This window comes from Lucilia sericata, unplaced genomic scaffold, assembly GCF_015586225.1.
Source record: "Lucilia sericata isolate MDLA Ls3-8-SP2 unplaced genomic scaffold, ASM1558622v1 Contig000294F_arrow, whole genome shotgun sequence".
NCBI lineage: Eukaryota > Metazoa > Arthropoda > Insecta > Diptera > Calliphoridae > Lucilia > Lucilia sericata.
This window is the reverse complement of record NW_023994319.1, coordinates 198,039-342,217: the sequence shown is the minus strand read 5'-3', so window position 1 is coordinate 342,217 and position 144,179 is coordinate 198,039. Positions and strand designations below refer to the sequence as shown.

Below are 144,179 nucleotides of genomic sequence, written 5' to 3'. Positions count from 1 at the left end.
TAGTATTTAGAGCAAATTATTGACCGGAGTATAGAACGATCTAGTCAAAATATAGTGATCTATGGACTTTTCCATATTATGTTTATCGATTCAGAGATCGATATTGGAAACTTTTACAAGTTTATTAAAACCCATTTATATTGAAAAAATAGCTTTTTGTGATCACTCAAACTAAATACCCTGTTAAAACCGCGAGAACACAGGAGATTATTTTGCAATCACCCAAGATTGCTACCTAGCACAATCTAATGACTGTTACTCCTGCGCAAATCAAACGAAGGTCACAACGCCCTCAATCATACTAAGATAAAAAAAGATTTATAGTAAACATTTCTCTTCAAGACAAATTTTCCAAATCTGTAATGAAAAATTGTCATTCAGCAAAAACTTTTCTGTATTAGCACGACAAATATTGCGACAAACTTATTTTCAACAACTAAAGAACTAAATTAGAACAAGAAACAAACAATGATTTCAGTTAAAGTTTGTATTTTAAAATAAATCGTGTTTTTAATCTAAAAATCACCTTCAAAAACGTGCGACAATATTTGTTTTTAGTTCAGTTTACAAAATTTTATGAATTACTAAATGTATATCGCCTGAAAGCGCAAAACAAATGCAATGACAGAATACAAAAAGGTACCTGGGGTTTTCAAATGATTAATTAAAACTGACAATACATTTAAGTTAAGAAATTAAGATAAAAATCTTAAGCAAATGAATGAAAAGCAAAAAGAAATCATTAGCAAAGGAATAAATGAAGTAAAAATTAAACAAACTGTGGTTCTATACCCTACAGCAGGGTATCCTAATCCGACGGTCCATCGGTTTATCTGGTCTGTCTTTTTCTAAACCCAATGAAACTTTTTCGTGTCACCTTACAATTATAGAAATATTGGTCGTAGACCGATATATTCTGGATCTTTGATTGCTTGAAGATTCTACGATGATCTCGCTTTGTTCATCCGTTCATCTTTTTAAATGTCTGTCCGCAAAGCTAGGTTAGGTTAGCAGGTCGTTCTCTCGATGTCTTTACTGGGGACAAACTTGGGTCCAGTAAATTGATCCCTTTGAGATACCTGAAACGAGAGAAATCGGTCAGCGTATTAGTACACTTTGACCCTAATACTTTGGTTTCCTACATCAAACCAGTTTGTGGCACGAATATAGGAGTCTATCTTTCGGATATCAACTTCGGATAGATCCGTTAAGTCATGCAAGACTCATTCTATGATCTGCTATGGCGGAACAATTACACAGGAAGTGAGTTATACTCTCTTCTTCCTCTGCATCCTGGCAGCTCCCGCAGAAGTCATTACTGAGTAAGTTTAGTCCGGCCCGTCACCACCACCGTTAATTTCCCTAGATTAACTCTCGGAATATAAAGAAGGGCTTGGGATCTTTGTGGGTTGAAAGATGGCCATCTGCAGGTGGCCTCAGTCGACCATCTCCATTGCGCAAGCTCACATAGTTTTTCACGTATATTGAGTTTGTAGGTTGACGAAAGGGTCGTTGTGTTCTCTTGCAAGTGAGGAACCCAACTTGGCAAGAGAGTTCGCGATGGTATTTCCAGGAATTTGTTGATGTCCTGGAGTCCGCAAAGCTATATTGAGTCACTTTTCAAATATAAACATATCGGTCGTATACTCGATTCAGTATATATTTATATGCTAGATCTTTAAAACATTCCAAGTCAATATTCGTCCATCTGTCCGTCCATCCATCCGTCCGTCTGTCTGTCTGTCTGTCTGTCTGTCTGTCTGTCTGTCTGTCTGTCTGTCTGTCCGTCTGTCCGTCTGTCTGTCGGTCGGTCGGTCTGTCTGTCTGTCTGTCTGTCTGTCTGTCTGTCTGTCTGTCTATCTGTCTGTCTATCAGTCTGTGTCTCAGTGGCTTATAAACGTTTCATTCTAAAATGAATTCTATAACTCGTAAACTATTGTAAACATCACCAACGGAAATTCTCGGAGTCTGCAATGGAAATCGAAGCCATGACAATCAAACTAATCGACTAGCCTATTACGAACTAAGTAGTTAGAGGATATATAAGATTCGACACAGCCGACTTATTTTAAATTCAAATAAAATGCATAATGATTCTAAAACTAAAACTTATCTGAAACAAGAACCAAGAAAACATTAAAGAATTAAAATAAATCTGAATACATTTGCTCAACTAATTGTTATTGTCCAGCTGCATTTGTTTAATTCGTGATGTCTTTTTATGTTCTTTTTTTTTTTTTTTTTGTTTAAGACAAACAAAGAAACATGATTAGTTATTGTGGTAACTAAAAAAAAAATATCTATCTCAAGATATGTTTGTATTTTGAGAAGAAAAAAGTAAAAATAAAAAATTACTTAATTTAAACAAAATTAAATTGTAAAAACGTAATGTTTAAATGTGTTCAGTTTTTATTTCAAGCATATGTTTGTTTATTGGCAATTTAGCTGCTATTTAAGGTCAATAAACAAAAAATTATTTGCCAAATATAGAGAGACCAGTTCAATATCAGGGAATCAAAACTTAAAGTTATGCTAGAGCAAGCTAACAATTGACATCAAGGCCTGATGCCCAAAAATAATTTCATGAAAGAAGTTTTTGCTGAAAATCATATAAAATTACTAATTGCCTAAGATTTTCACACTCTGGTCACTTTACCTTACAATTATCATTGTAAATACGAAAAAAAATATATATTTATTTAGCCGCAAATTTCCGTTAGTTAATGTTAAATTTCAAATTAACTTTGTATTTTGTCTATCAAAATAAATTTTAGCGGTTTAAAGTCAGGGTTAAGTATAAATTTGCCAAAAAAAAAAAAAAAATAAAACTATATACAATAATAAATCAAGTGTTAAGCATGAGTTATGAAAAATTATAAGTGGATGATTATGTGTAACCTTTTTATAATTTTAAAAAAAATTATTAGATTTTGTTAATTTATGGCAAAACTACATACCCATGTAATGCATATTAACTGTATTTATTTCGATGTCATTCACTGGTTAATTTAGAAAATTAAATAAATATAAATTTTGGTGCAAAATTTCAAGGTAAAAAAAAAAATATTTCTCATAAATCGATTTCAATGACAATTTTGGTTTAACTAATTATTTAAAAATAAATTTTTGCTGAATTTGACTTAATTTCCATAATGTCCATTTTTTAACAATTTATTGACAAAAAGCTGATCGCTGTATATTAGGGTGGCCTCAAATTGATAGTTGCCGATGTTCCCACCGAAAGTGAAAATTTAGTTCATTCTGAGGTACCATTTCTCAAAATTTCATATAGTTTCTTTGAACGAAGAAATATGAAAAAAAAATCATAAAAACCTCAAAAAAGACCTTTTTATTCTTTGATCCAGCTCATCAAATATTGGCGCCAGGCAAAAAAATTGAGAAACGATATCATAACATCAGTTAAAAACTTTAATTTTAGTTGGCAAAACATTGACAGCTTATTTTTTCTCCATACAAACGGGGCCTCCCTACTAATATGGCAGACAATCCTAATCGAAAAAAAAGTTAGTTGTTAGTTAGTTAGTTAGTTAGTTAGTTAGTTTAGTTAGTTGGTTAGTTGGTTAGTTAGTTTAGTTTCGTTAGTTTGTTATTTGTTAGTTTAGTTCGTTAGTTAGTTTGTTTAGTTATTATTTAGTTAGTTATTCGTTAGTTTAGTTATTAGTTAGTTAGTTCGTTAGTTAGTTAGTTAGTTAGTTCGTTAGTTAGAGTTAGTTAGTTAGTTCGTTATCGTTCGTTCGTAGTTCGTTCGTTCGTTCGTTCGTTCGTTCGTTCTTTCGTTCGTTCGGTCGTTCGTTCGTTCGTTAGTTCGTTCGTTCGTTCGTTCGTTCGTTCGTTCTTCGTTCGTTCGTTCGTTCGTTTCTATTCGTTCCGTTCGGTTCGTTCGTCGTTCGTTCGTTTCGTTCTTAGTTCGTTAGTTCGTTCGTTCGTTCTTCGTTCGTTCGTTCGTTCGTTCGTTCTTCGTTCGTTCGTTCGTTCGTTCGTTCGTTCGTTCGTTAGTTCGTTCGTTCGTTCGTTCGTTCGTTCGTTCGTTCGTTCGTTCGTTCGTTTCGTTCGTTCGTTCGTTCGTTCGTTTCGTTCGTTCGTTAGTTCGTTCTTCGTTCGTTCGTTCGTTCGTCTTCGTTACGTTCGTTCGTTCGTTCGTTCGTTCGTTCCGTTACGTTCGTTCGTTCGTTCGTTCGTTCGTTCGTTCGTTCGTTCGTTCGTTCGTTTGTTCGTTCGTTCGTTCGTTCGTTCGTTCGTTCGTTCGTTCGTTCGTTCGTTCGTTTCGTTCGTTCGTCGTTCGTTCGCGTTTTTCTCGTTCGTTCGTTCGTTCGTTCGTTTCGTTCGCGTTCGTTTCTTTCGTTCGTTCGTTCGTTCGTTCGTTCGTTTTCGTTTCGTTCGTTCGTTCGTTCGTTCGTTCGTTCGTTCGTTCGTTCGTTCGTTCGTTCGTTCGTTCGTTTCGTTCGTTCGTTCTCGTTCGTTTGTTCGTCGTTCGTTCGTTCGTTCGTTTCGTTCGTTCGTTCGTTCGTTCGTTCGTTCGTTCGTTCGTTCGTTCGTTCTTCGTTCGTTCGTTCGTTCGTTCGTTCGTTCGTTCGTTCGTTCGTTCGTTCGTTCGTCGTTCGTTTTGTTCGTTTGTTCGTTTTCGTTCGTTCGTTTTCGTTCGTTTCGTTCGTTTCGTTTCGTTCGTTCGTTCGTTCGTTCGTTCGTTCGTTCGTTCGTTCGTTTCGTTCGTTCGTTCGTTCGTTCGTTCTTCGTTCGTTCGTTCGTTCGTTCGTTCGTTCGTTCGTTCGTTGTTCTTCGTTCGTTGTTCGTTCGTTCGTTCGTTCGTTCGTTCGTTCGTTCGTTCGTTCGTTCGTTCGTTCGTTCGTTCGTTCGTTTCGTTCGTTCGTTCGTTCGTTCGTTCGCGTTCGTTCTTCGTTCGTTCGTTCGTTCGTTCGTTCGTTCGTTCGTTCGTTCGTTCGTTCGTTCGTTCGTTCGTTCGTTCGTTTTCGTTCGTTCGTTCGTTCGTTCGTTCGTTCGTTCGTTCGTTCGTTCGTTCGTTCGTTCGTTCGTTCTTCGTTCGTTCGTTCGTTCGTTCGTTCGTTCGTTCGTTCGTTTCGTTCGTTCGTTCGTTCGTTCGTTCGTTTTCGTTCGTTCGTTCGTTCTTCGTTCGTTCGTTTCGTTCGTTCGTTCGTTCGTTCGTTCGTTCGTTCGTTCGTTCGTTCGTTCGTTCGTTTTCGTTCGTTTCGTTGTTCGTTCGTTTCGTTCGTTCGTTTCGTTCGTTCGTTCGTTCGTTCGTTCGTTCGTTCGTTCGTTCGTTTTCGTTCGTTCGTTCGTTCGTTCGTTCGCGTTCGTTCGTTCGTTCTCGTTCGTTCGTTCGTTCGTTCGTTCGTTCGTTTTTTCGTTCGTTCGTTCGTTCGTTCGTTTCGTTCGTTCGTTCGTTCGTTCGTTCGTTCGTTCGTTCGTTCGTTCTTCGTTCGTTTCGTTCGTTCGTTCGTTCGTTCGTTCTTCGTTCGTTCGTTCGTTCGTTTTGTTCGTTCGTTCGTTCGTTCGTTCGTTCGTTTCGTTCGTTCGTTCGTTCGTTCGTTCGTTCGTTCGTTTCGTTCGTTCGTTCGTTCGTTCGTTTCGTTCGTTCGTTCGTTCGTTCGTTCGTTCGTTCGTTCGTTCGTCTTTCGTTTTCGTTCGTTCGTTCGTTCGTTGTTCGTTCGTTCGTTCGTTCGTTCGTTCGTTCGTTCGTTCGTTTGTTCGTTTCGTTCGTTCGTTCGTTCGTTCGTTCGTTCGTTCGTTCGTTCGTTCGTTCGTTTCGTTCGTTCGTTCGTTCGTTCGTTCGTTCGTTCGTTCGTTCGTCTCGTTCGTTCGTTCGTTCGTTCGTTCGTTCGTTCGTTCGTTCGTTCGTTTCGTTCGTTCGTTTCGTTCGTTCGTTCGTTCGTTCGTTCGTTCGTTTTCGTTCGTTCGTTTCGTTCGTTCGTTCGTTCGTTCGTTCGTTCGTTCGTTCGTTCGTTCGTTCGTTCGTTCGTTCGTTCGTTTTCGTTCGTTCGTTCGTTCGTTCGTTCGTTCGTTCGTTCGTTCGTTCGTTCGTTCGTTCGTTCGTTCGTTCGTTCGTTCGTTCGTTCGTTCGTTCGTTCGTTCGTTCGTTCGTTCGTTCGTTCGTTCGTTCGTTCGTTCGTTCGTTCGTTTCGTTCGTTCGTTCGTTTCGTTCGTTTCTTCGTTCGTTCGTTCTTCGTTCGTTCGTTCGTTCGTTCGTTCGTTCGTTCGTTTCGTTCGTTCGTTCGTTCGTTCGTTCGTTCGTTCGTTTTCGTTTTCGTTCGTTCGTTTCGTTCGTTCTCGTTCGTTCGTTCGTTCGTTCGTTCGTTCGTTCGTTCGTTCGTTCGTTCGTTCGTTCGTTCGTTCGTTTCGTTCGTTCGTTTCGTTCGTTCGTTCGTTCGTTCGTTTTCGTTCGTTCGTCGTTCTTCGTTCGTTTTCGTTCGTTCGTTCGTTCGTTCGTTCGTTCGTTCGTCGTTCGTTCGTTCGTTTCGTTCGTTCGTTTCGTTCTTCGTTCGTTCGTTCGTTCGTTCGTTCGTTCGTTCGTTCGTTTCGTTCTTTCGTTCGTTCGTTTCGTTCGCCCCCTCGCTCTTCTTCTGCTGGCCCTTTCTCTCCTTGTTCTCTGAAGTCCATTATGTAATTTCCATCGCTCGATCGATCATCATCGAAATAGCTATGTTGCTTACTATCCGAACAATTAGTATTTTACTTTTTGATCTAGTATATTTCAATTCGTCCATTTTATCCGACCTATCTTCAGCAATCGGTAAATGATAAGGTTCAATTTATCAAAGAAAACTTCTTCAAATAACCAAACATCTATATGCGATCGATGGATACTGATCGAGATCAACATTTCGTTTAAAAATTCGATAAAACTTAAAGTGTATACAATAACTTAAATAGCAAAATGCAAACTCGCTGTACATCGGATCATACTGACTAGATGGGAATGAGTTTTGAATAAGATTATTCATCTCTTATCATATATGAATAAACCCAAACAATATTAAAATAGAAAAAGTTATGAACATATAACAAAGTTTTACTTCGCACACTTATAGTTGCTCTTAAGTACAAAGCTTATGTTTAAACAAAGAATTATTTATGATGTAGTCAAATTTCAAAGAAACTCTTTAAATCTCTTATAAAGTACATTAAATTGATCTCTGACAAGATTTGTTTGTCTCTCTCCTATGATCTACACTATTTAACAATAAACAAAAAATTTTTCCGCATTATTTCTGTTTTTTTTTTTTGTAACTTAACATACGTTGACAAAACTAAAAAAATGTGAAAAAATATTTTTCTTTTATTCGGCATCTTTTACTTCAAATAATAAGCTTTGAACTGTTGTTGTAGTTGTTGTTAATGCAACTGATCTCAGCTTAGTAATGTCTTCGAAACACGTAAGAAATGATTGATTTTGTTTTTCTTTCTTTAACATATAAGAGTGCAAGAGTAAATTTGATTGTAATTAAAACATTGCATTGCATGCTATTTATTGCAGTTGTTGTATGAAATGTTGCCGTTGTTGTTGCTTTAATTTCAATATGAATTTGAATGATTTATGAAAACCACAATTGACATATTGCCAGCTTTAAGACAAAGTATAGAAAAAAGCTACAGAGAAATAGCTATCAAAACATAAAGGTTTTGAGATACTTAAGCTCCACGGGTGCTGCTGCAGTTTGATAATAAGTTCATATGTGAGGATATTAGGGTAGTACAACGTGGACTTGTAAATTTATAAGTTATTTAATCTCCGGTATAGTCTATAGTATAGTCTATAGTCTAGTCTATGGTCTAGTCTATAGTCTAGTCTATAGTCTAGTCTATAGTCTAGTCTATAGTCTAGTCTAAGTCTAGTCTATAGTCCTAGTCTATAGTCTAGTCCTATAGTCCTAGTCTATAGTCTGGTATTAGTCTAGTCTAGTGTCTATTTGTCTAGTCTATAGTCCTAGTCCTATAGTCTAGTCTATAGTCCTAGTCCTATAGTCTAGTCGATAGTCTAGTCTATAGTCCTAGTCTATATTCTAGCTATAGTCTAGTCTATAGTCTACGTCTAGCTGTATATAGCTAGTCTCTAGTCTAGTCTATAGTCTAGTCTATAGTCTAGTCTATAGTCTAGTCCTATAGGTCCTTAGTCTCTATAGTCTAGGTCTATAGTCTAGTCTATAGTCCTAGTCTATAGTCTAGTCTATAGTCTAGTCTATTAGTCTAGGTCTAGTCTATAGTATAGTCTATAGTCTAGTCTAGTCTAGTCTATAGTCTAGTCTATAGTCTAGTCTATAGTCTAGTCTATAGTCTAGTCTATAGTCTAGTCTTATAGTCTAGTCTATAGTCTAGTCTATAGTCTAGTCTATAGTCTAGTCTATAGTCTAGTCTATAGTCTAGTCTATAGAGTCTATAGTCTAGTCTATAGTCTAGTCTATAGTCTAGTCTATAGTCTAGTCTATAGTCTAGTCTATAGTCTAGTCTATAGTCTAGTCTATAGTCTAGTCTATAGTCTAGTCTATAGTCTAGTCTATAGTCCAGTCTATAGTCTAGTCTATAGTCTAGTCTATAGTCTAGTCTATAGTCTAGTCTATAGTCTAGTCTATAGTCTAGTCTAGTCTATAGTCTAGTCTATAGTCTAGTCTATAGTCTAGTCTATAGTCTAGTCTATAGTCTAGTCTATAGTCTAGTCTATAGTCTAGTCTAGTCTATAGTCTAGTCTATAGTCTAGTCTATAGTCTAGTCTATAGTCTAGTCTATAGTCTAGTCTATAGTCTAGTCTATAGTCTAGTCTATAGTCTAGTCTATAGTCTAGTCTATAGTCTAGTCTAGTCTAGTATATAGTCTAGTCTATAGTCTAGTCTATAGTCTAGTCTAGTCTATAGTCTAGTCTATAGTCTAGTCTAGTCTAGTATATAGTCTAGTCTATAGTCTAGTCTATAGTCTAGTCTATAGTCTAGTCTATAGTCTAGTATATAGTCTAGTCTATAGTCTAGTCTATAGTCTAGTCTATAGTCTATTCTAGTATATAGTCTAGTCTAGTCTATAGTCTAGTCTATAGTCTATTCTATAGTCTAGTCTATAGTTCTAGTCTATAGTCTAGTCTATAGTAGAGTCTATAGTCTAGTCTATAGTCTAGTCTATAGACTAGTCTATAGTCTAGTATATAGTCTAGTCTATAGTCTAGTCTATAGTCTAGTCTATAGTTAGTCTATAGTAGAGTCTATAGTATATTCTATAGTCTAGTCTATGTAGTCTAGTCTAGTCTAATCTAGTCTATAGTCTAGTCTATAGTCTAGTCTATAATCTAGTCTATAGTCTAGTCTATAGTCTAGTCTATAGTCTAGTCTATAGTCTAGTCTATAGTCTAGTCTATGGACTAGTCTATAGTCTAGTATATAGTCTAGTCTATAGTCTAGTCTATAGTCTAGTCTATAGTCTAGTCTATAGTCTAGTCTATAGTATGTTCTCTAGTCTAGTCTATAGTCTAGTCTATAGTCTAGTCTATAATCTAGTCTATAGTCTAGTCTATAGTCTGGTCTATAATCTAGTCTATAGTATAGTCTATATTCTAGTCTATAGTCTAGTCTATAGTCTAGTCTATAGTCTAGTCTATAGTCTAGTCTATAGTCTACTCTATAGTCTAGTCTATAGTCTAGTCTATAGTCTAGTCTATAATCTAGTCTATAGTCTAGTCTATATTCTAGTCTATAGTCTAGTCTAGTCTAGTCTATAGTCTAGTCTATAGTCTAGTCTATAGTCTAGTCTATAGTCTAGTCTATAGTCTAGTCTATAGTCTAGTCTATAGTCTAGTCTATAGTCTAGTCTATAGTCTAGTCTATAGTCTAGTCTATAGTCTAGTCTATAGTCTAGTCTATAGTCTAGTCTATAGTCTAGTCTATAGTCTAGTCTAGTCTATAGTCTAGTCTATAGTCTAGTCTATAGTCTAGGCTATAGTCTAGTCTATACTCTAGTCTATAGTCTAGTCTATAGTCTAGTCTACAGTCTAGTCTATAGTCTAGTCTATAGTCTATTCTGTAGTCTAGTGTATAGTCTAGTCTATACTCTAGTCTATAGTCTAGTCGATAGTCTAGTCTATAGTCTAGTCTATAGTCAAGTCTATAGTCTAGTCTATAGTTAGTCTATAGTCTAGTCTATAGTCTAGTCCTATAGTCTAGTCTATAGTCTAGTCTAGTCTAGTCTATAGTCTATAGTCTAGTCTATAGTCTAGTCTAAGTCTAGTCTATAGTCTAGTCTATAGTCAGTAAGTCTATAGTCTAGTCTATAGTCTAGTCTATAGTCTGTCTATAGTCTAGTCTAGTCTATAGTCTAGTCTAGTCTAGTCTAGTCTAGTCTAGTCTAGTCTAGTCTAGTCAGCTAGTCTAGTCAGTCTAGTCTAGTCTAGTCTAGTCTAATAGTCTAGTCTATAGTCAGTCTAGTCTATAGTCTAGTCTATAGTCTAGGTCTAGTCTATAGTCTAGTCTAGTCTAGTCTAGTCTAGTCTAGTCTAGTCTAGTCTATAGTCTAGTCTAGTCTATAGTCTAGTCTATAGTCTAGTCTATAGTCTAGTCTATAGTCTAGTCTATTGTCTAGTCTATTGTCTAGTCTATAGTCTAGTCTATAGTCTAGTCTATAGTCTAGTCTATAGTCTATGTCTATAGCTAGTCTATTGTCTAGTCTATAGTCTAGTCTACTAGTCTCGTCTATAGTCTAGTCTAAAGTCTAGTATATAGTCTAGTCTATTGTCTAGTCTATAGTCTAGTCTATAGTCTAGGCTATAGTCTAGTCTATAGTCTAGTCTATAGTCTAGTCTATAGTCTAGTCTATAGTCTAGTCTATAGTCTAGTCTATAGTCTAGTCTATAGTCTAGTCTATAGTCTAGTCTATAGTCTAGTCTATAGTCTAGTCTATAGTCTAGTCTATAGTCTAGTCTATAGTCTAGTCTATAGTCTAGTCTATAGTCTAGTCTATAGTCTAGTCTATAGTCTAGTCTATAGTCTAGTCTATAGTCTAGTCTATAGTCTAGTCTATAGTCTAGTCTATAGTCTAGTCTATAGTCTAGTCTATAGTCTAGTCTATAGTCTAGTCTATAGTCTAGTCTATAGTCTAGTCTATAGTCTAGTCTATAGTCTAGTCTATAGTCTAGTCTATAGTCTAGTCTATAGTCTAGTCTATAGTCTAGTCTATAGTCTAGTCTATAGTCTAGTCTATAGTCTAGTCTATAGTCTAGTCTATAGTCTAGTCTATAGTCTAGTCTATAGTCTAGTCTATAGTCTAGTCTATAGTCTAGTCTAGTCTAGTCTAGTCTAGTCTATAGTCTAGTCTATACTCTAGTCCATAGTCTAGTCATTTCACCAGGCAATTAGTGCCACCCTACTATTTTTAAATTTATTCACATTTCATATTGCAAGTACAAACTGCATAAAAAAAGTCCTTTTGTTCAAAAGCGACTTAAAACTCACATCACACATAAAAAATATCAACTTTTGTGGCATTATATATGAATATCTTGACTGTGGCAAGTGTGAAAATATAGTTTTTATTTTCTTATATCTTAGTATTTAACAGCACATAATAGAGTTTCATTTCTAGTTTTTTCTGAAAAAACACTTTTTTCGATTACATTCAAAGTAGGAGTACAGGGAGCAATAATAACAATTTGCATAACAATGACTGGCTCCGATGGCAAAAGGTAATACTAACAATGATGATGATGACGACGATGATGAGGACAAAAAAAAATAAACATAGACGACATTGCATGTGTTGCATGCAACATACAAAATGCAAACATATGTTTATTCATACATGCGGCTACACATTTGAAGTGAATGTTTGTCTGTATGTTAGCAAACGCTCTGTAAGTACTTGATATATTTATGTTGCAGCCACAATTTCTAGCCTTTGTGTGTAGACAAGCGCTGCTGTCTTTAGACTCTAGTACTGTCTATAAGTTTATAAACATATAAAAAACGAGTGTGGTAATATTGTTTTTAGGTGCTTTTCTTTTCATGTTGTAGCACTCGTATATTGGCTACGGCTGCTAGCCCTGAAGCGACATTGTTGGTTGATTTTTCTTTTTGCTTTCGTTACTGGGTAAAACCTTAAAAAACTATATATTTTGTTAGCATAATAATCATTAACATGAAGTCATAATTTTATGCCTGTTACTTCTGCGCCACTATGTGTATGAATAGTTGATAGTTTTTTTTTGAGTTTGCTGCTATCGTTCAGTTACTTAAGATGCTGAAGCTGCTCCTGCTTTCTTTAAGTATTTTGATATACACTGCTTGTCATTTAGGCAGATATGCTTAGTTTCTTAGGTGGTATATAAGTTCAGTTCTAGTTTAGAGCTAGTTCATTTCTAGTTCAGTTCTAGTTCAGTTCTAGTTCAGTTCTAGTTCAGTTCTAGTTCAGTTCTAGTTCAGTTCTAGTTCAGTTCTAGTTCAGTTCTAGTTCAGTTCTAGTTCAGTTCTAGTTCAGTTCTAGTTCAGTTCTAGTTCAGTTCTAGTTCAGTTCTAGTTCAGTTCTAGTTCAGTTCTAGTTCAGTTCTAGTTCAGTTCTAGTTCAGTTCTAGTTCAGTTCTAGTTCAGTTCTAGTTCAGTTCTAGTTCAGTTCTAGTTCAGTTCTAGTTCAGTTCTAGTTCAGTTCTAGTTCAGTTCTAGTTCAGTTCTAGTTCAGTTCTAGTTCAGTTCTAGTTCAGTTCTAGTTCAGTTCTAGTTCAGTTCTAGTTCAGTTCTAGTTCAGTTCTAGTTCAGTTCTAGTTCAGTTCTAGTTCAGTTCTAGTTCAGTTCTAGTTCAGTTCTAGTTCAGTTCTAGTTCAGTTCTAGTTCAGTTCTAGTTCAGTTCTAGTTCAGTTCTAGTTCAGTTCTAGTTCAGTTCTAGTTCAATTCTAGTTCAATTCTAGTTCAGTTCTAGTTCAGTTCTAGTTCATTCTAGTTCAGTTCTAGTTCAGTTCTAGTTCAGTTCTAGTTCAGTTCTAGTTCAGTTCTAGTTCAGTTCTAGTTCAGTTCTAGTTCAGTTCTAGTTCAGTTCTAGTTCAGTTCTAGTTCAGTTCTAGTTCAGTTCTAGTTCAGTTCTAGTTCAGTTCTAGTTCAGTTCTAGTTCAGTTCTAGTTCAGTTCTAGTTCAGTTCTAGTTCAGTTCTAGTTCAGTTCTAGTTCAGTTCTAGTTCAGTTTAGTTCAGTTCTAGTTCAGTTCTAGTTCAGTTCTAGTTCAGTTCTAGTTCAGTTCTAGTTCAGTTCTAGTTCAGTTCTAGTTCAGTTCTAGTTCAGTTCTAGTTCAGTTCTAGTTCAGTTCTAGTTCAGTTCTAGTTCAGTTCTAGTTCAGTTCTAGTTCAGTTCTAGTTCAGTTCTAGTTCAGTTCTAGTTCAGTTCTAGTTCAGTTCTAGTTCAGTTCTAGTTCAGTTCTAGTTCAGTTCTAGTTCTAGTTCAGTTCTAGTTCAGTTCTAGTTCAGTTCTAGTTCAGTTCTAGTTCAGTTCTAGTTCAGTTCTAGTTCAGTTCTAGTTCAGTTCTAGTTCAGTTCTAGTTCAGTTCTAGTTCAGTTCTAGTTCAGTTCTAGTTCAGTTCTAGTTCAGTTCTAGTTCAGTTCTAGTTCAGTTCTAGTTCAGTTCTAGTTCAGTTTAGTTCAGTTCTAGTTCAGTTCTAGTTCAGTTCTAGTTCAGTTCTAGTTCAGTTCTAGTTCAGTTCTAGTTCAGTTCTAGTTCAGTTCTAGTTCAGTTCTAGTTCAGTTCTAGTTCAGTTCTAGTTCAGTTCTAGTTCAGTTCTAGTTCTAGTTCAGTTCTAGTTCAGTTCTAGTCAGTCTAGTCAGTTCTAGTTCAGTTCTAGTTCAGTTCTAGTTCAGTTCTAGTTCAGTTCTAGTTCAGTTCTAGTTCGTTCTAGTTCAGTTCTAGTTCAGTTCTAGTTCAGTTCTAGTTCAGTTCTAGTTCAGTTCTAGTTCAGTTCTAGTTCAGTTCTAGTTCAGTTCTAGTTCAGTTCTAGTTCAGTTCTAGTTCAGTTCTAGTTCAGTTCTAGTTCAGTTCTAGTTCAGTTCTAGTTCAGTTCTAGTTCAGTTCTAGTTCAGTTCTAGTTCAGTTCTAGTTCAGTTCTAGTTCAGTTCTAGTTCAGTTCTAGTTCAGTTCTAGTTCAGTTCTAGTTCAGTTTCTAGTCAGTTCTAGTTCAGTTCTAGTTCAGTTCTAGTTCAGTTCTAGTTCAGTTCTAGTTCAGTTCTAGTTCAGTTCTAGTTCAGTTCTAGTTCAGTTCTAGTTCAGTTCTAGTTCAGTTCTAGTTCAGTTCTAGTTCAGTTCTAGTTCAGTTCTAGTTCAGTTCTAGTCAGTTCTAGTTCAGTTCTAGTTCAGTTCTAGTTCAGTTCTAGTTCAGTTCTAGTTCAGTTCTAGTTCAGTTCTAGTTCAGTTCTAGTTCAGTTCTAGTTCAGTTCTAGTTCAGTTCTAGTTCAGTTCTAGTTCAGTTCTAGTCAGTTCTAGTTCAGTTCTAGTTCAGTTATAGTTCAGTTCTAGTTCAGTTCTAGTTCAGTTCTAGTTCAGTTCTAGTCAGTCTAGTTCAGTTCTAGTTCAGTTCTAGTTCAGTTCTAGTTCAGTTCTAGTTCAGTTCTAGTTCAGTTCTAGTTCAGTTCTAGTTCAGTTCTAGTTCAGTTCAGTTCTAGTTCAGTTCTAGTTCAGTTCTAGTTCAGTTCTAGTTCAGTTCTAGTTCAGTTCTAGTCAGTTCTAGTTCAGTTCTAGTTCAGTTCTAGTTCAGTTCTAGTTCAGTTCTAGTTCAGTTCTAGTTCAGTTCTAGTTCAGTTCTAGTTCAGTTCTAGTTCAGTTCTAGTTCAGTTCTAGTTCAGTTCTAGTTCAGTTCTAGTTCAGTTCTAGTTCAGTTCTAGTTTCAGTTCTAGTTCAGTTCTAGTTCAGTCTAGTCAGTTCTAGTTCAGTTCTAGTTCAGTTCTAGTTCAGTTCTAGTTCAGTTCTAGTTCAGTTCTAGTTCAGTTCTAGTTCAGTTCTAGTTCAGTTCTAGTTCAGTTCTAGTTCAGTTCTAGTTCAGTTCTAGTTCAGTTCTAGTTCAGTTCTAGTTCAGTTCTAGTTCAGTTCTAGTTCAGTTCTAGTTCAGTTCTAGTTCAGTTCTAGTTCAGTTCTAGTTCAGTTCTAGTTCAGTTCTAGTTCAGTTCTAGTTCAGTTCTAGTCAGTTCTAGTTCAGTTCTAGTTCAGTTCTAGTTCAGTTCTAGTTCAGTTCTAGTTCAGTTCTAGTTCAGTTCTAGTTCAGTTCTAGTTCAGTTCTAGTTCAGTTCTAGTTCAGTTCTAGTTCAGTTCTAGTTCAGTTCTAGTTCAGTTCTAGTTCAGTTCTAGTTCAGTTCTAGTTCAGTTCTAGTTCAGTTCTAGTTCAGTTCTAGTTCAGTTCTAGTTCAGTTCTAGTTCAGTTCTAGTTCAGTTCTAGTTCAGTTCTAGTTCAGTTCTAGTTCAGTTCTAGTTCAGTTCTAGTTCAGTTCTAGTTCAGTTCTAGTTCAGTTCTAGTTCAGTTCTAGTTCAGTTCTAGTCAGTTCTAGTTCAGTTCTAGTTCAGTTCTAGTTCAGTTCTAGTTCAGTTCTAGGTTCTAGTAGTTCTAGTTCAGTTCTAGTTAAGTTCTAGTTCAGTTCTAGTTCAGTTCTAGTTCAGTTCTATTTCAGTTCTAGTTCTGTTCTAGAATTTGATAAATAAAACATTAGTCATGATGATAACTCTTTCTTAAATCGACCAATACCCACCAATTACTCTCTTATAAATTTTTTCGTGCAATTCGTTGTTTGATCACTATGTAATGTACAACATTGTACATCTGGTAATTGCATGATAGTCAGTCTAATAATAATACAACATACAATACAGGCGGCCAAAATCTAAACTACAACCGTATCCAAACGTGTAATTAAATGACATGTGGGTTGTTCAGCTGATGCCGGCATTGCCACCGAAGCTGCGTTGTTGTACTTTTTGCAGACACAAATAGTTGAACTCGTCGAGATTACGTGCTGTGTACTCTGTACCAAATGATCCCATACAATTATGTATGTGCAGAAAAAAGCCAAAAAAGTAAAATGAAAAGCAAAACTTAAAAAATACACTCACTTTCATTATGTGGGGAGGTATGTACCAACGGCGCGTGTTAATGGGTTTGTTTTTTATACACAATTACAGGGTTTAGGTTGATTGTTACATTTTAAATGACCCCATAATTACGCTGATTTAAGGGTTTTAAACTAAAAGAAAATTTCTCATGGTTAAATGTACATATTTTGCCGTACATATGCCATGTAATTTTTTGATGTTTGTAAGAGATGGAAAAATAAAAGTGATGTTAGTTTTTGTGGCACCACTTACATTTCTTGAATGTTTTAATCACATGGTATTGGGATCTAAAATGGTTGCAGTTTGCAAAACTCGAAAAAAGTGGTATTATTGATTGAAATTTCTCGGGGGAGTTTTCCGGATTTTTCCTACCGAGCGCGTCCCCGGGTGGCGGATAGGGGGTGGTGATGGACCATCTGTCCTCTCCCAGCTTTAATTTCACTTAAGCTGAGGGAGGGCAGATTGTCCACCACCTGGGAATATTATATTCCCCGCGGACCAAAAAACTGGAAAAAAAAAAAAAAAAAACAAATATGGAAAATAAAAATAAAAAGATAAAAGTTACGGTGCAGGGCCTAAATAACCCAGTACCGGCGGCAAGTGTTGATCTACTCGCGAGTCACGTGTCGTCGTCATCCTGCAATCGTGAGCAGAATACTACTACGGAGGTGGGTACCTTGGCCTCCGTGGCGGACAATGCGTCAAGTGTACAGCATGCCTCTGGCAAAAATATAGGGGTGAAAGAGAAGGATGTACTCGGAGGGAGCTCTAAGCTACCTCAGCCTTTAAATATAGGTGAGGGTTCCGACTCTGAATCCTCAGATGATAATAAAAATAATACCATTATAGCAAATCCCAAAAAGGATGAAGTAGAGCAAATGGTGAAAGAGGTGAGTGATAGCATAGCTAAACTACCTATTACTAAGAAAAGACTTTCTGGAGCACAGAGGAGGAAGTTGAAAAAGATGCTTCAGGAAATCATAGTTAGTCAATCCCACGACACTCCAAAGGACTCTCTCACAAGATCTGAGGCAAAAAGGATCAGGTCTCCCGAGGAGTTGACAACTGAGAATAAACCTAAGAAGAAAAAGAGCTCCCCGTCTTCTAATACACAGTCGAAGCCAAGCCATACTTCACTCAAAGGAATCTCAAGTGAGAATCCTGCGAGTAAGGGTGACAACGCCAAGCCAGATATTCCGAAGACGAACACGTCGGCGAAATCAACCTCGAAGGTAAGGGAATCTCAAAAGAAGCCCCGAAAAACGAGGAAGGAGAAGCTAGACGGAGGTAAAGGAAAAGAGCCGCCATCTTACGCCAAAGTTGCCAGAAGTAGGCACCGGGACGATCTCTGCTATGCAGTTTACGATGCCGGTAATCCGACAGGCAAAATTCCAATAGACCAACAGAGTAAAATAGAAGACCTGGTCAACAATAAGATAGTGGACCATGCAATCGCTTCAAAGGGCAAACAACCAATAGAGAGCGAGAGCTGCGAGTTCAGCATGGGCGTGATGTTGATGAGGTTGGCATCTCACCAATGTGTTAGCACCCTAAAGAACTTGGTGGAAAGTATCCCTCCTCCCTGGGACGGCGCTAGGCTGGGACTGGCAAAGAAGAGCGAGCTTCCGGTGCTCCTAAAGTCCACTGTCTACATAAAAGGATGGGGCAGTAAACTGGCTAATGAACGTATACTGGAAATTCTTGGAGGTCAAAATGCTGAGCTGGCCGTGGAAAAATGGGATGTCTTTTACAGGAAAGAAGAACCTGAGGGAACTTTATTTGTAATAGGTATCGACCAGAAATCCATGGCTAGTCTTGCCAAGAATAAAGGTAGGGCTTACTTCGCCTCTAAATCTGTCATATTCAAAATTGGGAAGGTGCCGATTGGAAGGGCTGTTACAACAAGCCTCGAAAAGGACACTAAAAAACCTAAGACCACAGCATCAGTATCCACTACTGATAACGTTGAGGAGTCAAATCCTAAAATCGAGGAATTTACCATTAACTCGCCAGAAGAAAGTGTAGTTGCCCTTTCCAAAATTGGGAAGGCGCCGATTGAAAGGGCTGTCAAAACCGGCCCCGACAAGGACACTAAAACACCTAAGACAGTACCCAAAGCATCATTAGCAAGTACTAGCAACGTTGAGGAGTCAAATCCTAAAAGCGAGGAGGAAATCACTCACCCGCCAGAAGACAGAACAGCAATGCTCTCCAGAATTGGGAATGTGTCTATTAAAAATATTGCTATTCCTATGCCTGATAAGGATACCGCAGTGCCATCAACAGTACTCACTGCATTAATAGCCACTTCAGGCTATCCGGAGGAGTCAAATCCAAAGAGCGAGGAGGTGACCACCAACTCGCTGGAAGACAGTTTAATGGATGACCATGATTGAGGTTATCCAAATAAACCTCCATCGGAGCGAGACAGCTACCAACGCTCTGATGGCTAAAATCAACACAGGTAAAATACATATAGCTTTAATCCAGGAACCTTGGACGATTCGCAACAAGGTTTCTGGATTAAATCACGTAAATTTCCAACTTTTCTACGCTGATACAGGATCTCGCCCGAGAACATGTATCTTATGTCACAAGAACTTATGTTTTCTCCTCTCAACAGGATTATCAACATCGGATGCAACGGTGCTGAAGCAAGGTCGTGGCAACATATTCCTTGCATCTATTTACCTGCCTTTCGATTCTCCGACACTACCACCAACGTCGGATCTGATGAAACTGGTTGAAGAGGCACAAAGGAAAAATAAGAAAATTGTAATAGGTTGTGATGCCAACTCGCATCATGTAGCTTGGGGTAGTACAAACACCAATCGCAGGGGACAAGCCCTCATGGATTTCTTTAATACTAAAGACTTGATAACATTGAACTTAGGTAATAAAGCTACCTTCGTCAATAGAATCAGAGAAGAAGTATTAGATATAACTATATGTTCAGAAGAGCTTATAAACGAAATTCAGGATTGGAGAGTTTCGGACGAGCACTCCTTTTCTGATCATCGGTACATAAGATTCAAAATACTAAGGCCACCACCAAAGCCGATAAAGTTTCGGAATAAGTCTAAAACTAATTGGACAATGTTCGGGACCTTACTAAAGAACCGTTTAGGTCAGGACACTTTTCAATGTCGAAATAAAGAGGATATAGATGCCAAAGTGGAAACGTTCACAAGTGCCCTGGTTGAATCGTTCGAGGACAGCTGCCCTCTGCGAGAGCGGAGATCTGCCCAGGAAAAACCCTGGGTAACTGGGGAGATCCGGAACCTTGGGAAGACTCTTCGCAAACTATTTAACCGGGCACGGCGTAAAAAGACCGCAGTATACTGGGATGAGTATCGTAATAAACTTGGTGAATATAAGAAAATCGTTCGAAAAGCCAAACGAGACTCCTGGAAACTTTTCTGTGAACAGGTAGATAGCGTAAATGACGTATCGAAGATAAAAAAATTCCTATCCAAAACTCATGTCCAACCGGAATCTATGATCGATGACACGGGCAGGAGGCTTGAGGATATGGAGGAGACAATGAAACTCCTAATGGATTCTCATTTCCCACCCGGTATATCGAATAACATAGATGAATCGATATTGGAGGAAGGGGAGGGTAACACGGAAATAGTTATTACAACTGACATGGTGAAAGGGGCAATCAAGAGCTTTGCTCCCTATAAAGCTGCAGGGCCGGATGGAATTTTCCCGGCACTTTTGCAGATGGAGGCGGGACTGGTTTCCGTACATCTGTCACAGATATTCACTGCATGCTTAAAATTGGCATATACCCCAGTTAAATGGCAGGATGCAAGGGTAATATTTATACCCAAACCAGGGAAACCTAGCTATGCGACACCTAAGTCTTATCGACCGATAAGTCTTACGTCCTTCCTACTTAAAACCTTGGAACGGATAGTCGATAGCATGGTTAAAAGCAGCATACCATACAATGACCTTAAATATAAGCAGCATGCTTATGTAAAGGGACGATCGGTGGAAACCGCTTTAAATGAAGTTGTCCACTACATAGGTGAATCTTTCGATAGCAAACTGTATACACTGGCAGTATGCATTGACATCGAAGGCGCTTTCAATAACGTGCACACTGATACCCTTATCCAATCCCTAGACCAGTTTTATGTTGACCGGGTGCTCCGTAACTGGATCAACTACATGCTAAGGAACAGATGGATAAGCTGCGAGATGTACGATATAACTATCAGGAAAAAGGTATTTCGCGGTATACCACAGGGTGGCATTTTGTCACCTTTACTCTGGGTCACCACGATTAATAGCCTCCTAAGGACCCTAACCGAGAAAGGACTTAGACCTGTCTGCTATGCAGACGATGTCGTAATACTTTTAAAGGGAAAGGATCCAAATTACTTGTGTAGAAGAGCTGAGGAGGCTCTGAATACGGCCTTGAGCTGGGCTCAACCGAGAGGCCTCAATGTTAACCCGGCGAAGACGGAAATCTGTCTTTTCACAAGAAAGACAAAAATTTCTACATATACTGAACCTTGCTTCTTGGGCAAGAAGATACCGGTGACAGACAAAGTTAAGTACTTAGGTGTAATACTTGACCGGAAATTAAAATGGAGACACCACATAGAGGATAGGATCAACAAGGCACATCGGTGCTGGGCGATATGTAGGAGAACCATAGGCATGAAATGGGGTCTTAGTCCTACTATGACAAATTGGCTTTATAAAAGTGTAATTAGACCAATTCTAGCTTATGCTTCAATAATCTGGTGGACTGCTTTGGACAAAAAGTGTAATATCAAACTACTACAGGGAGTTCAGCGTACATGCTGCTTGGGTATAAGTGGTGCCATGTGTACTACTTCAACCAAGGCTCTGGAAACGTTGCTAGATATTCCACCCATTGAAACATATATAAGATATGAGGCGGCGCTTACAGCCGAACGGCTCTTTACTTTAGGCGAACTGGCCAAAAACGGTTATAGGACACGTCATCAATGTATACTGGACACATTGGAAGGTTATACACATTCATCGGACGTGCCTGATCGCATACCAGACACTGAATATGTCGGAAACTTTGAAACGCTAATCCCAGATAGAATGTCTTGGTCAAGCGGAACATTAGAGCAAATACCAGTAGGAATCCGTTGCTACACGGATGGCTCTAAATTAGGGGACAAAGTGGGTCTGGGGTTCTATATTGAAGACCCAGAAACAGAAATATACCACCGTTTACCTAATCATAACACAAGCTTCCAGGCAGAAGTACGAGCAATAACGGAATGTGTAAATTGGATTAGAATAAATATGGCGCCCACAGGGCTTAATATATTTATTGTGCGATATCAGGTGATAGAATTAAATCTAAGACCGTATTGGATTGTAAGAAAGCTTTAACTGAATACTCTCCCAGAGGTAAGGTTCACATCATATGGGTACCAGGCCACTCGGGAGTAATCGGCAACGAAAGGGCGAATGTAATAGCTTTAAAGGGAAGGGAGCTCGATGTAGTTAACCTGACAAACGCAAAACCATTCGACGCAACAAAAGCTGAATTAAAAATATGGATGAGAGAATCCCATAAGGCCTCTTGGAATAATGAAACGGTGGGTAGAACCACAAAGATTCTATGGGGTGACCCTGATGAGAGCAAGACGAGAAATCTTCTCAAAATGAGCAAGTCTGAGGTTAGTATGATGGTACGTATTCTCAGTGGACACACAGGATTACGAGCACATCTATACAAAATTGGACGTGCGAATTCAGACGAATGTAGAGCATGTGGAGAGGACAGTGAAACTCTGGAGCACTTTCTTTGCCATTGTCAGGCATTCGTCGAAGTTAGATCCAAGTATCTTGGAAGTGATGTTATTCCGGAAATAACATTCTTAACCAACACCGATTGGAAGATTCTTAGGAATTACGTCCAGGAAACTGAGTTTCTGAACATTCAGTAAACAACTTTTTTTTTTTTTTTTTTTTTTTTTTTTTTTCTTGAATTGGAGCGCACAACAGGCCCGATAGTGGCCTAGGTGTATTTCTTCGGATTTGATGTAGTATACATCCTCCTATCAACCTAACCTAACCTAACCTATTGATTGAAATTTCAGTTCAATTTCAGATGATGTTCAGTTCTAGTTCAGTTCTAGTTCAGTTCTAGATCAGTTCTAGTTCAGTTCTAGTTCAGTTCTAGTTCAGTTCAGTTGTAGTTCTAGTTCAGTTCAGTTCTAGTTCAGTTCAGTTCTAGTTCAGTTCAGTTCTAGTTCAGTTCTAGTTCAGTTCTAGTTCAGTTCTAGTTCAGTTCTAGTTCAGTTCTAGTTCAGTTCTAGTTCAGTTCTAGTTCAGTTCTAGTTCAGTTCTAGTTCAGTTCTAGATCAGTTCTAGTTCAGTTCTAGTTCAGTTCTAGTTCAGTTCTAGTTCAGTTCTAGTTCAGTTCTAGTTCAGTTCTAGTTCAGTTCTAGTTCAGTTCAGTTCTAGTTCAGTTCTAGTTCAGTTCTAGTTCAGTTCTAGTTCAGTTCTAGTTCAGTTCTAGTTCAGTTCTAGTTCAGTTCTAGTTCAGTTCTAGTTCAGTTCTAGTTCAGTTCTAGTTCAGTTCTAGTTCAGTTCTAGTTCAGTTCTAGTTCAGTTCTAGTTCAGTTCTAGTTCAGTTCTAGTTCAGTTCTAGTTCAGTTCTAGTTCAGTTCTAGTTCAGTTCTAGTTCAGTTCTAGTTCAGTTCTAGTTCAGTTCTAGTTCAGTTCTAGTTCAGTTCTAATTCAGTTCTAGTTCAGTTCTAGTTCAGTTCTAGTTCAGTTCTAGATCAGTTCTAGTTCAGTTCTAGTTCAGTTTCTAGTTCAGTTCTAGTTCAGTTCTAGTTCAGTTCTAGTTCAGTTCTAGTTCAGTTCTAGTTCAGTTCTAGTTCAGTTCTAGTTCAGTTCTAGTTCAGTTCTAGTTCAGTTCTAGTTCAGTTCTAGTTCAGTTCTAGTTCAGTTCTAGTTCAGTTCTAGTTCAGTTCTAGTTCAGTTCTAGTTCAGTTCTAGTTCAGTTCTAGTTCAGTTCTAGTTCAGTTCTAGTTCAGTTCTAGTTCAGTTCTAGTTCAGTTCTAGTTCAGTTCTAGTTCAGTTCTAGATCAGTTCTAGTTCAGTTCTAGTTCAGTTCTAGTTCAGTTCTAGTTCAGTTCTAGTTCAGTTCTAGTTCAGTTCAGTTCAGTTTTAGTTCAGTTCTAGTTCAGTTCTAGTTCAGTTCTAGTTCAGTTCTAGTTCAGTTCTAGTTCTAGTTCAGTTCTAGTTCAGTTCTAGTTCAGTTCTAGTTCAGTTCTAGTTCTAGTTCAGTTCTAGTTCAGTTCTAGTTCAGTTCTAGTTCAGTTCTAGTTCAGTTCTAGTTCAGTTCTAGTTCAGTTCTAGTTCAGTTCTAGTTCAGTTCTAGTTTCAGTTCTAGTTCAGTTCTAGTTCAGTTCTAGTTCAGTTCTAGTTCAGTTCTAGTTCAGTTCTAGTTCAGTTCTAGTCAGTTCTAGTTCAGTTCTAGTTCAGTTCTAGTTCAGTTCTAGTTCTAGTTCAGTTCTAGTTCAGTTCTAGTTCAGTTTTAATTTAGTTCTAGTTCATTTCTAGTTCAGTTCTAGTTCTTGTTTATCTAGGAAAACCTTACAAAAACAAGTACGTTGATCCCGATACAGTCTGTTGTTCCAAGTTCTTACTATTCGTTATTTACTGAGAGGAGTTTTGTTCCATTGATTAAAATTCAACTACTGCATATATTAATACTTAATGCAATTAATAAAAATGTGTATTTCATTCACTTAAAATCTAATGTTCATTAGTCAAAATAAGTACCCACTCCTAACTGCAAATGGGCCATAAATCTCCTAAGTTATTTAACATTAAACATTTTCTAAATGCAGTAATTCATTGAAATATCTTAATTGAATGCATTCATTTATTTTGTATTCTTAAAAGACAATTAAAATTTGTTTTTCTAAAATTTTTCACTCCAAGTGCTAAATAAAACATAAAACTACAATCTAGATCATTTCGCAGGAAAAAAACACCCAGAATATCAATAATGCAGCAAGCGTTAAATGTGAAATAAATTACTCGACTGAAAATAAATTTAAGAATTTTTAAAACTCAAAATTACAAGAAAACAAACTTAATATTAGAATTAACGACATAAAGATTGCAAATGACTTGATTTGGTTAAAAGTTTATTAACAAAAACTAAAGTTGCTAAAAAATAAACAGAAATGAAAATACGTTGTTTCATTTTGTTTGCCATAGAAATTAATTAAAACAATTTATTTGTATAGTTTACGTTCAGCCAGCGACAGTCAGTCAGTGAGCGAGCTAAAGACTGGCAAATATTTGTCTATATTGTCTTACTTGTCTATAAGATCAATTAACAGCTCAAGGTCAACTGAACTCCAAAATCTATACAACACACGGCCGGACAGACAGACGGACTTTATTATTGGCAACATACATAATAATGTTTTGAACACGATTTCCAAAATACTAACTCATATACGAAAATCTATATAAATATAATAGAAAAATAAATTACTTACAAATAAGTAAAAGAATTAATTTTTATTAAAAGAATCTACAAAAAAAAAATTAGAAAAAAACAGTAGTCGTTGTTCACACCAAATCGTTCGGCTGATAATGATGGTGATTGTTGGTCATGTTGTGTAGTCAGTCGATCTTGGTGTGGTTGGTGGTAGCAATCGTGTTGGTAGTTGGAGGTGGCGGTCAGTGATCACATTAACGAACACGCCTGCAAATGTATCCAACCAAATAACTACCGTAAATAACAAAAATCTATAAAATATGTTTTAATTATTTTCCGTTTTATTTTTATACCCTCCACCACCATCAGTGGTGATAGAGGGTATATATAAGTTTGTCATTCCGTGTGTAACACCAAGAAATATTCATCTGAGACCCAACAAAGTATATATATTTTGGGTCCTTATGAAATTCTGAGTCGATTTAGCTATGTCCGTCTGTCCGTCCGTCCGTCCGTCTGTCTGTCTGTGTAAAACACGCTCACGTTAAAACGAAGCAATATAATTTAACCAAATTCACCCAAAACATTCATTATTATCTGGTACAGTTTGATATTGAAAATGAGCAAAATCGGTTCACATCGGGAAAAGTTATGAATCAAAATTTAAAAGAACCTCGAAAAAAATAAGCATTTTTTACACATTCTGATGTAATTTTCTTGAAAACTATGCAAGATAATTCCATGAAAATCACCACACATTCGTTTCTACACAAGATCATGATCCCTGCTGAAAATTGCTAGAATCGGTCCACAATTTCATATACCTCCCATACAAAAGTACATATTCCCGGAAAATGGGTTTTTTGCTAATAACTACCGTCACAATGAAGATATCTTCACAAAATTTTACAGATTAAAATGATATGTCAATAGAATTCATTCAGAGAAAAAAATTTCTGGATCGGTCCATAATTGGACATAGCTCCCATACAAGGTCCCCTCTCGAAAATCACTTAAATGTGCATAACTCATTACTAAATTAAGATATCAATATAAACTTTGGTATAAGTATTGCTCGTATGCCTAGAAATATTGCTGTGAAAGTTTTTTCCGATCTTTCCAAAATTGGTCATAGCTCCCATACAAGGTCCCCTCCCGAAAATCACTTAAACGCGCATAACTCATTACTAAATTAAGATATCCATATAAAATTTGGTACAAGTATTACTCATATGCCTAGAAATATTACTGTGAAAGTTTTTTTTCCGATCAGTCCATAATTGGTCATAGCTCCCATACAAGGTCCCCTCCCGAAAATCACTTAAACGCGCATAACTCATTACTAAATTAAGATATCCATATAAAATTTGGTACAAGTATTACTGATATGCATAAAAATATTACTGTGAAATTTTTTCCGATTGGTCCATAATTGGTCATAGCTCCCATACAAGGTCCCCTCCCGAAAATCACTTAAACGCGTATAACTCATTATTAAATTAAGATATCCATATAAAATTTGGTATAAGTATTGCCCGTATGCATAAAAATATTACTGTGAAAGTTTTTTCCGATCGGTCCATAATTGGACATAGCTCCCATACAAGGTCCCCTTCCCAAATCACTTAAACGCACATAACTCATTACTAAATTAGGATATCCATATAAAATTTGGTACAAGTATAGCTCACATATACAGAAATATTACTACGAAAGTTTTTTGCGATCGGACCATAACTGGTCATAGCTCCCATACAAGGTCCCCTCCCGAAAATCACTTTGTACACATAAATGTTAAATTTTTTAACGATCGGTATATCCTTGGTCATAGTTCTATACAAGGTTCACTCCCGAAAATCACTTAAACGCACATAACTCATTACCAAATATTGATATCCATACATTTAGCAAAATCATTGCTCTTATATACATAAATTACACTATAAAATTGTTTTACGATCGGTCCATATTTGGTCATAGCTCTCATACTAGGTCCTCTCCAGAAAATCACTTAAATGCACAGTATTTATTACCAAATAATGATGTAGATACAGAATTTTAAAATTTTGTCTTTATATACATAATTGGTCATAAACGCACATTACTCATTACCAAATAAAGGTATTGATACAAAATTTGGCATAAATATTAGTTTTGTATACAAAAATTATATTTCAAGATTTTTTCACGATCGGTTCATAACATGGGTGCGGTCGGTCCCATACAAGGCTCCCTTCAGAAAATCACTTAAACACACATTACTTATTACTAAATTACGATATAGATACAAAATTTGACTGAAATATAGCTTTTATGTACAGAAATTTAGCTTACAGAATTTTTTACGATCGGTCTATATTTGGTCATATCTCACATAGTAGGTCCTGCCCCTAAAAGCGCTTCAACCGTGTTGAACTAGTTGCATTATCAATTTGTGTAGAACAAAATTATATATATGTATTTTGAAAATCCTTAAATCTTTCACACACACATGCATACATACAAATTACTAATTATTGCTAAGCGCTATAAAAATATAAAAGAAAATGGCGTCTGTAATGTTCAATAAATCTTGGAATCGTAATAGATTTAAGTTGTTTAAATCTTGGTATTTTTCTATTTAAGACATGAGAAAACTTATTTCTACAAATATTTGATCAATTAGAAAAGTATTAATATAAAAGTAACTGGTGGAGGGTATTTAAGATTCGGCTCAGCCGAATATAGCACTCCAACTTGTTTATTTTGTGTTTTAAACTGTGGTAGAGTCTATAATTGCAATTTTTAATATTTTTTCTTTTGGCTAATTATAACCACTGACGCAACGAGCTGGTGCTTTGGAATTTTGCTAAAATTTATTTAGTATAAATAAATAGTTTAATTTTTCATCAAACATTCTTAATATGTAGTTGATAAAAGTTTGTCATGACATCAATGAGTGAAACACTAAGGTTCTAGCTAAGTTCTAGTTCAGTTCTAGTTCAGTTCTAGTTCAGTTCTAGTTCTGTTCTAGTTCAGTTCTAGTTCAGTTCTAGTTCAGTTCTAGTTCAGTTCCAGTTCTGTTCTGGTTCAGTTATAGTTCAGTTCTAGTTCAGTTCTGTTCTAGTTCAGTTCTAGTTCAGTTCTAGTTAAGTTCTAGTTAAGTTCTAGTTAAGTTCTAGTTAAGTTCTAGTTAAGTTCTAGTTAAGTTCTAGTTCAGTTCTAGTTCAGTTCTAGTTCAGTTCTAGTTCAGTTCTAGTTCAGTTCTACTTCAGTTCTAGTTCAGTTCTAGTTCAGTTCTAGTTCAGTTCTAGTTCAGTTCTAGTTCAGTTCTAGTTCAGTTCTAGTTCAGTTCTAGTTCAGTTCTAGTTCAGTTCTAGTTCAGTTCTATTTCAGTTCTAGTTCAGTTCTAGTTCAGTTCTAGTTCAGTTCTAGTTCAGTTCTAGTTCAGTTCTAGTTCAGTTCTAGTTCAGTTCTAGTTCAGTTCTAGTTCAGTTCTAGTTCAGTTCTAGTTCAGTTCTAGTTCAGTTCTAGTTCAGTTCTAGTTCAGTTCTAGTTCAGTTCTAGTTCAGTTCTAGTCAGTTCTAGTTTCAGTTCTAGTTCAGTTCTAGTTCAGTTCTAGTTCAGTTCTAGTTCAGTTTCTAGTTCAGTTCTAGTTCAGTTCTAGTTCAGTTCTAGTTCAGTTCTAGTTCAGTTCTAGTTCAGTTCTAGTTCAGTTCTAGTTCAGTTCTAGTTCAGTTCTAGTTCAGTTCTAGTTCAGTTCTAGTTCAGTTCTAGTTCAGTTCTAGTTCAGTTCTAGTTCAGTTCTAGTTCAGTTCTAGTTCAGTTCTAGTTCAGTTCTAGTCAGTTCTAGTTCAGTTCTAGTTCAGTTCTAGTTCAGTTCTAGTTCAGTTCTAGTTCAGTTCTAGTTCAGTTCTAGTTCAGTTCTAGTTCAGTTCTAGTTCAGTTCTAGTTCAGTTCTAGTTCAGTTCTAGTTCAGTTCTAGTTCAGTTCTAGTTCGTTCTAGTTCAGTTCTAGTTCAGTTCTAGTTCAGTTCTAGTTCAGTTCTAGTTCAGTTCTAGTTCAGTTCTAGTTCAGTTCTAGTTCAGTTCTAGTTCAGTTCTAGTTCAGTTCCCCGTTAACAGTAAAATATGGTTTCCTTAATAATTTTTAATGCTTAATTTCACAAGTTAAATAGCCTCAAATCTTAATCAAAAAATAATTCTTCAAATTATATTTAAATGTTAATAATGCTTAAAGAAGTAAGGAAACTCAATATCTGCCTAAGTCGTCGTATAATTTCTTAATTTTCTTAAAACAAAATTCTTTTGTAATCATTAGTAAACAAACAATTGAAATCAAGTGATTTAAAATAATGAAAAATCTCTGCAAAATTATGTTAATTTTTCTCATAGTTTGTGGTAAATGAGACAAATAGTTAAACCCGACTTTATTTTGTCACAACAATGCTTGCAATTTGCATCTCCAGACAACGAAGACAAAAAATTTTGACAGGCCCAAACTGAGAAAAAAGCTAAAATGTAACAAAATATTATGCAAGTACAACTTTAAATTTAAACTATTTTACAAATTGAAATCGACAAGTCTGTAAACTTCTGAACATTACGTGCATGACAGTGAACTCGTGCTGGCCGCAGGCCTGTAATATCAAAAGCCTAAAAAGACAAAAGCAACTAACCAACAGCTAGCAACCACAAAAAGATATTTTGATTTTTGCATCATGGCATTCATTCCATGGTTTGTTTGTGTTGAAGCTTTGAAATCAACCCAAATTCAAATATAAAGTCCCTGCCAATAGCAAAACCGTGACTATATATTTTTTTTCATTTTTGTTTGGAGCCATCATTATGGCCAGCTTGTTATATTTCGGGCGCATACTTGAACCAATTTGTGTTAAATTACACAAATAATACCTTTGTTTTTAGGGACAATACTCGTTACAATAGCAACAACTGATCACTGATCATAATGAAAATACATAATATGAAATCAAAAATTTAAATGAAATTGACCAAATATTAGGAGGTAATTGAGAAATAATTTGCAATAACAGCCATAAAATTATGCTAAATGATTTGAATTTTGGGTTAAAACAAAATAATATAAAAAAGGTATTGAAAACTTATTGTGGAAATAATAAAAAATATCAATAATAATGATGTTGGTGATTTTTAAAAGGCCAATTGGCTTTATTTTGGAAGCTAAACGACACTAAGATTGGTTTAATACTTGCAGTCTAAGTTGAAAACTAAAGCTAAAAGTGAAACTTGTATCTAAACTTACTTTTAATAATGTACTTAACTAACTACATGCAATAGTTATATAACAGAACTAGAATTAAACTCGAACTAAAATAGAACTGAACTAGAACTGAACAAGAACTGAACTAGAACTGAACTAGAACTGAACTAGAACTGAACTAGAACTGAACTAGAACTGAACTAGAACTGAACTAGAACTGAACTAGAACTAACTAGAACTAGAACTGAACTAGAACTGAGAACTAGAACTGAACTAGAACTGAACTAGAACTGAACTAGAACTGAACTAGAACTGAACTAGAACTGAACTAGAACTGAACTAGAACTGAACTAGAACTGAACTAGAACTGAACTAGAACTGAACTAGAACTGAACTAGAACTGAACTAGAACTGAACTAGAACTGAACTAGAACTGAACTAGAACTGAACTAGAACTGAACTAGAACTGAACTAGAACTGAACTAGAACTGAACTAGAACTGAACTAGAACTGAACTAGAACTGAACTAGAACTGAACTAGAACTGAACTAGAACTGAACTAGAACTGAACTAGAACTGAACTAGAACTGAACTAGAACTGAACTAGAACTGAACTAGAACTGAACTAGAACTGAACTAGAACTGAACTAGAACTGAACTAGAACTGAACTAGAACTGAACTAGAACTGAACTAGAACTGAACTAGAACTGAACTAGAACTGAACTAGAACTGAACTAGAACTGAACTAGAACTGAACTAGATCCGAACTAGAACTGAACTAGATCCGAACTAGAACTGAACTAGAATCGGTGCATCGCAGAGTTAATTTTTACCAAATTCTCATACATAAGTTGAATGAAAAAGTAATACAGGCGGACACAAATATACAGCTAATAATCCTTTTGTTTCAATCCGTTCAATAAAAGGTTGAACTGTTAGATCTTTTTGGGCGTTAGGCATTTTTTGCTTTATCAATTTTAACAAATTTACATGACACTAAGCACAAACGAAGGAACAAATAAACAAATGGTGTTTTTACAGGCACAAACGAATGAACAATTTAAATTTAAATTAAAAGCGTAGTGGAAATCAAAACCTAATAACAAAATAAAAAAACTCAATATGGCGCATTTTGTTTCTATTTTATGTGTTTTTTTCTGCTTCTTTAAAGCAGAATTTAGTTTTTGCATAAAATCGTGATTTATTTCAGATATTTTTAGGTTTTTGGCCATTTACGTGTTTATGGTACATTTGGGTGTTCCGGTAACACGTTTATTTGTTACTTTTAATTTCTAAACAGTTTTTTTTTCTGAGATTTTTTTGTATTAGTTTTCATGCTCCAATTTCTATAGATTTTTCTATTTATACCCTACACCACTTTAGTGGGGAGGGTATATTGGATTTGTGCTGATGTTTGTAACATATAAAAATATTCGTCCTAGACCCACCTTAAAGTATACCAATCGGCTTAGAATCGTTTTCTGAGTCGATTAAGCTATGTCCGTCCGTCCGTCCGTCTGGCTGGCTGGCTGGCTGTCCATGTAAACCTTGTGCGCAAGCTACAGGTCGCAATTTTCGAGATAATTGGATGAAATTTGGCACGCACGTTTTATTTGACCCAAGGACGAAGCCTATTGAAAATGGTTAAAATCGGTCCATTATTTCACCTAGCCCCCATAGAACAGAACCCCCCGAAAAGGGCTTCTGAGCTCATAATTATGTTAAATATACAGATATATCGATAAAATACGGCACAACTAAGTTTTATAGAAGTCTTGATAACCCTGCCAAATTTCATAAAGATCGGGCCCCATTTGACCCTAGCTCCCATACAAAGTCCCCTTCAGAAAATTACTTGAATGTCCCAAATTAACTTATAAACACAAATATCGCGATGAAATTCAGCACAATAAAATATTATGTAAATATAAATATATTCACAAAATTTTATGGGGCTTGGTCCATATTTGCCCCTAGCCCCCATATATAGCCTCTTTCAGAAAATTGGGTTTTCATCCATAAATTGCTTAAATGTATCGGAACAAGGGAATATTGAAGATAAATGCGATATTATGAAAAATAAATCACATTTAATATTCATAACTGGTGTAGGGTATCATATGGTCGGCCACGCCCGACTATACTTTCTTACTTGTTTTATTTTGTATCTAGTTTTATTTGTTTAAAAGCAGTTGTTGTTTTTTCTGTCGGAAAATAAAACTTTAATTTTTTTAGCATGAAATAAAGGTATTAATGGTTTGAAATGTATTATGGATTTTGTTTTTTTTTTAATTTTTTGGCGTTTGGGGCGTGGGTGCTTCGTTTGTTCGATGTCTGCTTTGTTTGTCGCTGGGTTTTGGTTGCATTGATTTGCTGAAAACTATTTAAAAATTTGTTTAATTTGTATATTTATGTGAATTTATAATGCCTGTCGATAAATTAAAAAATACTTAATACTTTAGTTTCGTTTTTTTTTTTTTTTTTTTTTTTTTTGAAAGCTCTATACAAATCACTAAAGATTATATAAAAACATACAACAAAAGTGAAGGTGCTTATTCAAAATATATACATACTTCTAAAATTCATTAAAATTTATTACATAAAATAAATTGTATTTCATTTTATTTACAAAAAAATTTAAATTAAAGGTAATAATAACAATACACCATAAACGTTAATCTGATAAGAGGGAATGCTGTTAAATGTACCGCCCTAATTCTTTTGCTAAAATGTATTTGTTAAGACATTGTTTTTAATTAGAACTTAACCAGAATCGAACTTGAAATGAAGTAGAACTGAACTACAACTTAACTTGAATGAATTAGAACTTAACACGAAAAAGACTTGAAATAATTGAGAACTAAACTATAACTGAACTAGAACTGAACTAGAACTGAACTAGAACTGAATTAGAACTGAACTAGAACTGAACTAGAACTGAACTAGAACTGAACTAGAACTGAACTAGAACTGAACTAGAACTGAACTAGAACTGAACTAGAACTGAACTAGAACTGAACTAGAACTGAACTAGAACTGAACTAGAACTGAACTAGAACTGAACTAGAACTGAACTAAAACTGAACTAAACTGAACTAGAACTGAACTAGAACTGAACTAGAACTGAACTAGAACTGAACTAGAACTGAACTAGAACTGAACTAGAACTGAACTAGAACTGAACTAGAACTGAACTAGAACTGAACTAGAACTGAACTAGAAACTGAACTAGAACTGAACTAGAACTGAACTAGAACTGAACTAGAACTGAACTAGAACTGAAACTAGAACTGAATAGAACTGAACTAGAACTGAACTAGAATGACTAGAACTGAACTAGAACGGAACTAGAACTGAACTAGAACTGAAACTAGAACTGAACTAAACTGAACTAGAACTGAACTAGAAACGGAACTAGAAACTGAACTAGAACTGAACTAGAACTGAACTAGAACTGAACTAGAACTGAACTAGAACTGAACTAGAACTGAACTAGAACTGAACTAGAAACTGAACGAGAACTGAACTAGAACTGAACTAGAACTGAACTAGAACTGAACTAGAACTGAACTAGAACTGCAAACTAGAAACTGAACTAGAACTGAACTAGAACTGAACTATAACGAACTAGAAACTGAACTAGACTGAACTTAAAATGAACTAGAATGTAACTAGAACTGAACTAAACGGAACTAGAACTGAACTAGAACTGAACCTAGAAACTGAACTAGAAACTGAACTAGAACTGAACTATAACTGACTAGAACTTAACTAGAAAAACTGAACTAGAAATGACTAAACTAAACTAGAACATGACTAGAACTGAACTAGAACTGAAGTTCTAGAACTGAACTGAACTAGACTAGAACTGAACTAGAACTGAAACTAGAAACTGAACTAGAACTGAACTAGACATGAACTAGAACTGAACTAGAACGAACTAGATGACTGAACTAAACTGAACTAGAACTGAACTAGACTGAACTGAACTGAGAACTGAACTAGAACTGAACTAGAACTGAACTAGAACTGAACTAGAACTGAACTAGAACTGAACGAACTGAACTAGAACTGAACTAGAAGAAAACTGAACTAGAACTGAACTAGAACTGAACTAGAACTGAACTAGAACTGAACTAGAACTGAACTAGAACTGAACTAGAACTGAACTAGAACTGAACTAGAACTGAACTAGAACTGAACTAGAACTGAACTAGAACTGAACTAGAACTGAACTAGAACTGAACTAGAACTGAACTAGAACTGAACTAGAACTGAACTAGAACTGAACTAGAACTGAACTAGAACTGAACTAGAACTGAACTAGAACTGAACTAGAACTGAACTAGAACTGAACTAGAACTGAACTAGAATTGAACTAGAACTGAACTAGAACTGAACTTGAACTGAACTAGAACTGAACTAGAACTGAACTAGAACTGAACTAGAACTGAACTAGAACTGAACTAGAACTGAACTAGAACTGAACTAGAACTGAACTAGAACTGAACTAGAACTGAACTAGAACTAGAACTGAACTAGAACTAAACTAGAACTGAACTAGAACTGAACTAGAACTGAACTAGAACTGAACTAGAACTGAACTAGAACTGAACTAGAACTGAACTAGAACTGAACTAGAACTGAACTAGAACTGAACTAGAACTGAACTAGAACTGAACTAGAACTGAACTAGAACTGAACTAGAACTGAACTAGAACTGAACTAGAACTGAACTAAAACTGAACTAGAACTGAACTAGAACTGAACTAGAACTGAACTAGAACTGAACTAGAACTGAACTAGAACTGAACTAGAACTGAACTAGAACTGAACTAGATCTGAACTAGAACTGAACTAGAACTGAACTAGAACTAAACTTGAACTGAACTAGAACTGAACTAGAACTGAACTAGAACTAAACTAGAACTGAACTAGAACTGAACTAGAACTGAACTAGAACTGAACTAGAACTGAACTAGAACTGAACTAGAACTGAACTAGAACTGAACTAGAACTGAACTAGAACTGAACTAGAACTGATCTAGAACTGATCTAGAACTGAACTAGAACTGAACTAGAACTGAACTAGAGCTGAAATAGAACTGAATTAAAACTGAACTAGAACTGAACTACAACTGAACTAGGACCGAACTGGATCTGAACCAGAAATGGTAATGTACTCTAAAATTAAATCCCTATTGTTACAGACTTAACACTTTAGTTGCCAATTGAACATTAAAACTCAATATATTAACTTTAATATGAAATAATTTTCTGCACCACTTAACGGTCTTTTAATGATTCTAAACCGTAAATGAAAACAATTTGTCACATATTTTCAAATAACATTTTTTCATAAATATTTCCATGATTTTTAATGGTTATTAAACTCTGTTGTCGGTGGTTGTTGTAAAACGCAATTTCATAACGGTATAAAACGATTTTGAAAATATGTCAGCCGACACATACTAAATTTTAGTTAACATTCTACAAACATTAGAAAAATACGATCCTAACAACTTAAATTGTCTAAAAGACAAGTAATTTTTTGTTTGTATTAATTAATTAAAGTTTATATTAACGGAAAAATACAAAAGCTTGGGCATAACTAATATATTGTTAATAACTGAAATAATTGACCGATATAAAAACATGTACCAAAAATAGTTAAAACAACTAAATAAGTTTAAAACATACTGTTGATGTCAGTCATTTAAGGCAACAGGAGGATTATAATTTTTTTTTTTTTAATTTAATTTCATCACTATTGTATTCTTTTGTTATTCACGCACCTTTTGCTGCTAACGACACATTTGTGTAAATATGGTCATAAATGGGAGCAGTTAATATGATTTTTGGAATAAAAAAATAATTACTTATATATAGAAACGAACGTTTCATTGCGATTATTTCGAACGGCACCTTTGATTTAATCATTATATTTGTAATAATATTTATTATTTTTTTTTTAATTTTAGTTTGATTTTGTTTTTATATGGTTCGAAATTTATTCTCACGTTACTAAAATTATTACTATTCTTTTTGTAAAGTGTTAACAGTGGGTACTAAAATAATTAAATTTTTTATTATTTAAAAATTTATTTAAATTGTCCTGATAATGTCATACATACAAACATATATCTGCAGATAGTCCATAGACTAGTCCATAGTGCAGACTATAGTGCTGGCTATAGTGTAGGCTATAGTCGATTCTACAGTCTAGTCTATAGTCTAGTCCATAGTCTAGTCTATAGTCTAGTCTATAGTCTAGTCTATAGTCTAGTCTATAGTCTAGTCTATAGTCTAGTCTATAGTCTAGTCTACAGTCTAGCCTATAGTCTAGTCTATAGTCTAGTCTATAGTCTAGTCTATAGTCTAGTCTATAGTCTAGTCTATAGTCTAGTCTATAGTCTAGTCTATAGTCTAGTCTATAGTCTAGTCTATAGTCTAGTCTATAGTCTAGTCTATAGTCTAGTCTATAGTCTAGTCTATATCTATAGTCTAGTTATAGTCTAGTCTATAGCTAGTCTATAGTCTAGTCATATAGTCTAGTCTATAGTCTAGTCTATAGTCTAGTCTATAGTCTAGTCTATAGTCTAGTCTATAGTCTAGTCTATAGTCTAGTCTATAGTTCCTAGTCTATAGTCTAGTCTATAGTCTAGTCTATAGTCTAGTCTTGTCCTGTCTATAGTCTAGTCTATAGTCTATCTAGTCTATAGTCTAGTCCTATAGTAGTCCTAGTCTATAGTCTTAGTATATAGTCTAGTCTATAGTCTAGTCTATAGTCTGTCTATAGTCTAGTCTATAGTCCTAGTCTATAGTCCTAGTCTATAGTCATGTCTATAGTCTAGGCTATAGTCTAGTCTAGTCTATAGTCTATAGTCTAGTCTAGTCTATAGTCTAGTCCTAGGATAGTCTTAGTCTAGTCTAGTAGCTCTAGTCCTAATAGTCCTAGTCTATAGTCTAGTCTATAGTCTAGTCTATAGTCTAGTTCTATAGTCCTAGTCTATAGGTCTAGTCTATAGTCTAGGTCTATAGTCTAGTCCTATAGTCTAGTCTATGTCTAGTCTATAGTCTAGTCTATAGTCTAGTCTATAGTCTAGTCTATAGTCTAGTCTATAGTCTAGTCTATAGTCTAGCTCTATAGTCTAGTCTATAGTCTAGTCTATAGTCTAGTCTATAGTCTAGTCTATAGTCTAGTCTATAGTCTAGTCTATAGTCTAGTCTATAGTCTAGTCTATAGTCTAGTCTATAGTCTAGTCTATAGTCTAGTCTATAGTCTAGTCTATAGTCTAGTCTATAGTCTAGTCTATAGTCTAGTCTATAGTCTAGTCTATAGTCTAGTCTATAGTCTAGTCTATAGTCTAGTCTATAGTCTAGTCTATAGTCTAGTCTATAGTCTAGTCTATAGTCTAGTCTATAGTCTAGTCTATAGTCTAGTCTATAGTCTAGTCTATAGTCTAGTCTATAGTCTAGTCTATAGTCTAGTCTATAGTCTAGTCTATAGTCTAGTCTATAGTCTAGTCTATAGTCTAGTCTATAGTCTAGTCTATAGTCTAGTCTATAGTCTAGTCTATAGTCTAGTCTATAGTCTAGTCTATAGTCTAGTCTATAGTCTAGTCTATAGTCTAGTCTATAGTCTAGTCTAGTCTATAGTCTAGTCTAGTCTATAGTCTAGTCTATAGTCTAGTCTATAGTCTAGTCTATAGTCTAGTCTATAGTCTAGTCTAGTCTAGTCTATAGTCTAGTCTATAGTCTAGTCTATAGTCTAGTCTATAGTCTAGTCTATAGTCTAGTCTATAGTCTAGTCTATAGTCTAGTCTATAGTCTAGTCTATAGTCTAGTCTATAGTCTAGTCTATAGTCTAGTCTATAGTCTAGTCTATAGTCTAGTCTATAGTCTAGTCTATAGTCTAGTCTATAGTCTAGTCTATAGTCTAGTCTATAGTCTAGTCTATAGTCTAGTCTATAGTCTAGTCTATAGTCTAGTCTATAGTCTAGTCTATAGTCTAGTCTATAGTCTAGTCTATAGTCTAGTCTAGTATAGTCTATAGTCTAGTCTATAGTCTAGTCTATAGTCTAGTCTAGTCTAGTCTATAGTCTAGTCTATAGTCTAGTCTATAGTCTAGTCTAGTCTATAGTCTAGTCTATAGTCTAGTCTATAGTCTAGTCTATAGTCTAGTCTATAGTCTAGTCTATAGTCTAGTCTATAGTCTAGTCTATAGTCTAGTCTATAGTCTAGTCTATAGTCTAGTCTATAGTCTATTCTATAGTCTAGTCTATAGTCTAGTCTATAGTCTAGTCTATAGTCTAGTCTATAGTCTAGTCTATAGTCTAGTCTATAGTCTAGTCTATAGTCTAGTCTATAGTCTAGTCTATAGTCTAGTCTATAGTCTAGTCTATAGTCTAGTCTATAGTCTAGTCTATAGTCTAGTCTATAGTCTAGTCTATAGTCTAGTCTATAGTCTAGTCTATAGTCTAATCTATAGTCTAGTCTATAGTCTAGTCTATAGTCTAGTCTATAGTCTAGTCTATAGTCTAGTCTATAGTCTAGTCTTAGTCTAGTCTATAGTCTAGTCTATAGTCTAGTCTATAGTCTAGTCTATAGTCTAGTCTATAGTCTAGTCTATAGTCTAGTCTATGGTGTAGTCTATAGTCTAGTCTATAGTCTAGTCTATAGTCTAGTCTATAGTCTAGTCTATAGTCTAGTCTATAGTCTAGTCTATAGTCTAGTCTATAGTCTAGTCTATAGTCTAGTCTATAGTCTAGTCTATAGTCTAGTCTATAGTCTAGTCTATAGTCTAGTCTATAGTCTAGTCTATAGTCTAGTCTATAGTCTAGTCTATAGTCTAGTCTAGTCTATAGTCTAGTCTATAGTCTAGTCTATAGTCTAGTCTATAGTCTAGTCTATAGTCTAGTCTATAGTCTAGTCTATAGTCTAGTCTATAGTCTAGTCTATAGTCTAGTCTATAGTCTAGTCTATAGTCTATTCTATAGTCTAGTCTATAGTCTAGTCTATAGTCTAGTCTATAGTCTAGTCTATAGTCTAGTCTATAGTCTAGTCTATAGTCTAGTCTATAGTCTAGTCTATAGTCTAGTCTATAGTCTAGTCTATAGTCTAGTCTATAGTCTAGTCTATAGTCTAGTCTATAGTCTAGTCTATAGTCTAGTCTATAGTCTAGTCTATAGTCTAGTCTATAGTCTAGTCTATAGTCTAGTCTATAGTCTAATCTATAGTCTAGTCTATCTATAGTCTATAGTCTAGTCTATAGTCTAGTCTATAGTCTAGTCTATAGTCTAGTCTATAGTCTAGTCTATAGTCTAGTCTATAGTCTAGTCTATAGTCTAGTCTATAGTCTAGTCTATAGTCTAGTCTATAGTCTAGTCTATAGTCTAGTCTATAGTCTAGTCTATAGTCTAGTCTATGGTGTAGTCTATAGTCTAGTCTATAGTCTAGTCTATAGTCTAGTCTATAGTCTAGTCTATAGTCTAGTCTATAGTCTAGTCTATAGTCTAGTCTATAGTCTAGTCTATAGTCTAGTCTATAGTCTAGTCTATAGTCTAGTCTATAGTCTAGTCTATAGTCTAGTCTATAGTCTAGTCTATAGTCTAGTCTATAGTCTAGTCTATAGTCTAGTCTATAGTCTATAGTCTAGTCTATAGTCTAGTCTATAGTCTAGTCTATAGTCTAGTCTATAGTCTAGTCTATAGTCTAGTCCATAGTCTAGTCTATAGTCTAGTCTATAGTCTAGTCTATAGTCTAGTCTATAGTCTAGTCTTTAGTCTAGTCTATAGTCTAGTCTATAGTCTAGTCTATAGTCTAGTCTATAGTCTAGTCTATAGTCTAGTCTATAGTCTAGTCTATAGTCTAGTCTATAGTCTAGTCTATAGTCTAGTCTATAGTCTAGTCTATAGTCTAGTCTATAGTCTAGTCTATAGTCTAGTCTATAGTCTAGTCTATAGTCTAGTCTAGTCTATAGTCTAGTCTATAGTCTAGTCTATAGTCTAGTCTGTAGTCTAGTCTATTGTCTAGTCTATAGTCTAGTTTATAGTTTAGTCTGTAGTCTAGTCTATAGTCTATTCTGTAGTCTATTCTATAGTCCAACCTATATTCCAGTCTATAGTATATCTGTAATGTTTTTATTATTTTTCATTCATAACACCTAATAGTGTCAAGGTCATTGAATTTAATATTTAAATTTTCTACTACTGATGTTAATTGTAAAATTAAAGAAAAAACTCTTTTACTAAGAAATAATAATAAAAAAAAATTAAAATTATACTTAAATACCCCAATTTTTATAAGATTCCACTAATTTTGCTGAATTTTTACTTATGTATGTAACTTTGCTTCCTTAATAAGTGTAATTGTAAATTTGCAAACTGAAATCATGGAAAATCCAAATTGTAATAAATTAACAACTTCCTAAAGATTACATATGGATTTTCCCTTTGCGAAAAAAACCCCATTCATACCCACTGTATACTATATCCTCTAACTTTAACAATATGTACTTTTTAAATTAATATTAAATTTGTAATTTAATATAAAAAAAATTGCTTTGGTGGGTGTGATATATATCGGGTACATTGCCATGGCTATTGCTCTACAAACCAAAAAAACACAATTCATAATTATCTATTGACTTTACAATCAAATTATTTATTATTTATGCATATTTAATTTGCCATAAATTGCCCCCCCGGGCATGTTTCCTTGATGTTCAGACCGCATCTTGGTGTATTGCAATCCGGGGGTAGATAGGTGCTACCAATACCTGTAGTCTTCCGGGACTATAAATTGGTGTTGACGATTTACTGCCTGGCCTAGTCCTTGCATAAATCGAAAAGAGGTCTAACCAGAGCACCACATAATCTGGTACTACGGGTGGCCAGTTGCCCGCAGGACTATGTCCTGGCTGGTCAGTTGGTTGAGGTTCCTTCGGGATCCACGTAGTGGCTGTGGTTTAAACCTAAATCGCAGGAAGGGGGTGCTTGGTTAAAAGACTGATACACGGTGAAATATAAATTTTCAAGATACATTTCTGTTATCGTTCCTAGATGCAAGGAGCGGTACAAATTGCAGAGCATGACTGTGGATTAATAAAATGTTGGAATTGAGCTGATAATGCGAAGAATTGGTAAACGAAGATGAACGATGTTTCTGATGTCTACTTTGAATTCTATAAAGAGAATGGAGTGATTGATGGATTTGACGGATGTGTGATAAATGGGTACAGATGTAAGATGAACGATGAATGATGAATGAGAGTTAGACTACGGTCTATCTAGCCAATGGAGTGCGAAGTCGTCACTGCCCTTTCTTTAATTTTGAAGCGATTTTCCAACATGGTTGAGTGTATGCTCAACTTATCACAGTGGGTGTCTGTGACCACTGAAATAAAGTCTTGTCAATTAATATAATCTGTGTTTTTCGGACTACCAATTACGTCCCCTAGGTGCTGTTGCCGAATCAACAGAGCCTTAGTAGTGTGGTTGGGCGACATTATGTCGGGGTAGATTGAGCTTGCTCATGATACCTGTATTTCCTCAACGTGACTACTTTGGCAAGAGATTAGATAGCTCGAGTACTTGAGCAAAGTGCTTGTACATGGACCGGCATATCCATGTACAAAAATTGCGACCTGCGTGTAACAAACACAAAGGGGCAGTGGTGAGTTGTTTACTTGATACTCACCCAGTGGTTGAAAAAGTACCACCGTGGGGTAGGGCTACATAGCCAGGTACTCACGTAAAGCACTTCGACATCTTGCCATAAATTATACTCAAACATGCAATAATTCAATTGAAAGCAAATCTCCGTCTCATATGTCAGTTGTCTCATACAGAAAAAATAAATTCATTTTATATATTTATTTCCCAGCACATTTGTCATACTTTAATCAAGTTTATCATTCATTTAGTTTAAATCAGAGTTAAGTGACCCTCAAAATTTACACTGTCGGCTTTGATTTAAATTCTCAGCTGCTTAAGTTAATTTGAAAATTCGTTTAAATAGTTGTACTTTGAAGTGTTTTTTTGTAAAATTATTTTTTAATACCCTACAGCACTATAGAAGTTATGGTATTAGAAGTTGGTTCGATATTTGAAAAACCAAAAAAGTGGTCGAACACTTTAAGTGAAATGTTCTGTTCTATTACAGACTTTAGACTAGAATATATTACAGACTCGCTTTGTCTATAATACAGGCTAAGCTACAGTTCATACCGTAGACTAGACTAAAGACTAGACAATACCGCAGACTACAGAATTTAGTCCTCACTATACATTAGACCATGTATGCAGGGTATCATAAGTCGGACACAACGGACTATCTCTTTTCTTTTTTGTTATTAAATGTTTCGATTTTACTACCAGAATTTTAAATTTTTTTCTTGTTGTCTTCATTACATGGCTCGTGTCTTTTATGTTTCGCCATTAAACGACACCCAAAGTGATACATGTAATTAAAAATCAATTTTTGCTTACATTTAACGATTAAATCTTAAAGAGACTGCAATTTTTGCATGTTTTTTGAAACAAAACTAAAAATTCTATTGAACAGCTTAAAAATTGCAAACAATTTAGAAACAAGACCAATCAAACGATGCACAGTGGGGCAGAATGGAAATTTTTTGGAAATAAATCTGGCATTTCTAAACGGCTGATCCGATCGGGATAAAATTTGGCGTGAGCGTAGCCAAGGAGTATTCGAGTTTTGAAGATGAACCCTGCAGATGCCCCAGGGACGGCGCTGTGGCGGCTCAAAGTAGGGTACCTACGACATGTAAAATTTTTAAACTCGTGCCATTTTTTTGTTTTTCACCCAAATACAAAGATTTTTATATTTTGTGAAAGCGCTCGACGAGATCTTGAAAAAACATGCTTGGACATACTACTTATCTCTTATAATATCCGAGTTATAGGCATTTAAAAATTTAGTGATACAAAATTTACCATACCTTGGTCCGCCTTTTTTTGAATAACGGGCGTAATTTTGGACCAAATGGACTCAGTTTTTTCTTGTTAGTTAGACAACAAAATTTCCAATAATATACAAAAAATTTCAGATCAATATCATTTACAGATCCAAAAATATACGTTTTTTAATTTAAAAATTCAAAAAATTTTAGATTTTTGGCGTTTTTTTGCCAAAAATGTGTCTTAACTCTTTTATTAATAAAATAAAATTTTTATTAAGAACATATAACAATTTTATAGTTTTCTAAAAGGTATCTTTACGCAGAACGCTTTGGCGTAAAATACTTGTCCTATTTTTTGAAAATGTTGCCACTGCGTCCTTCCGAATATGACCTATTTTTTATCAAAACTTCAACTTTGGGCGACATGTTCTAAAATCCCAAAGCTGGGATCAGAAAACTAAAAGCAGTTTTGGAAACCTCAATATGTTTTCTATTTACTCCAAAAGTATTTTCCCAGCCCTGAAAGAAATGTGGACCCTATGGGCAAAAAAGTAAAAAATCCCATTTTTGGGATTTTCATTCCTATTTTTGGGAATTGCATATTCTTATTTGAAATGACAAATTTAACAAGCGTTGAAAATTTCATTGAGTTTTGTTCATAAATAAAGATTTTGTCATATATTACATATTTGTTTAATTTCTAAAACTATGATTTATATCAAAATTTTAATAGGATCGCAGATAGCTACAACAATTTAGTCCATATTTATCCCTTAATATCATTTTTTAGTTAGATATGGAAATTCTCGACCCTTTACAAAAAATTTCAAGCCAATATCTCAATTACATTCAAAAATATGTTCATTTAAACCTGTGTCCTTTAATTTCATCTTTTTCATATTTTAGTATTAAGTATGACAGCACATATTTAAATCTTATATTTACCTATTTTCTATTTGTTTGCTTATCCTTATAATTGAAAGGTCCTATTATGCTTAAATTTTCAAAAATTTATAACTATTTTTTAGCTAAATTTTTTCGACAGATCATTTCGTTCTGTTTCGTTTATGATCATGTAGGTAAAAATATACAGGTAATGATAATTTCGATTCATTCACTAATAAGAAATATCAATGACTGAATTACAGGTTATAGTAATATAGTCCTAAATGTTAATAGGTAGACAATTCGTAATTTTTTACTTTGGAATACCTGTATCGGAAATGACAAGAATTGGTATATAAGTAAACTTCTCAGATTTTAAGTACCATATTTAATAAATCTACAATGAAGATTACATTAAAGTACGAAGAGTTGTGTTCCGTTTTATGGAGTATATCTTCAAAAGAGCCAGAAAGAATTGAAGACATTTCAAATTATATAAAAACTACATATAGTAGAAAAGTAGACAAAACAGGCATATCAAAAATTGAAAACTTTTTGATGTAAAAAGTAAGTCTGTGGATGGAAATCAAAAGAAATTTCGATTAAAATTTTGTAGTTGGATGGAAACTACTACGGAAATCTCAACTTACAACACATCAATAGGAGCCCCTTGCAAGTCATACGAAGACTTATGTTCAAGGTAAAAAAAAGAGGGTCACACAAAAACTTTTTTCAATCTCAAATGAGGAAATTGCTGATACATTTAACGAAATGCTGAAAAAGGAAAACCAACATATGGATGTCGTACATATTGCAACTATTCTTCCTAATGCATCACCAAAACGACTTAAGCGAATTGTGGAAAGTATACCAACTCCAACAACATAATCAAATTTTACTGAAGAGGAAGCAATAGCGCTTATGTTGGAACTGGGTCTCAGTCGAATAAGTACCAAATATTAAGGAAAGCTCTGCATGAAAAAGGACACAATATATTACCATCATACAAGGCGATCCAGGAAAAAAAAAAAACAAACTATCCTACTAAATCAACAAAAAATAATGAAGAATTGAATGAAATGAGAGCTGCGGAAAAAAGCAGAATCCAAGAAGAATTTAAAGTTCAGATGGGATTAAACATCGACAAACCACTTTCAAGTTGCGGTAGTACAAATGACGGTAATACGTCGAGAAGGTTTTTTCGTGATTTTGAAATTACTTCAAAAATAACTGGAATCGACAAGGAGTTGCTTCGAAGAGTTAAAACTATTTTAATGGCACTGAATAGTAAACATAAAATTAATGAAAATCGATTTGGGGAATACACATCTGAAATTTCTAAATTACTTGTATCTCTGTATCCATGGAGGGAACTAACACCAACAGTACACAAAGTATTGTGTCATGGTCAAATAATAATTGAATCGAATATTCTTCCACTTGGAGAGTTAACAGAAGAAGCCCAGGAAGCGAGGAATCGAGATTTTAAGCATGTTCAACTATTCAGCTCAAGAAAATGCTCCAGGCAATCACAGAATGAAGATATTTTTAATAGTTTACTTCTATCTTCTGATCCTGTTCTTTCAACTATGCGAAAAAGATGGATTTGTTATGAAACTCTATCATCTCAAAACAAGGAAGATTTAAAGGACTTATATTACCTTCTGGATATGTATACCGATATGACAGATTATTTTATAGAAAATAAGTAGTGTTAGGAATTAACTATATAAGTAGGTTGTAAGAATTAATTGTATTATGTTTAAGATAAACAGTTCAAATAAAAAAAGCTATTATACTAACTGATGATATTGTATTAAATTGTGTTTTATATTTCGGTGGGCGGGAAAGGTAATTTGTGTGGGGTGATTTAGGTGTTGTTGTGCGTGGCTCATAATAAAATTATAATTTTTTTTATTTTATATATAATATTATAATAAAATAATTAACTAAATAATTTTTAAAAATTGTCCAAATATTTTATTCAACACCAAATGTATGTTCTGTCATACTTAATACTAAAATATGAAAAAGATGAAATTAAAGGACACAGGTTTAAATGAACATATTTTTGAATGTAATTGAGATATTGGCTTGAAATTTTTTGTAAAGGATCGAGAATTTCCATATCTAACTAAAAAATGATATTAAGGGATAAATATGGACTAAATTGTTGTAGCTATCTGCGATCCTATTAAAATTTTGATATAAATCATAGTTTTAGAAATTAAACAAATATGTAATATATGACAAAATCTTTATTTATGAACAAAACTCAATAAAATTTTCAACGCTTGTTAAATTTGTCATTTCAAATATGAATATGCAAAAAAAAAATTGAAAAGGTCAAAGGGCATCCCGCAATTCCCAAAAATAGGAATGAAAATCCCAAAAATGGGATTTTTTACTTTTTTGCCCATAGGGTCCACATTTCTTTTAGGGCTGGGAAAATACTTTTGGAGTAAATAGAAAACATATTGAGGTTTCCAAAACTGCTTTTAGTTTTCTGATCCCAGCTTTGGGATTTTAGAACATGTCGCCCAAAGTTGAAGTTTTGATAAAAAATAGGTCATATTCGGAAGGACGCAGTGACAACACTTTCAAAAAATAGGACAAGTTTTTTACGCCAAAGCGTTCTGCGTAAAGATACCTTTTAGAAAACTATAAAATTGTTATATGTTCTTAATAAAAATTTTATTTTATTAATAAAAGAGTTAAGACACATTTTTGGCAAAAAAACGCCAAAAATCTAAAATTTTTTGAATTTTTAAATTAAAAAACGTATATTTTTGGATCTGTAAATGATATTGATCTGAAATTTTTTGTATATTATTGGAAATTTTGTTGTCTAACTAACAAGAAAAAACTGAGTCCATTTGGTCCAAAATTACGCCCGGTATTCAAAAAAAGGCGGACCAAGGTATGGTAAATTTTGTATCACTAAATTTTTAAATGCCTATAACTCGGATATTATAAGAGATAAGTAGTATGTTCAAGCATGTTTTTTCAAGATCTCGTCGGGTGAAAAACAAAAAAATGGCACGAGTTTAAAAATTTTACATGTCGTAGGTACCCTACTTTGAGCCGCCACAGCGCCGTCCCTGGGGTATCTGCAGGGTTCATCTTCAAAACTTAAACTCGAATACTCCTTGGCTACGCTCACGCCAAATTTTATCCCGATCGGATCAGCCGTTTAGAAATGCCAGATTTATTTCCAAAAAATTTCCATTCTGCCCCACTGTGCGATGTATGTTAAATCTAAGCAGCCTTGATGCAACATAAAAAATATCAATATAAAATCAATAGTTAAGAAAACATAAAATGTTGTGAATTATTTAGATACTGAAATAGTTTTTCATGTTCAAATGTCGTTAGACATTTTCGTTTTATTAGCAAATATTTACTTTTACAAAAGTGCGTATTTATGATTAGAAGTTGTAAATTCTTTTAATTTTTATTCACAACACTGTGGCAGCTAATTAAATATGAAAAATTTGCCACCCTGTTTATTACTTGTGTGCGAAACACTGCAAAAGAAAACTAACTAACTACACTAACTAACTAACTAACTAATAACGACTAACTAACTAACTAACTAACTAACTAACTAACTAACTAACTAAACTACTAACTAACTAACTAACTACACTAACTAACTAACTAACTACTACTACTAACTAACTAACTAACTAACTAACTAACGAACTAACTAAATAACTAACTAACTACTAACTAACGAACTAACTAACTAACTAACTAACAACGAACTAACTAACTAACTAACTAACTAACTAACTAATCAACTAACTAACTAACTAACTAACTAACTAACTAACTAACTAACTAACTAACTAACTAACTAACTACTAACTAACTAACTAACTAACTAACTAACTAACTACTAACTAACTACTAACTAACTAACTAACTAACTAACTAACTAACTAACTAACTAACTAACTAACTAACTACTAACTAACTAACTAACTAACTAACTAACTAACTAACTAACTAACTAACTAACTAACTAACTAACTAACTAACTAACTAACTAACTAACTACTAACTAACTAACTAACTAACTAACTAACTAACTAACTACTAACTAACTAACTAACTAACTAACTAACTAACTAACTACTACTAACTAACTAACTAACTAACTAACTAACTAACTAACTAACTACTAACTAACTAACTAACTACTAACTAACTAACTAACTAACTAACTAACTAACTAACTAACTAACTAACTAACTAACTAACTAACTAACTAACTAACTAACTAACTAACTAACAACTAACTAACTAACTAACTAACTAACTAACTAACTAACTAACTAACTAACTAACTAACTAACTACTAACTAACTAACTAACTAACTACTAACTAACTAACTAACTAACTAACTAACTAACTAACTAACTAACTAACTAACTAACTAACTACCTAACTAACTAACTAACTACTAACTAACTAACTAACTAACTAACTAACTACTAACACTAACTAACATAACTAACTAACTAACTAACTAACTAACTAACTACTAACTAACTAACTAACTAACTAACTAACTAACTAACTACTAACTAACTAACTAACTAACTAACTAACTAACTAACTAACTAACTAACTAACTAACTAACTAACTACTAACTAACTAACTAACTAACTAACTAACTAACTAACCTAACTAACTAACTAACTAACTAACTACTAACTAACTAACTAACTACTAACTAACTACTAACTAACTAACTAACTAACTAACTACTAACACTACTACTAACTAACTAACTACTACTAACTAACTAACTAACTAACTAACTAACTAACTAACTAACTAACTACTAACTAACTAACTAACTAACTACTAACTAACTAACTAACTAACTAACTAACTACTAACTAACTAACTAACTACTAACTAACTAACTAACTAACTATAACTACTAACTAACTAACTAACTAACTAACTAACTAACTAACTAACTAACTAACTAACTAACTAACTAACTAACTAACTAACTACTACTAACTAACTACTAACTAACTAACTAACTAACTAACTAACTAACTAACTAAATAACTAACTAACTAACTACTAACTAACTACTAACTAACTAACTAACTAACTAACTAACTAACTAAACTAACAAACTAACAAACTAACTACTAACTAACTAACTAACTAACTAACTAACTAACTAACTAACTAAATAACTAACTAACTAACTAACTAACTAACTAACTAACTAACTAACTAACTAACTACCTAACTAACTAACTAACTAACTAACTAACTAACTAACTAACTAACTACTAACTACTAACTAACTAACTACTAACTAACTAACTAACTAACTAACTAACTAACTAACTAACTAACTAACTAACTAACTAACTAACTAACTAACTACTAACTAACTAACTAACTAACTACTAACTAACTAACTAACTAACTAACCTAACTAACTAACTACTAACTAACTAACTAACTAACTAACTAACTAACTAACTAACTAACTACTAACTACTAACTAACTAACTAACTACTAACTAACTAACTAACTAACTAACTAACTAACTAACGAACTAACTAACTAACTACTAAACTAACTAACTAACTAACTAACTAACTACTAACTACTAACTAACTACTAACTAACTAACTAACTAACTAACTAACTAACTAACTAACTAACTAACTAACTAACAACTAACTAACTAACTAACTAACTAACTAACTAACTACTAACTAACTAACTAACTAACTATAACTAACTAACTAACTACTAACTAACTACTAACTAACTAACTAACTAACTAACTACTAACTAACTAACTAACTAACTAACTAACTAACTAACTAACTAACTAACTAACTAACTAACTAACTAACTAACTACTAACTAACTAACTAACTTACTAACTAACTATACCTAACGGACTGATCTTTGTGACATTTTTGCTTTTGAGCAAAAAAACAACAAAGTGGCAAATATTGAAAAAAAATAAATATTGAAAAAATCGTAAAAAATCAGTAAAAATAAAAATATATATATATATATATATATTTTTTTTTTTTGAAGAAATATCTATTTAAACTATTTTGGACAATTTTTACAAGGATCAATAGGTAAACGTTTACCAAAATGTCCAACTTTGCCCCTTCTAACCTTGATTAAAATTTCGTACAAGTCGGTTTTTTTTAATTGGGTTACTTGACACGAAAATGCCTATATATATATAGACTAGCATACATAAAGGGAGACTAGCATACATAAAAGAAATTAAATTAATAATTCAGATTATAACAAGTAAGAGTGCTATATTCGACTATGGCTAATCTTACATACCCAATATCAAACCTAACCCCTATAGACATTGAAGTAGAGCTTAAGTCATTTACGGGCAGATCACATCGGATTAATAAAATATTAACTTTTAAAAACAAAATATTTTTGTCCAACATTTAAACCATGAACATATATAGGTGGTAGGGTCAATTATAAAATTCGGTAGATAGATTTTGGTTTGTAAGAAGCTTAGTTCTGTATATCGAATTTCATAGCTATATTTGCATTTTTAAGCCAGTAGTGAGCGTCATTTTGTGAGTGGGACCTTATATGGGGGTAGGGTAAATTATGGACCGATCCTCATAATATTCGGTAGATAAATTTTTGCTAGTAAGAAACTTACTTATATCGAATTTCAGCTCTAGACTCGTATTTTTGGAGGGTACTATTATGGACCGGTGCTCATAAAATTTGGTAGAGAGAATTGGGCTTATATAAAACTCGCATTTTTAAAACAGTTTTAACTGTTAAAACTGTTTTTTAGACCGATATTGCCCATTTTCAATGCCAAACGAACCTTGCCTATAAGAAATATTTTTGTAGAAAATTTCATTTCTCTAGCTTTTTCCGTTCGGACTCTATCGGGCTTTCAACATACAGACAGACAGACAGACAGACAGACAGACAGACGGACATACATGGCTAGATCGTCTTAGAATGTCATAAGGACCCAGAATATATATATATACTTTTATGGGTCTATGATCATTTTTTTGCCATGAGTAAAAGAGATCACAAAGAATCGTCTTGGCTCTTAATTACATACTTAGATATAACTTTTATTTAAGATCTATTGTGATCATACGCTTGTTCATCTATCTGAGCATATTGCATTATAGAGTCTACAATAGAGGAGTTTGGCCTTAGTTCTAAATGTGTTATTTTTACCTTCTGCTTCAGTTTGTCATCATAACAAAAGTTATAGTATATAAGTTTTCATTTCAATTTTGTTTTATTATATTAATTAAATCAAAATTAAAAAGTAAAAAAAAAAAAATATTTATAAATAAAAATAAAAAATTTCTTGGTTTTAAAAAGACCGCTTTATTAGACCTGCCATAATGTATTCCAAAAACTTAACCTACAAAAAAATAAAAAATATATATAAAAATCTTATAACAATAAGAAATATTATAAAAACCTACCATTCATTACTTGTACGAATTCTGCAAATACAAAAAAAAAATAATTAATTACTCCTTAAAAATAGTTCACTTCTTAACTCACCATCAAAATCAACAGTACCCGAACCATCAGCATCAATTTCCTCAATAATCATATCCAATTCCTTGGCCGACAATTTGTCATCCAATTCTTTGAGAATACCACGCAATGTGGCAACTGTGATATAGCCCTTACCCTCTCTGTCGTAAATACGGAAGGCTTCCTTTAATTCACCCATCAAAACTGGACCATCCTCATCAACCTCGACGAAACGTGAAGCTAATTTACAGAATTGTTTAAAGTCCAATTTACCCGAATTACCCTTATCGACTTCTTTGATTAGTGCCTTAACGGCTTTGTCATCGAGTTTTTGACCAAGAATTTCTAAAATCTGTATAACATCGGCATGTTCAATGACACCCTTATCCTCAGGATCGAAGGCTTTGAAGGCATTACGCATGACTATTTAGAGTAAAATGTGGAAAAAGTTTAATTGATTGAAAAAAATGGAAATTATTTCTTTAATAATATTACTTCTGAGTTGTTCTTTGTCGTATTCTGGTTCAGCCTGTAAAAAGAAATATAATTTTTTTTTATTAAAAAGTTAAAGTCGGCCTAAGTAAAGCTATACAAATTAGCATGAGTTTGAAATAAAAAGAAACTTCTTATATAATTTAATATTTGGAAGATATAGACAGAAACACAGGCAGATAATTTTGAAAATTCGAAGTATTTCTAGGTGTTTTTCAAATCTTTATAGTACTATAATATACATCTTTTATTTTCAGATTTCATGGGTTTCTCCTATCATAAATTGAAGCAAGTAAGTATTATTTAGTTGCGAAATCTTAATACCCTAATATTTTTTTACATCTGAAAGTCTCAACCGATCCGGGAGCCTCAGTATATTTTCATAGAAGGAATAAAGAGGGGGCAAAACTGTTCATATTACACAACTTTTCTAAGTAATTTTTGAAAAAAAAAAAACCGATCTGGGAAGCGTGAGTATCTTTTAATCGGAACGCAAAGGGATAAAATATGTTCAAGTTAAAGTAATAAACTATTCAAATTAGTACTTCCTGAACCATAACATGTTCTTAGTTGTATATAGTTAAAGTACCTTTCAGAAAATCGCCTTCTAAGGGCGAAAATTATTTCTATAATTAAAATTTGGAATAAAAACATTTTCAAGAATCAAAAGCTTATAAATATTATTTGTTTAGTACCTTTTCATAATGTTGTTCTAAACTATGTATATCTTTCAAAAGTACTTTTTCGTTAGTTAGTCCAGTAAAGCTAAAAGACGTGGAAACTTTTCTATCAAAGTGACAACGCTGTGTTGTCAAACAGATTTTCTATAGAAATCACAACGGTGCATTGCCGAAGTGACATAAGCAAAATGACAACAATGCTTTGTCAAAATAACAACGGTGGTTGTCAAAATTATAACTGGGAATTATTTAAATTTTATACACATCCGATGTCTAATTGTTAACAAACGTAATAAGCTCACTTTTGACAACGGATTGTATCAATTTCGGTACTTTTCCACCGTGGTTTTCCACAGAAAAGACTAAAAACTTTCTATAGAGAAGTTTAAAGATTCTCTATTGAATCTTTAATGTATAAAGACTTTCTGAAGAAACTTTCCTATGGAAAAGTATAAAAAAGAAACTCTTCTATAGACATGTCTAGACACTAGAGAATATTTTCTATAGAAAAGTCTGGAGTTTTGCTTAAGAAACGTCTAGAAAATTTATAAAGAAAATGTTAAAAACTTTTTATAGAAAAGTGTAGAGACCTTCTATAGAACTTTCTCGAAAGAATTTCTATAGAAAAGTCTATAGACTTTGTATAGAAAATTTCTTTCTAAATAAACTTTTCTATAGAAAAGTTTATAGACTTTCTATAGAAAAGTCTATGGTCTTTCTATATAAACTTTTCTATAGAAAAGTCTATAGGCTTGCTATAGAAACTTATCTTTAGAAAAGTCTATAGACATTCTATAGAAACTCATCTATTTGCTATAGACTTTCTATAGAGACTCTTCTATAGAAAAGTCTATAGACTTTCTATAGAAACTCTTCTATAGAAAAGTCCATAGACTTTCTATAGAAACTCTTCTATAGAAAAGTCTATTGGCTTTCTATAAAATTTTTTTATAGAAAAGTCTATAGAAACTTTTCTATAGAAAAGACTATAGACTTTCGATAGAAACTTTTCTATAGAAAAGTTTATAGAAAAGTCTATAGAAACTTTTCTATAGAAAAGACTATAGACTTTCGATAGAAACTTTTCTATAGAAAAGTTTATAGAAAAGTCTATAGAAACTTTTCTATAGAAAAGACTATAGACTTTCGATGGAAACTTTTCTATAGAAAAGTTTATAGAAACTTTTCTTTAGAAAAGTCTATAGACTTTTTATAGAAACTTTTCTATAGAAATGTCTATAGACTTTCTATAGAAACTTTTTATAGAAATGTCTATAGACTTTCTGTTGAAACTTTTCTATAGAAAAGTCTACAGAAACTTTTCTTTAGAAAAGTCTATAGACTTTTTATAGAAACCTTTCTATAGAAAGTCTATAGACTTTCTATAGAAACTTTTCTCTAGTAAAGTCTACTTTACTAGAGAAGTCCATAGACCTTCTATAGAAACCCTTCTATAGAAAAGTCTATAGACTTTATATATAAACTTTTCTATAGAAAAGTCTATGGACTCTCTATAGGAACTTTTCCATAGAAAAGTTTATAGACTTTATATAGAAACTTTTTTATAGAAAAGTCTATATACTTTCTATAGAAACTTTTCTATAGAAAAGTCTATATACTTTCTAAAGAAACTTTTAAATAGAAAAGTCTATAGACTTTCTATAGAAACTTTTCTATAGAAAAGTATATACACTTTCAATAGAAACTTTTCTATAAGAATGTCTATAGAATTTCTATAGAAACTTTTCTATAGAAGAGTGTGTATATTTTCTATAGAAACTTTTCTATAGAAAAGTCTATAGACTTTATAAACTTTCTATAAAATTTTTTCTATAGAAATGTCTATAGACTAGTACCTATAGAGGGGCTATAGACTTTTCTATCGAAAAGATTCAACAGAAAGTCTATAGACATTTCTATAAAAAGTTTCTATAGAAAGTCTATAGACTTTTCTAAAGAAATGTTTCTATAAACTTTTCTATAGAAAAGTTTCTATCGAAAGTCTATAGTCTTTTCTATAGACTTTTCTATAAAAAAGTTTGTATAGAAAGCCAATAGACTTTTCTATAGAAGAGTTTCTATAGAAAGTCTATAGACTTTTCTAAAGAAATGTTTCTATAAACTTTTCTATAGAAAAGTTTCTATCGAAAGTCTATAGTCTTTTCTATAGACTTTTCTATAAAAAAGTTTGTATAGAAAGCCAACAGACTTTTCTATAGAAAAGTTTGTATAGAAAGACCATAGACTTTTCTATAGAAAGTCTATAAACTTTTTTATAGAAAAGTTTATTTAGAAGAAATTTTTTATATAAAAATGTCTATAGAAAAAATTTTCTATGGAAAAGTCTATAGACTTTTCTGTATAAAATTTTCTATAGAAAAGTCTATAGACATTCTATAGAAACTTTTCTATAGAAAAGTCTATAGACATTCTATAGAAACTTTTCTATAGGAAAGTCTATAGACATTCTATAGAAACTTTTCTATAGAAAAGTCTATAGACTTCTATAGAAAAGTCTATAGACTTTCTATAGAATCTTTTCTATAGAAAAGTCTATAGACTTTCTATAGAAACTTTTCTATAGAAAAGTCTATAGACTTTCTATAGAAACTTTTCTATAGAAAAGTCTATAGACTTTCTATAGAAACTTTTCTATAGAAAAGTCTATAGACTTTCTATAGAAACTTTTCTATAGAAAGTCTATAGGAAAGTCTAGTGACTTTCTATAAAAAAGTTTATAGCTTTTCTATAGAAAAGTCTCTAGCCTCTCTATAGGTACTTTTCTATGGAAGTCTACTGACTTTCTATATAAACTTTTCTACGGAAAAGTTTATAAACTTTCTATAGAAAGGCGGTGTGTGGAATCATCTTACTGGAATCTTCCTATAGAAATGTTTTTCTTTCCTGACAAAATATTTTTAAAGAAAACTATTTTTTGTCCTTTGATTTTTTATATTAGTTTTTTTTATTTTTTTTTTTAATAAATACAGTGATTTTTTACAATGGATTATAAATAGTTTATAAACGAAAAATAAATGACAAATTAACACTTTTTTTTTAACAAATAAAATCAAATATATTTTAAGGAATTTGAGAAAAAATAAATAGAACTTAAATAAAATGTCTTAGTTGTCTGCAAACCACTTTAGAAAAAAATTAAGGTGGTGTAAAAAGACTAATAGAAAAACTTAACCTGTAAATAAGAGAATTATTGAAATTAAGAGTAAAAATAGTTAAAACAAAGTCTTCATTAAGGGCAGTGATTAGATTAGTTGAATTAATTAAAATAAAAAAAATCAACAATTAATTATTAAATGCAGGGGAATTTGGAAGCAGAAATGGTTTTGTTGGAATAGAACAATTCTTCTGACAATGGCAAAAATTTAGATGGACTGACCACTAGTTACTTGTGGCTGATCATTAAACGACAACGATGTCTATGTTTAAAGGGATTTTGAACGATTTCACGATATAAAGTTAAAATGGGTACCCATTTGGGAAAACGTGGACGATAGGGTGGACGACAATAGACTACAGGAGCTGTGGATAATGAGACGTCTTTATACGAAGATGGTCTATATAAATGAGGCTGCTGTTGAACATGCCAGACATGTTGTAGACAACGATCATGGAAATTACTCAAAGGACGTAACATTTGTTGAAATAAACGTTGAAATTGCATTTCAATGCGACGATGCAAAAGCTGACGATGCTGGGGACAAGGACAACGGCTGGGGGTAACATTAATTAGCAGAGGATCAAAGGTAAAACGTTGATGAACAAACAAGTCTTGGAAATTTTTACCTGTCATCACTTGCATGAATTCTAAAATCAATGTAAGAAAAGTTTAATCGTTAAGAGATACAATATAATATAGTTCGATATAGCTCACCATCAAAATCCACCGTACCCGAACCATCCGAATCGATTTCCTCAATAATCATATCCAAATCTTGATTAGACAATTTATCATCCAATTCATGTAAAATACCGCGCAATGTGGCAACAGTTATATAACCTTTACCCTCTTTGTCATAGATACGAAAAGCTTCTCTCAATTCACCCATCAATACTGGTCCATCCTCTTCAACCTCGACGAAACGTGAGGCCAACTTACAGAATTGCTTAAAGTCCAATTTACCCGTATTGCCCTTATCGACTTCTTTGATTAAAGCTTTTACCGCCTTTTCATCGAGTTTTTGTCCTAGTATTTCTACAATTTGTATAACATCGCCATGTTCGATGAAACCTTTGTCCTCATGATCGAAAGCTTTAAAGGCATTACGCATGACTAATGATTGAAAGGAATTTTCAAAAAGATTTAGTTTTTAGCGAATTTTTCCGTTTGTCGGTTAAGAGATCTAAAAAGGAGCAGAAAGTAGCTTGAACTAAGAACTTTGCTATGCATAAATTTATCTGAGAGCGAACTTTTATATAGAAAGTCTGAAATTGTGTCTCAGAAAGACATTTTTTATAGAAAAATTATCGCAGATGTATCCTCTTTTATAGAGTAAGTATCTCAGCTAGACTCTCTTCTATATGAAAAGTGTTTGTGTTTGGGACACTTGTGTCTTCTAGGGAAAACATTCTCTCGAAAAGACAGATTTCCATGCTAAAGATTGCTGCATATTTGCATTTCTTGATCTATTCTCTAGCTCTTTTTAAATCTCTTTTTTATCATTATCATTGCTTCCAACTTACTTCTCAGTTGTTCTTTATCGTATTCCTGTTCACTCTGGCAAATGATATGGAAGTAAAAGAAAATAATTTCAAAACGATTATTACTCTAGATATCGAATTGTGGATCATATAGGTAAAGAGTGCATATAGTATTATCAAAGTGCCTTTTGGGAAATTCTACAGGTGATTAGTGCAGCCGGGTAAGAGCTTTAATATTTATAGTGATTAGTGCCAGCCAAGGTGCTAATATTAGGTTAAATAGTTGCAGATTCCTTATATAATATTAGATGCATTATTTGTTGGATTAAATGCTTCATCATTAATTATTAAAATTATTTGTATTATTCTTATTATTAAGGAGCTTATATGTTGCAGGTGGCATTTTAAGGGGTTTCTACAGGATTTTTTTTTCTATAGAAGTTCGGAACCAGGAACCAGTTTTTGTTATGTATGATATTAAGGTGCCCATACTTTTATATTAGTTATAGGTATATAATTGAGTTTCTTATGGTAAATTCTGCAAAAAAAATAACTAAAGTTTAGCATTAGTTGTTCAAATATTATGTTAAAACTGATGAATATCTTACATGTTTTAATTAATTGGTGAAAGGATTTAAATATTTAAAATAACACTGTTTTTTTAATTCACAAAAAATTTAAAACTTTTTAGTACATATTTAAGTAATGTAAAATTTACTAAAATCTTAAAGGAATGAAATTTGTTATAATTGTTTCATTTAAAGGCAAAATGTGATGAATCCGAATCTGGTCTCCATCACATCTGGGATTTGAGATATAGTGTCCTAAAGTTTGTTAAAACGAAATAACGTTTTTACGCTTTTTCAGATGTTACACCTCGAATTTTTCATCCTTTAAAGAAAGGGTTAGCTTTTACTTTTTGATAATTATGATCAGTATACTCGGGGAAATTATCATAAATAGTTTGAAGCTACCAAATTATCAAAATTTTCTTTGAAAGTCGGCCGAAGCGGTAACTATATTATGATATAATCTTTTAGTTTTTGAAGAAAAATGTTATCAGAACTTTAATTCAAACACTTGATGTAATAATATGCGCTCAAGATATCGAAGTTATTAATGTGAACACCTGCCGTGTTGGCCTTATTCCACGGTGGTACCTTTTCAACCACTGAGAGAGCTGACTAAATGACTCATCACAGCCGCTTGTTACATGCCGGTGGATATTTTTGTGCATGGTTTTCTCTGGTACTCGAGCTTTCATTAAAATTCTAAAAAAGAACTTAGTTTTCTTATGAAATAATCATTTACTATAGCTATAAACTCAAAATTTCGATCTAAATTGAGAAAAATTAAAAAAAAAAACATTGGGACACCGATGTCCTGTATACGTGAAAGAGTTAACTTCCGAGAATCAAAAGCATCACTTCCATTAACAACCACGCATATGGGATGGCCTCTGTTGAGTTGGCCTTAGCATCTATAGAGGTATTCGGTAGACCGAAACACGAATCCACCAAATAAACCGCGGACTATGTTCTTACTCACAGAGAACACACTGTGAATGGAAAATTCCATGGTATTACTTGTATAAGATACCTTTAATCCATCACCATTCAACCCCTACATTCCTTCTGCATCATATACACTTAACAACAACTCACAGTCACTCTACTGTAGGGTATCGGCAACAACACCGATTTTATACATCAGCCTAGTGGTAGCACCTCTTTTCCCCGGAATTGCAATAACGCCAAGTCTTTCATCGAGGTAGCATGTCCCCGGCGATAAATCTGCGCATATAATGATGTGATAATATTCCAACCAGCATTTTAGGAGGACCGTTTCAAACTAGGTATTTAATACGCCTTAATATTAAGCCTAGCCTCCCGAATACCCAGGTGATTACTATTTTAACATGTACTTGTGTTACAAAAGGGACCATCGCTTACAAAAGGGACGAGAGTACATTACATGGCGAAAGGCGAATTATAGCCAACCAGCTGGTTAGATGTTGTTGGAAAAGACTGTTTTTTTTTTTTTGAAGCTGGAAAGGTTTTATACAGAAGCCTTTCTGTATTTTCTGTAGAAGCCTTTCTGTATTTTTATTATCGGTAAAATGGTATTACTTAGATCTACAACTAGTTCTAGAATACATCATTATTGCTACTTTGGAACAGATTCTGTAGAAGCCTTATGAAAAGGGTTTTTGATAATTACGATTTGTGTACTCTGTCATATCATCATGAAGAGATTAAAATTTGAAATTAACTTTGAAAGTCAAGGCACATCGATGCTGGGGGCTATGTAGAAGAACCATAGGCATTAAATTGGACCTTAGTCCTACTATGACACATTGGCTATATAAAAGTGTAATTAGACCAATCCTAAGTTATGCTTCAATAATCTGGTGGACTTCTTTGGTAAAAAAGTGTAATATCAAACTACTACTGCTTGGGTATAAGTGGAAACAAGGATAGATATTCCACAGCCGAACGGCTCATAACTTTAGGCGAACTGGCCAAAGGCGATTATAGGACACGTCATTAATGTATACTGGACACATTGGAAGGCTATACACAATCATCGGAAGTGCCCGATCGCATACCAGAGACAAAATATGTCGGAAACTTTGAAACACTGATCCCAGATAGAATGTCTTGGTCAAGCGGAACTTTAGAGCAAATACCAGTAGGAATCCGTTGCTACACGGATGGCTCTAAATTGGGAGACAAAGTGGGCCTGGGTTTTTATATTGAAGACCCAATAACAGAAATATACCACCAATATATATGATGTCCGAGCAATAACGGAATGCGTAAATTGGATTAGAATAAATATGGCGCCCACAGGGCTTAACATATTTACCGGCTGCCAGAAGTCAATTAGGGCGATATCAGGTGATAAAGTTAAATCCAAAACCGTATTGGATAGTAAAAAAAGCTTTAACCGAATACACTCCCAGAGGTAAGGTTCAAATCGTATGCGTACTAGGTCACTCGTGAGTAGTCGGCAATGATAGAGCGAATGTAATAGCTTTAAAGGAAATGAAACTCTAGGTAGTTAACCTGACGAAGTCAAAACTATTTGACGCAACGAGGACAGAATTAAAATTATGGATGAGAGAAACCCATAAGGCCTCTTGGAATAATGAAATCGTGTGGGTAGAACCACAAAGATCCTATGGGGTGATCCTAACGAAAGCAGGACGAGAAGCCTCCTTAAAATGAACAAGTCTGAGGTTAGTATGATGTTACGTATTCTAAGTGAACACGGATTCAGACGAATGTAGAGCATGTAGAGAGGACAGTGGAACTCTGGAGCACTTTCTTTGCCATTGTCAGGCTTTCGCCGAAACTAGATCCAAATATCATGGAAGTGATATTATTCTGGATATAAAAACCCTCACGAACACTGATTGGAAAATGCTTAGGAATTACGTCTAGGAAACCGAGTTTCTGAACATCGGATATATAAGGTTTTTGTTTTAACCAACAAACATTTTCCATGAAAAGCAGCACACAACAGGCCCGATAGAGGCATAGGTATATTTCTTCGGATTTGATGTAAATACATCCTCCTCTCAACCTAACCTTACCTAATTTTGAAAGTCAGTCATTGAAATTTTGTTTTAAACTCAACAAGAGTTTGACAAATCATTCTGAAATCAAATTTGATCTCCCTTGTCGATCAGTATAATTCATTGGAAAACAGATAAATGATTTTTAAGAATCCATTACAATAACCAAACATCAAAGCCCAATATCAATGGTGCTATAGTAATACACTCACTATATGTATTTGGTGACTTTAAACGGATCCTTGATTTTTGTTTGAAATGGTTTATATAGCTTCTTAATTAGAAGCACTTGAAGAATTACTTACTACTGTCTAAACTGGTTCTAAGAACTTGTTTCGAAACTAGTGTAGTACTAAGTTATAACTAGTGCTTAAGAGTTGGTTATTTGAAAACTCTTTAATTGTATTTGATGATATCAAGTTTAAAACCCGCTTTGAGAAACTTTGTAAAGCTATTTTATTTCCAAATCGAAAGTGGTTATGTGTGAACGCATTATTCATTATGTGTGATTATGTGTGAACGCATTATTCAAGTAGATTTTCTTTTAGGTGGAATTAATTCTTTTTTAAATTTTCTTATTATAAAAAAACTTTGTGAATATTATTTCTTTAGTAAAAGTTTAGAAATTATTAAAAGTTATTTTGTTTTATATTTAAGGCATTATGCCGGCTTTTTTAAAAAATTTTAATTTAGCAAAAAACACACTTTTTTTTAAAAAAATTTTAGGTTAAGTTAAATTTTTACACACTTTTTTCACATTTTTCTTTATCTTATTATCTGCATAAAAATTCTAGAAATTCTTCGATTACTTAAGAGAATCATGAGCATATATGTATGTAAAATGAAATCCTACATTTAACCTCTAAATAAATTAGTGCGATTGATTAATGTGCTTAATAATCTTTCTTTTTTTTTAAACAATCAAGGCCATTTACAAAAATATTTTTCAATTTTTATATACTTTTTAAAAGCAACAATATTTTTGCCTATAGAATCAGGTGTTCAAAATTATATATATTTTTTTAAATAAAAATATTGAAATTAAATTTTAATAAAACTCATGCTAATTTAAGTTAAAATTGGTTTAAATTTTAAAGAAAACTTACCATTTTGTTAAAGAAAATAAATTAATCCAAAAGTTAAAGGGGAAAGAGAGTTTGAAGCTGATCCTTTAAAAAAGAATTTTTATAATAATTATAAAATATTTATTTATTTTTTTTAATAAATTTTTTTAACTTTATAAAATATTTATGTTTTAAGGGTTTTAATTTTTCTTTTAATTACTTTAAATTTAAAACTTTTTTTTTTGTAAAAAATAAAACTACGTCAAGAATGAATCAGTTTGGAACACGGAGCAATTTAACCGTTTATGTGTGTTTACGTTAGAGCACCACGATAATCACTCAAGTCTAGTGATTTGCATCAATTAAAAAATTACCTTTCGATCAGATCGAATTAGTTGGAATACTGTATACTGCTCTGTTCTGCTCGGTTCTGTAGTTGGCTAAAACATCTATTCAGTTGCTATAGAGGCTGCTAAAAAGAATCACAACAACGTTTGTGGCGCATTAAAGAAAATTACACCAACAACAACAACGAATACTTGCAAAAGTATGTAACAACAACAGCAACAACACCATATTATTGTTGCTGTTGTTGGTTTTGATGATCATTTGAATTTATTCAAAGTTTTATGTAAATCTCTTCTGATGTTGTTGTTGTTGTATTCGAATCAATTCAATTTTAAATTTTCAATTAGAGCGACATATTTGCTGTTTTTTTTCCTTAAATTTTATCGTGCTCGTTGTTGTTTTTTATTGAGAAACATTGATATAATTAGAAATGTAAGACAGAGAAAGAGTACAATAAATAGTTAGAAAAAACAACAACAAATAAACAACTAATGAATAAATAAAATCCCCCATAAAAGAAATAAATGAAGCCCCTACAAATGAAGAATGATGCTTAAATTTTGCAAAAAAAAAATACAAATCGAAAATACTTTTTAATCACATACAAATAATCACCAAAATAAAAACACAAACAATATATATAGAGAGAAAATTATTGATCAAAATAATTGGGTTTTTTCAATTAACAATTTAACAGTGGTGCTGGTGTTAGAAAATATTCATTGATCTATGGAATGTGAAAGGAATTTATTGCGAAATAATTGTCTCATCAGCTGTAATGAAGTGTTAGCGATATTTGGAATAGTGTGATATTGTTTAAAATTTTATTTTATGCTGAAGCACTACACATCAGTCAAGTCTTAAGCTAGGCAATAGTCCTTAGAATAGACCAGAGTATAATCATGATTGCAAACAAAAACTAAGACAACACTATTGTCCAGACGTTAGTCTAGAGTATACTCCTGACTCTATTCAAACCATAGAACAAACGATTCATTAGACTATGATCCAGACAATATTCCAGACTATTGACTAGACTGTATCCCAGACTACAGACCAAACCATAGTCCTGACTATATTCCAGACTATAGTGTAGACCGTAATCCAGTCTATAGCCTAGACTGTAGTCCGGGATATAGACTAGACTATTATCCAGAATATAGATTATGCTAAAGACTATATTCCAGACGATAATCCAGACTATAATCCAATCTATAGATCAGACTATAGTCCAAACTATAGACTATAGTCTGGACTATAATCCAGACTATAGACTGGACTATAGTCCAGACTATAGACTGGACTATAGTCCAGACTATAGACTACCCTATATTCCAGACTATAGACTAGATTATAGTCCAGACTATAGACTAGATTATAGTCCAGACTATAGACTAGATTATAGTTCAGACTATAGACTAGACTATGTTCCAGACTATAGACTAGACTATAGACTACACTATAGACTAGAATATTGACCAGAATATAGACTAGACTCTAGACTAGACTATAGATCAGACTATAGAGTATAGTCCAGACTTAAGAATATACTATAGTCAAGACTATAGAATATACAATGGTACAGACTTCAGAATATACAATAGTCCAGACTATAGTCCAGACTGTAGAATATACTATAGTCAAGACTATAGAGAATTCTAATCCAGACTATAGAATATACAATAGTCCAGACTATACTGTCGTCCAGACTATAGAATATACTACAGTCCAGACTATAAAGATTATACTATAGTCCAGACTATATATTATACTATAGTCCAGACTATATATTATACTATAGCCCAGACTATAGATTATACTATAGTCCAGACTGTATATTATACTATAGTCAAGACTATAGATTATACTATAGTCCAGACTATAGATTAAACTATAGTCCAGATTAGACTATAGTCCAGACTATAGCTAAGACCTTAGACTAGACTATAATCCGGACTATAGATTAGGCTATAGTCCTGACTATATACTGTAGTACAGACTATAGACTAGACAATAGTCCAGACTATATAATAGCCTACAGTCCATACTATAGAAGAATCTATAGTCCAGACTATTGACTAGACTATAGACCTGACTATAAACTACACTATAAATCTGACTATAGTCTAGACTGTTATCCTGACTATAGTCTAGACTATTGTCCAGACCATAGACTATAGCCCAGACTATAGAGTAGACAATAGACCAGACCATAAACCACAAAGAGACTATTGTCCAGACTATTGACTAGACTATAGACCTCGCTATAAACTGGACTATAAAGCTGACTATAGTCTAGACTATTATTCAAACCATAGACTATAGCCCAGACTATAGAGTAGACAATAGACCAGACCATAAATTAGTCAAGTCTATATAATATACTATAGTCCAGATTGTAGAATACTCTATAGTCCAGACTATAGTCCTGACTAAATACTAGACTATAGTCTCGACTATTGACTAGACTATAGTCCCGACTATTGACTAGACTATAGTCCAGACTATTGACTAGACTATAGTCCAGACTATAGACTAGACTATAGTCCGAACTATAGACTATACTATAGTCCGAACTATAGACTAGACTATAGTCAAGACTATAGACCAGACTATAGTCAAGACTATAGACCAGATTATAGTCAAGACTATAGCCCAGACTATAGACTAGACTATAGACCATACTATTAATTAGTCAGGACTATATAATATACTATAATGCTGACTATAGAATATACTATAGTCCGACTATAGGCTAGACTATAGTCCAGACTAAAGACAAGGCTATAGTCAAGACTACAGACTAGACTATAGTCAAGACTATATACTAGACTAAAGTCTAAACAATAGACAAGACTATAGTCTTAACAATATACTAGACTATAGTTCAGACGAAAGACTAGACTATAGTCCAGACTATAGACTATACTATAGTCAAGACATAGTCAAAACTATAGACTAGACTATAGTCAATACTATAGACTATAGACCAGACATATAGACCAGTCTACAGTGAGGACTATAGGCTAGACTATAGTCAAGACTATAGACCAGACTATAGTCAAGACTATATACTAAACTATAGTCAAGACTATAGACTAGACTATATTCAAGACTACAGACTAGACTATAGTCAAGACAACCGACTAGACTATAGTCAAGACTATTGACTAGACTATAATCAAGACTATAGACTAAACTATAGCCCAGACTATAGAATATACTATAGTCCAGACTATAGAATATACTATAGTGCAGACTATAGAATATACTGTAGTCCAGTCTATAGAATATACTATAGTCCAGTCTATAGAATATACTATAGTCCAGACTATATATTAGACTATAGTCCAGACTATAGATTAAACTATAGCCCAGACTATATATAGCCAAGACTTTAGATTAGACTATAATCCAGACTATATAATAGGCTATAGTCCTGACTATAGACTCTAGCCCAGACTATAAAGAAAACATTAGTCAGGACTATGGATAATACTATATAGAGAATATTATAATCCTATATAGAGTATAGGCCAAACTATAGATTGGGGTATAGGCTAGACTATAGATTACTATATGAGAGTTTAAGATATTTTTGGAAAAATCTAAAAAGGGAATTTTTGTGGTTGCAACTTAAATTCGACTATAGTTAAAAATGAACAGAAACGTGCCTTATTTTTTATATGTAAAATTTTATTAATTGTAAATCTCCAACGATTTGTAATGTCTTTCATTGTAATTTTAGTTTATTTTCCTTAAATATTTTGCGATACACAACTTTTGTTTATAGATGAATTAATTTAATTAATTATCATGTTTGTTTTGCCAATTGAGCAAATGTCGCATCAATACTTTTTGGCAAATTCTATTCTAGTTTTATTTATTTCAAATTTATTTCGATTCGTTTTCTTCTTTTCAATATTAATAGAAATCAAACAAACAATAATGAGCATTTTAATGGTAATCAATTTAAAGCGTTTGAAAAAGAATTTTATTTTGTCGGTATTATCAAACGTTAAAAATAACAAAATTTATATATTTTTAAAATAACTTAGGTTTGGTTCTTTTTTTTTTTTTTTTTTTTGTTAAATAGTTTTTTGTTTATTTTTTGCATTTGTTTAAATTGTTTTTTTAGTAAATTAATTAAATTGATCACGACAATTAAGTTTGAAAAACAAATAAAATAATTGGCTATTTGTTGATGATTCATTAGATGAGATTTTTTTGTTATTATTAATAAAAATGCGTTTAGTTGGAAAAATTATTTTTTATAAATGTCGTCATGTAAATTACATTTCGGTTTACATGATTTTTTTAAAAACCCAACCTTAATCTTTAAAATTAATTAAGTCGAATTAGTTTGAATTGCAAAAAAAGTTTATATTTTATGTTAATTTCATTTAATTCCAAACTTTGATATGATATTGGCAATTGTAAGCTTGGACCTTGACACCTTTATTACTATAACTGATCCACCGTTGAACAATGATTTAGAAACATTATTATAATTCGGTATCTCCGGAACTATTGGAGATATTGCAATGAAATTTCACATGTTTAGAGCTGAGTGAGGTGTTTTTTACTAGTTGATTGAGGTAAACGTGATCGGAATGGAGGCCATTTTTGTTAAAAAATCACCCAAAATCTATTTATGAACCGCATGAGTCTAAATTAAAAATATAACTACTCCTTGCGAAGATCTAGAAAAACCAATCACCAAAAGTGTTGATAGAGGATATATATAACTTTGTCATTCCGTGTGTAATACCCAGATATATTCATCTGAGATCCAACAAAGTATATATATCCATAGACCCTATGAAATTCTAGTCGATCTAGCTATGTCCCTCAGTCCGTCTGTCTGTCTGTATAAAACGTTCTCACGTTAACACGAAGCAACAAATATTAACGAAATTCACTCTATACATTTATTATTATCCTAGGCAGTTTGGTATTGAAAATGAGCAAAATCGGTTCACATCGGGAAAAGTTGTGAAACAAAATTTGAAAAAAAATTTCGAAAAAATTAAGCTTTTTTACATATTCTAATGTAATTTTCACAAAAACTGTGCAATATAACTCCATGTTTCTATACAAGAACTTGATTTCTGTTGAAAATTGGCGGAATCGGTCCACAATTTCATATACCTCCCATACAAATGTACATATTCCCGGAAAATTAGTTTATTATTAATAACTTCCGTTCGAATATCGATATCTTCACAAAATTTTACAAATTAAAGTTTTATATCAATAGAATTCATCCAGAGAAAAACATTTCTGGATCGGTTTATAATTGGTCATAGCTTCCATACAAGGTATCCTTCAGAAAATCATTACGAAATAACGATATCCATACAAAATTTGGCACAAATATTGCTTTAGAACTCAGAAATATTTTAATATTTTTTTACGATCGGTCCATATTTGGTCATAGCTCCCATAGAAGGTCCCCTCCCGAAAATCACCTAAACGCACATAACTCATTGCTAAATTAAGATATTTATAAAAAAATTGGCACAAATATTACTTTTATATACTTAAATTTTACTGTAAAACATTTTTCCGATCGGTTCACAATTATTGGTAGCTCCCATACAAGGTCCATTCTGAAAATTACATAATCGTATATTTCTCATTACCAAATAATGATATCCTTACAAAATTTGCCACAAATATTAGTTTTGTATAGAAAAATGCTATTTCATATTTTTTTCACAATCGGTTCATAATTGGTCGTAACTCCCATACAAGGTCCCCGAAAATCACTTATTACCAAATAACGATATATGTATATAGATACAGAATTTGACTGAAATATAGCTTTTATATACTTACTGTAAGAACTTTTTATGATCAGCCTATAATTGGTCATAGCTCCCGTACTAGACCCCTTCCCGAAAACCACTTTAACCGTATTTAATTAAAATTCATTATCTTTAGTAAAATTTGTTTAGTATAAACATATTTGATAGTTGATCAATTAAAAAAGTATTAATATAAAAGTAACTAGTGGAGGGTACTTAGAGGGTACACATCACTCTAACATGTTTCAATTACAATTCTTCGATACTAAGAAAGTAGGAAATCATAACTTTTACAAAATTATGCTTATATTATGCTATATTTATAACTCTTTAGTTTAGGGAGGGTATATTGAGTTGGTGCTGATGTTTGTAACGCACAAAAATATTGATTATATACCCACCTTAAAATATATCAATCGGTTTGGAACCATTTTCTGAGTTGGTCAAAGTACAGATCGCAATTTTTAAATCAGTTTGATGAAATTGCCACAAATGTTCATTTTGGCCCTGGAACTATGCCTATTGATATTGGTTCTTAAATTCTCTTAGACCTCATATAACTGAACCCCCCGGATAGAGGGTTTGAGCTCATAGCACCCATACAAATGCCCCCTTCAGAAAATGACTTCAATGTACATAATTCACTTAAATCCAACCTGCAATGCAATATAATGTGGATCGGTTCTTATTTGCCCCTAACCCCTATATAAAGCTTCTATCAGAAAATATGTTTTGTATTAATAAATTTGGGGTAATCTCTTGTATATGGTATCAAATGGTTGGCTCTGGTTTTCAGATCCAACCGATTTTCTTAAATCTATTGAGAATTAATAATACATTTACATATATATGTATATGAATCGATATTTTGGTCTGAAAGACATACAATTTTACTATTTAAACTACTTCTTTGTTATGACACATACAATTTTGAAAGTTTCAGGGAAAGGACCACTAGATCCCGTCAAAAATTTTAACTAGTATTGAAAAACAAGTAATTAGAGAAGATTTTGAAGATTACTAAGCTAACGATGTAATCTATATATTATAAAAGAGTAGCGTTACTGACTGACTGATTCATCATCGCACAGCCCAAACGGCTGAACCTAGAATCATAAAATTTTGACAGTAGATGTGTTTTTGGTTATGTAGATCCACTAAGGAGAGATTTTTGGAAATTTGTACATTTACGGGTAAAAAGGGGAAAAACGGTTAAAACAGGTTTTCTTAATTATCTTACCTAATATTAGTGATACAAGAAAAATTTTAAATGCACCTGTATCTACTCTTAAAATGAGCAGATGGGTGCCTGGTACTTTTTTGAAATTCGTACTTTTAAGGGCTAAAAATGTGTAACAAAGGTGATTTTGGTACCTTTTTTGGCCCTTTATAACTTTTGAACTAATTAACATAATAAAATTTTTATAAATTCTTTGGATACATCTCCCAAAATTAGGAGACACATGTTTCGTACTTTTTTAAAATTCAGTCCTTTTGGGTGTAAAATGGAGAAAACTCTATTTATTGTACTTTTTTAGCACATTAAGAAAACTTTTTCGGTTTATTGAATTATTCCTATTAAATTACGGACTAACTCTGTAATATTTATTGTAATAAAATTTTTGCTATTTCACTGGGGAAAAAGGTACCAAAAAGGGAAAAAGCGGGAAATTTAATTTTATTCAAACTCATTGAGCCAATTTTTATAAAATTTGAAAAAGTAGTTTATTTACTTAACATAAAATAAGCTATTGGTATATTATTTTGGAATTCGAGTACTAAGGCCTATATAGGACCAAATTCGAGTAAATTGTTTGGTACTTTTTTAAGCACTATTTTTCTGGAACAAATGAATGCAGATTTGAATCGTTTGAGTTTTATTTGTGATATATAGATTTAAATACGGAACATTTTGTAAACTTAATTCTCGAAAAAGTATATTTCTAAACGAAAAGGGGAAAAATTGTATTCTTTATTAGTACTTTCCACTTAGGTAAAATTTATTCCACTTTTGGTACTTTTTCTTTCTTTAAATGATACTCTTTGTATGTTCTTTAATATGAATTCAATACACATGATTATTAAACTTACACGGTCCTCATTGAATAAGATTCTTTAAGAGAGAACTTTTTAGTACTTTTTATCTCATAAATGGTACTTTTTTAATTTTCTAAAATATACAACCTAAGAACATGAATTTTAACATACATGGTCTTGACTGAATAATATTCTGTAAGTGGGAACTATTTGGTACTTTTTTATTCTTCGAATGGTTCCTTTTAGATTCCTTATAATGGTTAACCGGAACACACGGTCCTTATTAGATGAGAGTTTATTGAGAGAGATTTTTGTATGTATTTAATTTAAGTTATTGTAGGGTAGCGAAGTTATTGTAGGGTAATCAATAAACTCAGGAACTACGTCACCTGATATGACAAAATTTCTAATATATGTTTCAGAGATCGTAGGAGTGTTTCTGTAAAGTTTTAAATGTCTCCATCAGATGGCATGGAAGTTTTAATTTTCAGTTAGTTACACCTAAACTACAAAATCGATTATGTTAAAAGTAGAGTCCTTATGTCAAATCGAGGGCCTGCAACGCGGAGCGTGCAGCACTAGTTTATGATAAATAGTCAAATGGCCACATAGACTGTTCTGAGTTTTCGAAAATATTTGCATTCACCCCTTTTCTGCATTTCGATTACGTTTACGCTTTCAGTTACGCAACGATCGAAAAATGGTATTCCAATAAAAGACTGAATCTTAAGAAAAAGAAGAAGCAATTCCATTTCGTTTCAATACTTTACGAATGTGAGTATTCTGCTTTACGAATGAGTCTATTCTATTAGTTTATAGTCAAGACTATAGTTTAGTCTATATTATGGACTTATCTCTAGTTTAGAGTATTGTCTAGTCTCTAGTCTGGCTTGCAGTCTAGTCGATAGTCTGGACTTTGGTCTAGTTCATAGTCAAAGCCTTTGTCTAGTTTATTTAGTGTAGCATATATTCTGGACTAAAGCCTAGCCTGGACTATAGTCTAGTCAACAGGATGGACTTTAGTCTAGTCTATAGTCTGGACTATAGTCTAGTCTATAGGATGGACTATAGTCTAGTCTATAGTCTGGACTATGGTCAAGACTAGACTATAGGATGGACTATCTATAGTTTGCACTATAACCAATTTATAGACTAAATGAAAACATGGTCTACAGTCTGAAATATAATCTTGTTTGTGCTTTAGTATAGTCTATTTCCTGAAGTATACTCTAGTCCATAGACGATACTACATACTACTCTGTAGTCTAGATTAGAGTCTGTCCTATAGTATATTGTCTGGACTGTAGTCTAGTTCATAGTATTGTCTACTCTGTAGTTTGGAGTATTGTCTACTCTGTAGTCTGTACTATAGTCTACTTTATAGTCAAGAGTTTAGTCTATTCTACAGTCTGTCCCATAATCTAGTATATAATTTGGTTAATATGAAGTCTATAGTCTAGATTGTAATATAGTCTTTAATCTGACATATAGTATATTCTATAGACTAGTCTATAATCTGAATCTTAAAAAAAGAAGAAGCAATGTGAGTATTCTGCGTTACGATCGTACCTATGTTTTTGTAAGTTGTTGTTTATGTGGCGGAGAATCGAGTCGAAAAGCAGAATACGAAATTTGCCAAACGGAAAAAACTTCGATTCGAATTGAAATGCAGAATAGGGGCGATTATGATATTTACTTTCCCACCATTACATTCACTGATCAGTCATTAAGAAAGATCAGCACCTCTATTAACATAAAATTAAGCCTAATATTATGCTACATATTTAAACTTTTTGTTTAAATCTAACAAATTTTTTAAACCTATTGAGAATTACAAATTCGTTTTAAACTAATTGTTAACATTTTTATTCTGCTGTCACCTTATTAAAACTACAACAATAAAAACATGTTATTTATGGCCTCTTTTGGCTAGTTTGTTAACGTATTTTTACAATTTTATTCAACTTTTGTTAACGAAACTTATAAAAATATCAATAATAAAACTGAAAAAAAACATAAACTAATCACATCAGTAGCGGTAATAAATTATAATAAATATGACTTTAAATGAAAAAAAAGAAACCTCAAAAAACATTATTAAAATTTAATTTATAAACAATTTTTTTTTTGTTTGCAAAATAGAAAAACACAACAAAAAATAAGGAAATTATGCATAAATTTTAAGAAATAATAGGGATTATGTCAAATTAAAACAAAGTATTTTTTTTTGAATAATTTGACAGATAATAAAAGAATAAAGACATAATAGTTACATATTAACTGAAATGACAAATTATTTTGTAGGAACTGTCAAAAAATGTTCTGTCAAAATGAAAGGAAATTTTTAGAATGTCTTCATTGTTTAAGTGTATAGGTATATGACATAGAAAAACACTCATAAAACTATAATAAATTAATTAATTATTGTTTTATAAGTATTTTGCTCTTGATATTTTGTTAAAAAAAAAACTGTATAAAAATTATTTAGATAAAATTGTTTGTTTTGTTTTTGTAGTTGTAGATTTTTTTATTAGTTTATCATTATTGTTATTATTAAGATAAATATTATTAATTATTATTAATTAAGATGTTTCTAGAGTGTAAATTTTTTTATCATATTGGTGGGGAAAAGAATTAAGAATTTTGACAGGAAATTGTTGTTGTTTCTTTCTATCAACAGCATAAAACTTAAATTTAATCATCACCACCAGTCATAACTTCCATGAATTCTGTAAAGTTTAAAAAAAAAGATTTATAATAAAAATCTTTAACTTTAGCTCATTGGCAACTTACCATCAAAATCTACGGTACCAGAACCATCAGAATCAATTTCTTCAATCATCATGTCCAAATCTTCATTCGTCAGTTTGTCATCCAATTCACGAAGAATTTCACGTAACACACCTGTAGTAATATAGCCATTGCCCTCTTTGTCGTATAAACGGAAGGCCTCTTTGAGTTCTGCTTGCATTGCCTCAGCATCTTCTTCAACCAGGAAACGGGCGGCCAGTGTAGTGAATTCTTCAAATTCAATTTGTCCTGAACCATCTTCATCGACTTCAGCAATAATTTCAGCTAAAGTAGCCTCATCCAATTGATGACCCAACATGCTGAGTATAGTGCCCACCATCTGGGTGCTGATATAGCCCTGTTTCTCCGGATCGAATGCATTGAAAGCATTACGGAGTACTGCAAATAAAATTGTAACCATTAATTTCCTTTCACTTATTAAACTAAATGTTTTTTAGTGTTTTTAAGATTGATGTCTTGTACATTATGTCCAGGTCTCAGATGTTGTTAATGTGTCTCCTTAAACGTAATCATTTCAATCATAATCTTGGCCGAAATATGTCATTTGTATTATGAAATAGTATTTTTTAATATGTAGTCCATAACTGCACCTTTCTAACTCTTATTGAAGAAAAAAAAAATTGTACCCATGTTTAACTACGTATTACAAGTATTTAAAAGAAATCTTAAGAAATGTTTAAATCACAGTGGGTCAGTGGCATATTAACAACAGATATGTATGTATTCAAAAACTGTCAATTAAAATTTAATGAAAGTGTTTGTTTATTTATCTATAACATATGTAAAAGTGTTATTTACTTAAGCGCATTATTACTTATAAGCTGACTAATCCTTACTTACGAGTTATTAATGTCAAGTATTATTGAAACAAAAAGTTTTTATTTGCTTTTTGGACTCATAATATAAAAACACCGTAAAACTGTTATTCATATTTTTGATACAATAAACAATATTTTTTTAAAATTAAATTACATTTATATCAATAAATATTTGATCTTATACAAATAATTACTTCTATTGTCTGGACAATAATTATACTCCAAGTCCAGCCATAGTTTATAGTCTAGACTATAGTATGAACTGTTGCCTTGTCTACAGGCTAGACTATAGTCTGAACTAAGGTGTAGACTACAGTCTGGCCTATAGTCTAGTCTATTGACTGGACTATAGTCTAGTCTATTGCCTGGATTATAGTCTAGTCTATTGCCTGGAATATAGTGTAGTCTATTACCTGGACTATAGTGTAGTCTATTACCAGGACTATTGTATAGTCTATACTCAGGATTTTAGTATAGTCTATAGTCAGGACTTTAGTCTTGTTTACAGTCTGGACTATAGTCTAGTCTATATTCTGGACTATAGTCTAGTCTATAGTCTGGACTATAGTCTAGTCTATAGTCTGGACTATAGTTTAGTCTATAGTCTGGACTATAGTCTAGTCTATAGTCTGGACTATAGTCTAGTCTATAGTCTGGACTATAGTCTAGTCTATAGTCTGGACTATAGTCTAGTCTATGGTCTGGACTATAGTCTAGTCTATAGTCTGGACTATAGTCTAGTCTATAGTCTGGACTATAGTCTAGTCTATAGTCTGGACTATAGTCTAGTCTATAGTCTGGACTATAGTCTAGTCTATAGTCTGGACTATAGTCTAGTCTATAGTCTGGACTATAGTCTAGCCTATAGTCTGGACTATAGTCTAGTCTATAGTCTGGACTATAGTCTAGTCTATAGTCTGGACTATAGTCTAGTCTATAGTCTGGACTATAGTCTAGTCTATAGTCTGGACTATAGTCTAGTCTATAGTCTGGACTATAGTCTAGTATCTAGTCTGGACTATAGTCTAGTCTAGTCTATAGTCTGGACTATAGTCTAGTCTATAGTCTGGACTATAGTCTAGTCTATAGTCTGGACTATAGTGTAGTCTATAGTCTGGACTATAGTGTTGTCTATAGTCTGGACTATAGTGTAGTCTATTACCAGGACTATTGTCTAGTCTATATTCAGGACTTTAGTATAGTCTATAGTCAGGACTTTAGTCTTGTTTATAGTCTGGACTATAGTCTAGTCTATATTCTGGACTATTGTCTAGTCTATATTCTGGACTATAGTCTAGTCTATATTCTGGACTATTGTCTAGTCTATAGTCTGGACTATAGTCTAGTCTATATTCTGGACTATAGTCTAGTCTATATTCTGGACTATAGTCTAGTCTATATTCTGGACTATAGTCTAGTCTATATTCTGGACTATAGTCTAGTCTATAGTCTGGACTATAGTCTAGTCTATAGTCTGGACTATAGTCTAGTCTATAGTCTGGACTACAGTCTATTCTATAGTCTGGACTACAGTCTAGTCTGTAGTCTGGACTGTAGTCTAGTCTATAGTCTGGACTATAGTCTAGTCTATAGTGTGGGCTATGGTCTAGTCTATAGTCTGGACTACAGTCTAGTCTATAGTCTGGACTATAGTCTAGTCTATAGTCTGGACTATAGTCTAGTCTATAGTCTGGACTATAGTCTAGTCTACAGTCTAGTCTATAGTCTGGACTACAGTCTAGTCTATAGTCTGGACTATAGTCTAGTCAGTAGTCTGGACTATAGTCTAGTCTATAGTGTGGACTATAGTCTAGTCTATAGTCTGGACTATAGTCTAGTCTATAGTCTGGACTATAGTCTAGTCTATAGTCTGGACTATAGTCTAGTCTATAGTCTGGACTATAGTCTAGTCTATAGTCTGGACTATAGTCTAGTCTATAGTCTGGACTATAGTCTAGTCTATAGTCTGGACTATAGTTTAGTCTATAGTCTGGACTATAGTCTAGTCTATAGTCTGGACTATAGTTTAGTCTATAGTCTGGACTATAGTCTAGTCTATAGTCTGGGCTATAGTCTAGTCTATAGTCTAGTCTATAGTCTGGACTACAGTCTAGTCTATAGTCTGGACTATAGTCTAGTCTATAGTCTGGACTATAGTCTAGTCTAGTCTATAGTCTGGACTATAGCCTAGTCTATAGTCTGGACTATAGTCTAGTTTATAGTCTGGACTATAGTCTAGTCTATATTCTGGACTATAGTCTAGTCTATATTCTGGACTATAGTCTAGTCTATATTCTGGACTATAGTCTAGTCTATAGTGTGGATTATAGTCTAGTCTATAGTTTGGACTAGAGTCTAGTCTATAGTCTGGACTATAGTCTAGTCTATAGTCTAGACTACAGTCTAGTCTGGACTATAGTCTAGTCTATAGTCTGGACTATAGTCTAGTCTATAGTATGGACTATAGTCTAGTCTATAGTCTGGACTATAGTCTAGTCTATAGTCTGGACTATAGTCTAGTCTATAGTCTGGACTATAGTCTAGTCTATAGTCTGGACTATAGTGTAGTCTATAGTCTGGACTACAGTCTAGTCTATAGTCTGGACTTTAGTCTAGTCTATAGGCTGGACTATAGTGTAGTCTATAGTCTGGACTATAGTGTAGTCTATAGTCTGGACTATAGTGTAGTCTATAGTCTGGACTATAGTCTAGTCTATAGTCTGGACTATAGTCTAGTCTATAGTCTGGACTATAGTCTAGTCTATAGTCTGGACTATAGTCTAGTCTATAGTCTGGACTATAGTCTAGTCTATAGTCTGGACTATAGTCTAGTCTATAGTCTGGACTATAGTCTAGTCTATAGTCTGGACTATAGTCTAGTCTATAGTCTGGACTATAGTCTAGTCTATAGTCTGGACTATAGTCTAGTCTATAGTCTGGACTATAGTCTAGTCTATAGTCTGGACTATAGTCTAGTCTATAGTCTGGACTATATTCTAGTCTATATTCTGGACTATAGTCTAGTCTATAGTCTGGACTATAGTCTAATCTATAGTCTGGACTATAGTCTAGTCTATAGTTTGGACTATAGTCTAGTCTATAGTTTGGACTATAGTCTAGTCTATAGTTTGGACTATAATCTGGACTATAGTCTAGTCTATAGTCTCGACTTTAGTCTAGTCTATAGTCTGGACTGTAGTCTAATCTATAGTCCAGACTATAGTCTAGTCTATAGTCTGGACTGTAGTCTAATCTATAGTCTGGACTATTGTCTAGTCTATAGTCTGGACTATAGTCTAGTCTATAGTCTAGATTATAGTGTGGTTTATATTCTGGATTAGACTGGACTATATTCTGGACGACAGTCTAGTCTATAGTCTGGACTATAGTCTAGTCTATAGTCTGGACTATAGTCTATTCTATAGTCTGGACTATGGTCTTCTCCATAGTCTGGACTATAATCTACTCCATAGTCTGAACTATAATCTACTCCATAGTTTGGACTATAATCTATTTTAGGCTGTAGTCTAGGCTATAGTATAATCTATAGTCTGATCTATAGTGTAGTATGTAGTCTGGCTAAAGTCTAGTATATAGTCTGGCTATAGTCTTCTATATATTCTGGAATCTATTCAAGTGTATAGTCTGGACTATAGTCTAATCTATGGTCTGGGCTATAATCCAGTCTATGGTCTGGACTATAGTCTAGTCTAGTCTAGCCTTTGGTCGGCACTATAGTCTAGTGTATAGTCTGGACTATAGTCTAGTCTATAGTCTGGACTGTTGTCTACAGTCTGGTCTATTATATGGACTATAAAATGTTGCTAGTCTGTAATGTAGACTACAGTATGGACTTTGGTTCATTCTATATACTTCAGTCTATCCTTATACTAATCTCTAATATGGACTACAGTCCATTCCTTTATGAAGTCTCTTTAATACAAACTTTTTCCATTATTAATATATTTGCTACCCACTGTTCCATAGTTTTTATCCCATTTATTATAGAGCACTTTTAACATCACTTTAGATTTGTGAGTCCATGTCATGCGTAATTCTCTAACTATGTATATTTGTATAAATTTTCGCAAATTGTGTGTTTTGCTATAATAAATTTTTCTTAAGATTTCTTTTTGCAAATAACAACAGAAACTATACTATAGCTTATGATGGTGTATAGCCTGTGCTTGTCTACAATCCAGCTGTGCCTGTCTTTCCATCACAAATGTAATTTAATGTCCACCACAATTAACGTGGGTGTTTTTGCAATATAAATAAAAATTAATTTTTAAATTTAAACAATTTTTTTTTTCTTTTTTTGATTTTCTTTAGCAATTGCTACTAGTGTTGTTGCTCTTTCTTCATTTCGGTTTTAATCGTTTACTGTCAAACAATTAAGTGAACAAAAAAAACATGTTTAAAAAATTTAAATGCATAAAATATTATTTAAATAAATGTTTTATTTTTAAACACTTTGATCATTTAGTGTGTTGAGTATAACTGATAATTTGTTTAAATATTTTTAGTTGGTGGATTTGTAGCTTTAAAATAGTGTTGAGTTGTTTGTTAGTGTCAAACTTTTTTTTGAGGGTGGGGAATAGTGTCGCAATACTTACGGACAATTTGTTCCTTGTTGAGCTCATCCTATAAGGGGAAAAAAGAAAGAAAGGAAAAATGTTTAGTTTGTAATTGTAAGAAATAAGCTTTATTCTTTTAACGGGATGTTTAAGTTATAAATCCTAACAAGGGTTTAAGATGTTTATCAAAGTTTAAAGACTTTCTGCATAAACAAATTTTCCTTTTATAAACAGTTTATTAATCAAATTTTGTACAAAAACTTTAAAAACCTCGGAACTAAGTAGTTTTAAGGAGAAAGCTTTTCCTACGATTTTTGTTTGAAATGTTAAAGATTGGGTCCAATTTTCATAAATAGTTGTGGAATTACACAGGCCGAAAAATTTTTAACCCAGAGTATACTTTTCTAAAGGATTGAATCTGTTGTAATTGATGAGGTATGATGACCCATTAAAGTTGACGGATGGACAGACATTGTTAAGTCGAACCAGAAAGTTATTTTGAGTTGATTAGATCATGTTCATGTAGTTGTGGATCCAATATTTTTGTTTGTTATAAAATATTTTTACAAATCATAATAGCCTCTGAAGCATAGCAGTGTAAGTTATAAATACCATGAATATACTGAAACCCATGAGATTCCAAGATTTATGTGAAGATATCTCGAAGAGGGAAGAAGATATGTCAGATCTTAAGTCTTTATTTTAAAGTTAACATAAAGTTGTCTTGGCGCTGTTATAACGTCTCAAAAAGGTACAAAAAATGAGTTTTTCCAAATTTTAGGACACGATATTTCAAATCCCAAATGTGATGGAGAAATTCTGAGTTCAGATTCGGATTCAGCTCTATCCTTTGAAAAAGTATAACTTGGTCTCAGGGTTTTGACTTTTTTCAAATTTTGTCGGTCTGTGTTATCATTAGCTCAATTATATTTGAAAAAACTTTCTTAAAATATCTTTGTTTCTTTGTATGACTCTAAACTAATTAGGACAGGGAATTGAAAACTTTTTAACCGAAATATGTATACTACTTTGAACCTAATCAAAATACCAATTCCCATCGAAAGTCCGTCCAATAATGGAGCCAGTAAATTAGATTGCAATAAATAGATTAGGCTGTCGGAAAATATGTTATCAGTAGATGTTTCCCAACCTCCAGAAGGCAATTAGGTTAACATCTGGTATTAAGGTAAAATTCATGATCGTAATGGACTGTGAAAGAGTCTTAATCGAATGCCCTTCAAAATGTCACAGTAGAATAATCTGCAACGAAATAGCGAATATATGTACTTGCTGTAAAGGGAAGGAAGATTAAGAAAAACGTTGGAAGTAAAGTCGGCTTAATAAAAAAGCATAGACGGGAGAATACCTTGCGAACGCATACCATAATAAAACTTTACTGTAGCGAGTAGAATGAAATGGTTCCATGTGAGTTCTGATTGGACTCTATAGAAAATTAGAGGAACGGCAATTCAGCCGAATAAAGTTTACGAAGTATTCAAAGAGAAATTACTAGGATTTGGTCTAAACAGTCAAACAAACGAAAACTGAAATACCTGGGAAGGTGGATCCGAGTAGAACAAGAATATGTTTTTAAAATTTGCCAAACACCTCCAAAATCTTGAGTTACAGGTAAAAAAACGGGTTTTCGTACCTTTAAGCACTTATAAGTCAATAACATAGTTGAATCTGAACCGATTTTAACCTATCCCCCATATAAAGCATCCTTCAGAAAATCAATTTTTGAACAATTTTGTATTAAGAAAATGATGAAATTTACACATATCTCTCCAGGTTACTTAAACGTTATATATGTTATTATAAAGTCCTCAGCTTTTGCTTTCAAAATTCGTGGAGAAACTTAAAATCGGTTCAGATTTAATTAAGTTACTGAGTTATAAGTACGAAAAAACCGGTTTTTTACCCTAACTCAAGATTTTGGAGACAAATTTCAAAAACATATTCTTGTTCTACTCGGATCCATCTTTCAGAAATATTGTATCAGTTTCCAGGTATTTATTTTTGTCGCATAGTTTTATTCTAGATATTTCATACCTCAGGAACACTTATTGGATAATTCTCAAGAATGAGTTTTCATTTGGAAGACAATGCCCTTATAGGGCTATATAAGCCCACTAGTTATCATGTAAAGGAGCGCACAACTGAACCGATAGCGGCCTCGGTGTATTTCTTTGGATCTGATGTTGTTTATGCCATCCTTCCATACCTAACATTCCTGATATCGAACATTTAAATATCAGAAGTTTCTGGGAACCAACTTAAATACTCCACAGCTAGTTCTATGGTTGGCAGACATACACATACATATTTATGTATGTAGTAGTAGACGTGATAAAAATAATCCTTTTTTGAAGATTTTAAAATTTTTTGAACATTATAAAATTTATTAATAAACTATTATTCTTTTATATAATCTAGTATCAAAATCTTTTTTGGATAAATTTCCGATTTATTCTATTCACAAAATTTTCAAAGAATTCTTTTCCAAAAATTAATCCATTAGCACAAATATTTTTTTTTGTTTAAATAATAAATTTGTTCAGATAATATCTCCGCTGTAATTTTTTAATAAATATTTTCGTAAAATTTTAACAAAAATACCCACCATGTTAATTAATTAGTATTAAAACACACAAATAATTAATAAAAATTAATTAAAACGAAGAAAATCCTTTTCCGTAGGAAAAATTTAAACGTGAAAAAAAACTTATTGAGAAACACAGGAACAAACGTTAAAGACGACAGAAAGACGAAAACTGAAGGAAGTTAAAACACCCGCACACAGACACAAACACACGCTTAATAAATTATTTTCCTCTGACTACACTCAAAGAAATAAATTCGATGAAAATTACAAAAACAAAGAAAGAGGAAGAATAATAAACCACACACCCGCGTTATAATATTAAAGAAAATATTTCAAATGGCATCAAAAAAAAAAAAACGCGTTTGTTCTTTTATTTTTGTTACGAATTTCGAATTTCTTCGAATATTTTTCGGTTTATTTTTGGTGTGTTTGGGTCAGAAACAGTTGTTACGCTGAGAAATGATTAAGAAGAACTAAATCAATTACAAGATCTAAAGGCTCAAAACTTTTTTGTTGCAAAAAAAACTAAGAAAAAACTATATATTGCAACCACACAACATTACATTAAAACAAGTGCAACCAACATCAATACCAACACACTCAAGAAATTTTAAATTTTACAAAAAAAAAAATATGAAAATATTTCTTTACAAAATACGACAAAAATCGCCTCAAGTAGCAACAACAACTAGCAAAACTAATAAATATGTATAAAATTTAAAAAGGTGTAAAGAACTACACAACAACATGTACTGCAGCAGCAATAGAAGTAAAAAAATATATAGAAAAGAAATGCAACAAACTATAATAAATATGCAACAACAAATTTGCCTCTTATATTCAACATATACACACTCCTTTCAAATATGTTTATGCACACATTAAAATATCTGCAAAAAATATTTATAATGTTTAGTTTACTATGAGATACATAAAAATGCAATTCATTGAATTATTTTGTTTTTCTTGAAGGAAAATTGTTTAAAACAAAACCCCTACATTCGATAGAGTTGTTAAAAGGATGTGGTAAAATACAAGTTACACTCTTATTTCTATTCTACTGGACTGTAGTATAGTCTATAGTCTTGGCTATAGTATAGTTTATAGACTGGGCTATAGCATAGTCTTTCTTCTAGCTTTTAGTTAGGTCTACTGTCTAAACTATATATTGCTTGGACTATCATCTACACAATAGTCTAAATATAGTCTAGTCTATAGTGTGGACTAGAGTCTAATCTATAATCTGGACTAGAGTCTAGTCTATATTCTGGACTGGAGTATAGTTTATAGTCTGTACTATAGTCTAGTCTATAGTCTAGTCTATAGTCTAGTCTATAGTCTAGTCTATAGTCTAGTCTATAGTCTAGTCTATAGTCTAGTCTATAGTCTAGTCTATAGTCTAGTCTATAGTCTAGTCTATAGTCTAGTCTATAGTCTAGTCTATAGTCTAGTCTATAGTCTAGTCTATAGTCTAGTCTAGTCTATAGTCTAGTCTATAGTCTAGTCTATAGTCTAGTCTAGTCTATAGTCTAGTCTATAGTCTAGTCTATAGTCTAGTCTAGTCTATAGTCTAGTCTATAGTCTAGTCTATAGTCTAGTCTATAGTCTAGTCTATAGTCTAGTATATAGTCTAGTCTATAGTCTAGTCTATAGTCTAGTCTATAGTCTAGTCTATAGTCTAGTCTATAGTCTAGTCTATAGTCTAGTCTATAGTCTAGTCTATAGTCTAGTCTATAGTCTAGTCTATAGTCTAGTCTATAGTCTAGTCTATAGTCTAGTCTATAGTCTAGTCTATAGTCTAGTCTATAGTCTAGTCTATAGTCTAGTCTATAGTCTAGTCTATAGTCTAGTCTATAGTCTAGTCTATAGTCTAGTCTATAGTCTAGTCTATAGTCTAGTCTATAGTCTAGTCTATAGTCTAGTCTATAGTCTAGTCTATAGTCTAGTCTATAGTCTAGTCTATAGTCTAGTCTATAGTCTAGTCTATAGTCTAGTCTATAGTCTAGTCTATAGTCTAGTCTATAGTCTAGTCTATAGTCTATCTATAGTCTAGTCTATAGTCTAGTCTATAGTCTAGTCTATAGTCTAGTCTATAGTCTAGTCTATAGTCTAGTCTATAGTCTAGTCTATAGTCTAGTCTATAGTCTAGTCTATAGTCTAGTCTATAGTCTAGTCTATAGTCTAGTCTATAGTCTAGTCTATAGTCTAGTCTATAGTCTAGTCTATAGTCTAGTCTATAGTCTAGTCTATAGTCTAGTCTATAGTCTAGTCTATAGTCTAGTCTATAGTCTAGTCTATAGTCTAGTCTAGTCTAGTCTATAGTCTAGTCTATCTATAGTCTAGTCTATAGTCTAGTCTATAGTCTAGTCTATAGTCTAGTCTATAGTCTAGTCTATAGTCTAGTCTATAGTCTAGTCTATAGTCTAGTCTATAGTCTAGTCTAGTCTATAGTCTAGTCTATAGTCTAGTCTATAGTCTAGTCTATAGTCTAGTCTATAGTCTAGTCTATAGTCTAGTCTATAGTCTAGTCTATAGTCTAGTCTATAGTCTAGTCTATAGTCTAGTCTATAGTCTAGTCTATAGTCTAGTCTATAGTCTAGTCTATAGTCTAGTCTATAGTCTAGTCTATAGTCTAGTCTATAGTCTAGTCTATAGTCTAGTCTATAGTCTAGTCTATAGTCTAGTCTATAGTCTAGTCTATAGTCTAGTCTATAGTCTAGTCTATAGTCTAGTCTATAGTCTAGTCTATAGTCTAGTCTATAGTCTAGTCTATAGTCTAGTCTATAGTCTAGTCTATAGTCTAGTCTATAGTCTAGTCTATAGTCTAGTCTATAGTCTAGTCTATAGTCTAGTCTATAGTCTAGTCTATAGTCTAGTCTATAGTCTAGTCTATAGTCTAGTCTATAGTCTAGTCTATAGTCTAGTCTATAGTCTAGTCTATAGTCCTAGTCTATAGTCTAGTCTATAGTCTAGTCTATAGTCTAGTCTATAGTCTATGTCTAATAGTCTAGTCTATAGTCTAGTCTATAGTCTAGTCTATAGTCTAGTCTATAGTCTAGTCTATAGTCTAGTCTATAGTCTAGTCTATAGTCTAGTCTATAGTCTAGTCTATAGTCTAGTCTATAGTCTAGTCTATAGTCTAGTCTATAGTCTAGTCTATAGTCTAGTCTATAGTCTAGTCTATAGTCTAGTCTATAGTCTAGTCATAGTCTAGTCTATAGTCTAGTCTATAGTCTAGTCTATAGTCTAGTCTATAGTCTAGTCTATAGTCTAGTCTATAGTCTAGTCTATAGTCTAGTCTATAGTCTAGTCTATAGTCTAGTCTATAGTCTAGTCTATAGTCTAGTCTATAGTCTAGTCTATAGTCTAGTCTATAGTCTAGTCTATATCTAGTCTATAGTCTAGTCTATAGTCTAGTCTATAGTCTAGTCTATAGTCTAGTCTATAGTCTAGTCTATAGTCTAGTCTATAGTCTAGTCTATAGTCTAGTCTATAGTCTAGTCTATAGTCTAGTCTATAGTCTAGTTCTATAGTCTAGTCTATAGTCTAGTCTATAGTCTAGTCTATAGTCTAGTCTATAGAGTCATAGTCTAGTCTATAGTCTAGTCTATAGTCTAGTCTATAGTCTAGTCTATCGTCTAGTCTATAGTTAGTCTATAGTCTAGTCTATAGTCTAGTCTATAGTCTAGTCTATAGTCTAGTCTATAGTCTAGTCTATAGTCTAGTCTATAGTCTAGTCTATAGTCTAGTCTATCTAGTCTATAGTCTAGTCTATATAGTCTAGTCTATAGTCTAGTCTATAGTCTAGTCTATAGTCTAGTCTATAGTCTAGTCTATAGTCTAGTCTATAGTCTAGTCTATAGTCTAGTCTATAGTCTAGTCTATAGTCTAGTCTATAGTCTAGTCTATAGTCTAGTCTATAGTCTAGTCTATAGTATTAGTATATAGTCTTAGCTAGTCTATAGTCTTAGTCTATAGTCTAGTCTATAGTCTATGTCTATAGTCTAGTCTTAGTCTATAGTCTAGTCTATAGTCTAGTCTATTAGTCTAGTCTATAGTCTAGTCTATAGTCTAGTCTATAGATTAGTCTATAGTCTAGTCTATCGTCTAGTCTAGTCTAGTCTAAGTCTAGTCTATAGTCTAGTCTATAGTTCTAGTCTATAGGTCTAAGTTCTCTAGTCTAGGTCTATAGCTCTAGTCTATAGTCTAGTCTATCGTCTAGGTTCTATAGTCTAGTCTATAGTCTAGTCTATAGTCTAGTCTATAGTCTAGTCTATAGTCTAGTCTATTAGTCTAGTGTATAGCTAGTCTATAGCTGTCTAGTGTATAGTCTGTAGTCTGGACTATAGTCTAATTTATAGCCTATAGTCTGATCTGTAGTCTGGTCTACAGTCTGGACTACAGCCTAGTGTCTAGACTGGAATATAGTCTAGTCTCTAGTCCAGTCTATAGTCTAGTCTATAGTGTGAACTATAGTCTAGTGAATAGCCTAAACTGTAGTCTAGTCTAAGTGTGGAATATAGTAGATTTTATAGTAGTGTGAAGTCTGGCCTAGTCTGCACTATATTCTAATCTATAGTCTGGACTATAATCTAGTCTATAGTATGAACTATAGTCTAGTCAATAGTCTGGACTATAGTCTAGTCAATAGTCTGGACTATAGTCTAGTCTAAAGTGTGGAATATAGTCTATTCTATAGTAGTGTGAAGTCTGGCCTGTAGCACAGGCTATCTACAGTCTGGACTATAGTATATTTAGTCTAGTCTATAGTCTAGTCTTGTCTATAGTCTAGTCTATAGTCTGGACTATAGTCTAGTCTACCGTCTGGACTGCAGCCTAGTCTCTAGACTGGAATATAGTCTAGTCTCTAGTCTGGAATATAGTCTGGTCTATAGTCTGGACTATAGTCTAGTCAAAAGTGTGGAATATAGTCGATTCTATAGTAGTGTGAACTCTGGCCTTTATTCCAGTCTCACTACAGTCTGGACTACAGTATAGTTTATACTAAATGCTTTAGTATTATCTAGTTTGGACTATAGCCTAGTCTCTAGTCTGGACAATAGTCTAGTCTATAGTCTGGAGTATAGTCTGGAGTATAGTCCGGACTATAGTCTAGTCTTTAGCTGGATTATAATCTAGTCTATAGTCTAATCTATTATCTGGACAATTGTCTAGTCTGTAGTGTAGGCAATAGTTTAGTCTATAGTCTAGCCTATAGTCCAGACTTCAGCCTAGTCTATAGTCTGGGCTATAGTCTAGACTATAGCATACTCTTTAATCTGGGCTATAGACTAGTCCATAACCTAGTCTATAGTCTGGACTATAGCTCAATCTATAGTCAGGACTATAGTACAATCTTTTGTATGGACTATAGTATAATCTATAGTCTGTACTATAGCCTAGTCTATAGTGTGTAATATAGTCGATTATATAGTAGTCTGTAGCCTGGACTATAGTCCAGTTTAAAGTCTGGCCTATAGTCCATGCTGCAGTCTGGACTATATTTTAGTCTATAGTCTAGTTTATTATCTGGTCTATTCAAGTCTATAGTCTAGACTATTGTATATTTTATACTCTGGGCTGTAGTATTTTCTATAGTCTGCACTATAGTATAGCTTATACTCTAGGATATAGTATAGTCTATAGTCTGGACTATTGTACAATGTATAGTGTGTACTAGTGTCTAGTCTATAGTCCGGATTATAGTCTAGTCTCTTGTTTGACCTATAGTGTGGACTATACTCTTGTTTATAGTCTGGTCTATAGTCTGAATTATAGTATGTATTATAGTCTAGTCTTTAGTTTGGACTATAGTATAGTCTCTAGTCTTTACTATAGTTTAGTCTATAGTCTGAACTATAGTTTAGTCTATAATCTGAACTGTAGTATTGACTATAGTCTGGACTTTAGTCTTGTTTATAGTCTAGTCCATGGTCCGGACTATAGTGTAGTCTATAGATTGGTCTATAGTCTGAACTATAGTATAGAATATAGTTAGGACTTTAGTCCCTAATATAGACTAGACTATAGTCTTTGTTGTATGTTCTTTGATGTAGTCTATAGTCTGCAGTTGAGATCAGTCTATTGTCTGGACCATAGTCTAGTCTAGTCTAGTTCATTATAGACCATATAAAACTATAGTCGGGATATATATTCCGAGACTATAGTACAAACACAATTCCATTTTGTCCCACATAGTACTATTTCAATTCCTCCTTGCTTTTTTTTGAATTTTTCTCTTTAATTTTAATCTTCTTCAAGTGCCACTACAAATTATGAGCATTTTGTTGTCTCTGTCTGTAAAAACGACACTTCTATGAGTAGCAACATACATATGTGTGTACATATGTACATAAGTACATTCCGCATCATACATTTTTTTCATAGTCCATCGAGTGCCAAATTTTGTTACACATCAACACACATTTTAGTGCAGATCAAAAATTAGTATTTTTCTTGTTTATTTTTTTTTTGCATTATAAAAATCTATAAGGTGTGTGTTTTACTGCTTGTTGCATGGTCTATGTTGCACTTATAGCAAGAGCAAAATAAACAAATTGAAAAAGCCGAACGAACACACACTCGCAAAAAACAAAACAAGGTGGGGGAACTACCCAGTAGTTTTTCTACAAGACAATTTTCTCTTCAGTGATCCTTATAATTTGATAGGGAGGACACCTTTATAGATTTTATAGTGTCACCAAGTAGTCTTGCAGGTAGTTAATTGTTTCATTAGTGTCCCAAGGATATAGAAAATTCAGTTCAAATTGAATCTGGTAGTATTTTTAATTGAAAGCTTTAGATCTCTCTGGCATCTCGAACTGCAGGGTACTTAATGATAATTTAATAATAAATTTAACATTTTGTTAAACACACTATAATTCTATTTTTATGTTTCAATTAAACAACAACAATTATGTACTTAATTACATAATGTACTTATGTATGTTGTTGTTGTAAATTTCTAACAAAAGTGTAGGCCAAACTGGTAACATTTTTCTTGTTCCTTCTAAAAATGTATTTTATAGTTTTTGCCAATTCATTTAATGTTCAAATAAACTAGAGGTGTTATGACGTTATCTCATTTTTTATATACTTTATGTTCATTTTTAGTGTTTTTTTATTTTTATTGTTTTTTTTTTCATAATTATTGCATATTTTTTTTGCAATAAATTCCTGTGTGCAGACTTAAAGTTCTATAAATAAATTTAGCATTTTACAGTTTATCTAGATAGTGGCCATGGTTTGGGGTTTTATGTTTGAATTATTTTTATTTATTACATTAATTCCATGACCTGGCTTGTGGCCAAATTCTGAGTGATTTAAAAATATTCCAAATTTATTTATAGTTTTTTGTTAGGGGAATTATATTTATATTATAATGTCTTTTTTTGTTTGCAATGTTGCTGGCAACATGTTGCTGGAGAAGTGTAGATGAAATTTCATTTACATTTTGCAAAATATCTTAGGTGGTAACAAAATGAACATTTAAAACAATTGTTATTGCTTGGCATTGGTATCATTAGAACAGATTTTCAACCAGAATATAATCCCAGTTATGAACCAAACTTTAGAACAGAACAAACTGGACTACAATCTTTCCTACAGTCCCTTTTTGACCCTTAGGTTAGACAACAGTCTTGTCTAGAGACTTAACTATATTCTAGACTATAACCTGCACTATAGTAGAGGCTTTAGTCTTGACTGTAGTTCAGGCTATAAACTATAGTTTAGACTATAGACTAGATCATATTCCACACTATAGACTAAAATAAAATCCTATAGTCTATGGTCTGGACTATAGTCTAGTCTATTGTCTGGACTATAGTCTAGTCTATAGTCTGGACTATAGTCTAGTCTATAGTCTGGACTATAGTCTAGTCTATAGTCTGGACTATAGTCTAGTCTATAGTCTGGACTATAGTATAGTCTATAGTCTGAACTATAGTCTAGTCTATAGCCTGAACTATAGTCTGAACTATAGTCTAGACAATAGTCTAGTCTATAGCCTGGACTATAGTGTAATCTATGGTCTCTCTAGTCTACACCCTGGACTATAGTCTAGTATATAGTCGGGACTATAGTCTAGACTATAGTCTAATATATAGTCTGGACTATAGTATATTCTATAGTCTGGACTATAGTCTAGTATATAGTCTAGTCTATATTCTGGGCTACAGTCTAGTCTATAGTCTGGACAACAGTCTAGTCTATAATCTGGACTATAGTCTAGTCTATAGTCTGGACTATAGTCTAGTCTATAGTCTGGACTATAGTCAAGTCTATAGTATGAAGTATAGTCTAGTATATAGTGTGGACTATAGTCTAGTCTATAGTCTGGACTATAGTCTAGTCTATAGTCTGGACTATAGTCTAGTCTATAGTCTGGACTATAGTCTAGTATAGACTAGACTATAGTCTGGTCCATAGTCTGGACTATAGTCTAGTCTATAGTCTTGACTATAGTCTAGTCTATAGTCTGGACTATAGTCTAGTCCATAGTCTGGACTATAGTCTAGTCCATAGTCTGGACTATATTCTAGTCTATAGTCTGGACCACAGTCTGGACTATTGACTAGACTATAGTCCTGACTATAGACTAGATTATAGTCTAGTCTATGTATAGGACTTTATTCTAGTATATAGCATGGTTTATAGTCTAGACTATTGGCAGCACTACACTTAGCGAAAACTGCATTTTGGATTCAGTTCTATAGTCCGGAATAAGCTGTATAGAGTATACTGGGGTCTAGTCAATAGTCTGGATTATAGTCTAGTTTGTAGTATGAACTGTAATCTACTCTATAGTCTGTGCTATTGTCTAGTCTATAGTATGGATAATAGTCCAGTCTGGACTATACTGTGCTATTGAATAGACTTTAGTCAAGTTATAATTTGGACAATAGTTATGAGTATAGTGTTGTCATTGCTCTGGACTATAGGGTAGACTAGTTTTGTTATAATCTCCACTATAGTCGGGAGAATAATCTTGTTAGTGATCTGTATTGTCAACTTCACTCTAACCTGCTCTAATGTCTAAAATATAGTGTAGTCTATATTCAAAATTATAATATAGTCTATAGTTAGGATTATAGTCTAGAACAACCAAGGTAATAATTTACAGGCTGGTCTATATTCCAGGCTATATTCTGCTGTAGAAAGTGAGCTTAATAGCCAAGTCTTTAGCTAGTGTCATAGCCTAGTTTGTAGTCTAAATTCTAGTCTGTAGTCTGTATTCTAATTTAGTCAACAATCTGGACTCCAGTCTAGTCTATAGCCAAAACTATAGTTTATATAGTTTCTGAATATATTTCCCAAAATTTTTACACCTCATCTTGTTAAATAATTATATTCATTCTAAGATAAAAGCAATTAGTAAAAAAATTTCAATATTTTTAAATATTTATTTTATGTTAATAAGTATTAAGTATTTTCGACCCTCATTTAGAAAAAAAAGAAATAAACACATAAAATCATGCATATGCTTTCAAAGACACTTTTGTTTCTTTTTCTATTTGTCCGTCCTTCCGTCTGTATCTATCGACAGCAAACAGCAATAAATTTTGTTAAAAATTATAAATCTTAAATACAAACATAGAAACAAATGAACAATTTCAAGTGACTAAATATGACAAACTATTTATGATGTATTTCTAATGGCATGAAGACATTAATGAGCAAAATAGCACAGAAAAAAAACATTAGAAAGAAAATTGAAAACCCAGGAAAAATTATTAAACAACTATAAAAATTGTGCAAAAACTAAATTAAAGAAAATATGTGTATGTACATATTCACATTTGTTGTCTTAATACTTGTGTTTATTTACATATGTATAGATTAGTGTTGTTATTGTTTAACTAAATATTAGAAAATTAAATAAACATATAAAATAAATAGAAATAATAGTACACAAAATACAATTGTTTTCAATGTCGGTCAGTGACAAATACAACAATAAGAAAATCTTGCCAGGAATTTGTGAGATAAAATGCACGAGTGTTTTTCAGCAAGAAAAAAAGTGGCTTAGGTCTTACAATGTTTTTGAAATTCTAATTTTGTATTAAAATCACATGCGTGTACTTTTTACACTAAGTGGTAGAAGAAATACAATTTTTAGATTTTATTGGTCTAGCCTATAGTTTTATCCATAGTCTAGTCTATAGTCTAGTCTATGGTCTAGTCTATAGTCTAGTCTATAGTCTAGTCTAGTCTATAGTCTAGTCTATAGTCTAGTCTATAGTCTAGTCTATAGTCTAGTCTATAGTCTAGTCTATAGTCTAGTCTATAGTCTAGTCTATAGTCTAGTCTATAGTCTAGTCTATAGTCTAGTCTATAGTCTAGTCTATAGTAGTCTATAGTCTAGTCTATAGTCTAGTCTATAGTCTAGTCTATAGTCTAGTCTATAGTCTAGTCTATAGTCTAGTCTATAGTCTAGTCTATAGTCTAGTCTATAGTCTAGTCTATAGTCTAGTCTATAGTCTAGTCTATAGTCTAGTCTAGTCTAGTCTTAGTCTAGTCTATAGTCTAGTCTATAGTCTAGTCTATAGTCTAGTCTATAGTCTAGTCTATAGTCTAGTCTATAGTCTAGTCTATAGTCTAGTCTATAGTCTAGTCTATAGTCTAGTCTATAGTCTAGTCTATAGTCTAGTCTATAGTCTAGTCTATAGTCTAGTCTATAGTCTAGTCTAAAGTCTAGTCTATAGTCTAGTCTATAGTCTAGTCTATAGTCTAGTCTATAGTCTAGTCTATAGTCTAGTCTAAAGTCTAGTCTATAGTCTAGTCTATAGTCTAGTCTATAGTCTAGTCTATAGTCTAGTCTATAGTCTAGTCTATAGTCTAGTCTATAGTCTAGTCTATAGTCTAGTCTATAGTCTAGTCTATAGTCTAGTCTATAGTCTAGTCTATAGTCTAGTCTATAGTCTAGTCTATAGTCTAGTCTATAGTCTAGTCTATAGTCTAGTCTATAGTCTAGTCTATAGTCTAGTCTATAGTCTAGTCTATAGTCTAGTCTATAGTCTAGTCTATAGTCTAGTCTAGTCTATAGGCTAGTCTAGTCTAGTCTATAGTCTAGTCTATAGTCTAGTCTATAGTCTAGTCTATAGTCTAGTCTATAGTCTAGTCTATAGTCTAGTCTATAGTCTAGTCTATAGTCTAGTCTATAGTCTAGTCTATAGTCTAGTCTATAGTCTAGTCTATAGTCTAGTCTATAGTCTAGTCTATAGTCTAGTATAGTCTAGTCTATGTCTAGTCTATAGTCTAGTCTATAGTCTAGTCTATAGTCTAGTCTATAGTCTAGTCTATAGTCTAGTCTATAGTCTAGTCATAGTCTAGTCTATAGTCTAGTCTATAGTCTAGTCTATAGTCTAGTCTATAGTCTAGTCTATAGTCTAGTCTATAGTCTAGTCTATAGTCTAGTCTAGTCTATAGTCTAGTCTATAGTCTAGTCTATAGTCTAGTCTTAGTCTAGTCTATAGTCTAGTCTATTCTAGTCTATAGTCTAGTCTATAGTCTAGTCTATAGTCTAGTCTATAGTCTGTCTATAGTCTAGTCTATAGTCTAGTCTATAGTCTAGTCTATAGTCTAGTCTATAGTCTAGTCTATAGTCTAGTCTAGTCTAGTCTATAGTCTAGTCTATAGTCTAGTCTATAGTCTAGTCTATAGTCTAGTCTAGTCTATAGTCTAGTCTATAGTCTAGTCTATAGTCTAGTCTATAGTCTAGTCTATAGTCTAGTCTATAGTCTAGTCTATAGTCTAGTCTAGTCTAGTCTAGTCTAGTCTATAGCTAGTCTATAGTCTAGTCTATAGTCTAGTCTATAGTCTAGTCTATAGTCAGTCTATAGTCTAGTCTATAGTCTAGTCTATAGTCTAGTCTATAGTCTAGTCTATAGTCTAGTCTATAGTCTAGTCTATAGTCTAGTCTATAGTCTAGTCTATAGTCTAGTCTATAGTCTAGTCTATAGTCTAGTCTATAGTCTAGTCTATAGTCTAGTCTATAGTCTAGTCTATAGTCTAGTCTATAGTCTAGTCTATAGTCTAGTCTATAGTCTAGTCTATAGTCTAGTCTATAGTCTAGTCTATAGTCTAGTCTATAGTCTAGTCTATAGTCTAGTCTATAGTCTAGTCTATAGTCTAGTCTATAGTCTAGTCTAGACTAGACTATAGAGTCTATAGTCTAGTCTATAGTCTAGTCTATAGTCTAGTCGATAGTCTAGTCTATAGTCTAGTCTATAGTCTAGTCTATAGTCTAGTCTATAGTCTAGTCTATAGTCTAGTCTATAGTCTAGTCTATAGTCTAGTCTATAGTCTAGTCTATAGTCTAGTCTATAGTCTAGTCTATAGTCTAGTCTATAGTCTAGTCTATAGTCTAGTCTATAGTCTAGTCTATAGTCTAGTCTATAGTCTAGTCTATAGTCTAGTCTATAGTCTAGTCTATAGTCTAGTCTATAGTCTAGTCTATAGTCTAGTCTATAGTCTAGTCTATAGTCTAGTCTATAGTCTAGTCTATAGTCTAGTCTATAGTCTAGTCTATAGTCTAGTCTATAGTCTAGTCTATAGTCTATAGTCTAGTCTATAGTCTAGCCTATAGTCTAGTCTATATTCTAGTCTATAGTCTAGTCTAGAAGGAAAACCTCCGAACAGTTATTGTGTAATTGTCTAGCACTGATGACATTTCGAGGATCTTGGGTGCTGCTTCACTAGTCCCGAAGGACATTTTCAAACCCGTTGTTTTCATACGTGAACCAACGGTCAGCACAAAAGATCCAAAACAGGGTCGTGGTGCTTAGTACCCTCTCTATTCCAAGCTAATGATCAAGTCTATATATTATTTTTTTGGAAAAAAGACAGTTATCTGAGAGAACTTTTATTTCCCACCAAAAGTTAGTTTTAAGTAAAAAAGTTCTATTATTTAGATGTGTAACTAAAGATGCTTTCGAAGTGATTCCATTGGAATTGCTTCCATATCTCTTCGTTTGGCATTTAAATAACTATGAATCATCACACTAATTAATCAACTTAATGCTAAAACTTTTGTAAAGAAAAATATCTTAAAAACACACATACACTTAAAAACATAAAAATTAAAATTAATTACCATAATACTGGCACTAGTCATCTTGATTGATTAGCTAATTTTCACGAAACGGTAAACGAAAAAAATACTAAATAGATTTTACACAAAATCCTTTGTAAACAAATTTCCAAAATTTGTTTAAAAAAAAAAATAGTGCGGAACTAGACAAATGGACGGTATACACGAACTTTTAACAGCGGTATTTTCCGTTCCGAATTAGTGACAAAACTGAACTGGATGAATGATGGAGATAGAAATTAACTAGGTGAACAAAGAATAAATGTATTTAGTAATCAGAAATATAAAAACAAAAACCAGTCACCCATACATTTTTAAAAATCTCGGAAATATATTAAACAGATACTTATTAAACATGAAAAAAACTATATTATGACGTATTTATCCACAAAAATAAATGAATTTTTTTGGGTTCTAGATGACAAGGAAATTATACACAAGTAAAATACTACAGAGTAGAACAAGTAAAAAAGAAAATATTTTAAATAAATATTTACTTTGGAAATCCACTATAATTCACCAAAAAAAAAAAAACGAAAGAAAAAAGTCCAAACACAACAAGTTCAGCATGATTAGACCCCATAACCATTCATTGCCCAGTCATCATTGCCAGCAGCAGCTCACTTAAGATTTTTGCCAAAAACAACAGAAAACACAAAACCACCTACAAAACAATAATCAACGACAGTAATAACAACAACAACAGCAGCAACATGCAATTAGAGCTGAAAAATACTATTAAACAGCAAATAATAGACAAGTCACCACCACTGTGCAAGAAGCACAGAACATGCCGACTTTAAAAATAATTATTTTTTCATAATTTCCATTATTTTCTTTTGCCCCAACAACAAACAAAAAATTGTATTAAATTGTAGAAAAAATAAATTTTTCATTCCATCAGATACAAAAAGTTAGACAGCCAGACAGACAGTCAAATGGCCAATAAATACACTCATACCCATAACAACACAACAGAAAGGATGTCAACGTCAAATTAGATACAAAATATTAAATTAAATAATACTAAATAATACCCTCAACTTAATGAACCAGAGAGTGAACATGTATCTGGTACAGAAAATCAAAGTGACAGAACAAGATCATGGAAAAGCATAGACAAACTCACAAACAATAGTCCCTCATAGTCCATTATTATTTGGCACAAATCTCAAGATATTTTTCATTCATATATCAAATAAAAATGCGAAGAAAGACGGAAGATAAATTGAACCAATATACAAATGAAAGAACTGATCGTACACTTATAATTTGGCATATAAACAACATGTAGGAGCACATGACAACCAGTAATATTTATTCACTAAAACACGTTATTTTTAAAGAAAACTTCAATACTTCCTGAAATGTTCAGTCTATGGTTCAGACCATAATTCAGTCTACAGTCCAGATTATAGTTCAGTCTATAGTTCAGACCATAGTTCAGTCCAGACTTTTGTTCAGTCTAAATACTGTAGTCTTGTTCATAGTCAAGAGTAAAGTGTTGTCCATAGTCCAGACTATAGTCATACCCATAGTCCCGTCTATAATGTTGTCTATAGAGCAGACTATAGTCTTGTCAACAGTCCAGACTATAGTCTTGTTTATAATCTAGACAATAGTCCAGACAGTAGTCCAGACTATAGTTTTTCTATAGCCCAGACTATAGTCTTGCCTATAGCCCAGACTATAATCTTGTCTGTAGTACAGACTATAGTATTTTCTATAGTCCAGACTATAGTCTTGTCTATAGTCCAGACTATAAATTTGTCTATAGTCAAGACTATAAACTTGTCTATATTCCAGACTATAAACTTGTATATAGTCCAGACTATAAACTTGTCTATAGTCCAGACTGTAAACTTGTCTATAGTCCAGACTATAAACTTGTCTATAGTCCAGACTATAAACTTGTCTATAGTCCAGACCATAACCTTGTCTACAGTCCAGACTATAGACTTGTCTATAGTCCAGACTATAGACTTGTCTATAGTCCAGACTATAGACTTGTCTATAGTCCAGATTATAGTCTTGTCCATTGTCCAGCCTATAGTCTTGTCCACAGTCCAGACTATAGTCTTATCTATAGTCCAGAGTCTTGTCTAAAGTCCAGAGTATAGTTTTGCCTATAGTCCAGACTATAGTCTTGTTTATAGTCTAGATTGTAGATTCGTCTGCTCTCCGGATTATAGTCTTGTCTATAGTCAATACTATAGTATTGTCTAAAGCCTTGTCTGAATATAGTCCAGACTATACTCGTGTCTATAGTCGAGACTACAGTCTTATCTATAGTGCAAACTATAGTCTTTCTATAGTACAAACTATAGTCTTTCTATAGTCCAGACTATAGTTTTATCTAGAGTCTAGACTATAGTCTTGTCTATAGTCCAGACTATAGTCTAGTCTATAGTCCAGACTATAGTCTAGTCTATAGTCCAGACTATAGTCTTGTCTATATTCCAGACTATAGTCTTGTCTATAGTCCAGACTAAAGTCTTGTCTATAGTCTTGCTTATAGTCTTCTCTATAGTCCAGACTATAGTCTTGCCTATAGTCTTCTCTATAGTCCAGACTATAGTCTTGCCTATAGTCCAGATAATAGTCCAGACAATAGTCCAGACTATAGACCAGACTATAGTCTTGTCTATTGTCCAGACTATAGTCTTGCCTATAGTCCAAACTATTGTCTTGTTTATGGTCCAGATTATAGTCCAGACAATAGTCCAGACTATAGTCTTGTCTATAGTCCAGACTATAGTCCAGACTATAGTCTTGTCTATAGTCCAGACTATAGTCCAGACTATAGTTTTGTCTATAGTCCAGACTATAGTCTTGTCTATAGTCCAGACTATAGTCTTGTCTATAGTCCAGACTATAGTCTTTTCTATAGTCCAGACTATAGTCTTGTCTATAGTCCAGACTATAGTCTTGTCTATAGTCCAGACTATAGTCTTGTCTTGTCTATAGTCCAGACTATAGTCTTGTCTATAGTCCAGACTATAGTCTTGTCTATAGTCCAGACTATAGTCTTGTCTATAGTCCAGACTATAGTCTTGTCTATAGTCCAGACTATAGTCTTGTCTATAGTCCAGACTATAGTCTTGTCTATAGTCCAGACTATAGTCTTGTCTATAGTCCAGACTATAGTCTTGTCTATAGTCCAGACTATAGTGTTGTCTATAGTCCAGACTATAGTCTTGTCTATAGTCCAGACTATAGTGTTGTCTATAGTCCAGACTACAGTCTTGTCTATAGTCCAGACTATAGTCTTGTCTATAGTCCAGACTATAGTCTTGCCTATAGTCAAGACAATAGTTTTGTCTATAGTCAAGATAATAGTTTTGTCTATAGTCAAGATAATAGTTTTGTCTATAGTATTGTCAATAGTCCAGACTATAGTATTTTCTATAGTTCAGAATATAGTCTTGTCTATAGTCCAGACTATAGTCTTCTTTATAGTCTAGACTATAGTCTTGTTTATAGTCCAGACTATAGTCTTGTCTATAGTCTTGTCTATAGTCTTGTCTATAGTCTAGACTAGAGTATTGTCTATAGTGTAGACTAGAGTCTTGTCTACAGTCTAGACTAGAGTCTTGTCCATAGTCCACACTATAGTATTGTCTATAGTCCAGACTACAGTCTTGTCTATAGTCCAGACTTTATTCTTGTCTATAGTCCAGACTATAGTCTTGCCTATAGTCCAGACTATGGTTTTGTCTATAGTCGAGACTATAGTCTTGTCTATAATCCAGACTATAGTCATGTCTATAGTCCAGACTATAGTCTTGTCTACAGGCCAGAGTATAGTGTTGTTTATAGTCCAGACTATAGTCTTGTGTATAGTCTAGTCTTGTCTATAGTCCAGTCATGTCTATAGTCCAGACTATAGTCTTGCCTATAATCCATACTATAGTCATATCTATAGTCTTGTCTATAGTCCAGACTATAGTCTTATCTATAGTCCAGACTATAGTCTTGTCTATAGTCCAGACTATAGTCTTGTCTATAGTCCAGACTATAGTCTTGTCTATAGTCCAGACTATAGTCTTGTCTATAGTCCAGACTATAGTCTTGTCTATAGACCAGACTATATTCTTGTCTATAATCCAGACTATAGTCTTGTCTATAGTCCAGAGTATACTCATGTCTATAGTCTAGATTGTAGTCTCGTCTATGGTCTCCGTTAACCTTTTTAATCTCGATAGAGATAAAAACACTTTTTGCAAAATAGAGAATTTTTGAAACTAATATAATTTATTGAAAACACTTAACAGAGACAACAAACAGCCCTTTTTCTCCCCATCTTGACACTTGTTCCAGCCTATCAAATATTAATTGTGCTGTCAACGCACTAAAAACACTTGAAAAATTCGTATCATCAAAAAAAAGTCACTTTTTAAATATATTATTAAAAATAGCTTATGTCAAGAATTATGTAGCTACATTTAGTTTTATTTGATTGGTACAAATTACTTTTAAAACAAAAAAGTAAAATACATAAATAGAAATTTAGTTTTATGCTTTTTTTTTTGTTGTAGAGGGACAGACATATGTCCACTATTTTCAGAAACAGCTATAAATATAATTTTAAAACAATTGTAAAAAAAACACAATAAAATTAAAGAAAAAGAAATAAATGCATTTGTTTCATTCAAAATAATAGAAAAAAAATGGCAAACACTAAAAACTAGAAGATTAATGAAATACACTTTCATTATAAACTTGACCTCTTGTAGCGCCAAGATAACAATATTAGGATCATTATGTTGAGACAAATATTCTTTATATTGCTCTTCATATACAGACATAGTATGTATATTTATATTGTTCATAAAAATTATGCTTTTAATACAGTCTAGGCTAAAAGTTTGCGAACACTTAGAATCTGTCTTATAACCTTTATCAGACAAGGGTCTACCGAAGATTTAGACCAAACCATAGGATATCATCGCAGTTGTATTGTTTTTTAAGGTTTTGCAAAAAAATAGATTTTTGAGAACTATGAGCGATCATCGTTTTCTCGGTAGGAGCGTTATTTTAGAAGCTGTAAGCGATTCAATGTTTTTCATGAAAAAAAAAACCCATTTCCTATAAAAATTATATTCAAATTCATCAAATTTTCTTTCTATGTATCCCTCAACTCCAACCTCCAACAAAAAAAAAAATATATATATATATAAAAAGCAAACCTAGTAACCCCAATTTTAATTAATACTTTCTTTAAAAGACTGAAGTGTGTTCACATGCTCTAAGGAAATTTTACTCCAATTTTTTATTTCATGTGAGTATTTTTAGCCAGCAGCAGAAATATCTGTTTCTATGTTAAGAATTCTATTCCCTAAAAATTTTTTCTCGATTTGTTGTTCTTGTTGTATATTTTAATTGTTTGAAAGATGCCTTTTGAACAAGTATTTTAAATAATACCATTTACAAATAAATATATTGTTTACATTTGTTGTTTTCTTGCTTTGTTTCCAATTCTATTGTTTATAATAAGATTTGAGTGGCTATATTGTGGGTAATTTTATTGCCAAGAATTTTTTTGTGGTAGAAAAATGTAAATAGTATGTTTATTTTACAATAAGCCAGATAATGGTAATACATTTAAAATTTGTTCGTTTATGGGTGGCATTTGCAGTTAGGACAATTGCCTGTAACAATTAATGTTAAAAATGATACATTATCAATTAATAAAAATATAATCGTCCATACTACTATCCAGACTATAGACTTGACTATAGTCCAAAAGATAAACTAGACTAAAGTCCAGACGATAGACTATATTATAGACTATAGACTAGACTATAGTACAGACTTTAGACTAGATTATAGACCAGACTAAAGACTATACTATACACCAGACTATAGAATAGACTATAGTCCATATTATATAGCACACTAAGACTATAGACCATACTGTAGTTCAATCTATAGACTAGGTTATAGTACAGTCTATAGACCAGAATGTAGACTAGACTATATAGTAGAGAAAATATACTAATTTTAATGAAACACTATATTACCAAAATCACCAACTTAGATCCCCTCTAATGCCGGCAGTTCCTGACAGATAGAGCTGAAAATTTCTGTCTGGCCTACTACCCATAGTACTAACCTTACTGTAAATTTTTTGAGTTAGGTCAATTGACACGATATTGTCCATATATATAGTTAGACTTATACATTGTTCAGATCATTGATTATATATGTATCTAATATATATTATATGTATATTAGACTATAGTCAAGAGTAGAAGCTAAACTATCCTCTAAACTATAGTCAATCCTATAGAAAAGACTATTGCTCAGACTATATACTTGCCTATTATGCTTACTATAGACCAGCCTAGACCTTAGACTTGCCTATTATCCAAACTTTACACTATACTATAGTCCAGATTGTAGACTAAACTATAGTCCATTCTATATACTAGACTATAATCCTGACTATACACTAGACTAAAGTCAATTCTATAGACTAAAGTCAAGGCTATAGACTAGACTATAGTCAGGCTATGCAACATACTATAGACTAGATTACAGTCCAGATTATATGCTACACTATAGTTTAGATTAAAGTCCGGACTATATACTACACTAAAATCCAGACTATAGACTACACTAAAGTCCAGACTATAGACTACACTACAGTGCAGACTATAGACTAGGCTATAGTCCAGACTATATATAGACTTAACAGTGGTCCAGAAAATAAACTAAACTATAGTCTAGACTATATATACAGACTAAACTATAGTCCAGGATATATACTAAACTATGGTCCAGACTATAGAATAAACTGTAGTCTATACAATAGACTAAACTATGGTCTAGTCTATACAATAGACTAAACTATGGTCTAGTCTATACAATAGACTAAACTATGGTCTAGACTATGGACTAAACTATAGTCTAGACTGTAGACTAAACTATAGTCTAGACTGTAGACTAAACTATAGTCCATACTATGGACTAAACTATAGTGCAGACTATAGACAAAACTATAGTCCAGACTATAGACTAAACTATAGTCCAGACTATAGACTAAACTATAGTCCAGACTATAGACTAAACTATAGTCCAGACTATAGACTAAACTATAGTCCAGACTATAGACTAAACTATAGTCCAGAGTATAGACTAAACTATAGTCCAGACTATAGACTAAACTATAGTCCATACTATAGACTAAGCTATAGTCCAGACTATAGACTAAGCTATAGTCCAGAGTATAGACTAAACTATAGTCCAGACTATAGACTAAGCTATAGTCCAGACTATAGACTAAGCTATAGTCCAGACTATAGACTAAGCTATAGTCCAGACTATAGACTAAGCTATAGTCCAGACTATAGACTAAGCTATAGTCCAGACTATAGACTAAACTATAGTCCAGACTATATACTAAACTATGGTCCAGACTATAGACTAAACTATAGTCCAGATTATAGACTAAACTATAGTGCAGACTATAGACTAAAATATAGTCCAGACTATAGACTAAACTATAGTCCAGACTATAGACTAAACTATAGTCCAGACTTTAGACTAAATTATAGTCCAGAATATAGACTAAACTATAGTCCAGACTATAGGCTAAACTATAGTCCAGACTATAGACTAACTAAAGTCCAAACTATAGACTAAACTATAGTCCAGACTATAGACTAAACTATAGTCCAGACTATAGACTAAACTATAGTCCAGACTATAGACTAAACTATAGTCCATAGAAGAATATGCTGTAATTCCGTAGTTCAAAAAAATCAAATAATCCTAAATAGGTAAGCATTTTATTTTGAAAATTATTCAAAATATTTTGCGAAATGTTGACTTTTTTAAAACCAAAAAATTGAATGATAACTGAATTTGCCATAATTTCACTTTCACTTCGGAAAAGAAAATACCACAACTAAACACAGTGGTGTTCTATGGCTATTTTAGAAATGCATAGTTCGTATCTTAGAACGGCCGGTTTTAGGGTACAATAGTTTCATTAAAGTTTACTACTTGATGTTCGTTTTTCTTTACAATATTCTATTTATTTCATTGATGACGTTTTCTTTTTCTACTTTGTTTTTTTTTTTTTTGCTCATACGGACCGTATTTTCTAGCTGTTGTTCATTATTGTAGTCATTTGCTGTATTTTATATACAATTTCAAATTTTATTTTTGTCGACATTGTATTGTTGTTGGTAGTTTTTTTCCTCGTTTCATTTAGTCTTTTTTTTTTTGGCAATAGCGCCCTTTCCTTAATTGAAAAGTTTGCACTATAGTGAAAGGAAAATCTAATGCAAAAATAAAAACTAAATATTTTATTTAATTTGAAATGAGATAGACAGGCTGACCGTCATCATTATGAGCAACAAGTGGATGTTTATTTTTGAATAATAAAATGATCGATTTGGCAAAAAATTTTAAATAAATCGTTTCAACTTAACCTTACTTAACATACCCTTAAAAGTAAGCATCCGTATAAGCACTTATTCATGAATGAATAATTGATATTATTACTAGTTTTACTTGTTAATTAAGAATATAAAAACGTATTTAAATTTTATTATAAAATATAATTGAACAAAAAATAACTTCAACATAAACTAAATTTTCGCTGAAAATGTTCGTTTGGCCTTTTTTACTGTCTTAGGCTTAAGAGCTGGTCTTCGTTTGACTTTAAGCCTCTTTCCAACTTTCTTGGTCGCCTTCCTCTTCTGTTTTTCCTTATTCCTCTTGCTTTTCTTAGCATTCTTATGTAAAGAACTTGTAGCGGGTACTCTAAATGATCCATTTAAACCAACACCCTTAACACTAACTACTTCACCGGTTTCGAGAGCAGTCTTAAAGATCTTTTTCATAAAAGGCATGCGATGTTTTAAATCGCTTGCAGTATGAAGAAAATTATCCAAAATATATTTACGTATACTCGCCAGTGAGAAACCTTTGCGAGAATTCTGGGCAAGAGCTTTTATGGCTTGTTTCATCATGTTTTTCGTTGAGATGGTTTTAGTTGTTGGGTGCGGCTCTCTAAAGGAAGCAGCATCAGATGATTTGGGTGTCATAGGTATAAAGGGTGCATAGCTTTCAGCGGATGATGATCCATATTGATTTTGATCGTTGGTGTTCTGAATTTTGAAGAAAATTTATTGGATTCGAACCGAGATGCCAACTTAATATCCAGTACTTACCATTTCTTAAAGTTATTTCGTAAATAACGTTTTATTATACTTATAAAGAATATATTTTTCGAGTTTTCTGTTGTTGAATATTTGAAAATAATTTCATAAAATAAATTTTTCAATATAAATTTGTTTTTAAATATTGAACCAAACTTCCTGGCTAGTTTTGTTCAATATTTTTTTAATGAAAGAAAGTAGAATTTTTGATAGCAATCCCACGAATAGGTCGACCCGATCCATCTTCTTCTAAGTAGCATCTGCCCAAAACAATATGAATATTCTAATCCTGGTAATAATCTACCACATCTAAGCTGCGTCTAATTGGCTACGATGACGTAACCACGGACCTATTGCTTCACATTTGAACATACAGTTTTATTGTAGTTTTTTGAATACTACTTCAGTAATTTAAATAAATTTGAGCAGATTTAGTGGTTGAGGAGGAACTTCTCAAGAGAAATAAATATTTTGTTATCCATAACGCACTGCTACACGTTCAATATAGAAGCGAAGAAGAAGAATCGGTTTTAGCAGACGATTTAAACAAGATCCAACAGTTCCTTGTTCACAAGAAACAAATCCGAAGACAGCGACCAATTCAGATCTAAAGTGTTAACAGCTATGATCATGTTAATAAGGTTGCGGGCTAGCTAGCTAGACTAGTTTCGAACCTTGACATAGATGATAGGGATAGAGGAGTGAAACCTGTCATTTGTAACTATTATAGGTTGAGTTTCGAGAGAATCCATCACTTCATCAATCAGTCTTGGAATAGTAGAATGGATTGTAAAATATCAGAGACCTAATGGCCAACACTTGATGTTAGGGCTACCAAGATACTTATAGGTCTAGATAGTCACAGTCTACGGATTCTGACAGGGATTTTAATGTGGCATTGTTCAACTAGTGCCTTTATCAGTAAGTGGGACACTAATATATCAGACTATTGCATGATATGTGAAGATGCAAAGGAGAACTTAATTTGCCATTGTCCCAGAATACAGAATCACTGGTTGAAATATCTGGGAAATAGGTTTCATGACGAACTGAGGAAAATTGTGGCGGTCAACCCTCGCAGTATACTTCCTTTTATGAGGGGAATTAGTAATATCATCGACTGGATTTTATAGGAAGATAGAGATTCATTTACAACTCTTTCTATAGTGAATCGATTCGGTAAAACTTCTAGGTTGGAACCACCCTAGGAATCTCTATTTTGCTTATGTATGTCATTTCTGTTCTTTTCTAATGTTTTGTATCTCTATCTTTTGATCTTTCCACTCTACCAAAGTAAACACAATGGACCTAATGGGCTCCGTATATTGGAGTTGGAACTCTTTATGACTCTTTAGGCTGTGCGATGATCAATCAGTCAGTTATGCGACTCTGTTATATATACAGAAGAATATAGATATCCTAATGTGTACGCGGTCGTATCGAAGGCGCTAATTTCCATATAGAAATCAGTTCAGATCAGAGTTGGTCGATCTGCATAGGCATTTTGTGTGATATAAACAATTAAATTTTTAGCTATTTTTCCATTTTCCTTAATATTTTTTATTGAAATTTAAGATAGGATTAATTACAAAGTAATCGTTTCGGTGAGATTTGAACACTTTTTTTGCTTGATTCAATTACTTTTTGTTATTAATTTACTTTTAATTTGTGTACAATTTTACAAAATATAACTTCTTTCGTAATACTCAATCTAATCATTATAACTTGAAAAACGATTTATCACCAGAGTGGGACTATTGGAGACATTTGAATTACGTTTGGGTAGCGGAGGTGGAGACCTTGGACTCATGCCATACATATTAGGGACACTACGTTGTTCGGCTGTATATTCATCGTTGCAAACTTTGGGGGTTTCATACTCATCATCGGCGAAGTTATAGTTGGGAAAGGTGTCTTCAAAACAAGTTGAAGATGATTTCAAACTAGATAATCTCTCTAAGTCTTTAACGGACATGCGATAGGGTGAGGGTGATGTTTCAGCAGGTGGTGTATCGGGTAGAGGAAGTCTGAAATGGAAGAGTTTTTTAAGGATTATGGGATGTTGATGTTTTTCGAATACTTACTTAATAGAAGATTGCTTCTTTATGGCCAACTCCTTGGTCGAGGGTTTCCTCTTCTTAAGTGAATTCTGTTTTTGATATTCGGTTTCGGAAATAGTTGCCACGTAACAGGCCTGATCGGGTTTCTTAACAACTAAAACATTTTTAGAACCCTCTAAGAGATCCGGATATGCCTTAATGCCAAAGTAAGCAATCAATGCCCCAGCTATGGTCGACAGTAGAAATATCAAACACAACATGCCAATGGTAAATTGTTTATTATCCTCTGATATCCATATGTTTTCCTGTCTCTTGGGCGGTACATATAAAGGCAAACAATCAAAGGGTGAAATATCATTCTCCATAGCACCCAACAAACAAAATGTATAGGTAGTATTTTCCTGCAGTGGACCGACAATTAAGTCGGGCGCATCATAACGTTTACATTCGTAATCCAAAGAAGTTTCATCGTAAACAATAACCGATGATTCCAATTGTTCACTAAACCAAATGACCAAAATGCCAAATTGCGATGGAGTACTTATGCTGACAATGACACTATTGTTCTCGGGTATTAACTGCAATTCAAAATCATAAGTGGGAGCTGGTAATTGCAAATGTTCGGAGTTATCACTAAATGTTTCTACACTAGATTCAATTGGTTCATCGGAGGGCAAAATATCCGCTTCTCGGGAAGTTTGACCAGAAGCATTAGGATCAAAGCAACGCATTTTTAATACCTTAGAGGATTCAGTTGAAGACAATTCATTGGATTGTACATAATCACTACTATTCTCTACTGGCGAGCTACTACCACTACCATAATCTTTTGAGGTAGTGGATTTAACAGTAGAAGTTTCGGGTTCTGTCACCGTTTCCACTTCTTTTTCTTCAACTGTGTCTTGTTGGGTGGTCCCAGTTACAACACAATTTTCCTTTTCAAAGTCCACCTCATCCAGTGTTACTCCATACAAATGATGAGGAGCTTTACAGTACAATACTTCCATAAACTGTAGACGATATTCCTTATAAAGGTTAGCCAATTCCTGCAGCCAACAACTACAAATCCAATGATTATTGGCCAAATTTAACATGGCTATCCTTTGAGTCACCAGTATGGGTTCCAAAACCGCTGCCGATAAAGTTGTTAAGAAATTTTTCGAAAGATTTACAAACGTTAACTTTTCTCTTAAATCTTCAAAAGCATCTTTCTCTATATGCTGTATTTGACTTTCAGTTATGATTAAATATTTCAAATTTGGCATGGACTTGAAAAAGTGCTTGCACAGGGAACCATTAAAAATATTATTACTTAAATCCAAATATATTAAATTAGGCATATAGCTTACACCAAACAGGCTGCCATTGCCATTAATTCTTAAATTTGCATTTAATTTCAAGTTCACCAAAGTCGTCTGCACCGGCTGGAATATGGCCGGTGCTAACTTTTGTATATGTGACTTAATAGTCAAATACTTGAGACTGTAAAGGCCCAATAAAGCACCACTCTCTACTTTTGTTATATTCATATGGGACAGTGACAGTACAAATGTATTACGGAAAAGTGGCGAATTGAAAGCATTACTTTTTATTTTGGTGATATTGCCGAAACGTATTGAAACTTCGTAGAATGAAATATTGGAAGCCATCCAATAATTCTTTAAAACACCCATGGGAAAATCTTGTTGCTCCAGTAGAAGTACATCGATAGAGGGACAAGAACTTGCCTAGAAAAAGAAGTATTTCATAAAATCTTTAATAATTCTATCTGCTAACTTTTATACCTTGACGATTTCGTGTACAGCAGCGTAAACATTAGCCACATTCGTGCAGGCTATTTGACATAATTTCTCTTGGCAGCCATTTTTATTTTTACCAATAGCTTCGTACAAATCGCTTAGTTTAATGCTAAAGCTTTTTATAAAAAAATAATTTGGTTCAAATTAAAAACAGTTTAGTTGACTTCTAGTTCAGTTCTAGTTTAGTTCTAGTTCAGTTTAAGTTCAGTTCTAGTTCAGTTCTAGTTTAGTTGTATTTCAGTTGTAGTTCAGTTGTAGTTCAGTTCTAGTTCTAGTTCAGTCTAGTTTAGTTCTAGTTCAGTTCTAGTTCAGTTCTAGTTCAGTTCTAGTTCAGTTCTAGTTCAGTTCTAGTTCAGTTCAAGTTCAGTTCTAGTTCAGTTCTAGTTCAGTTCTAGTTCTAGTTCAGTTCTAGTTCAGTTCTAGTTCAGTTCTAGTTCAGTTCTAGTTCAGTTCTAGTTCAGTTCTAGTTCAGTTCTAGTTCAGTTCTAGTTCAGTTCTAGTTCAGTTCTAGTTCAGTTTCTAGTTCAGTTCTAGTTCAGTTCTAGTTCAGTTCTAGTTCAGTTCTAGTTCAGTTCTAGTTCAGTTCTAGTTCAGTTCTAGTTCAGTTCTAGTTCAGTTCTAGTTCAGTTCTAGTTCAGTTCTAGTTCAGTTCTAGTTCAGTTCTAGTTTCAGTTCTAGTTCAGTTCTAGTTCAGTTCTAGTTCAGTTCTAGTTCAGTTCTAGTTCAGTTCTAGTTCAGTTCTAGTTCAGTTCTAGTTCAGTTCTAGTTCAGTTCTAGTTCAGTTCTAGTTCAGTTCTAGTTCAGTTCTTTCAGTTCTAGTTCAGTTCTAGTTCAGTTCTAGTTCAGTTCTAGTTCAGTTCTAGTTCAGTTCTAGTTCAGTTACTAGTTCAGTTCTAGTTCAGTTCTAGTTCAGTTCTATTCAGTTCTAGTTCAGTTATTCAGTTCTAGTTCAGTTCCTAGTTCAGTTCTAGTTCAGTTCTAGTTCAGTTCTAGTTCAGTTCTAGTTCAGTTAGTTCAGTTCTAGTTCAGTTCTAGTTCAGTTCTAGTTCAGTTCTAGTTCAGTTCTAGTTCAGTTCTAGTTCAGTTCTAGTTCAGTTCTAGTTCAGTTCTAGTTCAGTTCTAGTTCAGTTCTAGTTCTAGTTCAGTCTAGTTAGTTCTAGTTCAGTTCTAGTTCAGTTCTAGTTCAGTTCTAGTTCAGTTCTAGTTCAGTTCTAGTTCTAGTTCAGTTCTAGTTCAATTCTAGTTCAGTTCTAGTTCAGTTCTAGTTCAGTTCTAGTTCAGTTCTAGTTCAGTTCTAGTTCAGTTCTAGTTCAGTTCTAGTTCAGTTCTAGTTCAGTTCTAGTTCAGTTCTTGTTCAGTTCTAGTTCAGTTCTAGTTCAGTTCTAATTCAGTTCTAGTTCAGTACTAGTTCAGTTCAGTTCAGTTCAGTTCTAGTTCAGTTCTAGTTCAGTTCTAGTTCAGTTCTAGTTCAGTTCTAGTTCAGTTCTAGTTCAGTTCTAGTCAGTTTATCAGTTCTAGTTCAATTCTAGTTCAGTTCTAGTTCAGTTCTAGTTCAGTTCTAGTTCAGTTCTAGTTCAGTTCTTGTTCAGTTCTAGTTCAGTTCTAGTTCAGTTCTAATTCAGTTCTAGTCAGTACTAGTTCAGTTCAAGTTCAGTTCAAGTTCAGTTCTAGTTCAGTTCTAGTTCAGTTCTAGTTCAGTTCTAGTTCCTTCTAGTTCAGTTCTAGTTCAGTTCTAGTTCAGTTCTAGTTTTCAGTTCTAGTTCAGTTCTAGTTCAGTTCTAGTTCAGTTTCTTAGTCTTCAGTTCTAGTTCAGTTCTAGTTCAGTTCTAGTTCAGTTCTAGTTCAGTTCTAGTTCAGTTCTAGTTCAGTTCTAGTTCAGTTTCTAGTTCAGTTCTAGTTCAGTTCTAGTTCAGTTCTAGTTCAGTTCTAGTTCAGTTCTAGTTCAGTTCTAGTTCAGTTCTAGGTCAGTTCTAGTTCAGTTCTAGTTCAGTTCTAGTTCAGTTCTAGTTCAGTTCTAGTTCAGTTCTAGTTCAGTTCTAGTTCAGTTCTAGTTCAGTTCTAGTTCAGTTCTAGTTCAGTTCTAGTTCAGTTTCTAGTTCAGTTCTAGTTCAGTTCTAGTTCAGTTCTAGTTCAGTTCTAGTTCAGTTCTAGTTCAGTTCTAGTTCAGTTCTAGTTCAGTTATAGTTATAGTATATTTCACTTAGACCTCATACAAATAACCTCCAGATTAAAACTTTTCATGAACACTAAAATTCCGTAAAGTGTGGCGGAAATCATACCACTTTAGTTGTTATTGTAAAAATAAGTGTACAAAGAAAACAAGTTATATCACTCTCCACAACATTTCATAATCGGTTATTTTTATAACCCTATGCCCATATAATAGCAATTACAAATATCACGAAAATTGTAGAGTTTGTTCACTAATTGAAGCAAGGCACTATTACAAAATATACTTGATATCGCTTTTGATATCGGTATATTATTATGCAATTCGGCATAAATTTAATAAAAAAAATGTTCATGAAATTCGACATAGCCGAATATAACACTCTTACTTGTATTTTCTAATATCAATTACCGTCCGCTTTTATTAGAACCTAATCCTTCATCTTCAAGACTAAAGTGACCAGTGCCACTATAAGGGTCCTCCTCATTAATTGGTAACAAGTCTGAAGCATCATCCAATAATTTTCCATCAGCTGCTACGGATGTATTATAACCGGAATTCTGTTGTATGGCCAAATAGAATGTGGTAACAACAATACAAAGTCCAACTGTTAGTAAAACCCAGGCACATAATTGTAAGCGTTTTTGATTCATACAAGTAAGTGATTTACTAGAAAAAAAGTTCAAAAAGCAATTAAATCAAATATAAAATTGACTACGGTACGCAACAATATGAATTGTATATCACTTTTTTTGGCGACTTACTCTTTACTGGCAAATTCTTTTCTTTTATCCTTTTTTGTATCCTCGACTTTTAACTTATCCTTGTCTTTATCCTTTATTTCAGACATTGCTCTATGACTTGCTAACACCAACTGCAAAATTTACTCATCGTTTATAATATTTTATGAAGTTAACACTTTTTGTGTTCAATTTATCTTATCTGTTGTTGGAGTTTTATCTTTTGATCTATATTTGGTATAGAATAAATCGATAGACTATCTAAATAATTCGTATTTGCATTTAATCAGACATTCAGTAATTGCTCCTCTTTTTTATATTTAAATAAAAAATAAAGCAAAAATATGCGCAAAAAGTAGCAAAAAGTGCTTGTTTCGTGGAAAATTCAATGACGACAGCTAATGAACGGAGGCAAGTAATTGTTTGGGAAAGTACATATGCACTTTAGATTGATTCCTCATTGATAACAGTGTAAAAATTTCTATGTTTTTGGAAAAAAAAGGCAATCACTGCATGGAAACGTTAGTAACACAGTAAAATGATCCTATGATCTTGAAAATATTAAAAACATTAAAGAAGCAATATACAAAATTCACTAACTTCTCACACAACCCTCGAAAAAAACACACCTCTCAAATAATCCTAATTAAATAATTTAACCTAAATGGACATCTATGCAAACGCGACATTTACTATCGCTGCTGATAATGACAATAATAACTCTAAATAAATCAAATAATATGCATAACTTATCGTTATGCTTCGATCAAATTAATTGATTAGTTATCAATTTAAATGAAAATAGTTGTTATGAAAACGTTCAACTGTGCTGAAGTATTGAAAAAAATAGAAACAAAAAGAATCATCCAAAAACAACTTTGTAATACAAAAGTTTCTTAATGGAAAAATGTTGAAAAAACATAAAACATTTGATTTGAACAAGGAGAGGGGACAGCAGAATAAACATGACCACATTTTGCACGGGACAAAAAAGTGGAAGTAAGTGTGATTGTTAAGTGCAAGGGTACTTGGTATTTTCCCAATATCCATAGATATTGACAAGAAAGAGGGGAAAGAAAAAAAAACTTCAAAACTATGAAAATAGTAAGATTAAGAAAAATATAAGTTTAGTGTTAACATGAGGTTTATATTCTGTAAGAGGACTTATGTGGAAGTTGTTATGGACAGATGCGTACGAAACTTTAGAAGTTTAGTAACGACTTGTTTATGTCAGTAATCAGTAATCAAAGATACTCAGACAGACAGACAAACAGACTTACAGACAGACAAACAGACTTACAGGCAGACAGACAGACAGATAGGCAGACAGACAGACAGACATGGGTTCATCTTCCAACTAACTAACTACTAACTAACTAACTAACTAACTAACTAACTAACTAACTAACTAACTAACTAACTAACTAACTAACTAACTAACTAACTAACTAACTAACTAACTAACTAACTAACTAACTAACTAACTAACTAACTAACTAACTAACTAACTAACTACTACTAACTAACTAACTAACTAACTAACTAACTAACTAACTAACTAACTAACTACTAACTAACTAACTAACTAACTAACTAACTAACTAACTAACTAACTACTAACTAACTAACACTAACTAACTAACACTACTAACTAACTAACTACTAACTAACTAACTAACTAACTAACTAACTAACTAACTAACTACTAACTACTACTAACTAACTAACTAACTAACTAACTAACTAACTAACTAACTAACTAACTAACTAACTAACTAACTAACTAACTAACTAACTACTAACTAACTAACTACTAACTAACTACTAACTAACTAACTAACTACTAACTAACTAACTAACTAACTAACTAACTACTAACTACTAACTAACTAACTAACTAACTAACTAACTACTAACTAACTAACTAACTAACTAACTAACTAACTACTAACTAACTTAACTAACTAACTACTAACTACTAACTAACTAACTAACTACTAACTAACTAACTAACTAACTAACTAACTAACTAACTAACTAACTAACTAACTAACTAACTAACTAACTACTAACTAACTAACTAACTAACTAACTAACTAACTAACTAACTAACTACTAACTAACTAACTAACTAACTAACTAACTACCTAACTAACTAACTAACTAACTAACTAACTACTAACTAACTAACTAACTAACTAACTAACTAACTAACTAACTAACTAACTAACTAACTAACTAACTACTAACTAACTACTAACTAACTAACTAACTAACTAACTAACTAACTACTAACTAACTACTAACTAACTAACTAACTAACAACTAACTAACTAACTAACTAACTAACTAACTAACTACTAACTAACTAACTAACTAACTAACTAACTAACTACTAACTAACTAACTAACTAACTACTAACTAACTACTAACTAACTAACTAACTAACTAACTAACTAACTACTAACTAACTAACTAACTAACTAACTAACTAACTAACTAACTAACTAACTAACTAACTAACTAACTACTAACTAACTAACTAACTACTAACTAACTAACTAACTACTAACTAACTAACTAACTAACTAACTAACTAAACTAACTAACTAACTAACTAACTAACTAACTAACTAACTAACTAACTAACTAACTAACTACTACTAACTAACTAACTAGCTAGCTAACTAACTAACTAACTAACTAACTAACTAACTAACTGACTAAAAACTTTGTTGACCAAAGACAAGTGGACAAACTTCTTCTCATACACTTCATCCAAAAAAGGGTCGCAAATTTATTTCTTCATTCCCTCTGCATTCATCCAAATATTGGTTGCAAACTGGAAAAGTATAAGTAAATTAGGCTTCACGCGACATTTTTGAAAGTGTGATATCATACCTTTTTTGAAAGATTTGTGATCAGTAATAATATTGGAGTACTTGTTTTGTTAAAATTCCAACTTTTTCATCAGCATATCTGCGGCCTAATCACTGATTTTAGGCGACATTTTTTATAGATCATACACTCTGAGGCAAAGTTGTAGCTCTTGTTGAACACAAATTGTAATTATATTAAATCCAAAAAAACTTCATACATATTCACATTTCCATTTCAAGTAGAAAATTTTACTTTGTGAAATTACACTGCTTTTATTAACGACACCTATACGTATAAGTTTTAAGAATTTAATGATATTACAAATATTAAGTATACGCCTAATTTAAAAATGCTTTTGATATACATATATTTTTAACACGTAAAAATCATTTTTTGCGATTTTAATCTTAAAGATAAAGTTTTTTGATTTTATATGTTCAAAATTTTTGTTCTTTATGACAAATGCTAAAACTTTGCCTCAGCGAGTAAATCAGTGTTTACCTCACACTAGTATTTAATACAAAAAATTACGATTTCTATTTGATTTCAGATACTTAAAATATATCTTCGCTGCTGCATTAATTGTTCTCTTTCTAGTATTAATTCTTATGAATGTGGATTTTAAACATAAAATTAAACGTAAACATTTAAATAATGTTACTAACAAACTCAATATCGGTGCAATGTGCAACAAAAGCTTAACGACAACAACAATTGATGGAGTTCTCCTAAAGACAAGTGGAACGAACATTAGCTTAGAGTTATCAGAGAGAAAAGTAACCGGAAATGAAATTCAACAAGTTCAAGTTAAAGATGCAGATATGAGCAACAGCGTTCCACTTCCAATAAATATGCCAGACACAGCATTAGCTAACGCCATCGGCTGTGTAGAATATGTTGAAAATTGCACTTTATACTGCATAGATGGCAGTGTCAGTTATGTCGATGATAATTTAGATATATTACAAACCAAGTGCAAAAATATCGATTTAAGTTTAATTGTAGAGAAATGTGAATTTGCTTTGGGTGTATTACAACAATCGTTCTTTTTTGGTGATTTCTCACTGGGTTACTTTTCCATAACTGAATGTAATTTGAAGACTATTAAAGCAGCTGCCTTCAAACATAATAATTCTAAAAATATACAAACTTTAATATTGAGATATAATCAGTTAATAACTTTAGATGAAAGTAGTTTTGAGGGTTTAACTAATTTAATCAATTTTGAATTCATACAAATGCCTGTTACGGAAGGATTTAAGGGAAAGATGTTTCTTAAGCCAGTGGCAAATATTCTAAAGAAAGCTGTAATACAGCCGGCTTTAAATGGTAGTGAAGTAATGGATTCTTTGTCATGGTGGTTGGATTTAAAGATGACTACTTTAAAGAATTTAGATTTGAGTAATACTAATCTGCAGGGACCTTTAAAATTAAATACCTTTCAAGGCTTTGAGTCATTGGAGTATTTGTTATTATATAACTGTAATTTACATAGTATTACAGCACCAGTATTTGATTTTATTGTTGGCACCTTGAAATATCTCGATTTACGTTACAATCATTTGCAAATTTTAGATTCCATTATTCTGCAAAAGTTTACCCTCGCCCACATAGAAATGGATCTAAGCTTAAACGATTGGAATTGTGAGTGTGACAATGAAATGTTGCAATATTTTATAGAACATGATAGTAAATTAGCTGAAGATATAGTGTGTAAAACTCCCGAAAAATGGCATGAAATGGAATTGATAAAGGTGATAACTGAATGCAAGGAAAGCGAAGTCACCACCACAACTAACAGTAATGGTGGAACATATTCCATGATGCCACCAATTACAACAACTATTATAACTACAATTTCCACCACTATCATTATAGAAACTGATGAAACTAAACCAACAGATTACCCCATTACCACTGAAGATTCAACGAATTTTTCAACCGATCCTAATACAAGTACTAACCCAACAACCGGAAACCCCACCACCATTACTACAAACACCACTTTAAACATACCCTCATATCTTATATCACTTAAATGCTATTCGATCAACGAGGAAGAAGAAAAAACTAAATATGTCATTAAGCCAAATGGCAATTTTTCTATACTTACCAACTCCTTTAACAGTGTTCAGATAAATATACAGGCAACAGCCGAACTTCAAGACTTTATCATTCTTTATTTTACCAACTACAGCGATAATAAGACTGTGACCGAAATGCTGAACAAAGAAGCAGTATCAGACATTATCACAGTCATTATAAATGATTTAAAACCTTCCAGTTCCTATATATTTTGTTTGATAACACTAACAGCTATAGAAATATCGCCCTTTGATTGTTTGGGTCATTATATCAAAGGCCCTAAAGCGAATACATCATGGCTTTTAACACCAGATAAAGTTTGGTTCATTACCTCTAGTACAGTAATAGCTTTACTATTATTTATTGTAGCTATATCTATAGTCTATATACTACTACGGCAAAATCCTCACTGGCTTTTACATCGTAATGCTAGAATATTGCCCATACATAATACAAACCGTAAAGTGTTATTAATATCTAAGAAATCTTGTTTAGGATATATAAGGTTAGTTTTCAACTAATCGGAAAAAAATAATATTTTATTAAATCGTTTTCTCTTTTAGTCCAAATCAATCACCTATATCTCAAAGATCATCAAATTATTTAAAATCCCTACCACCCATACCGGAAGCTGGTAACTACGATATCGAAAATTCATTATATTCTTCCCAACTTACAGCACCCACTGTGAGTGCTCCAATTCTACCGCCTTTACATCAACCACTTAAAGCTCAAATCTCCAGGAAATTTAATCAATCTTCTTGTACTCCCATAACCAAATGTAGACGTTTGCAGAGAGGTCGCTCACAAAATAGGGACTATTTGGATGTTATAGAAGATGATCCTGATTATCAAACTATTGATCATTATGAAACCGTAAATTAAAAAAAATGCTTAATGTTTTTTGAAATACTTTTTTTACGAATCTTATTTTTATAATTTATGCCTTTAATAAATTTAAACGAAAAAGTTTGAATTTTTATACAAATTTTGGCCAAAATTTTGTTTGGACGTTTATCAGAGGACTAAACAAAGACATTCCAGACTAAATTATACTAATCTAGTTCGATTTGACTTCTTTATAATCGTTCAAGTCGAATTACCTCAAGACGAGTTTATAGTCGGATGGACGCAACCCTTATAAAAGTGTCTTCAATCTAGTCCCATGGAAACTTCATCCATTTAGTCGACTCTATTTAAGACGAATCGTTACTATCCTACTCAAATCGACTCTATTCCTATCGAATTGACTGAAATCTAGTCAAATTGACTATATTCTAGTCGAATCGACTCTATTCTAGTCGAATTGATTCTAATTGACTGCAATCTAGTTTAAACGACCCTATGCTAGTCGAATCAATACTATTCTAGACAAAATAACCATATTCTAGTCCAATTGACTTTATTCTATTCGAATCTAATCTAAATCGAATAGACCCTGTTCTAGATTAATAAACTTTGGTCTAGTCGAATCAACTTTAGTCTTGTCAAATCAACTTTATTCCAGTCTAGTCGACTAGTCAAATCGACTTTATTCTAGTCGAATTGATCAACCATAATTTAGTCGAATCGTCACCATTGCAGTCGAATTGAATTATTCTTGATGCACTGTTTTTATTCTAGTCGAAACGCTCTATTCTGGTCGAATTGACTTTTTACTAGTCCAGTCAACTTTATCGTCTCTATATTGTAGTCAAATCGACTGTGTTCTAAACCAATCGAATTTACTCTAGTCAAATTGACTCTATTGTAGTCGAATCAACCATAATTTAGTCGAATCATCTTCATTCTAGTCGAATTGACTTTATTGTTGTCCCACTGATTTTATTCTAGTCGAAACGCTCTATTCTGGTCGAATTGACGTTATTCTAGTCCAATCAACTTTATTCGAGTTAAATCGTCTCTATATTGTAGTCAAATCGACTGTATTCTAAACCAATAGAATTTAATCTAGTCGAATTGACTCTATTGTAGTCGAATCAACCATAATTTAGTCGAATCATTTTTAATCCTGCCGAATTGACTTTACTCTAGTATCATTGATCTTATTCTAGTCGAAATGGGCTATTCTGGTCGAATTGACTTTATTCTAGTCCAATCAACTTTATTCGAGTTGAATCGTCTCTAGTCTAGTGGAATCAGTCACATTTTAGTCGATTTAAATATATTTTAGTCGAATCAACTTCATTCTAGTATATTTAAGTCTATTCTAGTCGAATCGGCTCTTCTTTTACTTTAAATAGTCTAAGCAATTCTTTTCTAGTTGAAACGACTCTGTTTTTATCAAATCGACTTCATTTTAGTCGAACCGTATAAATGTCTCTACTCAATTTGATATGACTCGATTCTAGTTGGATCAATCTCATTTTAGCCGAATGAACTCAGTCGACTCTGCTCAATGTGAATCAACTCTATTCAAGTCGAATCGACGGTATTCTAGTCGAAACAGTTCTGTTCTAGTCGAATTTAATTTATTTCTAATATAGACTCTATTCTAGTCAAATCGTCTCTTTACTAATCGAATCAACACCATTCTGGTCGAAACATTTATATTCAAGTCGAATCGACTCTATTTTAATTGAATAAACTCTGTGACTTTTACTTTAGTCGAATCAGCACTGTAATTGTTTAATCGATTCTATTCTAGTCGAATCAACTCCATTTTAATCTAATTCTATTCGAATCAATTCTATTCTAGACAAATTGATTCAATTCTAACCAAATCAACCAACAAATTTTTAAATCAAATCGACTCTACTTCATTTGAAAGGACTGTATTTTGGTCAAGTGGATCATATACTACTCAAACTGTGTTCTTGTCGGAACAGTACAGTTTTATCGGATATTAACCATTTCTTTGTAATATTGTATTTATTTAAAAAATATATTTTTTTTTACAAAATCAATTCCTCATATAAATCATGATTTAGAACACAGTTTATATGTTGAGCCGCAACATCCGGTGGTTGGTGTCGAGAAACGTACAATCTAGCGAATGGACGTACAATGACATCACAATTTTGATGCGACATACTGTAAACAAACCCAGAAAAGCTATAGCTAACAAAAAAGAAAAAATCAAATTATCTTTACAAATACACTTACTTTGCAGTTGGTTCCAAATAATTAGGTTCACTCTCTGAGTCTCTATTAAAGGTTCTTTCGTATTTAGATTTATAATCATTCTTCCAACGTCTTATTAGCACCACCAAGATTATGCCCAAAAATACCATTAGACATGAGCCCAATACCACAAGACATATAATCCAAATTTGATCTTCTTTTTCTAGCCAAGGTTGTGGTAAAACGTCCGCATGACTATAGCTGCGACAATCGAATGGTGAAATTTTCCAATCGTAAATAATTTTACCATTTTTGAATTTATGCCATATCAAACAAAAGACATAAATTTCCGAGGAATTTAAATTATTTATTATGGTGAAATATTCTTGCATATTTGAGATCACGGTATTATTTCTGGCATCGTGAAAATAAATGACACTCATGTTGGTGAGGAAAGTATTTGTGACAATTTTTATTGCTGTGGCAGAGATAGGTTTAATGAAAAAATGACATTTTGCTTCAACTATCAGTAGGTGGGCTCTCTTATTGGAACAAGAAATAGGCGTTAGTGGGCGGCTGGTTGTAGGGCGACTGGTAGTAGTTGTAGTATAAAATATGGTGGTTCTTTTAGTGGTAGTAGATAAAGTTGGCTTGGGCGTAGTAGTTGTGAAAATTTCTGTTGTTGTTTCAATACTTTCACTTGATGTTTCGTTTGTCTCTTCAGATGTGTGACTACTGCTGCTGGACTCATTACTGGAGTCACTAGAGCTGCTAATTTCACCTGAGGTTACAGTTGTTATAGTGGAATTATCCGGACACTGGGTTGGTGTTGTTGTTGTTTCGGATGTAATTTCTGTAAAGTGTTTAGAATGTAGTTAAATGTATCTGAATTTACATATAGTTTATGTGGCATCTGTATAGTGGTTGGTAGACCGGAGGTCTAGGGTTCGACTCCCACCGATAGAAGCCTAGGCGTATTTCTTCGGGTTTGTCGTATGTATTACATACCAAATAACTAACTAACTAACTAACTAACTAACTAACTAACTAACTAACTAACTAACTAACTAACTAACTAACTAACTAACTAACTAACTACTAACTAACTAACTAACTAACTAACTAACTAACTAACTAACTAACTAACTAACTACTAACTAACTAACTAACTAACTAACTAACTAACTAACTAACTAACTAACTAACTACTAACTAACTAACTAACTAACTAACTAACTAACTAACTAACTAACTACTAACTAACTAACTAACTAACTAACTAACTAACTAACTAACTAACTAACTAACTACGAACTAACTAACTAACTAACTAACTAACTAACTAACTACTACTAACTAACTACTAACTAACTAACTAACTAACTAACTAACTAACTAACTAACTAACTAACTAACTAACTAACTAACTAACTACTAACTAACTAACTACTAACTAACTAACTAACTAACTAACTAACTAACTAACTAACTAACTAACTAACTAACTAACTAACTAACTAACTACTAACTAACTAACTAACTACTAACTAACTAACTAACTAACTAACTAACTAACTAACTAACTAACTAACTAACTAACTACTAACTAACTAACTAACTAACTAACTAACTAACTAACTAACTAACTAACTAACTAACTAACTAACTAACTAACTAACTAACTAACTAACTAACTAACTAACTAACTAACTAACTAACTAACTACTAACTAACTAACTAACTAACTAACTAACTAACTAACTACTAACTAACTAACTAACTAACTAACTAACTAACTAACTAACTAACTAACTAACTAACTAACTAACTAACTAACTAACTAACTAACTAACTAACTAACTAACTAACTAACTAACTAACTAACTAACTAACTAACTAACTAACTAACTAACTAACTAACTAACTAACTAACTAACTAACTAACTAACTAACTAACTAACTAACTAACTAACTAACTAACTAACTAACTAACTAACTAACTAACTAACTAACTAACTAACTAACTAACTAACTAACTAACTAACTAACTAACTAACTAACTAACTAACTAACTAACTAACTAACTAACTAACTACTAACTAACTAACTAACTAACTAACTAACTAACTAACTAACTAACTAACTACTAACTAACTAACTAACTAACTAACTAACTAACTAACTAACTAACTAACTAACTACTAACTAACTAACTAACTAACTAACTAACTAACTAACTAACTAACTAACTAACTAACTACTAACTAACTAACTAACTAACTAACTAACTAACTACTAACTAACTAACTAACTAACTAACTAACTAACTAACTAACTAACTAACTAACTAACTAACTAACTAACTAACTAACTAACTAACTAACTAACTAACTAACTAACTAACTAACTAACTAACTAACTAACTAACTAACTAACTAACTAACTAACTAACTAACTAACTAACTAACTAACTAACTAACTAACTAACTAACTAACTAACTAACTAACTACTAACTAACTAACTAACTAACTACTAACTAACTAACTAACTAACTACTACTAACTAACTAACTAACTAACTAACTAACTACTACTAACTAACTACTAACTAACTAACTAACTAACTACTACTAACTAACTAACTAACTAACTACTAACTAACTAACTAACTAACTACTCTACTAACTAACTAACTAACTAACTAACTAACTACTAACTAACTAACTAACTAACTAACTAACAAACAAACAAACTAACTAACTAACTAACTAACTAACTAACTACTAACTAACTAACTAACTACAACTACTAACTACTAACTAACTAACTAACTACCTACTAACTAACTAACTAACTAACTAACTAACTAACTACTAACTAACTAACTAACTAACTAACTAACTAACTAACTAACTAACTAACTAACTAACTAACTAACTAACTAACTAACTACCTAACTAACTAACTAACTAACTACTACTAACTAACTAACTAACTAACTAACTAACTAACTAACTAACTAACTAACTAACTAACCAACTAACTAACTAACTAACTAACTAACTAACTAACTAACTAACTAACTACCTACCTACCTACCTACCTACCTACCTACCTACCTACCTACCTAACTAACTAACTAACTAACTAACTAACTAGCTAACTAACTAACTAACTAACTAACTAACTAACTAACTAACTAACTAGCTAACTAGCTAACTAGCTAACTAACTAACTAACTAACTAACTAACTAACTAACTAACTAACTAACTAACTAACTAACTAACTATTTAACTAACTAACCAACTAACTAACTAACTAACTAACTAACTAACTAACTAACTAACTAACTAACTAACTAACTAACTAACTAACTAACTAACTAACTAACTAACTAACTAACTAACTAACTAACTAACTAACTAACCAACTAACTAACCAACTAACTAACTAACTAACTAACTAACTAACTAACTAACCAACTAACCAACTAACTACATATTATAGTTGTATATAGTTATCTAACCTAGTAGAATCTACTTTATCCGATAAAATTCCAATCTTATAATCGATCATTAACCCCAATCGTATTCTTAAATGTAAAACAATGTCTATTTACCTGTTTCTTCTTCCGTTATTTCACCATTAGTAGTCCAGCTTATACCCAACGTAGTGCTTACTAGACAATCCAAAACTAAATCATCGACAGGTACATCTTGCCATTCCATTGGTGTATAACATTTGATATTTGTTTCATCTAAAAGTTGCAAGTCTACCAATTTCCATTTAATAATTTGCAACATTTCTTTATTATCACAGGTACACAACCAATAATTAAATGATAAATTTAACTCTAAACCATTCATATGCCTTAGCATTTCTCCCGGTACTGAAGACAAATGATTATTACTTAAATCCAAATGCTTAAGGGTCTTGAGAATACTATCAAATGTCTTGGCTTCTAAAAAAGTTAGGGAACAATATGATAGATCCAAATATTGTACAGCAGTTAAAGTTGCAAAGGTTTTGCTGTGTAAAATATTTTGAAAATTATTATTAGACAAATTTACAGAGGTGAGACGTTCCATTGTTGCACCCTGCAACCAGGACAAGGGATCGTAAACTGTAGATTTGGAAGCCTCTTGCTGTATGACCAAAGAGGTAAGGGTGTCAGAAAAATAAAACAAAAATCCATCACCCTTAAATGTAGACCAGGATATTTTATTAACCAATTGGAAATATTCCAACTGCTGTAAACCCTCAAAGGCAGTCATATCTAATGTTGGAAAACTTGTATTGATTAGTGTCAAATTCCTTAGATTTTTAACAGATTCCTGGGCAAATGCTTTATTATCGATGACAGCTAAATTACAATTGGTAATGTTGATTGTTTTCAGATAATAATTGCCTTGAAAGAAACTGGCCTTCAGTCTACCCGAGGGCAATGAACAATCAATCAATATTAAATCTAAATCTTTATTACATGATTTATACAACTGTTCCAATTGTTTGTAAATATTATTGATATTACCGCCAACACAAGTGAGAGAACAGCTATCTGTAGACTGTATGCAGTTTAATGCACGTGATATTGAGGATTTTATTTGGCTGGAAGGGAGATGAAGATAGAGAAATTATTTATGATTTATTCACTGATAGTCTGAGGTTTTATTTGTATAAAGGAGATAAGAAATTTAGCTGGAAGTTGTTGTATATTTCTGTGATAGAGAAATGAATGATTTTTATTTGGGAATGTTTGCCGATATTCCAGTCGAAGCGAAGACGTTTTAGTAAAAACTGCATTATTGTAGCTGAACCGACTATATTCTAGTCAAATTCTTAGTCATATCGACTCTATTACAGCAAAATCTATTCTAGTCGATTCGAAACAGTTGAAGTCGAATCGACACTATTCTAGACGAACCTACTGTATTCCAGTTGACTCGACTCTATTCTAGTCAAGTCGTTTCGGATCTGCTCATATCGGCTCGGTTCTAATCGAATCAACACTATTCCTTCGGGTTCAGCTGGATTCTAGTTGACTCGACTACTTTGTAGTTGAATCGACTACTTTGTAGTTGAATCTACAGTCAATTTGGCTGTAATCCAGTTCGATTCTAATAAAGTCAGATCGACTCCATATCAGTTAAAACGACTCTACTCCAATCCAATCGTTTCTATTAAAGATGAATATACTTACCGAATCGATTTATTTCTAATCGATTCAATTCTTTTCCAATCGACTCAATTCGATTATAATCGACTTTAATCCAGTAGAATGTATTCAAATCTAGTCGAATAGAGTCCACGGACTCTACATCAGTCGAATCGATTGTACTCCAGTAGAGTCATTCGACTCAGATTCTTGTAGAATCAACTTACTAATCCAATTGAATCGACTCTATTCCAATTAAGACGAATTGATAATACTACAGTCGAATCGCGTCTCTTATTGTACTTTATTCTAATCTAGGCGATTTTATTTCAGTCGTATCGAGCCGATTCTACTCCAGTCGTATCGACTCTATTGTTGTCGAATATATTTCGAATAAATTCTATTCCAGACGAGTCGATTAAATAATAGAGTGAACTAGATGATAGTAGCATCTAGTTCACTCTATTATTCTTTAATCGACTGTATTTTAGTCGAATCTACTTCATTGTAGACGAAAATACTCTATTCTAGTCGAATCTAAACTATTGAAGTCGAATCGACTTTCGTATAGAAAACCGATTGTATTCCAGTTGACTCGACTCTATTCTAGTCAAGACGTTTCGGCTCCGCTCATGTCGGGTCTGTTCTAATCGAGTCAACTCTATTCCTTCCCAATAACTTCTATTATAGTCGAGTCAAATTTCTTCTAGCCGAATAAAATCCATCCTAGTCGAGCCGTCTCTACTCGGGTGTAGTTTATACTTGTCAAGTCGGGTGATTCCTCAGTGTGATTCCTCAATTTGAAAGTCATTTTAAGGAAAAATGCCTATATTTCGTATCGCAAAGTTGGTGAACTTAAACAAGGTGAAAAGGTCTTCAAACCATATGGAAAATTGCATTGAATTCGAACAATATTAAAACTTACCCTAAAGATCCCAAAATGGTTTTATCCGATGAATACATTCCAACATTTGGTTGTAAAGTTTGATCCGGTGAAAACATTATAGTATTTTCTTGTCGAAAATTTTGATTTTTATTATAGGCTTCCCCGGTAAAATCGACATTTGTTAAAATCAATAATAAAACGAAACCAAATAATAAAGGCAGAACAATATATTTACACCAACTAAAAGTAAAATAAATATAAAATTGCTCTATATAAATGACACAACACTTTCCTTCCTTATACAAAACACCTACCGAAATTTCTTAGGTTGATATAATCTTTCGGTAGTTTTGGTCTTTTTTTCATCTTTATATAAATCAAATGATTTTTTATTTAGCATTTAAAACCAATTTTTTCTTTCTTTTTTTAAATAAATTAAACTCCAATTTGCTGCCAGATCTGTTGCCTTATAACTTTTACTATGAACTGATTAGGTTTTTGGCCAGCCAATGTCTATTATTTTATCGAATTTGCGTTTAATAAATTCTCAATTATAATTTACAACTTATTCTAATTGATAAATTAGATTTAAGCTTATCAATGTCAAAGTTATCGCTTAAATACTAAAAATAAAACGAATACATTCGTTTGGAAGTTGACGTATGAATCACATACTAATGAATAAATTAAGTGGAAAGATCTATTTTTTGGTGTTATGATTTTCCAACATTTGTACTCGTACGAGTTATGGAGATAAGACAAGGATTATAAAAGTTAAAAGCATTAATTGGTGGTACTAGTGTTTTGGTTTAGCCATGCGCTTAACTATAGTCGTTGAAAAGGTTGAGTGAGAAGTTGTGAGATATTTCGTAAATATACATATATTCAAATCGATTCTAGTCCAATAGCCTCTATTATAGTCAAATAGCCCGTGTTCTAGTCGAATAGCTTCTATTCTAGTCGAATAGCTTCTATTCTAGTCGAATAGCTTCTATTCTAGTCGAATAGCTTTTATTCTAGTCGAATAGCCTCTATTATAGTCGAATAGCCTCTATTCTAGTCGAATAGCCTCTATTCTAGACGAATAGCCTCTATTCTAGTCGAATAGCCTCTATTATAGTGGAATAGCGTCTATTCTAGTCGAATAGCCCCTATTCCAGACAAAAAGCGTCTATTCTAGTCGAATAGCCTCTATTATAGTCGAATAGCGTCTATTCTAGTCGAATAGCCTCTATTCTAGTCGAATATCCTCTATTCTAGTCGAATAGCCTCTATTATAGTCGAATAGCGTCTATTCTAGTAGAATAGCCTCTATTCTAGTCGAATATCCTCTATTCTAGTCGAATAGCCTCTATTCTAGTCGAATAGCCTCTATTCTAGTCGAATAGCCTCTATTCTAGTCGAATAGCCTCTATTATAGTCGAATAGCCTCTATTCTAGTCGAATAACCTCTATTCTTGTCGAATAGCCTCTATTCTTGTCCAAAAAGACTCTATTCAAGGCGAATTCTGATCAGTATATTATAGTCAAACGGCTCTATTCGCGTCCGGTCAAAATTATACTACTTTAACCCAATTGATAGTATACTAGTTCAGTTGGCGCTATTCTGGTCAATTCTACTATACTCTAGTCGAGTCTATTATCGCACTATTCCACCGTTAAATAAACACTTCAAAACTAAGTTGTATAACATTTGTTACTTCGAAAAGTTATAAGTCCACCAATTGTGTCGCTGTGGTCCTTTGATACTATTGGATTCTTAGAAAAGATCAATCAGAAGGCAGAAATACTCAAATTGACGTAATAGTCTTTATGTGTAGAATTTAGACTACTTGGGACGCTCACAATCAGAAGGCAGAAATACTCAAATTGACGTAATAGTCTTTATGTGTAGAATTTAGACTACTTGGGACGCTCACAATTTAGATATATACCTCCCTCAATTTTAAATTTGACTTGGAAAACCCGTACACAATCACTTTTTCAGTAACTAGAGTTTCAGTGATCTACTCTGTGAGAGACAGGTCCGAGGTATATGGAATATTCCGTATGTAGTGTATATGTTGTTGTAACAGGTTGGCTGTAACTGAATGTTCTTCCCTGGGGAAAAACTTCCGGTTGATACAGCTGTTGCTGAGTTGACAATCTTTGATCGATTGAGAATCGGATCGTTCCGGAGCGGAGATCCAATTGTAGTGTATATTGAAAACCTCAGTTCAATTGTTTAATAAAAGATTTGGTCCAGAGTTCGATAACTCCTCGAATGCGGCTTTTACGAGAAGTTAGTTATCCCTTGTTGCAACATCCACTGACTCCAATTAATAGGTTGGAGCCATCGTATACAGCTATTCTATGCTTCTCATTATATGCATGCAATTCATCTAGCTATCGCAAGGTACTCTCCTCTAAAGAAAGTCAGTTTTGCTTCCATGTTGACAACAATACATGATAACGTGTTCGTGCTCAGAGGTTGATTTCACAATAGATTATATATTAGAGTCTCAATTATTATATGCTGAGTTGTCGAACATTAAGTAGCTAGATCATCGAGTAAATGCAATCGGAAGTTGTTTTCTTGGTTGAAGAATATAAAGCTGGTACTGTAGATCTCCGAGTTGAGGAAAACGAAGGCAGTTTTCTTTATCAAGATCAAGAGTCTGTAAGTTGGTAAAGAGTTATCGATCCAGTTCTGACTTGTGGCATAGTTTTAGTCGTGTTCTACTGCCTGCTTAAGTCTGCTTGACCTGATATCCGGAACAGTAGTATTTTTCTTATTACTACGTCGATATTTGATAGGTAAGCCTGGGATTTTCCCTGATAGTCGGCTTAGTGATTACGAGTCCTATACTTCCTTATTATCAGTAGCATGAGTTTAATGCTTTCATAACAGTCTGCTGACGTAGAATTCGCATCGTCAATGTTCAATGATAGAAAGTCTGACCGAAATTCTGACTAAAAAATTTTAAACTTACGATCAAACCACACTTAACATATAGAAACTGATGCTCTATGTTGCTGTAAACATATAAGAATTAATATCATTGCTTCTTGGAAAGCATTCCAGGATGAAGCTCAATAAAATTCTAACCGAAATTCTGACTAACAAGTTAAATGGAATGAGCGATCCATCCTCTCTTGACACATGGAACATTCGATAATGCAGTAGTGACATAGGAAACAGAATCTATTTAATCAAGGTCGCAATAGAGGAATGGATGAAACGGATCGTTATATGCCACACATCTGGTAGTAAATCATAGGACAGGCAAAGTGAGGTATGTGATTCAACCCTAAGATGCTTAAGATCTTTATATTTGTGCACAAAACTTCTCAGACATTGAAATGCTGAAGTGATAGCACTAAGTGAATACGATAGACCCGATTGAGTTGAGCACACTAATAGACTGAAATAGCAGGTATTTTGGGTTTGATGTCAGCCTGTACCAATTCTATCGTTTTTTGCACGTATGTCCGTATATCTTGCTGCTTGGACCTAAATTAACGTAACTTGACTTTTTATAAAAAATGTTATAGGTTGCAAGGTTCTGAAAGCTTATTGCAATGTTCTGAAAGCATGTAATTATGAAATAATTGCGAATCCAACTTAACTCCTTTTCGAGAAAAAAATTAATTTTTGTCTATGGATTGGTGAAAGATTTGGTTCCATCATATATTTGGATGCTTCTTCTAATTGATTCCATCTAATAACTTATCCCCAATTAAACACATAACTTTGCCATCACACACATTAAAATTTTATAGAAAGAAATTAATTTTTATTACACAATTTATAAACATTAAAGATTTCACATAAAAAAAAACAAACAAATCAAATACTAAACTTGACTATCCAATGTATAAATTGTACCCACTTGGGCATATTCTGGTTTATCTACCGATACACTAAGAGCCAAAGAGAGTGGTGGTTGATCGGCTGGCACTTCGGGCAGCTCATCGTTAGACATGCGTTTAGCACGATAAGGAATTTCGGCATATTTAACCAGATTAGATGTACTAGAAACTGTTTGTAGGGGAGTCAGATAACAACTTTCTGTGTCTTGGTTATCTACTACATCTGGGAGAGTTGTTTCCTCTGTTGCATTAGTGATATATAGCGAGGGGTTGTTGTTATTATTATTTAATTTACTATATGCCGGTATAACTTCATATAAATTGGTATTGATATAACTTTGATAACTGGCTACACTCTCGTTGGATTTGCGTCGTATTTGGGAGCAGGAAAAGGGTCTGAAAGGAAAACTTTTACAAATTTAATTCTATTAATGATAAATATTGCTTGGGAGTTACTTACCCACGTCTGGCCAACTTTTCCTCTTTCTCCTTAATCGTTTGAACAGAGTTCTCTTTAGGCAATACTACTATCTCATCACTATTTGCATGAAGAGTGGTAACTCTCTTGCTGCCTTTAAGTAAAATGGGTTTGCGTTTCAACAGCAAATAGATCATTAAAATTCCGGCAAATGAAAACATTATGATGCCAAAAATAACCAATGACAAACCGGTTACTCTCATGTCTCGCGTTAACCAAGCACTATATTGTACCGCCACATTACCACCTACATGTATGGACTTGCAACTGAAGGGAGAGGTGGTCACTTGATTCTTTTTCACTACACAAAAGGTATAAGCAGTATTGGGTACCAGATCATCGACTGTGGTGACAAACGATATGGAATTGAAGCAACCCAAACCGTATTCATTATAATTTATTTCCATTTTATAATACTGGGTGGTGACCTTGCTAAACCATATTAGACCATAAGAATCATCAAGAATGGAGGGGGAGACAACTTCAACATCTACTCGTAAATTATCCTGAGGTGTGACATCAAATAAAATCAAGGGCCAACGCATGGGTTTCACAATCCTTTGGCTAATATTGGTGGTACCGACCAGACAATCCAACTTCACTAAATCGCCTTTAGTTACAAAACTAGGCTTCTCTATATAATGAGCGGAAGTGGTGGATACCTCTTCTGTTGTTTGCTTATAGAAAGGCCCTTCATTAACCTCTATGGTGGGCATCATATTAGCATCGTTTAAATAGCCAGATGTAGACGTTTTCACAATGGGTTCAGTTGGTGCAAAGTGCTCTAAAGAACTTACACCACATATTTCATCATCGAATACCGACCAATCTCTATACCACTCCGGTTCCGAGCACAATAAGGTGGTTCTATAGTAAATAAAAATAGCTTTAAATTCCATTTGTAAATCACACGAACAAGCCCATTCATTATCGTTGGCATATATCTTTAAATCTCTCGGTAATTCTCTCCAGCCAAATATGCTACGACTAATAGTTTTCAATTTATTATATGACAAATCCAAATATTCCAAAGTCGTAGTGAAATCCGAAAATATATAAGAAGGTAAATATTCTAAATTGGAGTGTGACAAATCCAAATGTTCCAACATGGAGACTTTACTAAATTCTGAATAGCCCATGTTATCGCCGAAATTGTTAAAACTTAAGTCCGCATACAACAAATTATTCAATATATAATCACCACCCGTCACATTGCGCACACTCTTCAAACCCGCTTGTAATGTCAAATATTTTATTTGATACTTTACATAACAGAGAAAATCCGAATAGACTATTTCCAAAGGTGTTTCTTTTTGTATAATAGATAAAGCGCTAAAGTCAGACGATATACCCTCAAAGAAATCCTTTTTCAATTCTTTAATGTGTAGGTTTTCAAAGAAAATCTCTTTGAATCTTCCTTTCGCAAAGGCTCCAGCTTCAATATCAGTTATATTTGCTGAAGCTATATAAAGCGTCTGAACTTTGTCACTGTAATTGCCCAGAAAACCATAGGAGAGAATATTGTCGGGAAATTCATAATTATAAAGACGCAGTTCATCGATGTTGGAACAGAAATAATTCTGAAAGTATTATAATAAATTGCCATTCCTTTCGGGTTTATTGTATTGTATTTTATTTAAACTTACATTTTTCTCAGAAGTGAAAAGAATATCTTTATCGATATCGGTTGATTTACCATTAAAGCAAACAAATTTACACACCATTTGCACACAATTTGGGGGAATACCAGCGATAGTAATGTTGATGTAGGGGCTATAAAGAAAAATATTAGAAATTTTAATCAATTCTATATAATTGACATCTCAAGACCATTTTTAAACTGATTTTGGGAAGCTTAGACTATAGAAGTTCAATAATGAATAGATCCTTGCTAAATTTAGTTCAACGATTTATTGATTTATTACACTGGAGTTATACCTTTGTTTATTTAATTTTTGAGTTTTAATCTGAATTTCAAAGGGTAGCCTTCCTCTGTGGTCTAAATAGCCTTATCGATTAAGCCGATAGTCCCTCAGATGCAATCAAAAGAACTAGGCATCTTTTTCTGTGATCTTCGAGTTCGTTGTGCTGTTGTAGTTCAGTTCTAGTTCAGTTCTAGTTCAGTTCTAGTTCAGTTCTAGTTCAGTTCTAGTTTAGTTCTAGTTAAGTTCTAGTTCAGTTCTAGTTCAGTTCTAGTTCAGTTCTAGTTCAATTCTAGTTCAGTTCTAGTTCAGTTCTAGTTCAGTTCTAGTTAAATTCTAGTTCAGTTCTAGTTCAGTTCTAGTTCAGTTCTAGTTCAGTTCTAGTTCAGTTCTAGTTCAGTTCTAGTTCAGTTCTAGTTCAGTTCTAGTTCAGTTCTAGTTCAGTTCTAGTTCAGTTCTAGTTCAGTTCTAGTTCAGTTCTAGTTCAGTTCTAGTTCAGTTCTAGTTCAGTTCTAGTCAGTTCTAGTTCAGTTCTAGTTCAGTTCTAGTTCAGTTCTAGTTCAGTTCTAGTTCAGTTCTAGTTCAGTTCTAGTTCAGTTCTAGTTCAGTTCTAGTTCAGTTCTAGTTCAGTTCTAGTTCAGTTCTAGTTCAGTTCTAGTTCAGTTCTAGTTCAGTTCTAGTTCAGTTCTAGTTCAATTGTAGTTCAGATTTAGATCAGTTGTAGTTCAGTTCTAGTTCATTTGTAGTTCAGTTCTAGTTCAGTTCTAGTTCAGTTCTAGTTCAGTTCTAGTTCAGTTCTAGTTCAGTTCTAGTTCAGTTCTAGTTCAGTTCTAGTTCAGTTCTAGTTCAGTTCTAGTTCAGTTCTAGTTCAGTTCTAGTTCAGTTCTAGTTCAGTTCTAGTTCAGTTCTAGTTCAGTTCTAGTTCAGTTCTAGTTCAGTTCTAGTTCAGTTCTAGTTCAGTTCTAGTTCAGTTCTAGTTCAGTTCTAGTTCAGTTCTAGTTCAGTTCTAGTTCAGTTCTAGTTCAGTTCTAGTTCAGTTCTAGTTCAGTTCTAGTTCAGTTCTAGTTCAGTTCTAGTTCAGTTCTAGTTCAGTTCTAGTTCAGTTCTAGTTCAGTTCTAGTTCAGTTCTAGTTCAGTTCTAGTTCAGTTCTAGTTCAGTTCTAGTTCAGTTCTAGTTCAGTTCTAGTTCAGTTCTAGTTCAGTTCTAGTTCAGTTCTAGTTCAGTTCTAGTTCAGTTCTAGTTCAGTTCTAGTTCAGTTCTAGTTCAGTTCTAGTTCAGTTCTAGTTCAGTTCTAGTTCAGTTCTAGTTCAGTTCTAGTTCAGTTCTAGTTCAGTTCTAGTTCAGTTCTAGTTCAGTTCTAGTTCAGTTCTAGTTCAGTTCTAGTTCAGTTCTAGTTCAGTTCTAGTTCAGTTCTAGTTCAGTTCTAGTTCAGTTCTAGTTCAGTTCTAGTTCAGTTCTAGTTCAGTTCTAGTTCAGTTCTAGTTCAGTTCTAGTTCAGTTCTAGTTCAGTTCTAGTTCAGTTCTAGTTCAGTTCTAGTTCAGTTCTAGTTCAGTTCTAGTTCAGTTCTAGTTCAGTTCTAGTTCAGTTCTAGTTCAGTTCTAGTTCAGTTCTAGTTCAGTTCTAGTTCAGTTCTAGTTCAGTTCTAGTTCAGTTCTAGTTCAGTTCTAGTTCAGTTCTAGTTCAGTTCTAGTTCAGTTCTAGTTCAGTTCTAGTTCAGTTCTAGTTCAGTTCTAGTTCAGTTCTAGTTCAGTTCTAGTTCAGTTCTAGTTCAGTTCTAGTTCAGTTCTAGTTCAGTTCTAGTTCAGTTCTAGTTCAGTTCTAGTTCAGTTCTAGTTCAGTTCTAGTTCAGTTCTAGTTCAGTTCTAGTTCTAGTTTAGTTCTAGTTCAGTTCTAGTTCAGTTCTAGTTCAGTTCTAGTTCAGTTCTAGTTCAGTTTAGTTCAGTTTTAGTTCAGTTCTAGTTCAGTTCTAGTTCAGTTCTAGTTCAGTTCTAGTTCAGTTCTAGTTCAGTTCTAGTTCAGTTCTAGTTCAGTTCTAGTTCAGTTCTAGTTCAGTTCTAGTTCAGTTCTAGTTCAGTTCTAGTTCAGTTCTAGTTCAGTTCTAGTTCAGTTCTTGTTCAGTTCTAGTTCACTGTAGGTAAGAATCGAAATACTACTGCATTCTAGGATGCTGCTTAATACCAACTGAATCCAATAATTTGATATAGGGACATAATTGGCCGTAAGTCCTGAAGATGGGTACCTATAAATATGATGCATTCTTTGTGGATCTACTAAAAATGTTATCATATATTTTCCAATACGTTTTTTATTACTGGAAACTATTTTCTTATCTATAGTTCAAGGTTTCTTTTTTCGCTATTCCGTAATTTGCAATATCACAATATAAACTATTGATTCTATCACTATTACAGGTGTATTCTCTTCAGATATACAACTAACTATGAGAGTATAAAACTATCATCATTAAAATGTTAACCGTGTATTAAGTAATAAATCAAAATAAGTACAAAACGTTTAATATTAGTAAATATGTACGTATATATTTTATCTATATTTAATGTTTGTTTTTTTTACTTTTTTGTTGGCTAAAAATACCCTACATTACAATATATTAAAATCGGCTGCTCAGTTCCAACACTAGACTGGACTATAGACGTGAGTGTTCACTTAATTAATTAGTCTATGAACTAGCCTATTGATTAATATATAAACTAGTGTATTGGCTAGTCTATTTTCTAGTTATTAGTCTATTGACTACTTAGTTTATCAACAAGCCTATTAAATGAACTGGTCTACAGACTATTGATTAAGGTATAGTTGACATCTCATAGAAATGCTGATAGCTCAATATTTGTTTCCCTATGACTGAAATAAAATTTATATGTAAGTACCTTTTAACTTAAACCCATAAAATAACTGCGAATATTAATAATCGATAAAAGATACAAACTGATTACTATTTTATTATGTTTCATCAGACTTTAGTAACAAACCTGTGAAAAAGGTGACTACACTGCCCTGACATTATAACCAAGTTGCACTAACGAAAATCATGCAAAACTTACGTGACTTCCAAAAGAGTATCCGTTAGTTTCATGACATTTTTTAAAAGTTTTAAACCAGTGGCCGGAGTTAAAATCTCCACACCCATTAAACCACCAGCATTAAGAGAAATATTGAAGAATATGTAATAAATTAAATATTTGAAAAACATTCTAGGTTTTAAATCTGTATTTTTCTGTTAAACAATTAAGGTATTTTTATTAAATGTCTTCGATTTATAATGATTTTTTTCAAATTAAAATCCATTTGCAGATATTTAGACAACTTTTCATAAATTTTTCTTTAGATTCCTTTTTCAAACTGTTTGAACACTTTCCCGTTTGTTTTCGGTAATTTAGCACAACTTTACTCTTGCCTTAGTTAAAATAGACTGAATTTATTGTCTACTCATGGGTAAAATAGGATTTTAGCATTTAGTAAAAATGTCTCTTTATTATTAGAATTATTATCAGTCGTTTTGGGTTTTATCTATTGTCTTTATTTAATAACAGATATTTATTTAGTTTGTTAGACGATTAGGGAGCCTGTTTTATCGTCGCATAAAAGCCCCTAAAACCAATGAAAGTGAAAACTTATTTGGTCTATTATTTTGTATTTATTTGTGGATGAGAACATTTCCATTTGTTGTAGTTTTTTTTTTTTTTTTTGTCTATTTTGGAGTATATTATTTTTGTGTTATTTGCAAAAATTTGCATTGTAATAGAAATTTGATTAGACAGGTAGTTCGATTTTTTTTTATTAAGTGAATCTGTTTGGGGTAGTTTGATTTTTAAGGAGAAGGTTACCTACTTGTTAAAACTGGAAAATAATTTTGGAAAGTTCGCTTTCATTTTCATACAAATTTCTGATTTTTTATTTTTGTTTCAAACTCGGGAACTACTGGCTGAATCTGGGTGGAAACTGATTTTTCTAGTAAAATCCCACGCTGAATCCAAAAGTGGTTTCAGAATGGACCTGGGACCAATATTTCTTTAAAATTCCCGAATTTTGTTTATTCCAAGTAATTTGGCATCTAGGGTCTTGAGGCCTAGAGCTGCAAAAATTTTACCGGAGACCGGAGACGAATATTTCATGAAAATTTTGGAATAAAATTTCAGACGGATTTTACTACAAAATTTTATGTTATCTCAAAATTTTACAAAATTTCCTTTATATTTGGGGCTCTTGTCTTGACTATTGAAAAATTTGCTAGCGAAGTCAAGAACCTTATATATTAGAAAAATTTTGATTTGAAATGAAATTCCCTGTGATATTTGGTTCAAAATTTTTATGAAATATTGGAAATAGCTTAATTCTGAAACCATTTTCGGATTCAGCTTAGATTTAAGACTTAAATCACAAATTTCAGATGCCCTCTTCTTCAAGATCCTCAAATAATAACACAAATTGATCAAAGTAAAAAAAAACATTCGGGAATATTGATGAAACAATGGACCTAGATCCACTTTGAGAACATTTTCGGATTCAGCGTTTGAATTTACCAGATTCGGACAGTAGTTTTGAATCTAACAAAAAAACAAATTTTAAATTTTGTTCTATGTTTAACATTCATCAAGATTTCTGAATTTTTTTATTTTTGTTTCTAACACGGGAATCTCCGAAAGATTTTCCTATGAAATTAAATTTTATCTCATAATATTCTGAAATTTGTTAGCCAAGGCAAGAACAGAACCATAACAAAACCAAATCCGAACTAGAACTGAAGAGAATTGATCTAAAACTGAAGTGAAATTGTTTCAGATCTTGAACTGAATAAGAAACTAATACATTTTTTATTTGTATCTTTATTTCAGATTGCTGTTATTATCTTAAGTATACATCTATTTGTATTGACTTTATACGTTGTTTAAAAAGCCTGGTGGTGGTCCCAATGTGATGATAGTTGAGTGCCTTACCATCAGCAACCACAAAGATAAATAATCCAGGCTTTAAAAAACCAATAACTAAAAATGGTAAAAATGAATGAAATTTTTCTTAAAAAAATATTTTATAATATTTTATGTTTTCTCTTATAAAAGCATTTATGTGACCGATGGCTCAGGCAAACCATATACTGATAGTCGAAATGACTAGGGCATCTGGAATCTGTTGCACGCTTACATTTAAGGTCAAAATTGCAAAAAAAAATGTGCGTCGCGGTGACGTATTATTATTAAACTAATAAAAATCAAGCATACGCAGTGGTGTGCATTTTTCGTGTATGAATTTTTAGATCTTTTTCACAATAAATTATGCCCTACACCACTTTAGTGGCAAAGATATATTGGATCTACGCCAACATTATTGTATACCTATATATGCTCAGAATCATTTTCTGAATCGATTTAGTGACTTCTGTCAGTCTTTCCGTCCGTCTGTAGGCCATGACTAGACTATAGACTAGACTATAGACTAAACTATAGACTAGACTATATAGACTAGACTATAGACTAGACTATAGACTAGACTATAGACTATACTATAGACTAGACCATAGACCAGACCATAGACTAGACCATAGACTAGACTATAGACTAGACTATAGACTAGACTATAGACTAGACTATAGACTAGACTATAGACTAGACTATAGACTAGACTATAGACTAGACTATAGACTAGACTATAGACTAGACTATAGACTAGACTATAGACTAGACTATAGACTAGACTATAGACTAGACTATAGACTAGACTATAGACTAGACTATAGACTAGACTATAGACTAGACTATAGACTAGACTATAGACTATACTATAGACTAGACTATAGACTATACTATAGACTAGACTATAGACTAGACTATAGACTAAGACTATAGACTAGACTATAGACTAGACTATAGACTAGACTATAGACTAGACTATAGACTAGACTATAGACTATACTATAGACTAGACTATAGACTAGACTATAGACTAGACTATAGACTAGACTATAGACTAGACTATAGACTAGACTATAGACTAGACTATAGACTAGACTATAGACTAGACTATAGACTAGACTATAGACTAGACTATAGACTAGACTATAGACTAGACTATAGACTAGACTATAGACTAGACTATAGACTAGACTATAGACTAGACTATAGACTAGACTATAGACTAGACTATAGACTAGACTATAGACTAGACTATAGACTAGACTATAGACTAGACTATAGACTAGACTATAGACTAGACTATAGACTAGACTATAGACTAGACTATAGACTAGACTATAGACTAGACTATAGATTAGACTATAGACTAGACTATAGACTAGACTATAGACTAGACTATAGACTAGACTATAGACTAGACTATAGACTAGACTATAGACTAGACTATAGACTAGACTATAGACTAGACTATAGACTAGACTATAGACTAGACTATAGACTAGACTATAGACTAGACTATAGACTAGACTATAGACTAGACTATAGATTAGACTATAGACTAGACTATAGACTAGACTATAGACTAGACTATAGACTAGACTATAGACTAGACTATAGACTAGACTATAGACTAGACTATATACTAGACTATAGACTAGACTATAGACTAGACTATAGACTAGACTATAGACTAGACTATAGACTAGACTATAGACTAGACTATAGACTAGACTATAGACTAGACTATAGACTAGACTATAGACTAGACTATAGACTAGGCTATAGACTAGACTATAGACTAGACTATAGACTAGGCTATAGACTAGACTATAGACTAGACTATAGACTAGACTATAGACTAGACTATAGACTAGACTATAGACTAGACTATAGACTAGACTATAGACTAGACTATAGACTAGACTATAGACTAGACTATAGACTAGACTATAGACTAGACTAGACTATAGACTAGACTATAGACTAGACTATAGACTAGACTATAGACTAGACTATAGACTAGACTATAGACTAGACTATAGACTAGACTATGAGACTATAGACTAGACTATAGACTAGACTATAGACTAGACTATAGACTAGACTAAGACTAGACTATAGACTAGACTATAGACTAGACTATAGACTAGACTATAGACTAGGCTATAGACTAGACTATATTAGATAGACTAGCTAGACTAGAACTATGACTAGACATACTAGACTAGACTATTAACGACTCATAGACTAACTATAGACTAGACTACGATGACTAAACTAGACTAGACTATATAATAGACTCTATTAGAGACTAGACAATAGAATTGACCATACTATATCATCGTCGAATCAGTACTACAGCTTAAACTACAGACAATTGCTATAGACTAAACTATAATCAACTGTAACAGTTAGTCTAGCTTGACAAATTATCAAATAAATTAAAAACACTAATTTCTTTTTATTTTTGCTTAGCTTTTTCATTTATTTTATATTCTCTTTTTGTTCAGTTTTTTAAATAATTTTGGATTTTGTTTATTATTTGTTCACATAAAATTTAATACTAAATACCAGCCAGTCCAGTACATCTAAGGCTTAAAAGTTAAGTACTTAATTATCTAATAAATACAATAGTTACTTAGTGTTAGATGAACTTAAAATACAACAAAACTTTAAAATTAAATTAATAGCGATGTTTAGTTTACACTATCTGATTAAAAGAGTGGCGTGACATAATCCCCAATGACATTTTGTTCACATGGAAAACATGGGGTGTCTGGACATCCATGAACATTATGATTTTTGACCTTATGACATGTCAGTTAACTTAACAGTTAAAAACTAAAAATTTCGAACAAATTTGTAAATCTTACTGCTGTGTGTGTATTTTATAAAATTTTTATATATTATTGATCTTGTATTAAATTATTAAAAATTTTTTAAAATTATACATATAAAAATCGTTGAAATTACCATAAAAAAAATGTTAGAGAAAATATCGAAATTAGAAAAAGTAATTTTATAAATTCTACTACAATTTAAAGTTCTAATTTTTATTATGAACAAAATAAAACGATCTCAATATTGAGCTTAGTATATGATTTAGAAGAGTTTCTATATACGAAGTTACGAGTAATTAAAGATTTGTTGTAATAATTGATAATACAGTTCGATGGTAGTGCAGTGTAAAAATTGTATGTTTGCTGTATTAATAAACTATTAATAAAGTTATTGATGATTTATTAGAGGAATTTTATAAGGAAAAGGTGCATAGAAAACTACATACTACATTCCTAATGACTTGAGGGAATTGTGTGTAATTCTCAAAAAATTAAAAAAAAAAACTTTTAATTGCAACTGCTTTTCAGATTTAAATCCGAATTATAACAATTTCTAGTCATGAGCAATAACCGCCTAAGTTTGCCTATGAATGACTGAAGTAAGCGACAACATAGTATTGATTTCTTGCCTCATAATGGGAGGAGCTGAAGGGCTAAAAAATATATCCCTTTTGAAGATGTTTTAGTCAACAAAATGGCGTCGATTTTATTCATTACAGTACAAAATCGTGATATTAATAACAATTTGGTAATAGTCATTCTGAGAACTACATATGTCCACCAGTAGAACTTTTGAATAGACTGATAATGCGCTCTGGGCAAAAGGTCTCGCTTAGCTATATATGTAAATATGTATATGTCAATTATCAATCTAAAATTCCGCTGCAAACACCCAATTAGACTGGACTAGCTTGTGGCTACAAAAAAACACAATATTGAGATCCATTTATCAAATATTTAATTCACCTCTACTACCAAAACTTAAAGAACAAATATTTTCCCATCAAGTCTACGTTAGTTTGGTGCTAATAAAAGGCTAATATGTCAGATTTAAAACATTTAATTAGTTTTGCATTATATGGCAACTATAATGTGGAAAGGTGGCAACATTATAAAATAGTTTCTAAGTATATAATTTCAAGATAAACCAATGCCTATACGAATATTTCTATTTTCTCAGACAAAGATTGTTAGCAATTGTTCGTACCGAATATTAAAACATCTAGACTTTTTAAATATTTGAACTTGCTACGATTTATAATATTACTAACAACAACAATTTTAATGTAAGTGATTAAAACTTTTATCTGATATTAAACTATAGTTTCTGTTCTTGTTTCGGTATACAAGATGTTTTGACTATAATTTTGTCACAATCCTTTAATGCCGATTTAATCTTCATTTAGTCGAACGACCCTAATCTGTAAGAATCGTCTTTAATGTAGCAAATAATATTTGTTTGTAATCCAATCGTTTGAATTTCTATTTAGACGACATGATTCAAATTGGATTGGACTTAAATTTATTGGATTTCACACTAAGCTATTCAATTCGGCTCTTATCTAGTGAATTCGTCTTTAATATGGTCGATTCCAATTTAATCTAGTTAAAAGGACTGCAATCTAGTCCATTAGACTTTAATCTAGTCGATAAGATACTAATCTAATGCTCTAAAGTCTCAGCTGGTCGTCCAGTCTCTAATCTAGTAGACTAACAAGTAATATAATCGCCTAGGCTTTTATATATAGTCAATTATACTCTAATCAAGTCAACTATACTCTAATTCAGTCAATTTAGCCTGAAATACAGTAGACTAGGCTCCAGTATAGTAGACTAGATACAAATCTGGGAGATAAGACCCTAATCAGGCAGATTAGACTCCAATTTATCCTGTTAGATCCCAATTTATTCCACTAAACTATAATCTATTTGATTAGGTTATAATAAAGTCGATTAGACCTTAATCTAGTCGATCAGAAGATAATCTAGTCGACTTGGCTCTAATATAGTCGATTAAACTCGAATCTATTCAACTAGAATCTAATCCAGTCGATTAGAGTGTAATTTATTCGATAAGATTCTAATCTAGTCGATTAAACTCTAATTTATTCTACTAGAATCTAATCCAGTCGATTAGACTGTGATCTAGCCGATTAGACTCTAATCTTTTATCTAGTCGATTAGACTATAATACAGTCGGTTAGACTCTAATGTAGTCGATTAGACTATAATCCTTAAGACTCTAATCTATTCGATTAGACTCTCATATAGTCGACTAATTAAACTCTTATGTATTCGCATAGACTCTAATCTAGCTTATTAGATCTAAAATAGTCGATTTGACTCGAATCTAATCGATTAGATTTGATCTAGTTTATTGCACTCTAATTTAGTCGATTAGACTCTAGTCTTCTTGATCTAATCTAATCTTATCTAATCTGGTCGATTAGACTCTAATCTGGTCGACTACACTACAATCCAGTCGAATAGATTAAAATCTAGTCGATTAAACTCTAATCTAGTCGACAAAACTCTAATCTAGTCGATTAAACTCTAATCTAGTCGACAAAACTCTAATCTAGTCGATTAGACTCTAATCTAGTCGATTAGACTCTAATCTAGTCGATTAGACTCTAATCTAGTCGATTAGACTCTAATCTAGTCGATTAGACTCTAATCTAGTCGATTAGACTCTACTCTAGTCGATTAGACTCTAATCTAGTCGATTAGACTCTAATCTAGTCGATTAGACTCTAATCTAGTCGATTAGACTCTAATCTGGTCGATTAGACTCTAATCTAGTCGATTATACTCTAATCTAGTCGATTAGACTCTAATCTAGTCGATTAGACTCTAATCTAGTCGATTAGACTCTAATCTAGTCGATTAGACTCTAATCTAGTCGATTAGACTCTAATCTAGTCGATTAGACTCTAATCTAGTCGATTAGACTCTGATCTAGTCGATTAGACTCTAATCTAGTCGATTAGACTCTGATCTAGTCGATTAGAATCTAGTCTAGTCGATTAGACTCTGATCTAGTCGATTAGATTCTAATCTAGTCGATTAGACTCTAATCTAGTCGATTAGACTCTAATCTAGTCGATTAGACTCTAATATAGTCGATTAGACTCTAATCTAGTCGATTAGACTCTAATCTAGTCGATTAGACTCTAATCTAGTCGATTAGACTCTAATCTAGTCGATTGGACTCTAATCTAGTCTATAAGATAAGACTCTAATCTAGTCGATTAAGCTTTAACCTATTCCATTAGACTTTAATATATTCGATTAGACTCTAATCTAATCGATTGGGCTCTAATCTAGTCTATAAGATAAGACTCTAATCTAGTCGATTAGACTTTAACCTATTCGATTAGACTTTGATATATTCAATTAGACTCTAATCTAATCGATTAGGCTCTAATCTAGTCGATTAGGCTCTAATCTAGTTGATTGGACTTTAGTCTAGTTGATTGGACTTTAGTCTAGTCTATTAGACTATAATATAGACGACTAAATTCTAATCTAGTTAGTCAATGAATTGAATATATTTCGCTTGGATTTTTATCGTTTTCTTTTCACCTTTACATATTTTGTTTCTAATTTTTCAAAATCTTTCTAACAACTTGGGCAATAATAAGAGTTTTTTTTATTTCTTTTGTTATAAATTAAAATATTTTGTTCTTTAATGTTTAATAATATTTCTGTTTTTTTACAAAATAATTTGTTTAATACAAGTCAAATACACACAGTAATCAATAATATTCGAGTTTTGTTTTGTTCTGTTTTGTTTTTTCTTAAGATTTGATAAGTAGATAGTTTTTTTTAAATAAAATTATACATAAAGCTTTTTTTTAATTAAAAAATATATATATATCTAAACTAGAAACAAAGTTAAAGATTAATTATTAAGGGGATTTTTATGTTTAGTTTAGTGAATTCTTATCTTAAAAGAAAGTCTTATAGATTTTAAATTAATTTGTATCACTTAATTTGTGGATAAAACGGCATTTAGAAAGGGAAGAAAAGACTGATGTATTTTAGACTTTTTTGAAGACATTTCTCCGAACTTACGAACTCTAGACTATTAAAAATAACACTACTAAAACTATTGATTTTCTAAAGGACTGCAAAATCCGAATTTAACTTCAAAATTTCGTCGAAAAATCTATATTTTTAAAGGTTAAACCTTTTTTGAACCCAATATACATATATGGGACCTTCATATGTCAAATTGTTTTTTCAAACTTTAAGAGAAAATATCTCGAATCCCTTATTTGAAGGACAAATTTTGAGGTCAAAATTCTGAGGATCTTTTAGAAAAGACACTAGAATACTAGTCTCTGGGTTATTTTTTGTGCTTTGGAGCTTTGACTTGGTTCTCTTTAATACAAACAGAACATCTGATTGGCAAGAATTGGTTGGTACAAACAAATTTGTTTCCTCTAAACATATTGCTAAATAAAGTTCTTTCTTAAACATTAGAAATTTGTTAGCCATGAGTCCGAAATTTTGGGCAAAAAAAACTGAGTATCATTTTAAGAAGATTTCTTAAGAAGAAATAGTGATGTCAGACCCCCTTTGTAAATGCAGTTTCATCATTTAATTGAGTTTCTCTGTACGATTTTTAGACTTCATATCTTAAATTCTTCTTAAAACTAACATTACATTAATTTATAAGATTTTTACAATTACATGAGTTGGGAGTTGTTTTTTGTTTTCTTCTATACAAAAGTTAGAGCTTAATTTAATAATTAATAAGATATTGTAATGTAATCATTTATTTAATATAAAATAAATACACTTATATTTAGACTTAATACTTAAATTAATGGAATTATTTTTCTGGGATTTACTTCTTTTTTAAATAAAATATTTTCTTTAAATTTTAGCTTAAATCTTAAATTTAATGAAATTTAACTTTATAATTTGTTTTTTTTTTTTTTCATTATCTTTAAAATTCTTACAATTTTTATTATATTTTAATAAAATAATAATTGTTTTAAATAAATTAAGTTTGTTGTTGTTGTTGTTTTTAACTAATCTTAAGTTTTATAAGCTAATTTAAAAATTTAAGCTTTTTAGTTTAAATGAATTGTTTTGTTAAATGTTAATTTTAATTTAAAATTACATTTTAATTTAATTCAAATACAAAAAAAAAAAAAAATATTTATCATTTACATTGTTTTTCATGAAAGTTAAAAATCAAAAACATAATTCTAAACAATTTGTCTGCTGTAAATAATGCTTTAGAAAGGTTATTAAAAATTATTTACAGGTATGCTCCTCTATAATCTTAACACAGACATCACATTTCACCTGGCAACACCAATGGAACTTGCAATTGCAACGTTCTCGCACCACAATATTTTTGGTATTATAACCCCGGCCGCAGCACAGTATGCCGCAGCCATCTAAACCATTGGAGGTTTTATTACACACACGGCCATGGGTTCCTTAAAAAAATTAAGAAAAAGTTTTATAATTAAATAGTTTATTCCCTAAAATATAATTTCAAAAAATTTATCCATTACCTGGCCATTGCAGTTGTTTATTACTTCGACACCAGTCGGGACTTTCATCCAAATACACTAAATCGTGGGCTGTGGGTACTTTGAATTGTGGATCTTTTACTTGTAAACGTCCACGTTTGTTCAACTTCACCTCTGTGGATTCTTCATATTTTTCTCGTAAATAGTCACCTTTAAAAAAATAAAAAAAATAAAATTTATTTAGTAAAGCCATAAACCTTAGTCGATAACACTGTTTTTAGTGGTAATAATGTGTTTTTACCAGCACCTTAAAGTATGTTAAGAATATGTTGAAAATAGTTTTGTTATGTATAAATAATGTGATTTTAACAGTTATGTATGTTATTAACAGATCTGCTGTAACCAACGAAGAGCCCGCAGGTACTTTTTTGGGTTTAAAGTACTAAATTACATTTTCTTGGTCTTCCATATTTCCCCCCACTCAATGGATTAGTCTATAAAATAATGTAATAACTACACTATGGACCACTCGACTACTGACCATTAACGGAAAAGTATATTGACCATTCTATGGACTAGCCCACTGAATAGTCTATTGTCAATTAATAGTCTATTGTCAATGCAGTGGACTAGCCTGGTCCACTGATCCAGTCTTTAGACTAATTCTATCGAATAGCCTTTTATCTAGGCTAATAAATAGCGTCATGTCCAATATACATATAGTTTTTAGAAGTTTGAGTGGGGCATCTGGAATAGTTAGTCAGTTAGTTAGTTAGTTAGTTAGTTAGTTAGTTAGTTAGTTAGTTAGTTAGTTAGTTAGTTAGTTAGTTAGTTAGTTAGTTAGTTAGTTAGTAGTTAGTTAGTTAGTTAGTTAGTTAGTTAGTTAGTTAGTTAGTTAGTTAGTTAGTTAGTTTAGTTAGTTAGTTA

The 144,179-nt window shown here is 32.7% G+C and overlaps 8 protein-coding genes across 12 annotated transcripts in view; all 8 read right to left on the bottom strand.

The window, feature by feature from the left end:
- Positions 1–50,871: 50,871 nt before the first annotated feature.
- LOC119603338 (troponin C-like) lies at positions 50,872–62,086 on the bottom strand. Of its 2 annotated transcripts, none has more exons than XM_037955344.1 (6): positions 61,995–62,086; positions 61,663–61,725; positions 51,641–51,674; positions 51,170–51,568; positions 51,088–51,108; positions 50,872–51,023 (listed from the first exon to the last, which is right to left on the bottom strand). In XM_037955344.1, exons 2-6 carry the CDS (start codon positions 61,663–61,665, stop codon positions 51,019–51,021), a joined length of 462 nt encoding a protein of 153 aa, XP_037811272.1. In that variant the 5' UTR covers positions 61,666–61,725; positions 61,995–62,086; the 3' UTR covers positions 50,872–51,018. The 2 variants fall into 2 exon arrangements, with proteins under 2 accessions (XP_037811272.1, XP_037811271.1); XM_037955343.1 differs by having other exon boundaries at positions 61,841–62,045.
- LOC119603340 (troponin C) lies at positions 55,243–62,067 on the bottom strand. 3 transcript variants are annotated; one of them, XM_037955347.1, is made up of 6 exons: positions 61,841–61,974; positions 61,663–61,725; positions 57,019–57,052; positions 56,210–56,678; positions 56,122–56,142; positions 55,243–55,510 (listed from the first exon to the last, which is right to left on the bottom strand). In XM_037955347.1, the coding sequence occupies exons 4-6, from the start codon at positions 56,604–56,606 to the stop codon at positions 55,506–55,508; spliced, it is 423 nt and encodes a 140-aa protein (XP_037811275.1). In that variant the 5' UTR covers positions 56,607–56,678; positions 57,019–57,052; positions 61,663–61,725; positions 61,841–61,974; the 3' UTR covers positions 55,243–55,505. The 3 variants fall into 3 exon arrangements, with proteins under 3 accessions (XP_037811275.1, XP_037811274.1, XP_037811273.1); XM_037955346.1 differs by lacking the exon at positions 61,841–61,974 and adding an exon at positions 61,995–62,067 and having other exon boundaries at positions 55,249–55,510; positions 56,210–56,608; XM_037955345.1 differs by having other exon boundaries at positions 55,255–55,510; positions 56,210–56,608; positions 61,841–61,983.
- Positions 62,087–72,321: 10,235 nt separating the features above from the next.
- On the bottom strand, positions 72,322–93,968 carry LOC119603343 (troponin C). 2 transcript variants are annotated; one of them, XM_037955351.1, is made up of 4 exons: positions 93,723–93,968; positions 78,061–78,088; positions 72,609–73,004; positions 72,322–72,544 (listed from the first exon to the last, which is right to left on the bottom strand). In XM_037955351.1, the coding sequence occupies exons 1-4, from the start codon at positions 93,741–93,743 to the stop codon at positions 72,510–72,512; spliced, it is 480 nt and encodes a 159-aa protein (XP_037811279.1). In that variant the 5' UTR covers positions 93,744–93,968; the 3' UTR covers positions 72,322–72,509. The 2 variants fall into 2 exon arrangements, with proteins under 2 accessions (XP_037811279.1, XP_037811280.1); XM_037955352.1 differs by lacking the exon at positions 93,723–93,968 and adding an exon at positions 80,645–81,106.
- An 8,268-nt stretch (positions 93,969–102,236) lies between these two features.
- LOC119603349 (histone H1A-like) lies at positions 102,237–103,058 on the bottom strand. Its single transcript, XM_037955358.1, has 2 exons — positions 102,905–103,058; positions 102,237–102,841 (listed from the first exon to the last, which is right to left on the bottom strand). Exons 1-2 carry the CDS (start codon positions 102,905–102,907, stop codon positions 102,320–102,322), a joined length of 525 nt encoding a protein of 174 aa, XP_037811286.1. The 5' UTR covers positions 102,908–103,058; the 3' UTR covers positions 102,237–102,319.
- Positions 103,059–104,530: 1,472 nt separating this feature from the next.
- LOC119603348 lies at positions 104,531–109,793 on the bottom strand. The gene is made up of 5 exons (XM_037955357.1): positions 109,686–109,793; positions 109,333–109,590; positions 106,737–106,866; positions 104,977–106,679; positions 104,531–104,919 (listed from the first exon to the last, which is right to left on the bottom strand). The coding sequence occupies exons 1-5, from the start codon at positions 109,769–109,771 to the stop codon at positions 104,604–104,606; spliced, it is 2,493 nt and encodes an 830-aa protein (XP_037811285.1). The 5' UTR covers positions 109,772–109,793; the 3' UTR covers positions 104,531–104,603.
- A 7,728-nt stretch (positions 109,794–117,521) lies between these two features.
- LOC119603334 lies at positions 117,522–124,132 on the bottom strand. The gene is made up of 5 exons (XM_037955339.1): positions 124,047–124,132; positions 123,772–123,972; positions 121,311–122,299; positions 117,733–118,543; positions 117,522–117,660 (listed from the first exon to the last, which is right to left on the bottom strand). Exons 1-5 carry the CDS (start codon positions 124,130–124,132, stop codon positions 117,522–117,524), a joined length of 2,226 nt encoding a protein of 741 aa, XP_037811267.1.
- A 3,436-nt stretch (positions 124,133–127,568) lies between these two features.
- Positions 127,569–133,163, bottom strand: LOC119603333. The gene is made up of 4 exons (XM_037955338.1): positions 133,052–133,163; positions 129,709–129,835; positions 128,045–129,642; positions 127,569–127,980 (listed from the first exon to the last, which is right to left on the bottom strand). The coding sequence occupies exons 1-4, from the start codon at positions 133,135–133,137 to the stop codon at positions 127,569–127,571; spliced, it is 2,223 nt and encodes a 740-aa protein (XP_037811266.1). The 5' UTR covers positions 133,138–133,163.
- An 8,235-nt stretch (positions 133,164–141,398) lies between these two features.
- The window catches only part of LOC119603332 (protein Wnt-5), a 117,184-nt gene continuing 114,403 nt past the window's right edge, over positions 141,399–144,179 (bottom strand). The window contains 2 exon segments of the mRNA XM_037955336.1: positions 141,399–143,216; positions 143,295–143,462. Coding sequence (XP_037811264.1) covers positions 143,029–143,216; positions 143,295–143,462 — 356 coding nt within the window. The 3' untranslated portion in view covers positions 141,399–143,028.

Coding starts and splice junctions, on each gene's coding strand:
- LOC119603334 (XM_037955339.1), bottom strand. CDS start 124,132: ATGCTAAATAAAAAATCATTTGATTTATATAAAGATGAAAAAAAGACC. Junction 122,300..123,771: donor ACCATTTTGGGATCTTTAGG/GTAAGTTTTAAT, acceptor TCTCCCTTCCAG/CCAAATAAAATCCTCAATAT. Junction 117,661..117,732: donor TATTTGGAACCAACTGCAAA/GTAAGTGTATTT, acceptor GTTTGTTTACAG/TATGTCGCATCAAAATTGTG.
- LOC119603340 (XM_037955346.1), bottom strand. Junction 56,609..57,018: donor CGATAAAGAACAACTGAGAA/GTAAGTTGGAAG, acceptor TTCAATCATTAG/TCATGCGTAATGCCTTTAAA. Junction 56,143..56,209: donor GGGTACGGTGGATTTTGATG/GTGAGCTATATC, acceptor CATTGATTTTAG/AATTCATGCAAGTGATGACA.
- LOC119603338 (XM_037955344.1), bottom strand. Junction 51,569..51,640: donor CGACAAAGAACAACTCAGAA/GTAATATTATTA, acceptor TACTCTAAATAG/TCATGCGTAATGCCTTCAAA. Junction 51,109..51,169: donor GGGTACTGTTGATTTTGATG/GTGAGTTAAGAA, acceptor TTGTATTTGCAG/AATTCGTACAAGTAATGAAT.
- LOC119603348 (XM_037955357.1), bottom strand. CDS start 109,771: ATGTCTGAAATAAAGGATAAAGACAAGGATAAGTTAAAAGTCGAGGAT. Junction 109,591..109,685: donor AAAGAATTTGCCAGTAAAGA/GTAAGTCGCCAA, acceptor CTTTTTTTCTAG/TAAATCACTTACTTGTATGA. Junction 106,867..109,332: donor GGTTCTAATAAAAGCGGACG/GTAATTGATATT, acceptor TTTTATAAAAAG/CTTTAGCATTAAACTAAGCG.
- LOC119603343 (XM_037955351.1), bottom strand. CDS start 93,743: ATGACTAGTGCCAGTATTATG. Junction 78,089..93,722: donor TGACTAGTGCCAGTATTATG/GTAATTAATTTT, acceptor TTCCCCTTATAG/GATGAGCTCAACAAGGAACA. Junction 73,005..78,060: donor CAACAAGGAACAAATTGTCC/GTAAGTATTGCG, acceptor TTTTATTTGCAG/TACTCCGTAATGCTTTCAAT.
- LOC119603333 (XM_037955338.1), bottom strand. CDS start 133,137: ATGGGTGTGGAGATTTTAACTCCGGCCACTGGTTTAAAACTTTTAAAA. Junction 129,643..129,708: donor TTTTCACTTCTGAGAAAAAT/GTAAGTTTAAAT, acceptor TAATACTTTCAG/AATTATTTCTGTTCCAACAT. Junction 127,981..128,044: donor GAAAAGTTGGCCAGACGTGG/GTAAGTAACTCC, acceptor TTTTCCTTTCAG/ACCCTTTTCCTGCTCCCAAA.